At 40.0% G+C, this 144,179-nt stretch overlaps 1 protein-coding gene and 1 pseudogene across 3 annotated transcripts; one reads left to right on the top strand and one right to left on the bottom strand.

Annotated features, from left to right (window-relative positions):
* The first annotated feature begins 57,711 nt into the window (after window positions 1–57,711).
* Usp26 (ubiquitin specific peptidase 26) lies at window positions 57,712–104,854 on the top strand. 3 transcript variants are annotated; one of them, NM_001106948.1, is made up of 8 exons: window positions 57,851–58,032; window positions 58,106–58,201; window positions 59,699–59,757; window positions 60,407–60,495; window positions 61,052–61,097; window positions 63,739–63,794; window positions 87,913–87,987; window positions 98,545–101,979. In NM_001106948.1, the coding sequence occupies exon 8, from the start codon at window positions 98,624–98,626 to the stop codon at window positions 101,105–101,107; it is 2,484 nt and encodes an 827-aa protein (NP_001100418.1). In that variant the 5' UTR covers window positions 57,851–58,032; window positions 58,106–58,201; window positions 59,699–59,757; window positions 60,407–60,495; window positions 61,052–61,097; window positions 63,739–63,794; window positions 87,913–87,987; window positions 98,545–98,623; the 3' UTR covers window positions 101,108–101,979. The 3 variants fall into 3 exon arrangements, with proteins under 3 accessions (XP_038955531.1, XP_038955533.1, NP_001100418.1); XM_039099603.2 differs by having other exon boundaries at window positions 57,712–58,201; window positions 59,696–59,757; window positions 98,545–104,854; XM_039099605.2 differs by having other exon boundaries at window positions 57,733–59,757; window positions 98,545–104,854.
* Window positions 101,957–106,977, bottom strand: Chchd3-ps1 (coiled-coil-helix-coiled-coil-helix domain containing 3, pseudogene 1; annotated as a pseudogene).
* Window positions 106,978–144,179: the final 37,202 nt, after the last annotated feature.

Raw genomic sequence — 144,179 nt, 5'->3', positions numbered from 1 at the left:
AAGCCAAATTGAAGATCTTTGGATTAATTGCATTGGCAGAAGAAATCTCAAACCAGCCTAGTATGGACTCTGCTATGTGGTTATTGGTGTTCACTCTTGTGCAGATCTATAATGAAAAGGAATGAACTGAGCACAGAAAAATGTAAAAATGTACAATTTAAGGAGAAAGAGGGTACCAGGAAATGAAGTGGACTAAGTCCTATGTTCAAAGAGATGAATTGATTGAAGAATAGTTTGATATTAAATGTATAATGGGAGTGCTGTTAAATGGAATAAAGGCAGTGGTGACCTCAGAGTAAGATCCCACCCTTCTATTTCATGAAAAGGAATTAAAGAAAAATTTAGGGCTGGTTATGGTTTTACAGTGGAGGTAGAGTCGGGCAGATCTCAAAGTTCAAGGCCAGCCTGGTCTACAGAGATAATTTCAGGACAACCAAGCGTAGGCAGAGAAATAAACCATGGAAAACAGAAAGCTGGTGAATATTTAATTGAAAAGAGGGGCTATGTTCCAGTTCCAGCAAGCAGCACAACCTGGCAACTTCAGCCACATGGTTCTGGCTTTAGAGTCAAGATTAAAAGGAAGGGATTATGGACAACTAAGGAAAATGACTGCGGCCAGGCATGTGGCAAAGGTGTTCCTGCAAGAAGTCTAGAGAATCTATTGTGTGAAGCTGTGCAAATGAAGGCTGAATTGTGTTGGAGACTCAAGATTCTGGAGATGCCAGAGTCATAGGATAGCTGCTAAGTAAAGCTGCCAATAGGGAGTGAAAAGAGCCCAAAAGAAAGAAGTGTGTTGCAATCAACAATGCTGACAGGAATTGAGGATTTGAAGAGCATTTGCATATTAGACATGAAGGTACAGAGTTTGGAATTTGTCTAGCTGGGGTTTGGTCTTGCTTTGGTCCAGTATTTCCTTACTATGTTTCCTTTCCTCCCTTTTGATGTATAATGTAATGTATAATCTGTGCCATTGTGTGTTTTAGAAGTATGTGATCTGCTTTTTGATTTTGACTTTACAAGGGATTACAGTTAAGAGATTGCATGAATCTCAGATAAGACTTTGGACTTTTAAAGCAAGTCAAGACTGTTATAGACTATGGAGATTTTTGAAGCGTAAGTGATTGCATTTCTGCATTGTGTGGTGGCTACAAGCCTATGGTGGCCAGAGATTTAAATGTGGTGGTTTGAATAGGACACAGAGACTCATGTGTTTGAATGCTTGACCCAGGGAATGGCACTATTAGAAGGCATAGCCTTGTTGGAGTATGGCCTTATTGGTGGAAGTGTGTCATCACTGGGAATAGGCTTTGAGGTCTCATATGTTCAAGCTAGACCCAGTATGGCAGCATCTCTTCCTGCTACCTATTGATCCATATCTAGAACTCTCAGCTATCTTTCCATCACCATGCCTGCCTGCATACTAGCATGCTTCTTGCCATGATGATAATGGACTGAACCTCTGAAACTGTAAGCCAACCCCAATTAAATGTTTTTCTTTATAGGAGTTGGTGTGGTCATGGTGTCTCTACACAGCAATAGAAACCCTAAGACAAGTGTGTGCACATGACTGTATGTAGGTGTGCACATGTCAAGGTGCTATTGTGAGAATAGTTCATTGGTGTCCGTTCTTTCCTTCCACCATGTAGGTTCTGGAGATTGAACTGGGCTTATCTGGCCTGGCATCAAGAAACATCTTTATCTACAGTCTGACTCATCCCCACCCTCTTTTCAAATAATGTCTCACATAGCCTAAGCTTAAACTTACTACATAGTAAGGGTGACCTTGAACTTGTGATCCTCCCACCTCCATTCCCAGTGTGCTGGGATTATAGAGGAGCACTGCCATGTTCAGTGATGAAGTTATCTTTAAGGCTCCACTCAAAGGACAACTGGCTATTAATTAACTACCATGGAGAATTTGTGTGTATCTGTTTTGCATGTGTTATACACGTTCTGTATGTGTGCATGTGTATGTACTGCTGTGAATGCACAAGTGTGCATGGGTGTGTGGAGGTCAGTGCTTGATGTAGAATGTCTTGCTTATTGCTATCCAGATTTTTGAAACAGGGTGTCTCCTTACTGAACCTGAATCACACAGATTCAGCAATTCTAACTAACCAGTGAATTCCAGAGAATTTTCTGTCTGTCTCTGCTTCCCCAGGGTTCAGATAGAGTACCATATTACTATGTCTGGATTTTTGTATGTGTTTGGTATGGACTCAGATCCTAATGTTTGCACAGAAAACACTTTGCCAGCTGAGCCATTTTCCAATGCCCCTTTGGAGGATTTTTCATGATCAGTTTGTCTACATTATAAGGAATATAAAAGCAATCTGAAATACTTTAGTATCTATCACAGAGTCTATGAGGAACATAGGCCTATAGAATTGAACTCAATCTCCTTGTTGATATATTATCACTTAGGAAAAGCTGGCTATGCCTTTAACTCTGGAGCTCTGGAGACTGAGGCCAGAAGACTGCTATGAGTTCAGGCTGGCCTGTTTGAACAAAGAGGTACACAGTGGGTACCAGGAAAGCCAGGGAGGTGTAGAGAGGCTTTCCCAATGCACACACACCAAAACAAAGGGAAAAAACAAGATCAACAAAGTTAAGGGTGCATACATTCTCAGATAAGTAATAGCAAATGGAATTGATTGTCAATACATTTGAAAGAGACTACAGGTTACCAGAGACCTGGGATGGGGAAAGGCCCCAGAGTGTCTATGAGGGTGACTCTAGCTGAGACTCATAGCAGTGGGTGATCTGGATCCAGAAGTGGCCACTTCCTGTAGACAGGTAGGATTCCCACCTACAAAACCTTTGACCCAAAATGTGTTCTGCCTACGAGATGTGCAGGGACAAAGATAGAGCAAAGTCTGAAGAAATGGCCAACCAATAACTGCCCCAAATTGAGAGCCATCCCACAGGCAAGAATTAATCTCAGGCACTATTAATGATACTCTATTATGCTTGCAGAAAAGAGCCTAGCATAACTGTTCCCTGAGAGGCTCCATCCAAGAGTCAATGGAAAGAGATGCAGAGACCCACACCCAAGCATTAGGTGGAACTCGGAACGTTTTACGAAGAGTTGGAGGAAGGATTGAGGGACTGAAAGAAGACAGGGACTCCACAGAAAGATCAACAGAGTCAACTAACCAGACCTTTGGGGATTCCCAGAGACTGAATTGACAACCAAAGAGCAAGCTTTGGCTGGACATAGGCCCCTGCATATATGTAGCAGATGTGCAACTTGGTTTTCATGTGAGTCCCCAAACACCTGAAGCAGGGACAGTCCCTGATCCTGTTTCCCGCTTGCCTGTATGTGGATCCCACCCCCCAAAATGAACCAACTTGTCTGGCCTCATTGAGAGATATGGCTAGTCCTACATCAACTTGACGGGCAGGAATAGGGGTGGGGGTGTCAGTGTGTGTGTGGCACCTGGAGAGAACTTCTCCTTCTCTTTTGAAAAGGGGAAGGTAGAATGGAGGGAGAACTTACGTGAGGGTTTACTGGGAGGGGAGGAAGGGCTGATATTGGGTTATAAAGTGAGTAAATAAATGAATTTTTAAAAAGGAAAAGAAAATAAAGGACACTAGGGATTAACTCATAATCCTGTAAAGACACAGGATTTCCAATAAAGATAAATACACAGGTGTAGTGGTTAGTGTTAATTGTCAACGTAACAAAATATATAATAACCTGAAAGATAGACCTCTGGACATGCTTATGGCTGATTAACTTGGTTATATTAATTGATATGTGAAGACCTATCTCAATTGTGGGCAGGACCATTTCCTGGTCCTCAATGTATAAAAAATGAGAAAGGCACTCAGCAGAAATCTGTATTTATTTGTCCCTGACAGTGGATGTTTCATGCTCCTATCACATAGACTTTTCTATTGTGATAAAGCATGACCTCAAATTGTGAGCTAAAAGGGAGCCTTCCTTCCTTCCTTCCTTCCTTCCTTCCTTCCTTCCTTCCTTCCTTCCTTCCTTCCTTAAGTTGGTGTCAGAGTATTTGATCACTGCAACAGGAAAAGAAACTGACATAATTGGTGCTGAGAAACAGGGCCATTGGAGTGATAAAGCTGTCTATATGGTACTTAGGACTTTGGAACCAGTTTGTTCAAGGGATGTAGAACCATGTGAGGTTTTGGGCTGGATGCTGTAAGTAAAAATGTAATGCTTTGTTCTGGTGGCATTTGGGCAGAGAACAATTTGGACACTGGCCGTATGGCTTATGGGGATTCAGAGGGGAACAGGGACTCTATCTGGAACTGGGCCAGGGGCCATTTGTGTGATATTCGGGCCAGGACTGTCATTTCATTCTGCCCATGTCCTAAGAATTTGAGTGAAGCTGAACATAAAAACCAGTACGTAATAACTTTTGTTGCTAACATGCTTTCTAGGAGATTTTTTTTTCCGGAGCTGGGGACCGAACCCAGGGCCCAGGGCCTTGTGGTTGCTAGGCAAGCGCTCTACCACTGAGCTAAATCCCCAACCTCTAGGAGATTTAAGAAAGAAAATGACTATAAATCTAAGTTAGTGCTATATAATGTATAATTATAATTTGTTTCAATCACAAAACACATAGGAGGGCAGAAATATATTGAAGTAGAGTTTTGTATGCAATTTAGCTTAAGTGGGTATAGGTACAAATCAATTTTTATGTTGTTCTAATATTATATATTATTCTATAGTACTTCCCCTAATAACCACAGAGAACATGAAAAGAATATTCTCAAAATATAGGTGCATAAGAATTAGGTAAACACAAAAGAAAGTAGTGATGAGGGACATAACATTGTGTTTTTGTATTCCAAAAACTTAAAAATGTTTTTCTATCTGAAGAGAAATTAATAATATAATTCCATTTGCTATAGCTTAAAAACAAAAATATTCACTAAAAGCTGCAAAAACTAACAAAAGGCATTAAAGATGAAAATAAATAAGAAGGTAATGTGAGAAGTGATCAAGGGGGACCCCAGGGGCAACTTTGGGCCTCCATATGCACACATAGCATGCATGTGTACATGCATATGCACATACACTAGCATGCATCTAAACATACACTAACAAGCATCTACACATGAGTGCATACCATACACACACATCACATAAGGAAAAATTATAAATAAAAGTAAATAAGATAAATTGGAAGCCTGGTACAATGAATGGTACTCAGGGGACTGAGACCGGGGTATTTAAGAGCATCCTGGTTTACACAAGATCCTGTCTACACAATGTGATATATATATATATATATATATATATATATATATATATATATATATATAATTCAATTGTAAAAATAATGAAATCTTGTCATTTGTAACATAATTGTGACTGGAGTTTATTATGTTAAATGAAATTCAGAAGGACAAATAGCACAGGATCACATTTCTATATGACATCTAATAAAGTTGATGGTGTAGATGATCAGAGTAGTTAGACTGGGGATGCTGCTCTCTTGGTAACGTGCTGCCTAGAGTAAAGAGCCCAGGGGCTCTCTCCACAGCATCTCAACAACGGACAATTCTTTAATACTAGCACTCTGGAGGTGGAGGCAGGAGGATGAGAAATTGAAGGTAATCTTTGGCTCCATAGTTGGTCTGAAGCCAGCCTGGGACACATATCATTTTGTCTAGGCAAGAAAGATGTCTGGGAAAAGTGGAGAGTAGAGTGTTGTTTAGCAGAGATGAGGGGAGTCAGGAGGAGGTGGAATGGGTAAAGCTCAATTGGTGGATGCCTAATTGTAGTTAGAATGAAAGCTCTGCTGTTCTACTGCGAAGAAAAGTGACCATAGGTAATGATTATGTTCTTTATATTTCAAAAACCCAGAAAAAGGGGCCTTTTAAATGTCAACTCTCATGGCAAAAGGATAATAAATGTTTGAGGAGAAAGGTACATTTCTTTTTTATTTTTAAATTGTTTTCAGCCTTCTGAGTTAATGTCTCACTATACAGACCAAGATGGTCTTAAATTTGCACAAAACCTCCTTTCCTACTCTCCCACGTGCTAGGGATTACATTCCTTCTAATTTCAGCCATGCTCAGCAGAAAGCTATAAGTACATTGATTTCTACATCACACAATGTATCCACGTATGTTATCACCCATAGTGTTCTATTAACTTGCACTGATTTTATCGTATGTATTAGCATATGTGCTGGTTAGTTTTTGTCAACTTTTAGTCACTGGGAACTCCAGTTGAGGAAAAAGCCTCAACCAGACTGGCCTCTGGGCAAGCCTGTGGGGCATTTTCTTGATTGGTGCTTGATGCAGAAGGGTTCAGGTTACTGTGGGTGTGGTTAATCTTGGACAACTGAGCAAACCACAGGGAGCAAGCCAATAAGCAGCATTCCTTTATAACCTCTGCTTCAATACCTGCCTCCAGGTTCTTGCCCTGCTTGAGTTCCTGATCTGCTTCTCATCATGGATTATAAACCAGAAGCTGAAATAACCCCTTTTCCTCCTCAAGTTGCTTTGGCTTATAGTGTTTATCACAGCAAGAGAGAAGCAAACTGAGACAGCTAGAAATATGATTTTTAAAAAGTAAATAGAAAAATTCATCCAGCATCTATCTAATTTGGAATTTCAAGGAACTCCAAATAGTCAAAGTAACCTTGAAAAATAATGGAATTGGACGGCTCAATTAAAAAAACAACTCCTTAAGCATTTACTGAGTGTGTGCGCATGTGCAGGTGATTGTTCTCTCCTACCTTGAGGTTTGGGAGTTGAAGTTGGACTTTCAAGCTGGTTGTAAGTACCTTTACCTACCAAGCCATCTCACTGGCCCCATTTGTTTTTAACTTCAAAACTTACTACAGAACTAATGAAAGTAAAAGGCTTGTTACTGGAGTGAAAAAAAGACAGATCATTGGGGTTGGAATCAAATGCTCAGAAAGAGACCTTTATATACCTGTTAAGGTTATTTTTTGACAATGGTACTAAGAACACTTACTGAAAAAAAGATAAATGGTGCTGAGAAAGCAGAATATCCTCATGTTTAAAAAACAGAATTTGGCCATCCCTTACAGTGTGTTCTTATTTGAATTTGAAATACTGGCTTTAAAAAGAAACCACCTGTCCCTGGTTGTTGGTATTGCTTTGGTCGTCTCTGAATAGTCTAGGAGGCCAGACCTCCTCCTAGCAGGAGGGTAGCTGAGGATGGGAAGTACATTATCTCAGCTGCTGCTTGTCTCTCTTTGCCTCCTAGTCCACTACCAGGTGAACAAGATGCTGCTGGCATGATGAGTCCACTTCCACAGAGTCCCTGCTCTTTGCCTTTGCTGACACAATCAACTGTGACCCTCAGGAACGTAAGCGGAAACAAGTCTTTCCTCTTTTGCTTTTGTTTGTTTGTCAGAGTGAGGTAAAATGTAACTATTACGCACTATAAAGCACTATACACAATGATCAGTGCTTGCTGCAGTTATGATTCACCTCCTCCACAGAGCTGCTGCCCCCTTTCTCCAGAATGGCTACACAGAAGCTGCAAAATCATTTAAGTTGGCAGGCATGCAATATAGGCCAGTCGTTCCCAAATGCCCAACTCAGAAGCAAAGCTGGCTACATAAGCTTCACCAGAGGAGCTTAAAAACTGTAGAGGATCAAAACTGCATGTGATTCTCACTCAGGAGTTTAGAGTGGAACTTAGAGGTTCCTATGTGAAAGCTCCCCAGGACAGTAAGCCTGGAGGCAAAGCCAAATTGGGAAATCACTATGTTGGCCCTTGAACCTCAGAAGGTTGGAACTAGAGCCTTACAACTCCTGGTGTGGCCTGTAGACCAGCATCCTCGGCATTACCAGGAAGCTTTTCAGGGACAGAATAATGGGGGATGAGGGTGTGCTTCTTAGAAGGTGGAGGCAAATAGATCAGAAGTTCAGGGCCAATTTGGGCTAAATGAAACCCTATCTTCTAAACAAAGGAACAAACAAAGGAATATAGTCTTAGGCCTCTGCTAGACCTGCCTATAGTCTCAGCACTTGAGAACTCAATCAAGATACTCCCTTAGAATCTGAGGCCAGTCTGGATTTAGGTTTTATTATTTTATTTTATGAGTACAGGCGTTTTGTGTCTAACTCTGCAGCACATGTGTGTGCCTTGGAAGCCAGAAGATGGCACTGGGTCTCTGAGAACTTGAGTTTACTGAGAATGGAACCCAGGTCCTCTGAAAGAGAAACCAGTGCTCTTAACCCCTGACCCACCTCTCCAGCCTCCACCATCTAGACTTTTAGATTCTTCAGAAACCTTCACAAGTGTTTAGGTACAGAAGGTTTTGCAGGGAAAGGAGAATCTGCTTATTCTAAGAGCTACGCCTCCTTTGACTAGCTGGCTAAGAACTAGAATTCTGATGTGTGAACAGGGCCAACCATAGTCTTTCTCTGGCTTAAGATTCCCCTGAGACACTTAACAAAGTACAGCTTGAAGGTATTTTATATAGCTTTCTGGGTTCAACCTAATATTTACAACTCTGTGGACCCTGAATGAGGCCCCCAAGTTCACATTTCTAACTGGTTTCCAAGTTAGACTGGTATTGCTTTGTTTTGGGAGCACACTTCTAGAACCATTTGCTCAGGTTAAAAGACCTCAGTCCCCACAAGAACATGAGCAGATCAACTTCATCCAAGCTAACAATGGTCCAGAGGTAACTGAACTTGAAATCTTACGGTAGGAATAAATTAAGGTTTCCAGCGTAGTATGACTCCTAACCCCACAAAAAGCTCTGCACCATGAGTCGGTTATAGCTGCCTTCCTATGACTGTGGTTCAGGGTGCAAGAACTTGGGTGCATTGGTTTTGATTTGCTAGGTCTGTGTGAGATTTGATTGGTCTTTCTCTATGTTTGGCACTTGACCTGGCTTTCTTACATTCCTAGAACAATTACGACATGTAAGAGAACCTTACATATTCTCAGTGGACTTACTTTACGGTATATTCCCAGGTGAATGTGACATTTTATATACTCCCTTGCTAAAATTGCCACTGTCCCCATTTTTCCTTTCCATAAGGTTTCAGAGCCTTCTCTTTCTATAGCTCCCTCAGCTGTGAAGTCAGTCTTGTTTCTTGTAGGAAAGCTGCCTTTCTAGAACTTTTTTCTTTTCTTTTTTTTTCTTTTTTTTTTCCGGAGCTGGGGACCAAACCCAGGTCCTTGCACTTGCTAGGCAAGCGATCTACCACTGAGCCAAATCCCCAACCCCCTTTCTAGAACTTTTATGGCAGAGTCAAATGGGTCTGTAGGAACAGTTCTCTGCAATGTGATTTTGAGGGTTCAAAATGCCTCCTTCCCAAATGTCTAAATGCAGTGACTCGAGACTCCGAGTTCCTTCCTATCTTTCCATACTAGTTTCTTCTCAACTGTGGTTGATGCCAAGGAAAATGTTGAAAGTGGAATGGAGCCACTGAAGTGGCCAGGTTGCCTTCTAAAGACAAGGTTTATAAATGTCTGGTTGGGCTGTTACGCATAGATTTCAACATGTAGTGATTCTAAAGTTCTTTGAATTGCAGCTTATAGCACGTGCCTGTAATCAGAACACTTAGGAGGTGGAGGGAAGAAGGATCAGAAATTCAAGGTTTATCCTCTAGTAAATCATGAGTTGATATCAGATGTGGATACATGAGACCATGTCTCAAAAGAAAAGAGACACTGTAAATGGTTAGAAGTACTGCATAAAGGTAAATTATGTCGGCTACTAAACATACACAAATGATCAATATTAAATGAACAAAGCAGTTATATTTATAAATTTATATATATATATAAAATTATAGACTGAATTTGGGAAGGAATAGGGAAGGGGACATGGGAGGAGCTTGAGGAAGAAGGGGGGGAGGAAATTATGTAAGTACAGTATATATGAAAAAATTCAAAATAAATGTAAAAAGTAAACCTTAAATTTTATATATATATGTAATTTTTAAAATCTCAGAAGAATAAAAATGCATGTGTATAATATATCCAGATATGACAATATACATTTTAACATTCAAGTTTAAAATTTGTCTATAGGAAAAATTTCTATTATGTTCATGTAATTAGCTTTTTCTGTATATAAAGTAAACTATTTTATGTATAATCATATATACATATATAGTTATATATACACATACACACATATATATATAAACTAGGGTGATGATATTGATATTCATTACTGTTTTCTGATATCTAAAATGTATTTTATTATAGAAAAATCATTCCATTTATTAGATATGTAAATTCCATGTTCTTTACATTCTATATAAAAATGCTGCTCATTTATTTTAATAAACTATTTTGGGGAAATATGAAAGTATGCCAAGTTTAATTACATTACATTTTATTTAAGTTCTATACTCTGTATTTGTTGCTCTAAAGATCAAACTCAAAATAATTTAGAAAAACATAAAATAAAAACCATGTCATCTTATTATGAGCAAATTCATTACAACAAGTAGATTTCCTATACATGCAAAATTTCAGTGTAATTCTGTACAGTGAGTCAGAAAATCTGGATTTAATGCAAATAACTACAGAAGTGTGACTTGGGAAACCCATGTAATGCATATCTTTCTACACTAAGATTTGTGCACGAGTGCACACATAAGAACCTGTGAAGTTAAAATGGGAATTTAATACAGCACTGTATGTAAGAGCATATAAACAATGCCCAGAATAAACATCCCAAATGCATGCGTCTAAGGAGAGATGAGAGCTAGAGCACTTGGAAGTGGCAGGGGGGGCACACTGATCCCAAGCACCTTTCTTTTTAGTCTGATAAAACATTTCACCCAGACTTGAAGTCCTGAAGTAGGGTAAGGTAAATGAAACACTCAATCCACAAGCCCATGATTCTGACAGTTAATGTCTCCTCCTTCAGTTCTGTCCTCAGTGTCTTATCCAGCTGTGATACTATTATCTTGAAGAGTGGGTTACTCAGGCTATAAATGTCCCGTCCCTCTTTGATGGCTCATCAGCAGATCATGAATCTGCAGCCAAAGCCTCCAGAAGTCGAGTGAGTCTCATGTAGGATCCCCAGGGTAATGATGGTCTGGTTTCAGAGAGATATGTCAATAAAATGGACAACCTCAAGTGTCATTCCTGAGACACCTTCAACTTCTGTTAGAGACAGAGTCTCTCTTGGCTTAGAACTTTGCCAAGTAGGCTAGACTAACTGGCCAGGTAGCTTCCCCTGTATGTCTCTGCCTCCCAACTCACCACCACTGAAAAAATAATTTTCAGAAAGCTACAAGACAAGTCTAATATTGATGATTCACTGGGAATGAAGCTTTGGGGAGCTACAGATCCCTTATTTCCTTCTTAGTAGCTGTTAGTCTTGTCTAGTTTTCATGGCTGCCATGGACCAGACAACAGTACCATTGACACTGAGTTGGCTAAAACCCCAATAAAGATGAAGGGGTCAGTAAACCACTTCTCAATATGTACATTGAGTACATCTCTGCTTTTCACTATCACGTCTCTCTTTAATTAGCACATTGAGAAGAGCTGGCCAAGCCTAGCCGGTAGGAGCAGTAACAAAACAAATGATCATTAAATCTTCTTAAATCCCAAAGTAAGCAAGAGATGGTTCTTCTAAACTGAAAAACAAGATTCTTCTGGCTGATGTCTCTGCCAGCCCTGTATCACTCCAGCCTGCAACCTTTTGAGTTCAATAGTTCAATTCTTCTGGCCAGCTCTATGCTGGATCACTGTACACTATCGAAATTCACTGGGAAAAGTTGATATAGGAGGAGGTGTCAGCACCAGGTTCTCCCTTGCGTATAGTAGGAAAATAACCTTTGTGAGCTTTTGCTTATCTCTGTGTGTGTGTGGGGGGGGTATGTGTTTGTGTGTGGTGTGTGTGTGTGTGTGCTCCCTTACCCCTGAATCATTTATGGAAGAAAATTAAGTGGCCATCTAGTCTGAGTTGGTGTTCACACTTGGGACTAAGAGGCAAAGTCCAAACTTAAACTGGGGAAAGGAAATCAACAGAGGGCACTTGAGTTGTCTCAGTATATTCTTGAGACATAGAATTCCACTCATTGATTTGGAGCTACATGGTGTAGGGCGCCCTCCAGTGGTGAACAACGGTACTGCGCATGCGCAGGTTTTGCACCTGGTGTCAGTTGGCCAGTAATATGCTAATGAGGGGCAGTACCATGCTAGTGAGGTGATTCATTCTCCGCCAATCCCTGGAGGACAAGTAGTGGGGTGATAGTGGGATGACCCGTGCCCCACCAATCCCTGAAGGATTATTAGCATACTGTTGTGTATATAAGGCGAGCACTTTTGCTGCTCGAGGTGCCCGTATCAGCAATGAAGGTGTCCTGCAATAAAGGCTGTTGACAAGGATCCGACGGTGTTGCGTCTTCCTTGCTGGACGAGGTGGGCGCGACAACATGGGAGCCTAAAAGGAACCTCATACACACACACACACACACACACACACACACACACACACCAATAATAAAGAAAAATGGACCATAAATTTAAGAAGGAATGGGATGTGACATGGAAGGGTTTGGAGAGAGGGATAATTAATAAAATTAAATTTTAATTTAAAGTAAAATATCTTAAATTTTAAATAAAAATTAGTTCTTAGAGTAGCATTAAAGGAATAAAATATATAAGAATAAACTCAACAAATGAGCTTGAAACTTTCATACTGAAAAATTTTAAGACATCGTTGCATGAAATTAAAGAAGCCCCTAATGAAATTTAACATGGCCTATGTTCATGTATTGGAATACTTAATATTGTTATGGTAGCAATACTCAGAAAATGAGTCTACAGAATTGGTATATTGAAGGTTCATTAGCTTTATTCTTAAATTAATAAATTGATCATAACAGTCATGTGAAAATGCAAAGGACTCAAACTGACTGAAGGCGGGTAAAAAATATAAATTCATGCAGCCGCAATAGAAATCAGTTCAGATGTTTCTCAAAGATTTAGAGATATAACCACCTGTGTATTACCACTCCTGGGACTATATTTAATGTCCAAGACACAGAAATACCTTACATGTCCATCAACAGGTGGGCAGAAAAAGTAATTGTGCTATTCATAATAGTATTCAGCTATTAAAAAGAATGAAGTGATACATAGAAACATGGATAGAAATAGAAATCACCATTTAAATCAAAAGAATACAGATTTGAGGAGGATGAGAATGTTTCCTCTTACATGCAGAAAAAGTTCACATTTTACCTTTGCCACTTGATGGCCGCCTCTCTGTCTGTCTCTCACCTAGACAAGGTGGCAGGGTATCATCAGGCTCCTTGACTTGGATTTTCCTTTACTTTAGGTTCACATAGTACATTAGTTTCAAACAGTTGGCATGTGTCTATTGCACTCTAAGATATAGCAAGGAGAAAAAGAAAAAAAATATTATTTTTTCTTTAGTTTGTTTTTTTTATTGGATATATTTCTTTATTTACATTTCAAATGTTATTCCCCAGAAAAACACACATGGTATGTACTCATTGATAGGTAGATATTTTTATTTTTTGAGATGGGGTCTCATATAGTCTAGACTGGCCTCAAACTTTATATGTAACTAAGAATAACCACGTGTGGTGTTGAAATCAAGCTCTATACATGCTAGGTTAAGAACTCTGTCAACTAAGCTATATTGGACCCCAATATGGATTTCTTTGCTCCTGTAGTATGCCATGTAAGAGTCATACCATTCCTCTGGTGAGGGATATCTGGGTTCTTTCCAGCTTCTGGCTATTATAAATAAGGCTGCTATGAACATAGTGGAGTATGTGTCTTTGTTGTATGTTGGAGCATCTTTTGGGTATATGCCCAGGAGAGGTATAGCTGGCGGGGGGGGGGGGGGTCCTCAGGTAGTGCAATGTCCAATTTTCTGAAGAACCTCCAGACTGATTTCCAGAATGGTTGTACCAGTCTGCAATCCCATCACCAATGGAGGAATGTTCCTCTTTCTCCACATCCTCACCAGCATCTGTTGTTACCTGAGTTTTTTATCTTAGCCATTCTGACTGGTGTGAGGTGGAATCTCAGGGTTGTTTTGATTTGCATTTCCCTGCTACATATGTAGCAGAGGATGGCTTTTTGGACACCAATGGGAGAAGACCTTGGTCCTGCCAAAGCTGGACCCCAAGTGTAAGGAAATTTCAGGGCAGGGAGGCAGGAAAGGGTGGGTGTACGTGTGGGGGAAATGCCCTCATAGAAGAATGGGGGGAATGGGATGGGGGTTTATGGATGGGAAACCAGGAAAGGGGATAACATTTGTAAATAAAAAAAATCCAATAAAACAAGAGTCATACCATATCCTCCTACTTGATTTAAGGCCAGTGAGAACTGCATGTTAGTCCTGTAGCTTGGACTGCCAGTTGTGTGCCATCAAACCTACTTGTCTTGCCTTGTGTTTGAGATTTCTGTCTTCCACCTCCAAGTTAGGATTGAAGCTGTAGATTAGTACCTAGTTTTCTCTACGTGGCCTTTAAGAAATTTATTGTTGGTTCTTTGTGAATTTCATACCAGGCACCCAATCCCACTCCTCTTCCCCTCCTCATGTACCCACCCTCCACCCTTGCAACCTTCCACACCCCCAACAGAGAAAAAAGTCTGCAGTGTTGTGTACCAGTGTATCCCACAATATACTCTCTCTTTTTTTTTTTTTTTTGGTTCTCTTTTTCGGAGCTGGGGACCGAACCCAGGGCCTTGTGCTTCCTAGGCAAGCGCTCTACCACTGAGCTAAATCCCCAAGCCCCCACAATATACTCTTTTGTCCACATTTCTTTGCTCACAAATGTTCATTGCAGTGACCTTTTGGTGTGGTACCAGGCCTCTTGCTTCTGCTACACAATCAGTACTGAAACCTCACTGGGACTCTTCTCAGATGTCCTGTTGTTGTCCTGTATCATGGAGTTCCTGTAGTTTTGAATCTGCAGGTCCCTTCATGCACTCCAGCACTTCATGAAAGGGGTAGACTTTGGGGTGGGTCAATTCAAACCCCTGAATCTGGGTCTGTGAGGTATGTGAGCTGGTCAATACCAATTCTCCCACTCTCCTGGCCTTGGCACTGGCTCACCTACAACCAGGAGCAGGTAAGGCACAGGGCCCCACTTTCCCAAGTGTTACAGCCAATGAGGGACAGGGCCAGTTCTCCTACTACTCTCAAGACCCCATGGCCAGCTTTCCTGCCTGCCATAGATGGCAAGCCATGAGGGAGGAAAGAAGGGCATCTTTCCCTCATCAGAGCCAGCACACAGCAGACAGAGGCAGGACCAGCTCTCCTGTGCTCACCTGTAATCTCTATGTCCAGGCCCAGCCCCTTGTGCTGCCCAGGTGAGATGCAGGGCCCATTCTCCCCAGTGCTGCAGCAGGTGAGGGGCAGGCACAGTTCTCCTGATTTCATGACCCCAGGGCCAGCTCTCTGGCCTGCCATAGGAGGAAAGGAGAAAGGGTGGGGAAGGGCATTTCTCCCTTGCCCACGTCACTACATAGCAGACAAGTGGCAGAGCCAGCTCTCCCACACTCACACCTTTGGGGTTGGCTCACTCATACCCCCCCATAGGGGTCAGCTCTGCTGTGATGCCCAGGTGAGATACAGGGCCTGCTCTCCTGCTCTTATCCCTTCAGGGCCAGCTTCCCTGCCTGACACAAGTGGCTAAGGCAAAAGGGAGGAGAGGAGTTCTCTCCCTTATCTGAACTCCACACAACAGATAAGAGGCAGGGCCTGCTTTCCTACACTTATGACCTCAGAGCCACCTCACCAGCAAATCTCATAGCCAGAGCCAGGTCTGTGTTTCTGCTTTTCACTCCACCACTGGGGTGGGGGCAGGCAAAACATAGAGACACTAGACTCTATTTACTCTGCTCCACCATTGGATTCTGGGCTAGAAGGAAGCCCCAACACACCACACAGGGGTGGGAAAATACAGCCTAAAATAATGGGGTGCTGAAGCTGGGGTTCCCTGACTCCGGAGCATCTAGTTGCCGCTGAAAAGCTCACAGAAGAGTCAGGAATAGAGGGTCAGGGCTCCACAGGCCTGTGATGAGGTTGGGTGGAGGATTCTCATACTCCTATACATCCAGAGTCTGTTTGAAGTCGCAGAGGAGCTAAGAACAGAGGGGACCCATATAGGCTGAGGAAAAGCCAGGGGCTGGGGGTGGGGGATGGGGAATTCTGGCTTAACTCAGTGGAAGCGATTCCAGAAGTACTGAGGGGCCGGCCTTCTAAGGGAAGATTTATGCAGTGGAGCAGCTCTGTGGAAGGAGGCTTTCTTTATGCTCCCCACAGTGCTTCTTGATGAAAGAGAGAGTACTTGCTCTGATGACCTTGGGGCCAGCTCTCCTGACTGCTGTAAGTGGCAAGGGGGTTAGAGAGAAGGCACATCTTCCTCACCCATATCATCGCATGGTAGACAAGTGGCAGGGTCACCTTTCCCTCCCTCATACTCCTGGGGCCTGGCTGAGCCATGAGGGTCAGCTCTACTCTGCTGGCCCAGGGGATGTGCAGGGCCTACTCTCCTGAGTGCGAGAGCTGGTGATAGGCAGAGTTACCAATCCTGCTTTCATGAATGACCCCAAGGCCAGGTCTCCCACCTGCCATAGCTGGCGAAGGACAAGAGCCGATACACAGAAGACAAGTGGCAAAGCTCACCTCTCCCATGCTCATACCCTTGGGGCCAGCTCACCTGCAACTCCCACAAGGTGCAGCTGCTCTCCCACGATCTACAGCTGGCTAGGGTTAGGGTCGGCTCTCCTCCTCTCACACCCCTAGAGCCAGCTCTTCCAGGATGCCCAAGTGAGGGGTGGGTGTGAGGCAAGTAGACCTGGACCATGACACCAGACAGAAGAGCTAGTAAGATTGAACAGGCTCAAACTCTAGAGAATGGCAGGCATGGGGTCAGCTCCCTGTCAAACCTGCTCTGGAACTTGTCACTATGACACCACACTGAGAGGACCAGGACAATCAGTCACATAGCATAAAAACCTGGAATTCTCCGCGCTAATGAGGTATCTAGATAGGCCCCAAGTGTTCAGCAAATGAGCCCTTCCTGGGTATTCCTTCTCACAAAAGGTTTTAATCCCTGTTTCACCTTGAGTAAGGTGTATGAGTTCACATCTGCTGTCAAATAAAATTGTTTAGACAGACAAAGACATCTCCTTCATCAAGGATTGCCTGGGGGGTAAGGGGTAGGGGCTGCCAGGCCTTCACTGTAAAGAGCCTTTGCCTAAATCTCCTGGAGAAAGAAGGCCTCTCTCTTCCAGCCCCTTCATACTCTAGGCAGTCACTAGGAACCAAACTGGATTCCATCCCCATCCTGGGCTCAGCCTTTCCCTTCCTGCCTGGTGTTTAAATGGCCTGAGGGGAAGTGCGGACCTGTGGACCCCTGTTCTGACTGGGAACCCCTATTGTGGAAGGTGTTTTGTTTCCCCTGAGTGACTTTCTGGCCCTTGGGAACCTCGGGGGTGAGGTAGACATGCAGCCAGATAGACAGGGTCAGTTCTGCTGAGCCTTCAGATATCAACATGTCCCCGAACAGCAGCCCAGACTAGGACTTTTACCTGGCCTTTGATGATAACAGACCCCTGTTGCTGCAGGGCCATGGACCCAGGGTGGCTCCTGGTGGAAGCCTAGACCAGGGCCTCACCATGGCCTCAGATGGCATTACTGGTTACTCACATTAGCCCACTCACTACGCTCCAGTTCTGCCTCTCTTCATTGTGCACACATCCTTCTTTTTCTCTTTCTCCTCCATTTCTCCACCACTTACTTGCTCTTCTTAGTGGTGTCCTGTGTCCTGAGTATCTGGGTTTGTCTCAGGAGTGGTCTCAGGAGTGCTATCCCCAACTTATGCATTATGGGATTAGGTAAGGGTCACCGCAGGGGCATGGTCTGTGCCCCCACCCAGGCCTGTGCAGTGCTGGACTGGTAGTTATCTCAGGGCAGCTCCCTATCTGGGATCCATGGTGCCAGTCTGGTGGTCCTCTCAGGTCCACTCCTTGCTTGGGCCTGTCATAGCAACTACATGGGAGGGTCATCTGTTTTGAACTCACTCCCTCATGGGTCCCTGAGGACCCAAGGCAGGGAGATTCTTCTAGTCTCTGTCTTGCTCCCCACCCTGGAAGTCTGCCAGGGTGGTGGTCTCATCTCAGGTTTACTTTATGTTTTAGGGAATGTTGGGCTGCTAACCGTTATTCAGATGTTCACGGGCACTATGTGAAGACATATAAAACCTCTTTCATCTCTGCTGACACACATCCTCACCTGCAATGCCTCTAGGGGACGTTCTACATGGCCTTCTGACTTCTGTGTACTTTAGCAGTTCTATTGCCCCTTTATTGGTTCGCCATCCTTGCTCTCTCCTCAGAATACATTATCAGCTCTGATGGCAGATGTTTCTCATTCACAGCATTGTGTGGAAGAAACCTCTACTCTACCATTTTGTTTCTAGCCCAAGAAATTGTCTTGATGTGTGTACTCAAGTGTAGAATCTAAGTCATACTGCCAGGTGTGGTGACACATTCCTAAAATCTCAGCACTTATAAGACTGGGCAGGAGAATTGCTGTGAGTTTAAGGTCAGCATAGAACACATCAATTCTTGTAATCTCGTTTCAGAACAAACCAAAAGTGGTAACATTTCAAGATTTCTTTAAAGTGATGTAAAATTTAAGGTCTATTTGGATCTTTGACATAGCAGTGCATGGCTGCAATCCCAGCATAGTGGAGATAGGGGTTAGAGGATCAGGAGTTCAAGGACAGTCTTTCGCTATGTGAAACACAATCTAAAAAGAAAACCCCCAAAACAAACAAATAGCACAACGAAACCAAACAAACCAGGAGATGTTCAGTCAGTAAAGTGCAAGCACCTGAATTTGATCCCGCAAACCATCATAAAAATGCTGTACATGGTAGTACACATTTAAAATCCCACGGTTGAGGGGTTGGGACAACTAGATCTTAGGACTCCCTTTCCAGTCAGCCTAGCCTACCCTCAAGACCAGGGCTAATGAAAATCTCTGTCTCAAAGGAGATAGACATTTCTGAGATGACAGTAAGCTTATTCTCTGGCCTTCACATGGTCTCACACACGTACACGTACACACACATGCATAAAAACAAAGCCAAATCATAAAATTGTTATAGCATAAGAGGAATGAGTATATAAATGAAAAGGATGAATTATTCTTTAATATGGTTAACACATCCTACTTTTAAAAAGATGCCCTGAAAAGTAATTCATAACTATGTACGGAAATAATGAAAACATATTTGAAGAGGCTTCATCTATTTTTCAAATAAAAATATAAAATATATTTGGAAATAATGAAAGCATATTGGCAATTTGAAGAGGCTCCTTCTATTTTTCAATTAAAAATGGAAAATTAAATGCTTTATAGTTTATTCAATAGGTATTAAAGAGGAAAGAGAGAGACTGAAAATATTAAATAATAGATTTAAATTTCAAAATGGCTTCTTATTCCTGAGTGTGTTGTGAAAGACTGAGTGGGAGACCATTGTGTTGCTTTTATTGTCTATTCAAAGAATTGAACTGAACAAAAGCAAACATTTGAACAACTTTATCCAAGTCTGTGTGGGGCCAGAATGGAAAGCTGGGCAGAACTAGAACAATTAAAGCAAGCGACCCCGGACCCTGTCCTTAGTTATCATTTTTAGTAGGAGGAAAAGAGATTTAATGGATATACTGCAAGAGGAGCAAGCTGGACTGTAACAAGACTGCCTTGACAGAAGCTCACTATGGAATTTTGGCACTAATTTTGATTTCTTAACAACATTGTCTTCAAATGGTACTTGCCTTAGTTTCTGAGGTTTGTAGTGCCCTCACAGATTCTGTGTCCAAAATGAATTCCTCACTTGCCCCACTTTAATTTTGACCCTGTTAAGACGTTCCAAATTCAGTCCCTTCCTCCTCAATGCCATAGTAACTTTAGCTTTTAAAAAAACCTGAGTCTTACAAAACATTGGCTAACCTCAAACTCCCTGATGTAGCCAAGGATGACCTGGAACTTCTCATGCTTTCTGCCTCTGTATCCTGATGCTGTGTTTATAAGCACAAAAACACATTTGGTGTTAGAGATCAAAATTAGGGTTTCAGGAAGGCTAGGTGAATACCCTACCCCCTGAGCTCTAAATCTAAACTCATTTTATCGCAGTATATATTTTTAAATGTACAGGAAACGGGGAAAATAGCCAAGTCCTTTACATCTGTAGAACCAGCCATGGGATTAAATGACATCTGAGTATCATCTTCTGCAGGGTCATTATTTCCAGTGCTCATGGATGGGGGAGACTGCAATAAAGTGAGTGGACGTAACGCTAATATGTACACTCTATTAATGTCAGTGGTCATTGCTTTGCATTTTCAAAGGTTGTTTCTATTCTTTTGCCTTTAGGATGGTTATATGCACGGTCGTTGAGCCAGAGATCTATCCGATCTTCAGCAACTTGTCTTCTAGGCAGAAAAACTGAAGCCCTGAATGGTGGCCATTCTATTATGACCCAAAACTGGAGCAACAAGCAATGTCTCTGAACTTCCAGGTCAGCACCTATGTTGCACCCCGCCTCTGTTTTCTTGACTCTTCGTACAACTGGTTTCGATACTGTTTAGTTCAAGAAAACTTGATAAACAATCACTAAAGTTCCATTTTCATTTGCTTTCGATGTTTGGAAAGAAGGATATTGCAGGAGTCAAGTTCCTCAGCCCTCAGCATAAAACTGTCTCAGGTTGTCTTTCTGTCTCTGGCATCAATGTCTAGTACCATTGGCAAGTTTTCTTTGCCTCTGCACTTCTGGTCTTAGGTTTGTTTTTTGTTGTTGTTGTTATTGTTGTTTTTTTGGGGGGTTGTTTGTTTATTTTCTCAATACAGAACCAGCAGAACTTACCTTCTGTGGTAATAGGTTGAAGTGGGTAAATGACCTTGCAGTACTGTGAGCATCACAGCTAATAAAAGTAACTGTAATTGAGCTGAGGATATAACTCAGTTGGTAGAGTGCACGCATACAACCCTGGGTTTGATCCCCAGCATCTCATTTAAAAAAATGGATGTCATGCATACCTATAATCCTAGCCCTTAGGAGGTGGAGGTAGGAATGCCAAAAATATCAAGGTTGTCCTCACCTACACGCAGAGTCTGAAGGCTGGATTGATGTTCTCTGTGAGTTTTTAGAATTCTGGTTTTGTGGCTAATTTTTTTTTTTTTGGAGCTGGGGACCGAACCCAGGGCCTTGCGCTTCCTAGGCAAGCGCTCTACCACTGAGCTAAATCCCCAACCCCTTTGTGGCTAATTTTATACTAACTCGACACAAGCTGCAGTCATTTGGGAAGAGGGAGCCTCAATTGAGAAAATGTTTCCAGCGGATTGGCAAGCCTGTGGCACATTTTCTTGATCGATGGTTTATGTGGGAGGGCCCAGATCACTATGGGTGTGCCATCCTTGGGTTGATTGTCCCGGGTTCTAGAGGAAAGCAAGGTTGGGGAGGCCATGGCGAACAAGCCAATAAGCAGCACTCTCCCATGCCCTCTGCATCCTCTCCTGACTCCACATCCCTGCCCGGTTTAAGTTCCTGCCTGAACTTCTTTGATAATGGACTAAGTCGTGGGACTTGGTCATGGTGTTTTTATCACAGCAATAAATGCCCTAAGATACCTGCAGAGAAAATACAAAGCTGCAAGGCTGAACCCATGGCTAGAAGTATTAAGAGATCCGAAAGCAGCATCGGCAGCAGAGATGAAGTGCAAATCCTGCCTCAAATCTCTTTCCCACCAACAGGAAGGGAATACTATAAACTACATTTTAGGGGCTCTCACTGATTGTATAAATGTGTATGAAACCATGTTAATAGTTTTGGAGGCAAAGTTTGATTTGTTTTTGTTTGTTCAAACCTGCAAGTGCTATGCCAAGATATGAGAAATCCACTCTGCAGAAGACTCTTACATAATTTGTTTTCATTAAAATTTCTTGTTTTATGTAATTCTTTCAGTTCTCAGTGTTTGTACCCATGGAAATCTCATAGAACAAAATTGCTAATGGCTCACTTCTTCCTCATATTTAATATGTTCCTGATTTTGTGCCAGTAATTCTTGAAGAAAGACACACTAGCAAACTTTTCCTAAATTTCTATTTAACCTTCAATAGATTCTCTCTCTCTCTCTCTCTCTCTCTCTCTCTCTCTCTCTCTCTCTCTCTCTCTCTGTATGTGTATTCACAGTACTCAAAAGATGTCAAAGGATAACTTATGGAAATCATTCCACCTTAATATGGATCCTGAGGAGTGAATAATTCAGGCCACAAGGCTTGCATGGCAAGTGCCTTTACCCACTGAGCCATAATCTTTATAATACTTTTATAAATTCTATGAGATTTTATACAATGTATTTTGATCATATTTACCCCTGCAACTCCTCACAGATCTACCTCCTTCTCCCTACCAACCAACTTCATGTTCTCTCTTTAAAAACATTTTAAAATGTTAATTGAAATATAATTACACTATCTCCTTCCCTTTGAATCCAATTTGTGCTGCTCAACTGCTCTTTTTTTATTATTATTATTAACTTGAGTATTTCTTTTTTTTTGACTTTTTTTATTAACTTGAGTATTTCTTATATACATTTCGAGTGTTATTCCCTTTCCCGGTTTCCGGGCCAACATCCCCCTCCCCCCTCCCCTTTTTATGGGTGTTCCCCTCCTCATCCTCCCCCGGTTGTCGCCCTCCCCCCAACAATCTAGTTCACTGGGGGTTCAGTCTTAGCAGGACCCAGAGCTTCCCCTTCCACTGGTGCTCTTACTAGGATATTCATTGCTACCTATGGGGTCAGAGTCCAGGGTCAGTCCATGTATAGTCTTTATGTAGTGGCTTAGTCCCTGGAAGCTCTGGTTGCTTGGCATTGTTGTACATATGGAGTCTCGAGCCCCTTCAAGCTCTTCCAGTTCTTTCTCTGATTCCTTCAACGGGGGTCCTATTCTCAGTTCAGTGGTTTGCTGCTGGCATTCGCCTCTGTATTTGCTGTATTCTGGCTGTGTCTCTCAGGAGCGATCTACATCCGGCTCCTGTCGGTCTGCACTTCTTTGCTTCATCCATCTTGTCTAATTGGGTGGCTGTATATGTATGGGCCACATGTGGGGCAGGCTCTGAATGGGTGTTCCTTCAGTCTCTGTTTTAATCTTTGCCTCTCTCTTCCTTGCCAAGGGTATTCTTGTTCCCCTTTTAAAGAAGGAGTGAAGCATTCACATTTTGATCATCCATCTTGAGCTTCATGTGTTCTGTGCATCTAGGGTAATTCAAGCATTTGGGCTAATAGCCACTTATCAATGAGTGCATACCATGTGTGTTTTTCTGTGATTGGGTTACCTCACTCAGGATGATATTTTCCAGTTCCAACCATTTGCCTACAAATTTCATAAAGTCATTGTTTTTGATAGCTGAGTAATATTCCATTGTGTAGATGTACCACTTTTTCTGTATCCATTCCTCTGTTGAAGGGCATCTGGGTTCTTTCCAGCTTCTGTCTATTATAAATAAGGCTGGGATGAACATAGTAGAGCACGTGACTTTTTTATATGTTGTGGCATCTTTTGGGTATATGCCCAAGAGAGGTATAGCTGGATTCTCAGGCAGTTCAATGTCCAATTTTCTGAGGAACCTCCAGACTGATTTCCAGAATGGTTGTACCAGTCTGCAATCCCACGAACAATGGAGGAGTGTTCCTCTTTCTCCACATCCTCGCCAGCATCTGCTGTCACCTGAGTTTTTGATCTTAGCCATTCTCACTGGTGTGAGGTGAAATCTCAGGGTTGTTTTGATTCGATTTCCCTTATGATTAAAGATATTGAACATTTCTTTAGGTGTTTCTCAGCCATTCGGCATTCCTCAGGTGTGAATTCTTTGTTTAGCTCTGAACCCCATTTTTAATAGGGTTATTTGTCTCCCTGCGGTCTAACTTCTTGAGTTCTTTGTATATTTTGGATATAAGGCCTCTATCTGTTGTAGGATTGGTAAAGATCTTTTCCCAATCTGTTGGTTGCCGATTTATCCTAACCACAGTGTCCTTTGCCTTACAGAAGCTTTGCAGTTTTATGAGATCCCATTTGTCGATTCTTGATCTTAGAGCATAAGCCATTGGTGTTTTGTTCAGGAAATTTTTTCCAGGGCCCATGTGTTCCAGATGCTTCCCTAGTTTTTCTTCTATTAGTTTGAGTGTATCTGGTTTGATGTGGAGGTCCTTGATCCACTTGGACTTAAGCTTTGTACAGGGTGATAAGCATGGATCGATCTGCCTTCTTCTACATGTTGACCTCCGGTTGAACCAGCACCATTTGCTGAAAATGCTATCTTTTTTCCATGTGATGGTTTTGGCTCCTTTGTCAAAAATCAAGTGACCATAGGTGTGTGGGTTCATTTCTGGGTCTTCAGTTCTGTTCCATTGGCCTATCTGTCTGTCTCTGTACCAATACCATGCAGTTTTTATCACTATTGCTCTGTAATACTGCTTGAGTTCAGGGATAGTGATTCCCCCTGAAGTCCTTTTATTGTTGAGGATAATTTTAGCTATCCTGGGTTTGTTGTTATTCCAGATGAATTTGCAAATTGTTCTGTCTAACTCTTTGAAGAATTGGATTGGTATTTTGATGGGGATTGCATTGAATCTGTAGATTGCTTTTGGTAAAATGGCCATTTTTACTATATTAATCCTCCCAATCCATGAGCATGGGAGATCTTTCCATCTTCTGAGGTCTTCTTCAATTTCTTTCTTCAGTGTCTTGAAGTTCTTATTGTACATATCTTTTACTTGCTTGGTTAAAGTCACACCGAGGTACTTTATATTATTTGGGTCTATTATGAAGGGTGTCGTTTCCCTAATTTCTTTCTCGGCTTGTTTCTCTTTTGTGTAGAGGAAGGCTACTGATTTATTTGAGTTAATTTTATACCCAGCCACTTTGCTGAAGTTGTTTATCAGCTTTAGTAGTTCTCTGGTGGAACTTTTGGGATCACTTAAATATACTATCATATCATCTGCAAATAGTGATATTTTGACTTCTTCTTTTCTGATCTGTATCCCCTTGACCTCCTTTTGTTGTCTGATTGCTCTGGCTAGAACTTCAAGAACTTTATTGAATAAGTAGGGAGAGAGTGGGCAGCCTTGTCTAGTCCCTGATTTTAGTGGGATTGCTTCAAGTTTCTCTCCATTTAGTTTAATGTTAGCAACTGGTTTGCTGTATATGGCTTTTACTATGTTTAGGTATGGGCCTTGAATTCCTATTCTTTCCAGGACTTTTATCATGAAGGGGTGTTGAATTTTGTCAAATGCTTTCTCAGCATCTAATGAAATGATCATGTGGTTTTGTTCTTTCAGTTTGTTTATATAATGGATCACGTTGATGGTTTTCCGTATATTAAACCATCCCTGCATGCCTGGGATGAAGCCTACTTGATACTTGATCATGGTGGATGATTGTTTTGATATGCTCTTGGATTCGGTTTGCCAGAATTTTATTGAGTATTTTTGCGTCGATATTCATAAGGGCAATTGGTCTGAAGTTCTCTTTCTTTGTTGGGTCTTTGTGTGGTTTAGGTATAAGAGTAATTGTGGCTTCGTAGAAGGAATTCGGTAGTGCTCCATCTGTTTCAATTTTGTGGAATAGTTTGGATAATATTGGTATGAGGTCTTCTATGAAGGTTTGATAGAATTCTGCACTAAACCCGTCTGGACCTGGGCTCTTTTTGGTTGGGAGACCTTTAATGACTGCTTCTATTTCCTTAGGAGTTATGGGGTGGTTTAACTGGTTTATCTGTTCCTGATTTAACTTCGGTCCCTGGTATCTGTCTAGGAAATTGTCCATTTCCTGAAGATTTTCAAGTTTTGTTGAATATAGGTTTTTATAGTAAGATCTGATGATTTTTTGAATTTCCTCTGAATCTGTAGTTATGTCTCCCTTTTCATTTCTGATTTTGTTAATTTGGACGCACTCTCTTTGTCCTCTCGTTAGTCTGGCTAAGGGTTTATCTATCTTGTTGATTTTCTCAAAGAACCAACTTTTGGTTCTGTTGATTCTTTCTATGGTCCTTTTTGTTTCTACTTGGTTGATTTCAGCTCTGAGTTTGATTATTTCCTGCCTTCTACTCCTCCTGGGTGTATTTGCTTCTTTTTGTTCTAGAGCTTTTAGGTGTGCTGTCAAGCTGCTGACATATGCTCTCTCCTGTTTCTTTCTGCAGGCACTCAGCGCTATGAGTTTTCCTCTTAGCACAGCTTTCATTGTGTCCCATAAGTTTGGGTATGTTGTACCTTCATTTTCATTAAATTCTAAAAAGTCTTTAATTTCTTTCTTTATTTCTTCCTTGACCAGGTTATCATTGAGTAGAGCATTGTTCAATTTCCACGTATATGTGGGCATTCTTCCCTTATTGTTATTGAAGACCAGTTTTAGGCCGTAGTGGTCCGATAGCACGCATGGGATTATTTCTATCTTTCTGTACCTGTTGAGGCCCGTTTTTTGACCAATTATATGGTGAATTTTGGAGAAAGTACCATGAGGAGCTGAGAAGAAGGTATATCCTTTTGCTTTAGGGTGGAATGTTCTATAAATATCTATTAAGTCCATTGGGCTCATGACTTCTCTTAGTCTGTCTACGTCTCTGTTTAATTTCTGTTTCCATGATCTGTCCATTGATGAGAGTGGGGTGTTGAAATCTCCCACTATTATTGTGTGAGGTGCAATGTGTGTTTTGAGCTTTAGTAAGGTTTCTTTTACGTATGTAGGTGCCCTTGTATTTGGGGCATAGATATTTAGGATTGAGAGTTCATCTTGGTGGATTTTTCCTTTGATGAATATGAAGTGTCCTTCCTTATCTTTTTTGATGACTTTTAGTTGGAAATTGATTTTATTTGATATTAGAATGGCTACTCCAGCTTGCTTCATCTGACCATTTGCTTGGAAAGTTGTTTTCCAGCCTTTCACTCTGAGGTAGTGTCTGTCTTTGTCTCTGAGGTGTGTTTCCTGTAGGCAGCAGAATGCAGGGTCCTCGTTGCGTATCCAGTTTGTTAATCTATGTCTTTTTATTGGGGAGTTGAGGCCATTGATATTGAGAGATATTAAGGAATAGTGATTATTGCTTCCCGTTATATTCATATTTGGATGTGAGGTTATGTTTGTGTGCTTTCATTCTCTTTGTTATGTTGCCAAGACGATTAGTTTCTTGTTTCTTCTAGGGTATAGCTTGCCTCCTTATGTTGGGCTTTACCATTTATTATCCTTTGTAGTGCTGGATTTGTAGAAAGATATTGTGTAAATTTGGTTTTGTCATGGAATATCTTGTTTTCTCCATCTATGTTGATTGAGAGTTTTGCAGGATACAGTAACCTGGGCTGGCATTTGTGTTCTCTTAGGGTCTGTATGACATCAGTCCAGGATCTTCTGGCCTTCATAGTTTCTGGCGAGAAGTCTGGTGTGATTCTGATAGGTCTCCCTTTATATGTTACTTGACCTTTTTCCCTTACTGCTTTTAATATTCTTTCTTTATTTTTTGCGTTTGGTGTTTTGACTATTATGTGACGGGAGGTGTTTCTTTTCTGGTCCAATCTATTTGGAGTTCTGTAGGCTTCTTGTATGCCTATGGGCATCTCTTTTTTTAGGTTAGGGAAGTTTTTCTTCTATGATTTTGTTGAAGATATTTACTGGTCCTTTGAGCTGGGAGTCTTCACTCTCTTCTATACCTATTATCCTTAGGTTTGATCTTCTCATTGAGTCCTGGATTTCCTGTATGTTTTGGACCAGTAGCTTTTTCCGCTTTACATTATCTTTGACAGTTGAGTCAATGATTTCTATGGAATCTTCTGCTCCTGAGATTCTCTCTTCCATCTCTTGTATTCTGTTGGTGAAGCTTGTATCTACAGCTCCTTGTCTCTTCTTTTGGTTTTCTATATCCAGGGTTGTTTCCATGTGTTGTTTCTTGATTGCTTCTATTTCCATTTTTAATTGCTTCAACTGTTTGATTGTGTTTTCCTGGAATTCTTTCAGGGATTTTTGTGACTCCTCTCTATGGGCTTCTACTTGTTTATTTATGATTTCCTGGAATTCTTTCAGGGAATTTTGCGATTCCTCTCTGTAGGCTTCTACTTGTTCTCTAAGGGAGTTCTTCACGTCTTTCTTGAAGTCCTCCAGCATCATGATCAAATATGATTTTGAAACTAGATCTTGCTTTTCTGGTGTGTTTGGATAGTCCGTGTTTGCTTTGGTGGGAGATTTGGGCTCTGATGATGCCATGTAGTCTTGGTTTCTGTTGCTTGGGTTCCTGGGCTTGCCTCTCGCCATCAGATTATCTCTAGTGTTACTTTGTTCTGCTATTTCTGACAGTGGCTAGACTGTCCTATATGCCTGTGTGTCAGGAGTGCTGTAGACCTGTTTTCCTGTTTTCTTTCAGCCAGTTATGGGGACAGAGTGTTCTGCTTTCGGGTGTGTACTTTTTCCTATCTACAGGCCTTCAGCTGTTCTTGTGGGCCTGTGTCTGGTGTTCACCAGGCAGGTCACTTGCAGCAGAAAAGTTGGTCTTACCTGTGGTCCCGAGGCTCAAGTTTGCTCGTGGGTGCTGCCTATGAACTCTCCGAGGCGGCAGCAACCAGGAAGATATGGGCTGCCGTTTCCCGGAGCCTCCATGCACCAGGGTTCCAGATGGCGTTTGGTGTTTTCCTCTGGCGTCAGAGATGTGTGCAGAGTGCAGTCTCTTCTGGTTTCCCAGGCGTGTCTTCCTTTCTGAAGGTTTAGCTCTCCCTCCCACGGGATTTGGGTGCAGAGAACTGTTTATCAGGTCTGTCTGTTCAGGTTCTGGCGGTGTCTCAGATGCAGGGGACCTGCTGCTCCTGGGCCCTCCCCCACGGGAACCCAGAGGCTGTATACAGTTTCCTCTTGGGCCAGGGATGTGGGCAGGGGTGGGCAGTGTAGGTGGTCTCTTCTGCTCTGCAGCCTCAGGAGTGCCCACCTGACCAGGCGGTGAGGTCTCTCTCCCACGGGGTCTGGGAGCAGAGAGCTGCTGCGGGCCGGGATCCGCGGGTGTGGGACTCCCGGTAAACACTGGAAGTGCCCGGTCCTAGAGGAATTTTGCTCTGTGTGTCCTGAGTTCACCAGGCAGGTCTCTTGCAGCAGAAAAGTTGGTCTTACCTGTGGTCCCGAGGCTCAAGTTTGCTCGTGGGGTGCTGCCTATGAGCTCTCCGAGGCGGCAGCAACCAGGAAGTTATGCGCTGCCGTTTCCGGGAGCCTCCGTGCACCAGGGTTCCAGGTGGCGTTTGGTGTTTTCCTCTGGCGTCAGAGATGTGTGCAGAGTGCAGTCTCTTCTGGTTTCCCAGGCGTGTCTGCCTCTCTGTAGGTTTAGCTCTCCCTCCCACGGGATTTGGGTGCAGAGAACTGTTTATCAGGTCTGTCCGTTCAGGTTCCGGCGGTGTCTCCTCAACTGCTCTTAGGTGTGAGCATGCTCTTGAGCATAGTTGCCCTACCAGTGGTCACGTGTTAGGTAAAGCTAACTCTCCCACTCCAGCAGCTATTACTTGCCAATAGTTCTTCCACTATTCGTGTGAGTCCTTGCCCCATCGTGGTAGGATTTTTTCTGGCCTGAGCTGTTGTTATTGTGCATGCTATCCTAATAGCTGTCCATTCATTTGCAGTGTTATGTCTAGAAAGGCACTGCTTCCTATTCACCCACTTCTATTTTTATTTTTTTATTCATCATTTTATTCATTTACATTTCAAATGATATCCCTCTTCCTCCTCACTCTCCACAACTTCCATCCCATCTCTGCCTTCCCTCCTCCCCTTTGTCTCTATGAGGGTGCTCCTCCACCCATTCACCTACTCCCACTTCACCTCTCTACCATCCCCCTAGGCTGGGGCATCAAACATTTACAGGACCAAGGGCCTCCGCTCCTGTTGATGTCTGCTACATATGTATCTGGAGCCTTGGATTCCTCCTTGTATACTCTTCGGTTGGTGGTTTAGTCTCTGGGAGCTCTGAGAGGTCCAGTTAGTTGATATTGTTGTTCTTCCTATGGGATCAAAACCTTTCAGCTCCTTCAGTCCTTCCCTATCTCTTCCACTGGGGTCCCTGTGCTCAGTCCAATTGTTGGCTTTGACTATCTGCATCTGTATTAGTCCCGACACTATTGCTGATGCCAAGAGGTCCTTGCTGACAAGAGCCTGGTATGGCTGTCTTCTGAGAGGCTTGGCCAGCACCTGACTAATACCTATGCAGACATCCACCACTTCTTACTCTGAGAATCTTTACACTCCCTCAGCTGGAATGATCTCTGCACCTTAAGGAGAAAAAGTATGATATAGATGTTTCATTTAAAGCTGAACCCCACCCCCCCATCACCCCACTCTCTTGTTCTTTGGACAATGACCAGTTGTAACTTTCTGAGTTAGTTCCCATTCCCTGAAAATAGAAGTTTTCTAATGAAGATTGAAAAATGTACTAATCAGGGGTTGGGGATTTAGCTTGGTGGTAGAACGCTTGCCTAGTAAGCTCAAGGCCCTGGGTTCGGTCCTCAGTTATGATGGGAAAAAAGGCAAAATAAAAATGTACTAATCTGTGGCAAGAATGGTAATCATTTGGGTATGTGCATAACAGAAAGTATGTATTGGGAACACACAGGTGAAGCATATGGAGGCCAGAGGACTGCTTGCAGGAATCAGTTATTTACTTCCACCACGTAGCCATCAATTATCCTCTTCTGTCATGTGTGTTCTGGGGATCAAACTCATATCATTAGGCTTTAACAGTGAGTGTGTTTACCTGCTGAGCCATCCTGCAGGCTTCCTGGCTGTTTCTGTAGATGGAGCTTATAGTTGTTTTGATCTCCTATGGTGATGCAATAACTGTTGGTGGAAATGTAAGATGACATAGCAACTAGGAAAAATGCTAATGAGATTCCTTAAGACATTGAAAAAGGTTCATGAATGAGATAGGCTGGAAACATTGACCGGCACATTTGTGCTTGTAAAACATTACAATTTAATGAATAACAATGAACTCACAGACTATAAAAATGTCTTTGGCTTTAATTTACCAAATAATACTAATTTAGCTTGGTAATCATGACCCTTGACAATCATAAGTTCTTTTATTCCTATTTTACTTAATGTTTTTCATTTTTATATTTGCTTGCCTTTAATTAGCATACAAAGTAATGGATTTCATAATGCCAGTTTTATACATAGTTTCTTCCCTGCCCTCCATGTTTTCAACTAGTGATCTACTCTCCTTTTCAATTTTAACTAGTCTCCCTTTTATGTCACATGTATCTTAATTCCTATAAAATTTCTATGCTATTTGGATTCTTTTTGAAGGGGGCAATTTCATACATCAATATTATATTGACATCATTTCGACCTTGCCCTTTCCCTCTTCAATAACCCTCACTGTGTTCTCCCTACTTCCTCTCAAATCATGACATCTTCTTCTTTATTATCTTTACACACACACACACACACACACACACACACACACACACACACACACACAATGAGAGAGAGAGAGAGAGAGAGAGAGAGAGAGAGAGAGAGAGAGAGAGAGAGAGAGAGAGTCAATTTAAAATACACATGTGTTTACTCTTGGCTCATACATTTCATTTTAGACAATGATATACAGTTTAGCCAGGCTAAGAAAAGGTCAAAATGCTTCTGGGCTTCAAAGGGTTCTTACTTCTTACTGAATACAGGAGATAGAGAGCTGAGACAGATGCAGGTGGCCACAAAAAAAAAAATGTGAACCTAAAGAATCCACTGGCAGAGTTAATTCAAAGTATAAAACTGGTTTCAGATTTACTGGGTCTAGACCAAAGGCCACAGCAAAAAGAAATGTATGGAGCTGAAGCCCCAGGGACAAAGTTGGCACATACACCGGATTGGCTGATGACAGACATGTCAGTTAACACTAATCAATTCCTGTGTTAGGTGCCCCTCGCTTTATAGGCCAGTGTGAAGAGGTTGTATCATTAATTGGTCTAGCATGTCTGATAAATTTAATCTGATGGACTGATAAGTGGTACTACTTCATTTGTGTATACAAATACGTTCTTTGTCAGTTTGAGCCTCATGGTTTGTGCTGGACAGATGGTGGTCATTTATTTGCACAAGCAATATTCTGCTTCAGCATTTGTTCTCAAAATGGCACAAACTGATGTTTTATAAGATGGAGACATAAGGAAAGGCACAGCATGAAAACGACTGTGTTTGTGGCTTTCCTGGTCTGCATAGTGGGCTTTAGGCTGGTGAGGGAGGCAGGCCCAGTGAAACCCCATACAAAACCAAACCAAAATAAAACACCCCCAACAACAAAATGTGTGTGTGTATGTGTGTAAGTCACTGTGAACACCCATGTGCAGATACAGAGTTGAATATTTAAGCTGTACTTTATTTAAAGAACCAGCAATCTGTGAAAACAGAAAACTAGTATAAAATTTGCCTTTTCTGTGCTATTTCCAGTTACTGCACTTCATAAAGAATATGGACAAAAGCAGTCAATCTTTTTAGATATTACTCTTGTCCCTCTTGTCATGTGGTCAGCCTTATCTCTGAGATTTATAGATAATTAGCAAATTTATTATTATTATTATCATTATTATCACTATTATTATTTATGTAAATTTGTCCCTACCTGTTTCTCATGTTTTTGGGCCCAGTGAAGTCAGGCCTAGTCCTGATCTCTTGCTCTATAAAGTCAGATAAATGACTCAGCAGATTAAGGATGGTGACCTGAGTTTGATTCCTGGCATGTCTGTTATTGGAGGAGAGAACCATCTGTCAAAAGTTGTCCTTTAATCTTCATACTTCCACAAGAGTAAAGGGACACTGATCATTTTCTTCTCTTCCTGGAAAGTGCATTTGGAGATGCCCAGACAGCAAAAATCATAATGCGATGTTCTACCTTCCCTGATTTGACATTACACAGGCAATCAAAATCTTGGCAAGCTGTTTTGCCCACCCTTGGAGATAATGCTCTTTGCTCCAGAAAAATATATCCTTGCCCTAGTCTTCTGACAAGGAATAAGATATGTGGATTGAAGATGCATTTATGCATCCTTTGGGGTGAGGCTAGGGGACATGACCCTCTTTTAGTTAGCCATGGAAACTAGTAAAGTTAACCCTGGAGGTAAGATACCATGTTTTGTCTTTTTGGAATATTGCTTGATTAATCATATCGTATTTTCACATGAAAATACCACACAGATACTATTTTTTATTTTTTCACAATTTTCTTCTGAGGCAAGGTTCTCACATATCCTGGGCTGGCCTTGAACTCTCTATGTAGCTAAGAATGACTGAATTCCTGTTCTTCCTGCCTCCATCTCCTCCATGTTCTGTTTATGGGGTCCTAAGAACTTCTTGTGTACTAGAGAAGTAATCTACTAACTGATCTGCACCCCTACCCCCTGACATATACATTTAGTGATGGGGAAGTCTGGAGGAAAATCCTCATGCTCAGATGAAGCAGACGTTTTAAGTGATAAAAGAACTTAGAAATTCTAGCCTAGTGTGAGGGTTAAATAACATTGTAGCTGCAAGGGAACACTTTTAGGCTAGACTGCCTAGATTCAAGTTTTGTTTTGATTTTTACTTTTAATGCAGACAAGTCAATTAGCAACCTGATAGAAAAAATGAAATCAAAATGAAAATAAAAAACAAACATTTTCAAGACCATAGGTCAAGATGTCAAGAATCATACCAAATAAGTCAACAAAATTGTAAAAGAAAAATCAAAAGTCAACTGTCAGTGGGATTTTAAAACTAAATCAGTCCAAATAGGGCATCTGAATATTGACAGAGAGTCCTAAGCTAATTCCCGGGATGGATAGAATTTGCACATGATGGGGCTAAAACAACTGGAGTTCTAAAAAAGGAAATAAAAAAGCTTCTACACATGTCCCATGAAAGAAATCATTGAGTAAATGATAGTTAAGTGTAAAATAAATATTCATAGACCTTCTAGAAGAAAATACAGTACATCATTTTGACTTCTGGCCAAGAGAAGTTTGCCTATAGACTAAGAAGAGCAAATCATTTGTAAAGTGTATTTAATAAGAGTGCATTATATTAAGGTTGTGTATCCCAAAGACAATAAAGAGCTTAGTATGTGACTCAATGGTAGAACACATACTTAGCATACCTGAATTACATCTTTAATGTCATAGCACCACCACCACCACCACCACCACCACCACCACCACCATCACTCTCTCTCTTACACACAGAGAAGAAACTAAAATTAATAAAGGGAGGCTAGAGAGATGGTTCATTAAGAAAATTTACTGGTCTTTAACAGGGTCAGTGTTTAATTCTCAGCATCCACATCAGGTGGCTCCCTACTGCCTGTAAACTTGAGATGCATGGAATCTGACAGCTTCTTCTGGATTCTGAAGTTACCTGCACACACATGATACATGACACAACATAAATAAATGAGTGAATGAATAACTAATTTAAAATCAATATTTAAAAATTATTTATTTTATATGTATAGGGTTTTTTCCTACATGTTTATCTTTGTACCATGTGAATGCCACTATAAGCAGAGGCCAAAAGAGGGTACAGGTTCCCTGGGACTGAAGTTATAGGTTATAAGCCACTACATGTGTTCTGGGAATCCAAATCAGGTCCTCTGCAAGAGCAGCAAGTGCTCTTAACCACTAAGCCATTTCTCCAGCAAAATATAAAATGAATCTAAAAAGGAAATCCAAAAACACACACAGAATAAGACAAAATATCAAGGAAGCATATTCTGGCAGATCCAATTATATAGAAAATATAAATAAACAACAAAAATGTTCAACAGGTATGAATAGTTTCTTCAGAACAAAGATATCGCATGCAATAAATGAATAAAAGCAAAATACATTTTCCTTTTCTTACCTTGTCAAGCATGATATAACACAAAATTGTAAAACAATCAAATATATAAAGATTTTAGCATTTTTACATTTGTGTGTGTGTGTGTGTGTGTGTGTGTGTGTGTGTGTGTGCATATCATGACATGCATGTGGGAGTCAGAGGACAACCTGTGGGAGTCAATACTCTACTCTTACTAGGTGTGTCTTGGGGATAAAACTTAGGTCATCAGTTTGGCAGAAAGAGTCTACTCAATGAGCTAAATTGCCAGCTCTAGGTTACCATGTTGCTGCTCCTGTTGCTATGCAACTGTGACTAAGAGGCCCAATGAATGTCATGGGCCTCAGATTTTACATTTGTGCAATCAAAATAATAATAAGAATGTTCCTCATACCCATAGAATTATTATGACAATTAAGTAAGTTAAAATTTGTAAAATGCTTAGAATAGGGGCTGGAGAGATGATTTTGTGAGGATTGTTCACAACTATATATAATTCAAGTTGCAGGGAATCCAGTTTCCCCTTTTGACTTCTGTGGGCACCATGCATATCCATGGCATACATACATACATCAGGAAAAGCCACTTATACACATAAAATAAAACTAAGTCTATAAAAATTCTTACAATAATACTGAATACCTTATAAACATATGTAAATATGAAATAAACATCTGCTCGCTACCTGTTATGTCTTAAATTTTTGAGACGGGTTCTTGTGTATCACAGACTGGCCTTGAACCCACTATTACCTAAGGATGACCCTGATCTTCTGATCTGGTTAGGTTTAGGGCTAGGGTTTGGGACTTAGCTACATCTCCAGCCCTACCTGCTGTCTTCAAATACAGATGTCCTGGAAAGTAAATACTATTATTTCTCTCTTGTAAATATAGTGATATTTTATTAATTGTTTGAGACTTTTAGACATGAATAGAATCTATATAATCACATTCATCACCTTTCCCCTAAATTCTCCCAGATCCACCTCATTTTCCATCTCCACCTTTACTTTGATTTTAAAATAGTATCTTTATACCAGTGGAAGGGGAAGCCCTGGGTCCTGCTAAAACTGAACCCCCAGTGAACTAGATTGTTGGGGGGAGGGCGGCAATGGGGGGAGGGTGGGGAGCACCCATAAAGAAGGGGAGGGGGAGGGGGATGTTTGCCCGGAAACCGGGAAAGGGAATAACACTCGAAATGTATACAAGAAATACTCAAGTTAATAAAAAAAATAATAATAATCAAGGGGCTGGAGAGGTGGCTCAGCGGTTAAGAGCACCCAACTGCTCTTCCAGAGGTCCTGAGTTCAATTCCCAGCAACCACATGGTGGTTCACAACCATCTGTAAAGAGATCCAATGCCCTCTTCTGGTGTTATCTGAAGACAGCTACAGTGTACTTATATATAATAAATGAATAAATAAAATCTTTAAAAAAATAAAAAAATAGTATCTTTATCTCTATCCATATCCATCTCATTCATATATATATATATATATATATACATATATATATATGAGATTTATTAGAAAAAGTTACAAGCTGTGGTCCAGCTAGCCCAACAATTGGTATTTACTAACAGAAGATCCAAGAATCCAGTAGTTGTTCAATCTACAAGGCTGGATGTCTCAGCTGGTCTTTAGGATATGCCAAAATAATGAAGATATAGGCTGTAATGCCAGTGATGGAATGGACTTGAGAGGGACAGCAAGCAGTCAAGTAGAGCAAGCTTTCTTCTTCTGTGTCCATTCTTTTTTTTTTTTTTTTTTTGGTTCTTTTTTTCGGAGCTGGGGACCGAACCCAGGGCCTTGCGCTTCCTAGGCAAGCGCTCTGCCACTGAGCCAAATCTCCAACCCCTTCTGTGTCCATTCTTAAAGCTAACAGCAGAAGGTATGGCCCAGATTAAAGGTGGATCATCCCAGTTCAAAGGATCTGGATTAAAAGCAGGTCTTTCTACTACAAATGATTTAAGAAAAAATCCAACACTGGTGTACCCTGACACTTTGGTTTTACTTAATTTAGCTAATTACTTGAGTTGATAACCAAGAATAGACAGTGTGTGCGTGCGTGCGTGCGTGTGTGCATGTACACACACGCACACATGCACACATTCACACATACCATGTCTAATTCAAAAGTAAGGCCCCATGCTATCGAAACCAACTGGCTTTCTGTTTGTAATTACATGGGACTTTACTCCTTGCCTTGTAGAAGAAAATGGATTTTTAATAAAATTCTGAAACAGTTGTCCCATGAGCAGTGTCTTCAGGAATCTGCCTCTGCCATATGCCTCAGTACAGGCAATCTTTGTTTTTTTTTTATTTTTCATTTTTATAATATGCTTCTGGAAAGTTCCAAGTCCCCATAATAGACAAATGTCATCAGTGAATTGAATACATATCCTAGCTTGAATCTTTGTGTATTTATTTGTGTGTTTTGGAGTGGTGAGCGCCTATCACAAAATGTGTGTGAAGGTTTCAGGATAACTTATGGGAGTTGGGTCTCTCCTTCTAACACATAAGCTCTGGGGTGAATCTCACATCAGAGCTGGTAGCAAGTGCCTTTACTCCCTGAGCCATGTTACTGACTTACATCACCTATATTGTCCCATATAACCAGTTGGGTCTTTGAGTTTAGTCTGATTTCTTTTTAGATAATCCATACCATTTTCTATAGTTAATGTTGGATCATAGACCCATCAAAGCTCTTTTAAATGTTTTCTGATAAAACTGGTATTTGGTCTCCTGTAGAATCCCTGCTGGTATTCCTTACTCTAGGTTTCACTTTAGAAATCAAATTTTGACTGCACATCGACATTAGCAAGCACTATCTGTGCCCTGGAGGCTCCTGGCAGGCCTGGTTCTAGGGCGATACCCTCTAAAGTAACAAGGGCACAGTAGCTATAGCAAAGGTTTCAGAATTGGATATACCTGAATTGAAGACCAAGTCTGTCTGTTTAATAGCTGTCATTGAACAAATTAACCTTTCTGGACCCCTGTTTCCTTACTATAAAATGAAGACAATAAAATAGATCTCTGTCCATTGTGATAATTAAGTGAAGTAATGAATGTAAAATATTCAGAATGGTACCTGGCCTACAGACACTATGAGATTTGGGCTCTGGTTTATGAAATAATCTGAAACTGTAGGCTATTTTAATAAATGGCATCCCAATTTCTCCTTGAATTTCCTAAAATCCTCAGGTGGATATTGTCTGCTCCTTTTCCCCATGAATGATTTCACTGGCACAGTTTCTGAATTAGCATCCGAACATGTTATGCATTTAAAACACTGCCATCCATTCTGTCTATGTGATGTGACTGTAAATACTTAGTTAAGCATGCTGGCTCACTCTTATAATCTCAGCTCTAGGGAAGCTGAGGCCTGAGGGCCACCCATACAATTCAAGGCCAGCCTGGGCTACATAGAAAGTTCCAGATGAGCAGTACTGTATAGTGACATCCTGTCCTAACTCTAACCATAATAACAACAGCAAAACACCTCCACTATATGAAGTTGAAAAATCTGAAAGAGAAAAAGTGCAGCAAAGAAAAACTGGGAAAGACAGTTTAGTGTCTTTTCCATACATAAATATCTAAGCATACATATTTGAGACAGGATGCCATGTAGTCCATGCTGGCCTTTCACTCAGTATATAGCTAAGGATGACCTTGAACCTAAATGCTGGGTTACTGGTGTGCAACACTACCATAGGTTCTATGAGGTACAGGGAGTCAAACCCAGGACGTTTGTATGCTCTGCAAGGACTCTACCAACTCAGTTGCGTTGTCTGATATAAGAAACATTTGAAAAGTTGGCTGAAACAGTATTTTCCAGTTTACCTACTCTTTTACAATATGGGATTACTCTCTTCTACTAAGAACTAAATTTGTATGGCTTTGTTCTATTTTGACTAGTAGAATATGCCAGGAATGAAAACATCTCTTCTGAAGTTGAACTTGAGGGATCTATAATTTGTCTTAGTTGTTTTTCTATTGCTTGGAAGAATGACACCATGACTGAGGCAACTTATAAATGGAAGCATCTAATTGGGGGCTTGCTTATAGTTTTAGGGGGTGAGTCCATGACCATCATGGTGGAAAATAGGCAGCATCATCCTGGAGCAATAACTGAGAGCTCACTCACATCTGATCCACGAGCAAGAGGTTTTGGTGGTGGCTAGCATGAACTTGTGAAACCTCTGAGCCTAGCTTCTAGTGACATACCTTCTCCAACAAGGACATGCCTTCTAACCCTTCTCAATGCAATTCCAACTAAGGACAAAGCATTCAAATGTAGGAGCCTATGCTGCATTCTCTCTCAGTCCATTACATAATCACATTATGGGAAAGCTAGAAAAGATCCTTGCAGAAGACCACATGCAGGAAATCTGAGGCCCTTAAACCACAAGCTTTGCCTGAGCTTTCTGACAGGAACAAGAACATCACTACTTCTGTGAATGAGGCTATCTCATTGACCCAACTAACATAAGATGAAGTTTGAAAATCTGAAAGTAACCCTCACAATAAGTTATTATAAAGTTGATATATTAAGGTGTAGATTTTAGTGTTGTTTTTTACACAGCAAAATGCAATTGGCACAGAAACATTTAATAACTATTTTAAGATAACTTAATGCATATTATTTTATTTTTGATGATATATATCAACAATTCATATTAACAGAGGACAGTGTGATCTTGAAAGCCATGGGCACAGTATACACTGATTGAATGCGGCTCTAATGTATCCGTCTTATCCCCATTCTCAGTTTGTAGTGAACACTATTGTACCTTCAGGTCACTGTGTTCCTTTCTCTAATTTCCACACTTAACAGCGAATCCAAATACTTTGTCTATTCATGCCTGTCTTATTTTACTTAACATAATGTCCTCCAGTCCCATCCATTTTCCATCAGAGTATTACATGAAGAAGATATAAACAAGTACGAAAACACAACATCAAGAAATAATAATCCAATGAAACTAAACAAATCATCCAAATAGACACTTCTCAAAGAAATACGAATGGCAAACTGGTAATTGAATGGTGCTCAATATCAGCTAGAATGACTATTAAAAACAAACTGAAACAAAATAAAAACAAGAAGATGGAGAATATCATGTTATTTTCCTGTAGATTTGAAAGGAGATGGTCTTCAGGATGGATGCTATTTAGGTGGGGGTAGCATATAGATTCATTCATGTTTGTAGAACTGACCTTTGTGCTATTTTGTTTCAATAATGGCTCATGTGAATTGCTAAGCACTAAAAACAAACAAGCCAAAATCTTACTGCTTGTAGAAGTAGGAGGGGTGAGTTTTCTCTTTGCCTTTCAGAGACACTGTGAAGTGTTGAAAGAATGTATGCTTTTGGTTTTGTGTCATGACTACCTTGTGTCATTGATTTTCCTTACCTTTGCTGCAAAATACTATTGCCTATTCTGTTTCAGGTATTAGTAAGATTATGAGATCTACTGAAGAAGCATACATATAAGAACCCTAATATGAGTGTTCTACATAATGTAAGCTCTGCACTCATCCACTAAAATATCATGGCTTGTAACTGGTGCCAGGCATTATCTTCTAGCACCAAAGATCTTCTCCATGATAGATCAAGGGCCTATTTGGTTTGAAGACTCAAAAATAAACTATAGTAACACTGAGTGTTTCTTTTTTGACTATTATGAGGGAGGACGTTTCAGGTAGTAGTAGCACTGTAGCATCTGTGACTTCAGCAACTAACCACAGGACAAAAGCATCTTTAAAAAAAAAACGTTATTATCTACAGGCTAGAGAGATGGCTCAGCAGTTAAGAGCACATACTGCTCTTTCAGAGGTCCTGAGTTCCATTTCTAGCACTCATGTCAGTAAGCTCACAAATACACATAACTCTAGCCCCCAGGGGTACGGTCTGACAACCTCTTCCAACTTTCATGGGAACTTTCACTCATGTGCACATTCCCATACACAGTCTCATGCACAGATGAATACATGAAATATTGTATCTGTACTTCACATGTAAAGACATTTATTTTTTCCTGTTCCAGGAAGTCTATTTGCAGTTATATTGATTTTCATTCATCTAAGCAAACAATGCCAGACAAACAAACACCAACAAAAACCTTACAGTCTTTTCTAGTTGAGAGCTCCTTCCTTTCCTTGGTAACACACTAATATAATTATTTCATGGAATAATAGCATTCCACACAGCTAACTGGGCAATAACTACATATTTAATATTTTTAAACTCACATGGTGCATTAATGAATCAGAATTATATATATATATATATATATATATATATATATATATATTAGGGTAACTAAGTACAAGGTTTAGTGAAGGACATATGTTGCTGGGAATATGATTTTTTATTTCTGATTAGCACAGGAAAATGTGGGAATTTGGGGGTGTCAGCACTGCTGCTTGTGACCATTTGTTGGAATATTTCTGAAGACTCTTGACAAATTTCGAAATTTAAAATTATTTTTAAGGACCTCCAAAATGACTCCAAGTTTCATGAGGATAGGGCCCCATTTTCCCATCAACTGTCAACTATCATAACTCTGGAGCTTACTAGGGCATGTGGCGCAAAACAATCATGTGTAGCACACATGCATAGCTAGTGTGGCACTAGTATAGATACAATGGGAGAGTGACAAGATGAGAGTCTTTTAGATGACAAGGAGAGTTCATTATATACTCGTTATACTATGCTAAGGAATATTGACTTTATATTAGTGGATCAATCTCCTGCATAGTTTTCATATAACCTGATAAAATTGCCATTTTAGAAAGAGTCTTTCAAAAGCTGGTGCTAGCAGAATAGAAATACGGCATACAATGCGAGGAAGATAAAGAGGGGATGGATGTAAGACTCATCCTTGGATGGTAGAGTGACCAATTTGCATGTAAGAGATGTTTTATTTTTCATTAATTTATTTATTCATTTTATATCCTGATCACAGCCACCCTCCACATCTACTCCCAGTCCCACCCTTACAAATGCATCCCCCCATTATTGCACTACCTCCGCTTCTCCTCAGAAAAGGGGAAGACCCTCTTGGGTACCACCCCATCCTCCCTGGACATCCAGTCCCAGCAAGATTAGTACAACCTCTCTCACTGAGGTCCAACCGGGCAGTCCAGTTAAGGGAAAGGGATCCAATTACAGGCACCTGAGTCAGAGACAGCCCCCACTGAAAGGGGACCCACATGAAGGTCAAGCTGCACATTTGTTCCAAACATGTAGGGTGTCTAGGGCATGCAAGAGATCTTTGCAGGGAGAAGTGGTTTAATGGTGACTCACCATCATTGAGGAGGGGCTAGCAGGCTAACTCTCATCTTTTTAGAATAGATTAAAAACTCATGAATGAATGAATGAATGAATGACCGAACAAATTGACAAATAAAAGCAGTAAGTCAATGGACTGCTGATGTGGCTCAATGTCTAAAGGTGCTTGCTGCCAAGTCTGACAACCTGAGTTTAATCCCTGGGACACACAATGTGGAAGGAAAGAATCAATTTCCTTAAGCTGTCTTCTCACTTCCGCACATGTGCTGTGGGATATGTGTGTGGGTCCCACAAACCTACACTAACTAGATAGACAGACAGACGGACGGACAAACAGACAGACAGACAGACAGAGAAGAGCAGTAAGGTAAATGTGTGCACATGCAATGTGCTAGCCCATCCCAGACTCCATCCATCATCTGCAGAGTTCATCACTTTACTCCATCTAGCTTACCTTCTTTATTTTTTACGTAAAATAAGCATCATGGGGCCATTTTCCCAGTAATCTGGAGGATGTGCTGGCTTATATGCAAATGTTAAACCATTTTATATGAGAGACTTTAACTTTTGCATATTTAGTTGCCCAAGCTGAGTACTAGAATTACACTCTCACAGAGATGGTGGGGTGACTGTATACAATTGTGAGAATGTAATCTAGCATTTTGTTCCATTAAGGCCAGACCTTTAGGGCTGGAAATGTAGCTTAGTTAATAGAGTGTTTGTCTAATGTGCATTTGGCCATGGATTCCAGCCCCAGTAATGTCTAGGTCTAGTGTGGTAGCACATGCCTATAACCCAGTACTCTGTAGGGTAAGGCAGGAGGACCAGAAGTTCAAGGCCATGTTTTCGTGCAGAGTCACTTTGAGGCCATCCTAACTAATGAGCTACATGAAAGTGTAGTGTTCTTTTCTATATTCAGCAACTTGAGCTTCATAAAATGCAATGAAAACCATGATGTTGTTGACCTGTCCTAGATGAAACCCTTCCCTTGGAAAGCACAGTCCTGACCATTAATTATGTTTCAGATCATTGTGTTTGGGTGCAGAAGCGATTTGATCAGAGGTAGCCAGGATTTTCAATTACTCTCAGCTGAATTCTGAGTAAGAACAATTTTGCCTTCAAGGTAAAAGTGGAAACGTTCACATGATTCATTTTCACAAATAAATAGTTAGCTGTCTCTGGAAAGTAAGAGACCCACAGTCAAAGGAAGTCAACTTCTCCGCAGAAACTCCAGCTTCCCTATGCCTTCCCTTGACCTACCTTACTATTTTTTGCTCTAAAGGGTATTTCGTACGTGATCGTGTTCCAGGAAGAGATGAAGTAAACCTGTGATGCAGGCCATTGCATTCTGAATTCATTTAAACTGCACTTCACTATATTCTTCCTGCATTTAGTTAAGACCCCATTGTTCATTACTCTCATCCCTCTGTGATTAGATCAATTTGTCTGTGTCCCTTCTATATTGGCCAGATAATGAAACCATAATCTAAGCATCAACGTGGTGTTTTACTTTTGGTGTTCACAGGCTAACTCATCTTATAACGTCACTTGATCATTTTATAACATGACAGGCAAATCTCTGAGACACCTGGTCAAGGCAGACAAATATTTACTGAGCAACCACAACATGACAGGCACTCTCTTACATCCTGGACAAACAGACAACAGTCCCTATCATTGGGACACCTATACATTGGACAAAGAAGGCAGCAATAGATATGTGAAACAATCTGTATGTGGATAACAGGTGCTGTGTAACAATTCGATAAGAGAAGAAAAGTCTTGTTTAGCTGAAGGTATATGTTCTTTCAAATATGATTGTTAAAATTTCTATCCAGTAGATGAGGACAGAGTGGAAACCCTGGTTGGGATGTAATATACAAAAGGATAAAACAAAAAATAAAGACTAATGCAGTAGATGGGGTGGTTACTAACTTTCACTGAAATCTGTACCCTCATATCTGTGAATGACACCAGTGGCAGAACTTATGGCCTTCCCAATTAAATTCCTTAAGGAAATGCCTTAAGGAATTAATGACCCTTAACCAATGATACAGCAAATGAAGAATACCAACCAGCATGGGCACAAGATTCAGTCCACCATACAACCCCACTGCTGGACCCTACATCAGACCGGAGCACATTCCATCAGGGAAAGCTTGGCTTTCCAGAGCTAGTGCTAGAGGGACAATGTAGATGCACATCTCATCATTCGGTGTGCGTGCTGGACTCTACCCCGTTACTCTGTCTGGTGCTCCAGCTGCCCAGTGAGCAGTCTTGCTAATATGCAAGCTTTATAGAACTCAAAAGTGTACTAGATGCCTATATCTTTAAATGATGTCTTGTTTTGTTTGAGTTTGTAATAATTACTGAGTTTGGGCTTTCTATCCAAATCATCAGAGGTGGGATCATTATACAATATAGAAAAAAATATCATTTCCAATTTTAGTTTCTTATAGTTTTTAGTTAATGATAATAAATATCTCATCAAGGTGGGGTTTCTCCTCAGCAATGGATTATCTACTGGATAAATATAATTATTCAAGAAGGCCTCAGGGAGGCCTCAAGCAGGTGATAAATTCCACTTACTTATAGATATCTAAAGAAAAATGCAGTTTTTGCAGGGAGAATAAGCTATATAACAGTACCGAGACAGTATACATGTAGCTGTGTTTAAGAATCAGCAAAGAGGCCCCATGTCTTAAATGGAGTTACTTAATAGAACAGACTTTCAATGCATAGACAGGGGGTGGTACTATTCTTTAGGTTCTCAGTGGCCAGTCTCAGAACTTTGATTTTTAGCAAAGTATCTACAGGATTAATTTCTATTAATGGATCAGTCTGTTTGCTACCTGTGGGGCTCAGGTAAAATGGAAGTAGCGAATGACCATTGCAGTATTCTATGTGAGAGATGCTGGTAGATCTCTTTAGTTACAGTAGTTAACTATAAGCAGTAAAGGCATTCTGAATATTATTTTTTAGGCTGAAATTGCAATATTTGCCTAAGACACAAAAATAAGCATGAGAAATTGAAAAGCCAAGGATGAAACCAGGATTTTGGTCTTCTCTAGGACTTGCTTCCCCTAAGTGCTATCTGTGCACCCATATCACCCCCACCCCCACACACATACACACACAGCATCCCATGGCCTAAAGCAGCAGGAGACCTGGCTTGCTAGAAGCTAAAGGATGTTAATGGAAGAGACTCAGCAGCTGGCTTCAAGTGGCTGCAGCCAGTTTTACCTCACTAAAAGGTCCAGCAGAGAAAGGAGACTAGGGAGAGGAGGGGATAGCAGCATCAAGGGAAGCTACAGAAAAGACTACTACATGTCCTCTTTGTCCTCAACCATACAGATCACAAATTGGCCTGGGAAGTAGGGCCTCTTGTGATACAAGCTTTTCAGAAAGTGGAAGGAGCTAGGTGAAAACATATTTCTGAACAAGCTAATTTCATAATATTAAATATTTCATAATTTATATAGAGAATATGGGGGTAAAGAGGGCATGAAAGTTAAAGAGATCCAGGATGTGAAAGGGGAGAATGAAATTGGGGTATCAAATAGCAGTAGATAAAATGAGTATGATCTGATTGCTTTATATGCATTTATAGAAGTGCCAATACCACACTGTCTTGATTGCTAGAATTTGGCAATGTAGTTTGAAATTATACATATCTAAAACTTGCAGAGTGGGATTTTTCCTGTGGCTATTTGGGGGCTTTTATGGTTTCATATAAGCATGAGAATGATCTCTATTTCTGTGCTAAGTGCCATTAAAATTGTGCTAGAGATTGTGTTGTATTCATATATTGCTTTGGGTAGGTTGGAGGTTTTAACAATATTAATTTTGCCAATAGCAAAGGATAGATTTCTGTTTTGTCTCTACTTTCTTACACCATGCTCTATAGTTTCCAGTGTACAGATATTTCAGTATTTTGATTCCTGGGTGCTTTATTTATTTTTAATAAGTATGATTGTTTCCTTGATTTCTTTTTCAGACAGACAGGTATTTCTGTAAAACATACAACTAACTTTTATATGTTGGCTTTATATCATTTTCTTTTGGTGACTTTATTTAATAGGTCTAACATGATTTTCAGTGTGAAGAGTCTAGGTTTTTTTCTAGCTTCTCCAATTTCTGGATATACAATTGTTTATAGATGTCCCTTATAGTCTATTTTAATGTCTTCTTTTGTTTCTGTTTTATTATAATTCTCTCTTTTTCTCTGTCATTAATCTAAGTTTGTTCATTTATTTTTTGCTTTGATTCTTATTATTTCTTCTAATTCTGTGTTTACTTTGCTCCTTTGTACCCTAGTTCTGTGAGGTACAAAGTTTTGTCTTTGTGATTTTTTTCTTTTCTTTTTTTTATAGTGGATCATTAGTTTATTAAAATCTTACAACTTTATTTCTATTTAATATTGCAAATTATCCTCAGTCAAAATACCAGTAATCTTAGAAAACAGGATAATGTTTTAGACTATTCTGATTTTATTTTCCCAAGTTTAATTCATAATATAGAATTAGCCATTTTCATGTAAATTTACTTATTTTTTATTTGGGGAACTAAAGAAATGACTTAGCAGTTAAGAGCATTTGTTGTTCTTCTAAAGAACCTAGGTTTAGTTATCTGTTCCTATTTTTTCAAAAATTTTTATTGGATATTTTTTATTTACATTTCAAATGTTATTCCCTTTCCTGGTTTCCCATCCATAAGCCCCCTATCCCATCTGCCTCCCCTTCTTCTATAAAGGTGTCCTCCTCCCCAACCATCAACCCCTTCCCACCTCCCTGCCCTGACATTCCCCTACACTGGGGGGGTCCAGCCTTGGCAGGACCAAGGGCTTCTCCTCCCATTGGTGCTCAACAAGGCCATCCTCTGCTACACATGCAGCTGGAGCCACGGGTCTGTCCATGTGTAGTTTTTGGGTAGTGGCTTAGTCTCTGGGAGCTCCGTTTGGTTGGCATTGTTGTTACAAAACGCTTCAGTTCTTTCAATCCTTTTTCTAACTCCTCCAATGGGAATCCTATTCTCAGTTCAATGGTTTAGTGCTAGCATTTGCCTCTGTATTTCTCATGCTCTGGCTATTCCTCTCATAGACAGCTATATCAGGCTCCTATCAGCTCAGCATGTACTACTTGACTTCATCAATATTGTCTAGGTTTGGTGGCTATATATATATATATATATATATATATATATATATATATATATATATATATATATACATGGGCTGGACCCCCAGGTGGGGCAGGCTCTGAATGGCCATTCCTTCCATCTCTGCTCCAAATTGTGTCTCCATATCCCCTCCTATGAATATTCCCCCCCTTTTAAGAAGGACTGAAGCATCTACACTTTGGTCATCCTTCTTGAGCTCCATGTGACCTGTGGAGGGATGGCTCAGTGGTTAAGAGCACTGACTGCTCTTCCAGAGGTTCAGAGTTCAATTTCCAGCAACCACATGGTGCTGTAATGGGATCCAATGCCCTCTTCTGGTGTGTCTGAAGACAGTTACAGTATGAAGATATTTTTTTTTTTAATTATTTCTTTTAGTTTTGAAATTATAATTATAATTTAAGCACTGTATTTTATTTTATTTTTCTTTTTTTTTCTTTTCCTTTTTTTTCGGATCTGGGGACAGAACCCAGGGCTATTTTTCTTTTTATATTTTGAGACAAGGCATTCAGGAACCCAGGGTGGCTTTGGAGTTGAGAATGACCTTGAACTCCTGACCCTCCTGCTTCCCCTTCCTGTTGCTAGATTTACAAGCATGCATGGCCATGTCTAGCTCAGTCGTTATAACTTTCCTTGTTTTAAAGATTTATTTTGTTATTAATTATGTATATGTATGAATCTGGATATAGCTATGTACACATGAGTGTAGGTCCCTACGGAACAGAAGCATCAAATCTCCTGAAGCTGGAGTTAAAAGTTCTAGGAATTGAACTTTCATCTTCTACAAGAGTAATATGCACTCAAAGTATTACTTTTGTTATTTCCTACAACTTTAGCAAGAGTTCATGTTTTTTTTCATTTAGATTTAATCTTAATCCAGTTTTAATTACTGCTTGTTGAATCACATACTATTTAGTTTAGTATTTGTACCTTTTTTGTTCATATCTTTCTGTGGATTCATTTTTCGTTTCATCCTCTCTTTATCTTCAAGCCTGGAAACCTTCCTTCTGTCTTTACATCCTGTAGTATACACAAGGGACCACTATAATTTTTAGATTTATGTTACTACATTTATTCTCTTTTAAATGATATTTTCCCTGAAAAAATTTACGTTTCCTTACATGGAGATATATTTTCTTTAAAACTTAAAAAGTTAAATCCATTACCAGGCTTAGTTGGTCATACTAACAGAAGCATGAAAGACAGTGGGGCTGAGAGTAATGAAAATTATGACAGCCTGGCTCAAGAAGTTTCATAAAGGAAGAATATTTGTATATTTTGGCAAAGAATGCAGCTGGTTTTTTACCATGGTACTTAGAATCTGCCTGAGGCTAAATTAAAGCATTCTGGATTAACGGTGTTGGTAGAGGAGATTTCACGACAGCCTAGGATTAGATATGTCTCATGGTTGCTAATGATTACTCTTATGCAGATCTGTAATGAAAAGAGGCAAGTTGAATTAGGAAAAATACAAAATGTACAATTTGCAGACAAAGGGAGCACCAGGAAGTTTAATGGAGATCAGTGCTCAAGTAGATAACAATTTTAAAGAAAAGTCTGAAGCTAAATGGAATAAAGGGAGTGATGACCTTAGAGGACAAGATCTCACTCAATTAACCTTCCAACTGGTGTAAAGGAATTAAGAAAAAAACTGGAACAATGAAGGAAACCATCAAAAATAAAAGCTGATACAAATGTAATTGAACAAGGGGGCCATGTTCTAGAAGAACGTGGCAGTTTCAGTCACATGATTCTGACTTTAGAGTCCCTCAAGGGCTAAGGAAACACTAACACATGTGTCAGGAGTCTTCCTAAATGGAGGTCAGAGAGGCCATTGCATGAAGCTGTGAAGATGAAGCCTGAATTGCTTGGAGATACCCCAAGATATTGGAGGTGCCAGGCTGTGGAATATCTGTCAAGAACTGCAGACCAGGGGTAAAGCCAGCCCAAGAGAAAAAAAGTGGGGTGCAGTCCACAAAATTGAAAGGAGGTGGAGATCTTGTTATGCAGTTTGAATCCAAATGGAAAGACCAAAACCTGATTTAAATTATAATTAGCCAAATTTTTATTTAAGTTTATTTATTTAAGTTACAGTCTCCCCGGTATGATTTTGGACCATGGCCAAGCTTATAGTATACATGTGTAGGGGACTTTTACAGGCATGTTACAATACTTCATTCCTTTGGAATTTACAGCTGTGTAAGGAACCATGAGGAATGACAAGGAGCCACCTCACTTTTGGCTACATGAGCAACTGCCTCACTCACCCTGGACACAGCAAATAGTGGGATTCACAGAGATCAGATCAAGTGGTTAATCATCTCAGAACAGTTTTACAATTCTGGGGATAGGGGGCAAGTAGTGAGAATTGATAGCAGCTTGTTTTTTATGAATTTAGAATGGGTGCCTAGCACAAAATGGAGTTTTTTTTAGCCATCACAATCTGAAGAGTGCTTTGACATCAGACACGAAGATAAAGAATTTGGAGGTTTCCCTGCTAGTTTTTGAACTTGCTTTGGTCCAGTATTTCTTCACTTTTGCAAAAAAAATGTATGTCTTGTACCATTGAATGTTGGAAGTATGTGATATGAAATTTTTATTTTGATTTTACAGAGGGTTACAGTTAAGAGATTGTATGAGTCTCAGAAGAGACTTTGAATTTTGAAGTTTTAAACAGTGCTGAGACTATGATAGACTATAGGGACTTCTGAAGTTAAAATAAATGTATTTTGTGTTATGACATAGCTACAAGCATATGAGGGGGCACAGAGGGGAATATATGGTAGTTTGAATAATAATGACCACCATAGTGTCATATATATTAGAATGCTTAGTAACCAGGAGTAGCACTATTTGGAAGGATTAAGTATAGACTTGTTGGAGGAAGGGGTATCACTAGGCATGGGGTTTTGAGATCTCTAAAGCCCATATCTAGCCCAGTTCTCCCCCTCTGTTTATGGATCAAGATGTAGCTCTCAGCTACTACTCTAGTTCCTATCTGCATAGTACCATGCTCTTGGCCATGATGATAATGTACTAAATCTCTGAAAATATAAGCAAGCCCCCAATTAAATGTTGTCTTTCATTAGAGTTGCATTGGCCATGGTATCTTTTCACAGCAATAGAACCAGTAACTAAGACAAATACTATTAAAAATTAAATTACATTTATTTATTTTGGATATGCACATGTGCCACAGAATAGGTATGGTGACCAGAAGGCAGCTTGTAAGAGTTGATTCTCATCTTCCATTGTGTTGGTCCTGGCAATCTAGATCAGTTTGTCAGTCTGGTGGCAAGCACTTTACCTGCTGAGCCATCTCACTGGCCACTATAATAGCTTTTTAAAAGTGTTTTTCTACTATTTCAGTTTCTGGATCATCTCAAGGTCATCACCCCCTCCAAATAATGGTTTACATTTTCTTGATTCTTCAAGATAGTAATTTTGGATTGTATTGTGCCTTTTGTCCAGCAATACTTGGGATCAAATGTAGGTCTTTCACATACTTGTCAGTGTGCTCTAACGCTGAGTACAATGCCAAGCCCTGGATTGTATCCTGAATGGATGGCATATTATGAGAATCTTCATTTTAATAATTCTTGAAGAATGTTAGGCATTTGGTAATAGTAGGTTCAGACCAAAATTCTGCCCTACCTTATACTACATGCAGTTCAAATCTCATTTCAATTACTTAAAACAATCACAAAATTTAGATTTATCTTTCCCACGAGTCCCTGATAGGTGAGTCTAAGATGTCATAGTTCACATTCCAAATTGAAGAATGCATCCCTTTTCTGATGTTCATGTGGCTTCAACAACTGCCTATTTGCAATGGCTTTTTTTGTTTGTTTGTTTTTCCCTTTCAGGACAGTGGTGAATTGTTTATATCCTCCAACATATCACTCTACAATTGTGGTCCAGTATTAAAAAAAATCAATGTGAGGTAAAAGTAGAAAAGCATATGCCTGTGAACGTTGCTCTTCGACATTATGACCCCTGCTATAATCTACTTATTTTTATTTTTGAATAGTTATCAAGTGATTGAAGTCTACATCTTTACAATGATATCATCTATTTATGATACAATTCATAGTTTTAAATTGGACAGTTCATTGAACATTAAGTGAGCTTTCTGATGATCCTCAGATATTTACAACAAAAAGCACAATTAAATTTAAGACATTTTGGTCACCTTAAAAGGAAAACTTTTATACATACATATATACTATATATACATATACATACATTTATAATACATACATATTTGTTCCATCCAGACCACAGTTTCCCTTCTCTCCTCTTCTCTTCTTAGTTCCTCCTCTGTCTCCCCCTATCCATTTCTTCATGTCCCTCTATCCATTCCTCCTCTTTTTCTCTTCCTGAAACGGTTAGGCCTTCCAGTGATATCAATCAACCATGCATATCAAGCTGCTTCTATTAAGGCTGGACAAGGCAGCCCAATAGGAAGAAAGGGGTCCCAAAAGCAGGCAACAGAGTCAGAGACAGCTCAAGCTCCCCCTGTTAGGACTCCCACAAGATAAAGCTATACAACCATAGCGTATATGCAAAAGGCATAGGTCAGGCCATGCAAGTTCCCCGTTGTCAGATCAGTCTCTGAACCTTTATATGCCCAGATTAGTGGTTTCTGTGGGTTTTTTTTATAGTGCCACCACTCCTGGCTTTTAAATTCTTTTTTGTAAGATTTATTTATTTATTTATTTATTTATTTATTTATTTATTTATTTATTTAATGTACACTGTTGCTGTCTTCAGACACACCAGAAGAGGACATCAGATCTCATTACAGATGATTGTGAGCCACCATGTGGTTGCTGGGAATTGAACTCATAACCTCACATGCATGTCATGGTACACACCCTGTATATCCTTTAATATAGTAAAAAAAACTGTAAAAGAAGTCTCATAATCTTACTTATTACCAAGCTGTCCCCTACTACTATGACCCAGATTTAACTAAGTAAATACTTCTCTCCTTACTGTGTTTAGACTTTCCTGTTCTGGGCTTTAATATGAGTGAAATTGTATTTTTTGAGGCTTTGGGACTGACTTCCATCCATATTGCAGTGCCTTGCTCCTTTTATGTCTTGAATGGCAATCTATTATAGTGCTGTAGTGCATTATTTTAGAAGGATAAAGGTATCACTATTTAGCCCTAGCTGGCCTTGGACTTGCTATGTAGACCATGCTGGACTCATATCCAGCTCTGTCTACCTCACAAGTACTGGGATTAAAGTTTTACACCACACAAGGCTGCTATAGTATATTCCTTTTTGTTTATTCTTTAATGGGATAGATACAGACATCTGCAATTGTTTGCCCCTTTTGAAGTGATGAAACATGTTGCTATGCACAGTCATGTGAAACTTTCTGGGAACATATGTTTTTTTTTCATTCGGGACTTAGCAATGTAGTGGGCCAAAAATCAACCCTCTGTTAAATTATTTGACGATGTTCAGGATGGTTTTCCAAACTTGAGAGCAAACTTTGGATTTCTAATTGCTTAAGAATTTAGACTTTTTGCATCCTCAACAACACATTACTACCTGACGATTTTGTTTAGCCATCCTAGAATATGTTTAGTGGCACTTCACTGTGGTTTTGTTTTCTATTCGTTCTACTAATAACTATTGATTTTGAATATCTTTTTATGGCTTATCAGTCATTTGTATATCTTCATATTAATTGTTTAAATAAGCTGCTTGCAAACATGGTACTTTTCACATTTTTGGAATGTTGTCTCCCTTTTAAGACTACTTAAAATTCTTCTTTCTGTTTATTAAAAATAAGTTTTTCCTTGTATAATATATATCCTCTCTTTATTCTCCCAGTTCTTCCCTATCTCCTCTCCTATAGAAAACAAACAGGCCCCTAGGGAATAAAAGCAAAATATAATATAACAAGACAAAACAAAAACAAACATATTAACAGAACAAAACAAACAAGCTGAAGAAGAGCACAGAAAAAGTGCAGACATCTGTCTCATTTGCACACTCAAGAATCCCCACACTCAAGAATCCCACCCATAAATACACTGAACTGGAAGCTATGATAAATGCACAAAAGACCTACAGGGTGAAAAAAGAGAGGAAAAGATATAAACAAATAAAATTGAAAAGATAATATATTTTAAAAAGAAAGAGAGGACTTGACATAATGAAACATGGCACCTGCAAAGATGCCATTGAATTCGTTTTCTGTTGGCCACTACTGCTAGGGATGCAGCCCAGTTTTAAGAGTATTTTCTTTCCCCTGTGAGACTCCCTTGGAGAAAACTAAGTTTTCTTCTACAAGTGGTTATCCATTGGAGATAGCTTCTGTGTTAGGGCTGGGGTATGTGTCTATATCTTCTTTTGGCTATAGGACCCCTTCTGGTGCAGATCCATGATGGCCCTATGCATACTGTCCCAGTCTCTGTGAGTTCCTATGTGCATTGGTCCTGATGACTTAGAGGACCCTGTTCTTTTTGTGCTCTCCATTCCGTCTGTTTCTTACATGTACACCTCTTCTTCCATGGGATTCTATCACATTTACATATATTTGAGTTTCATATTTTTTGGACATTATCAGAGTATAAACTTTGAATTTTATTTTTCTCCTAAGAATCTTGTTCTTTTATTCTTTTAGATTTATTGTGTGAGTATAATTGCTTTCTAAATTTTACTTTTTCGGTGTATGAGTATGTTGTGGATACACGTGTGTGTGTGTGTGTGTGTGTGTGTGTGTGTGTGTGTGTGTGTGTGTGTAGGGTGGCCAGAAGTCAACTTTGGTGTCATTTCCCTAAAGCTATCTATCCACTTTTTCCTTCACATAATTTCTCATTAGCCTGGAGATCTCTAGGTCAGGCTAGCTAACCAGACAATCTCAACAGATCCACCAGTCTCTGCCTCCCTAATGCTGAGATTTTACATGTACTCCACCATGAATTTCTTTATGTTAGTACTGGGGAATCAACCCCTTATGTTGAGTTTTTAAATTTAAATTATTTTATCTTACGTGTATGTGCTTTATCTTGATGTATACCTACCTGCCTCTGGTACCTGCAGAGGCCAAAAGAGAGCATTGGACCACCTGAAACTAGATTTACAGATGGTTGGTTCTGGAAATTGAATAGCTGTCCTCTGGAAAACAGCTGGTGCTTTTACCTGGTGAACCATTTCCCCAGCCTCAGGTCCCTTTGTTTTGTATGACTGAGAATCTCAAAAGACATGTTTTTTATTTTTTGGTGACTATTATTTTCATTGATATATGTATGTATCTGCCTGCACATATGTACATGCATGCAAACACATACACATGAAAGAAAATAAGTGGAAACACACCTTAGCTTGGAGTCCTTCCTATGCCTACCTCTTGCCATCCTGTGTTTAATCCTTAAGCTTATCTTTTCCTCTCTCCAATGCATCTTGTCTTCCTTCATTTCATTAATCATTGTCTCTTTAATCTAATGGAATGTGTCCCTGAGCCAGTACTGTTACAAGGGCTATAGCCAGGCATTTTGCATCAACACATGCAAATCTAGTTATATCATTTAGGAGGCTTTTTCAAAATATGGATTTCTGGTATTAGCCACAGTGTTGTCCATAGTGAAGGCTCAGACACTTGCATAATTAAGTATCACTTTAAGTTCATATTCATGAATATCCATAGCAGTACTGTTCAAAATAACAAAACCTCTGTAATTCTTTATGTTGTCTCATGTTAAAGGCATCTAATGGGTTAAGCAAAAAGAAGTGAAGTAGCTGGGAGGTGGTGGTGCGCACCTTCAATCCCAGCACTCGGGAGGCAGAGGCAGACAGCCTGGTCCACTGAGCAAGTTCTAGAACTGCCAGGGATATTATATAGAGAAACTCTGTCTTGAAAAAACAAACAAAGCAAACCAAAATAACAGCAACAACAACAACAACAACAAAGTACCCAAAATTAGTGAGCGCACCATGCCCTCAAACATGTATGGTCTACATATGCAATCCTCTGGTTCTCAAATTCATCTCCCACTCTCCAGGCCTTGTGGTAGTTTCTTCCAGTCCCCTTTGAACCATTATTTTATAGGTTAAATGTCTGGTTCTGGCAAGCTTTTTTGAATGATTTTCCAAGCTTGTTTTCAAAAGCTTGCCATTTCCTTTTAAGCCCCTAGGGACTGGTCATATGGTAGATGGACTTCACTGCTTTTTTTTTTTTTTTTTTTTTTTTTTTTACCTTGGGCTTTACAGAATTTTATCGATATCCACACAAGTGGAAACCTCCATATGTGTGTAGTTTGATGGTACCGCATTCGCTCAGGGATTGACCTGGCTACCAGCCCCTTCCCAGATTCCCTTGAATCTGCCCATAAAACCCGCACACAAGCACGCGCGCGCGCGCGCGCGCGCGCGCGCACACACACACACACACACACACACACACACACACACAGTTTACTTTACAACTTGCCTTCTTGGCACAATTGCTAAGCATTACTGTCTCCTGCTTGGAAAAGTGTGCCCTTGTCAACATTTTTATCTCTGTCTCTCCACCTGCTCTAAACTTTAGTGGATAGTCCACCTAGGCCCTGTCAAACATCCCTGACCACCCATCTCTCCACCTCCCCTAAACTTCAGAGGAGAGTACACCTAGCACCTGTCAAAAAGATCGCTGACACCCTTCTCTCCACCTGCCCTAAACTTCACTGAATACTCCAACAAGCCCCTGTCAAACATCCCTGCCAACACTTCTCTCCACCTGACCTAAACTTCAGTGGCTAGTCCACCTAGGCCCTGTCAAACATCCCTGGCACCCTCCTGTAACAGTGGCCACAGACCCCAGCTTTCCCCGAGACTTCACATGGTTGCTGTGTTCTTCTCTGTACAAAACATGGCAGAAAAACCCTCTCTCCTTCCTTGCATCTTCCTTCTTCTCTTGGGAGTCCCACCTGTATCTACTGCCCAGCAATTGGTCCCTGCCTTTCTTTATTGATAAATCAAGAACCAATTGTGGAACAGGATCTTAGCATCAGCACTGCCCCCCTTCATCTCCATGCAAAGCTTGCAGCTTCCCATCTCAAGTTGCTGGCTGCTCATTGTTGTGATGGTCGAGAAAACTCCAACTTCTGACCTTAATTCCTGCAAACTCTGACCTGACCCAGTCCTCACAAGTGTGTAACTATGGTTTTGGTTTTGATTGTTTTTTGTTTGTTTGTTTGTTTTTGTTTTTGTCGTTGAGACAGGGCATAGCCCTGGCTGTGCTGGAACTCTCTCTGTACACAAATGCTGGCCTCAGATTCAGACATCTACCTGCCTCTGCCTCCCCAGTTCTGAGATTAAAGGCAAGTACCACCATGACGGTCTAATTCAGACACAGAAGGATGAGGCAGTTTCTCACATAGCTGTGCATTCCACCACGCTAGAATAATTGTGGTTTTCATGTTTAAAAACATGTATTCTACCCACATTGGTAAGGCATGTCTCTAATTTGGCTTAGAGACTGACTCTTCTAGCAGTCTTAACAAACTTGGCTAATTATAATCTGTATTGAGTCTGGGAACTTGAATTTTATTTCACTGTCCCTCAATGTCCTTCGGTACTCTGGCCCCCATCCCACACTAAACCAGCTAGTATTCAGGCACCTGGCAAGTTTCTAGCAGTTAAGGCATAAATGACAGGAAAGATTTCTCTATAAAAGGGAATAACCATTTCTGAAGGCTAAGGCAGACGTAGCTAGGGAAAACACTCTTTATATAAGTGAAAAACCGTTTCTAACCACTAAGGCAGACATGGCGGGAAAGAACGCTCAAAAACGGGAAGAACTATTTCTTCCCTGCTAACGTAGAAATAGCTGGGGAAAACTCTTGATGAAACGGAATAACAATTTCTTAACTGTGAAGGTAGAAATGGCTAGGGAAAAAAAAACTCTCGATAAATGTGAAAAAACGTTTCTAAGGGCTAAGGCAGAAATGGTGCAAAAGAAGAACCGTTTCTAACAAATAAGGTAGAAATGGCTTGAGAAAAACTCTCCACAAGAGTGAAAACCTGTTTCTAAGTGCTAAGGCAGAAATCGCTATGTAAAACAAACAAACAAAAAAACCCGATAAAAATGAGAAACCGTTTATAATTGCTGAGGTTGAAATTGTGGAAAAGGTCTAAATGGCAAAGAAAAACTCTCAATAAATGTGAATAATTTCTAAATGTCTGAGGTAGAAACGGCAGGGGGGAAAACTAAATAAAAGTAGAAAGCCGTTTCTAACGGCTAAATGAGAAATGGCGCGAAAGAAAAAAATTTTTGATTCAAAAGTGCATCTTGAGCGCGGGCATTTACTTTTTGAATTTGGTACTGAACCAATCAGAGTGTGGATTCTGAGTTACATCACAGCAGGTTTGATTTTGTACTTCCCACAATTCTTAGAGCCCCCAACGGTCGGAAGGACTTAAATGCAAATACTTTTCACCAATGAGGAGTAAGTATGTAGGATAGGGAGGTTCTCTAGTTAAAGAGAAGATGAGAGTAAACATTATCCATGTCAATCATCTTAGCCACAACCAATCTAGGTCCGTGGAGGTGGTACCATAAACTGCCTATAAAAGGAGGCTCACAGGGTGCTCGGCCTCCATTTTGTCTCAGCTTTCGGGGTGTGCTGTGGTAGATTCTCTGTGCTCCAGAAAGCTAAGGGGCTGGTTAGTTCTCGAAACAAACAGGACAGCACGGTGACAAAAAGGTGAAGACCAGTTGTGAGTAGTGAAGGGGAGCTTCCACTGGGAGCGTCTACATTTTCTGGCAGCCTTGACCAGGAGTGTGGGCTCGACCAGTGCAGACCGGACCAGACCGGACCAGACCGGACCAGACCAGACCAGACCGGATCGCAGCTTAGACTGGGTGCACTAGCGGTAAGCATGTATGGGAAGTGTGGATTCATGAGGAGCTTTGACTGGGAGAGACAGGAGTGTCAGCCTTAAGAAGCTGTCTTTGGGGTTGGGAATTTGGCTCAGTGGTAGAGCACTTGCCTAAGTGGTTCGGTCCCCAGCTCCGAAAAAAAAAGTAAAAAAAAAAAAAAAAAAAGCTGTCTTTAAGATTTATTTTAGTTCTTATATTTCATACAAAAATTATATACATTCAGTTCTTAGTTATATGTAGTATGCTCTTTATACATATTTACAGACTAATATATTTCCGTAATGGTATAAATTTATGTAAGGAAATAGTATTGTGTATATGCTTTTATTTCCTAAGTCTCTATGTGAGAAAATATACTGAAGCCCACTTTACTCATTAGAATTTTTTTTTTTTTGAAAAACAAAAAGTTAGGTTGAGGTCTCAATGGGTAAAGCCGGAATGTGTGAAATTCCAGCACTCCAGAGGTGAGCACAAGTGTACAGTGATGTATCCAGTTCAGAGCACTGAGTGCTCTTCATAGAACCTAGGTTCAATTCCCAGCACCAAAAAAGGCGGCTAAGGGGCTGTAACATCAGTCCCAAGGGATCTGTTGCCCTCTTCTGGCCTCTTTGGGTACTGAATGTGTAGCATATACAGGCATACATGTGGGTAAAACACCCATACAAGTAAAATATTTTTAAAGGGTAAGGTCGGTAAGCCTTATAAGGTTATCCTATGCTTTGAGGTTCAGCTAAATTGCGCTCTCACCTTAAAACCTGATTTTCTTTGTTTTATTTGGTTAATTACTGCGTTTGGACCCTCTTGTGTATGGTTTTATACTTTGGTGGTGTTTTCAATTTAAAAGTATGACAGAGCATCTATGGAAATCAGGATAACTTGCAGGGTTCACCTAACATCCCCTGACCATGGGAAATGGAAATGGAACTAAAGCTGGTAAGTTTGCAGGGTATCTCACGTCTCAGAAAGCAAATGTGTGAATATTCAAAAGTTTGGGTCAGTAGAATACACTTGGAAGTCATGTGGTTGTAATGGGTCTTTTTGCTTGGTTAGCTTTTAGTTTTCAGTTTGAGGACAGGGTTTCATGAAGGCTAAACTGGCCTCAACCTCACTATGTAGCTGTGGCTGGCCTTGAATTCCTGATTCTCCTGCACTGGAATTTTAGGTATGTATTACCTCTCCCAGCCTTTTCTGTGTAGTAGTAAAGTTAGATATTTTATGGTAAAGTTGTATATCAATTTACAAATTCTGCTGGAATGCCCAAAAAGGTCTTGATGAAATAGACTTGACCTGCTAGAAAAACACTGGGCATTCATTGCTCACTATATAGTATTTAATAATTTCTTTTTGGTGAATTCAATATGAAGTATGGTTTATTTTGAAGGGAGTGTTCGTGATTTTGATTATGTAGTCAGAATTAAAATGTGCTGCTTACCTTATGTTATCTTTTTCTCTGCATATCTGCTTCCCGCCTCCCAATCTGTTTTCAGAAGTTCTTCTGAGAAAGAGCACCAGTGTCCAAGCCAGGTAGTGCTTGACTACCTACTCACAGGTAAATGCTCTCACAGGTTTCTGTAGAATGTCCTTTAGAGAATAACGGAAAACTACTTTTGTGGCCTGCTTATAGTTGTGTAAAATGAAGAAGATAGAATGGGTACCCATTTTTAGAAATGAGAAATTCAGAGCATATGTATGCTGTGAGAAGTTCAAGATATTTTACAGAGGATCAGCCATTCCTTCCCCTGTGCTATCACTAAATCGATGTTAAAACTCTTTCCCTGAATGTGCAAAATACCAACAGTGATGGAGTCACTTCTGGAGTGTTGCTGTCCCATTCTGGGTTAGAGACATTGACTCTACAACTCGCACCCCCCCCAACTTATGTTTTTGTTTATGTGCATGTGCACATGTATGGAGGTCAGAAGAGTAGTTGGATGCCTTGGAACTGGAGTTACAGGTGGCTATGAGCCACCTGATTGTGGGTGCTGGAAACTGAATTCTGATCCTCTGTAAGAACACTATTTACTGTAAACTGCACGCCACTCTCTAGTTCCACAATTTACTCCCCGGAGGCATCCTTTCCCAGTTACTACTTATTGACTTGTGTGCTGTGCCTGCCACTGAGAAACATTAACATCCTTCTGCTGTTCTCACGTCACAAGAATGAATTCTGAACAATAAGCCACTTTTTTTAATTTTAGAAAATCTCATCGACAGTGGAAGAATTGCCTGAAGTGGATTGTAAAAACAGAACTGCAAGAGTCAAGAGAGTGTTGGAGGGAGTGTTCAGGTACCTTTTTTGGGTATAACAATGTGATTTTGAAGAGGAAGTGAGATGGGAGGGGGTAGGGATGTAAGGCCTATATAACAAATGGGTGATAGCACACATGGCAGCTTATTGGTTTATCCCACTCATAGCATGGATTTGGTAAAGAGGTCCAGAAGTCATACATAAGCAATATAAATAGTAAATAGGCCAGTTCTGCAAACCTTCACCCTTCCATTTCTTTTGAAAATGTTGCTGAGACGCTAAGGCATTCTGGGAGTGTAAATGTCACTTAGCTTATTTTCACAGTAGCTTTTTGAATAATCTGTCTACTAAGCTGGTTTCTAACATTTCTATATTTTAAACTGTTGTTTAAATTGTCAGTGAATTCCACCATTGGAACCCAGGAAGGATTTCTGCTCTATTTGCTAAGGCACCTTGACACCCGTGTCTCCCATTTTGTGTAAAAGAAACAGGGATGAATGGATTTCAGTTGGGTGTGACACAAAGCATCAATTTTAAGTGAACGTCACTGAATGTTGGCTCGATATAATAAGTGTTCTTTCTTGTCACTGTTTAGGCCAGAGTCTCTGTTCCATACAGCAGCAAATCCTAAGGCTTGAGTGGTAAGCACATTGTATTTGTTATGTTTTAACTTAAATTATTGTTTGAGGTTTATTCCCCAGGTGTGTAGAGGTCCTGAACCTGAACTTGATTTTATCTTTACTGTTAGTTTTCAGCAAGATTCCTTTTTAATTTGATGTTTATGCATGTTCTGCCTATATGTATATATGTGTTCCATATATATATATATATGTGTGTGTGTGTGTGTTCCATATATGTGTGTGTTCCATATATATACATATATGTATATGTGTGTGTGTGTGTGTGTGTGTGTGTGTGTGTGTGTGTGTGTGTGTGTATATATGCCTATTGCCTACAGAGAACTGAAGACATCTTCTGATCCCCTGGATACGAAGATAGAAAAATGGTTGTAAACTGCCATGTGGGTGCTAAGAACTGAATCTGGGTCCTTGGAAGAACAGCAAGCTCTTAACTGCTGAGGGATCTCCCCAAGACCCAGGATTTCTTTCTAATATGTTACAGAATTACCTTTCAATTTAAGATTGAAGCATTCAGTATATTGGAATACAAAATTTCAGACTAGAGACACTTCTAAAGAAAGATTATGTTTTAACAGGGTGAAAAACAAGACAAACCAACCCTCAAATATTTAAAATAGAAACTAAAACTTCTTTTATACAGCACACTGACATTTCAAAGCTGATTTATCCTGAACTTAGTTACTTTAAAGCTCTAGAAAGTAGAGGTCATTGTTGCTTCTCTTCAAGCAGTAGGCTGAGGCCAGAAGTATTTAGAGAAAGCTTTATCTAGAATAGCCTAGGGGAGCTTGCCTGCCTTGGTCCTTCATGAAGTGGTATGATGTAGATGCTAAATTCTTCACTAAGCCATAACTAATAAGTGGTATTTTCCTATTGAATGAACTTTGTGTATCTACTGCACAGTAATATTCAATCTCTTCATTGGGAGCTGTTGGAGGAAAGCTTGAGAGTAGCTTAGTGGGTTATTTTGTTACTAAGTGGTAAGTGTTAGGATAACATTCAAAAGTAGTCATGAGGTTGAAGAATATGAAATGGAAAATCTCTACTTGGGTGGATAGCATTAAAATTTGGACAACATAGGAATAGTGAAAGTAACCTTATTCAGAACTCAGGGTAGAGTACCAAAGCAGTTCAGATGTTTCCCTTGCACCTTAACCATGATCTACTTTGTAAGTGATTCACAGGTACTTGGAGTTTTAATGTGTTAATCCATGGTGTGGTTTTATCTCTGAAACTTTTACTTAGATTAAATGTGTCTTCATGATGCTTATTTTATATGAGTACCAGAGAGAGTTTAGATTGCAAGGGTAATTTTAGGTCAAGCCTATGGATAATGGCTCTTTTGTGGAGGAAAGGGGCATTTTTTTCATAGTACTTCATGAAAAGGCACTATTTACACAGGAGTTAATAGGCTCAAATTTTAATTTAAAAATAACTTCCAAATTATAATTGCAGTATGTGCTTACAAGGAAAGTCTAGAGACTACAAAAAGTAGTGTTTAAAAACAATTGGCTTTTGATAGGAAAAGAAAAATCGGATATGTGGGATTTTTCCAGTTTCTCAGATATAAATGCTCCCATACTGAGTAGTTTTAAACAATTATGATGACATAGGGGAATACAAATTTAGGAAAAGATACACAATTGGTTCACCTGGGTCAGCTCTAAACAGCATTGAGTACATCTAAACTTACCTATGGTCTAAGTATCTAGTCATGACCACTCTGAATATTTTTATTATATTCCAATGTTTTTATGAAAATATCCATATTAGTTCAGAGAAGATACCTTTAAATTTATACACTCTCATTCAAGTGTCTTCATTTCTTATTTCTAAACTTTAACTTCTATAGTATTTAGGCAAAGATGTAGTAACTAATGGAACTTAAGGATTCCATTTTGTTAAACCAAATAATCTAGACAGCTTGGTATTGTGGGCAATTTTAAAAGCTGCGTAGTTCATGATGCTGAGATAACAGCAGGCGTAGAAGCAGTAAAAGACAATGGTCTTCACAGTACCTTTGGCAATTTGAAGCTTGATCCCGTCACTGAAGGTCCTATGAGAGTGTGAACAAGTGAAAAGGAGGTTTTTGGGTTTTTTGTTTGTTTGTTTGGTTGGTTGGTTGGTTTTTTTTTTTTTTGCCTAGTTCATATTATCGTTTAATGTGTGAATGGGACTATGGGAACTTACTGCCTCTCATGGTAGGAACAGGTAGGTCTACTTGAGGATCCAAAAGGAACTATGGAACATATAATTTAAAAAATTGTGCGTGCCTAAGGCCTAGAAGGAGCTGATGAGGTCTCATCAAGGCTAAGTGTCAGATTCTTGAGGTTGCCCAAGTGAAATAGAAAAATCTAGATAGCCACAAGTGCCCCTAGAAAGCCTCATGCTGCTTAATTCCTAAGCACTTGAGACGTGAATGTTCCCTTTTGGGTTTTCTCTCACGGTTAGCATGGAGGCTTTGCTCCCCTTACTCAGGTCCTGATAACTGGGGAAGCACCTCACTAGATGATGAAGGGCAAGAAATAACTCCTGAGAGCATCAAGGGGAAAAGTGGGAAGGAGGTATGATTGATGCACAAGGGGCATATGTAGCCTGCTACCCAGTGATTTTTTTCTTCCCCAAATTTGGTCTCTTTCAACAGATCTCCATTCACTGTTTCCAGCTGTGCTGAGTGCCTGTCTTAAGATTCTGATAAAGGTGAGACTGAGAGCTACAGAAGTGAAGCTTTGTAAAGCACACATTTTTTTTATTCATAAAAACAAAATAGTTGGGGCTGGGGATTTAGCTCAGTGGTAGAGCGCTTACCTAGGAAGCGCAAGACCCTGGGTTCGGTCCCCAGCTCCGAAAAAAAGAACCAAAAAAAAAAAATAGTTATGGGTGAAGATTTGAAAGCTTATGTGAATATTTATTAAAACAATCTAAAAGTCTAGATGGTAATAGGTACTTGTATAATATAAATGTGTGTATACACACACACACACATACACACACACACACACACACATATATATATATATATATATATATATATATATATATATATATATATATATATTACATTTTTTTACTTAAAACCATACATGCCATCGAGATAGCTCATGGAAATCCCATCTCAGTGAGGTCAGGTTCTTTCAGGGTTCTGACCAAAGCATCTCTGAATATCCCTGGATAATATTAATGCAGATCATTTGAATTAATCTAATTTCTCCAAATGTTTATCTTAGAGTTTTGGCTTACCCTGTTTATTCTGTCTGGAGTTTTAATCATCTCTAATATGCAGATTGAAGGGATTGGTGGTATCATTAGCTCAAGACCCCCAAGACTAAGTTCTCAGCACAAATGGAGTTTATTTGCCCCAGAGGGACAAAGAGCAGGGAATAAGAGACAAAGACAGGAGATAGAGAGGGAGAAGAGGAAGGGAACAAGGGAGAGAGGAAAGGAGTATTTGTCCTGGAAGGGGTGGGGGCAATGACAATGAGCTGCTTTTAGATAGAGAGGAGACAGATGTGGCATAGTAAAATCGCAGTTTAAAAAGGTAAAAGAAAATCTATGTTAGAATGAGGTGTTTAAGTTTTTGCAGTTAATTAGGTGAGCCAAAGCACTAGTTTGATTGTTGGACTTAATTACTGGTAACTGAATCTTGGAAGTCAGCCTCAGGAAGAGGAAGTGGCCAAATAAGGGAATAGAGTTTGGGGACAGCCTTAGGAATGTAAATTGTTAGCAAAGGTGAGGTTATAAGGGAGAATGGAAAGAATAAACAGCTCTCTCCCCTTCCCTCTCCCTCCCCCCCTCGCTCTCTCGTTCTCTCGCTCTCTCTGATTGTCTATTTCTAGTTCACTGACTGAGTTGCAGATGAGTATTTACTGTTTAATACACGAATTTCTTGAACCAAAAAGGATGCTTATCTCAAATACCCAATAATCCAACATAAAAATCCAATAACTGGATTTATGTCTCTTCACGTTTATCTAACTACATATAAATAACCTTGGTTTTTCAGGCTCCAAAGAAAGAGCTCATCATAATTAACAAAGATATATGAATTTGTGTTTACCTTGACATTCTTAAAATATTTATTTACTATATATAAGTACACTATAGCTGATTTCAGACACACCAGAAGAGAGCATCAGATCTCATTACAGATGGTTTCGAGCTGCCATGTGGTTGCTGGGACATTTTAATTAGACATTTTAAATTATTTTATCTACATTCCGGACATTGTCTCCCCTTCCCATCCACCACCCACAGTTTTTTTCTTCCCATTCCTGCTCCCCTTTGCCTCTAAGAGAGTGCCCTCCCTCCACCACAGCCCACCCCTGGGCATCCTCCTTCCCTGGGGCCTCAAGTCTCTACAGGATTAGGTGTGTCCTCTCCAACTGAGGTCAGACCCGGCAGTCCTCTGCTACATTGGTGCTGGGAGCCTAGGGCCAGGCCATGTATGATCTTTGGTAGTTGCTTAGTACCTGGAAGCTCTCAAGTCTGGGTTAGTTGACATTGTTGTCCTTCCTATGGTGTTGCCATCCCCTTCAGTTCCTTCAGTCCTTCCCTTAATTCTTCCATTGGTGTCCAGTTCTTGAATGTAAGTATCTACATCTGTCTCAGTTAGCTGCTTGTGGGGCTTTTTTGGGACAACCTTGATAGTAATAGTGTCAGAGATTTGTCTCCCCCCACCCCCCGCCCAGTCCCCAACATGGGATGGATCCCAAGTTGGGCCATTCATTGGATGGACTTTCCTTAGTTTCTTCTCCATTTTTGTCCCTTCAGTCTTTTTTTTTTTTTTTTTTTTTTGGACAGGAACAATTCTGGGTCAGAAATTTTGACTCTGTTGGTAACCCTAACCCTCCTCTTGGGCCCTGTCTATCTACTGGAGGTGGACTCTTCAGGTTTACTCTCACCACTGCTGGACATTTCAGCTAAGGTCATCCCCACTGAGTTCTGGGAGTCTGTCATATCCCAAATCTCTAGGACTTCTTAGAGGGTTTCCCCATTCTCCACCCCCAGAAGTACATATTTTCATTCATTTCCCTGGCCCTCTGGGTTTCTCTCCTATTTCTCCACCACCTACTCCCCGCCATAGCCGATCCTGCCTCCCTTTTCCCCTCCCCTCTCCCACCCTGATCCACCTTTTCCTCTGCCTCCAGTGATTATTTTGTTCCCCCTTCTAAGTGGGATTGAAGCATCCTCACTTGGTGCCTTCTTGTTAAATGCCTTAAGGTCTGTGGGTTGTATCCCGTGTATTCTGTACTTTTTGTCTAATAGGCTTCTGCAAGACCCAAATAACTAGCTTCCTGGAACACTGAGCCTAGTTTAGGTCCTTGGCTTTTAGGTGAAGAATTCTTTATAAAGTTTAAGGTCTGCACAGATCTTTTTAAAGTATATTGCACCTTTATATATTTACGTTTAAACCCTTCGCAGTTTTTAACATTTTTTGGGTACTTGAAAAATAAAGAAAAGCAGCCTACTTTTTTTTTTACATGTTTTTATTGGATACTTTTTACTTACATTTCAAATGTTATTCCCTTTCCAGGTTTCTAGTCCATAAGCCTCCTATCCCATCCCCCTCCCCCTTCTATGAGAGTGCTCTCCCACTCATCTACCCATCCCTTCCTGCCTCCCTGTGGTGACATTCCCCTACACTGGAGGGTCCAGCCTTGGCAGGACCAAGGTCTTCTCCTCCCATTAGTGCCCAACAAGGCCATCCTCTGCTACATATGCAGCTGGAGCCATGAATCAGTCCATGTAGTCTTTCGGTAGTGTGTTTATTCCGTGAAAGCTCTGGTTGGTTGGTACTGTTGTCCTTATGGGGTTGTAAGCCCCTTCAGCTTTTTCAATGCTTCCTCTAATTCTCCCAAAGGGGGTTCTGTTCTCAGTTCAGTAGTTTGCTGCTAGCATTTGCCTCTGTATTTGTCATGCTCTGGCAGAGCCTCTCAGGAGACAGCTCTATCAGGCTCCTGTCAGCATACACTTCTTGGCTTCAGTAATATTGTCTGGGTTTGGGGGCTGTATGTGGGATGGATGCCCAGGTTGGGCAGTCTCTGAATGGCCATTCCTTCAGTCTCTGCTCCAAACTGTGTCTCCATATCCCCTCCTATGAATATTTTTGTTCCCCCTTTTAAGAAGTACTGAAATATTTCCACTTTGGTCGTCCTTCTTGAGCTTCATGTGGTCTGTAGATTGTATCTTGGGTAATTCGAGCTTTGGGGCTGATACCCACTTATCAGTGAGTGCATACCATGTGTGTTTTTCTGTGACTGGGTTACCTCACTCAGGATGAATTTTCTAGTTCCATCTATTTGCCTAAGAATTTCATGAAGTTATTGTTTCTGATAGCTGAGTAGTACCCCATTGTGTAGATGTACCACATTTTCTGTATCCTTTCCTCTGTTGAAAGACATCTGGGTTCTTTCCAGCTTCTGGCTATTATAAATAAGGCTGCGATGAACATAGTGGAGCATTTGTCCTTGTTATATGCTGGAGCATCTTTTGGGTATATGCCCAGGTATAGCTGGGTCCTCAGGTAGTTCAATGTCTAATTTGAAAAGACGCCTACTTAAAGCATAAGTATGTATTCCTGTAAGGATGCTGTTGCAGTAAAAAATAAAAATGGTTTGGCGGCTACCGTTACTGCTTGTTCCCACTCTTATGTGGATCCATGGGAACTGTGCACTCCAGCTGTCTCTCTGCCAGCTGCTTTCTCACACTGTCCCTTTGGCAGGTTGTTACCAGTCTGACAATATAGGCCATTTTAGCGTGGCACCATGGCTTGCTAGCCCAGGGCTTTCTATAGCTACCCACTCAAGGCTATCTATGCCTACTGGGAACTTTGCTCACATCCCCTTTAGCCTGGTAAAATCAAAGTTCTAAAAACTTGTAGTTTAACAGTCAGATTTACATGTTAACTTCTCAATCCACAATACATCCACACAATAAGTTCACTGCCAATTAATAAAGATATAAACTGAAAATGACCTAGTCCACCTGGATCTGGATCATCCTGCTCCATTGTCTCCATCTTGATTCTCCCGCTTCTCCTCTTCCTCTCCTTCTTAGACTTTATCCCCGCCTACCGGTCCTTCCCATCCAATGATAGGCTTCACCTTATCCTGGACCTGCCTTGCTGCATAATGACATCATCTTACAAGTTTCACTCTCTAATGTTTAAAATGAACATGTTTTGTTTGATATGAAGTGCCTAACATGACCAGTTAAGGGCACATTTAGAGGTTTCCCAGTACTCCCATCTAATCCCTATTAGGCCATTTTCTTACTCCCTTAAGACTGAGAAGGCCCTGCAGATCAGTTCCCGCACTGTGAACAGAGAAATGGAAATTTTGTGAAGACAGGTGACAGATTGTGATTGAACTGGCAGTTGTCTTATCTCTTGCTATTTATCATGATTTCCATTCTACCATATGTGTTTTTCTCTCCAGAGAATGAAACACAAGAATAGTCTTACAAAGGCAGGAAAGGAAAAGTTGAGTATCAGATGCCAGCATGGAAAAATCATAGTGACTTTAGATTATTATTTAATAGTCAAAAGACAAGGTCAAGAATCTGTCTACACCTTATATCAGAACTAGGACAATGTTTAGGAAAATGTCATGGATTAGGTGCCTAATTTCTTAGGCTAGTTGTTATGTGCTATGTTGGCTATTTCTGTTTAAAACTTGTGTATCTGTCTAGAATTTAAAGTTTTGTAGCATTCTAAGTGGCTGTTTTCAGAGATGGATTAGGGTTAGGCTTGAGGCATAAGAGGTAAGTGGAGTCATATGAGTATACATAGTTTAATCCAGTTTGGGTTTAACCATCTAGAACTTTCTGGGTGCATTTATTAATCACACTTTATATTGTAATTAGAAGGTATAGAATAGTAATCACTACTCTTGGGCTAGGTCTGGACCTACAGTTTTTATATCAACACTCTGCATTGTTAATATTAGGCATGATGCAAAGCAAGGCTCTCAAACATATTTTCTGTAAAGTTCAGGGACTCAGTGCCAGAGTCAGGAAAGAAAGTGAACCATTAGATAGATGTCCTTGAAGGAAAGTACATTTTTTTAAGGGTCCCATGAAGAAGGTATGGATTAACATCATTACCTTATTCACAAATAAGCACTTGTTCTATTTATAGAATAGCTTGGTCTTTTAGTAGCTCATTATTTAGTCTAGGTATTATAAGGAGAGTGAATTGTAAAGTCAGTGTTAACTTCGTGAATTGACTATCAGATTTTGAATTAAAAAAAAGCATATCCCATATCGGATTTTTGACTAAAAGCTGTAATTAGTTTAAATATTATTATACACTGATTGCTATACTGCTTACAATAAAATAATCACCCTTGCTAATTACAACTTCTTTGGCAATCTTTCCATTTGAATTTTTTTAATTCTAGTTTTGAAAGTATTCTGTGAAATCAACAATATAAATGTTTAAAGTTCTCTTTCCAAGTATGTGTTCAAAATCAGTTTGTAAAGCAGTATGTGAATAGTTGTAAACCAAGTAGGCTATTTGTTCTAATTGTCCAATTCAGGCCAGTCTGTGTTTATGGACTAATCAAAAATGCTGTGAGAGGGTATCTTTTCAAGAGTGTAGGAGGTTAGCCAGATGTGCCTGGAAGGTTCCTTCAATTTTTGCACATATAATTTGGTGAAAATTGTTGCTTAGAAGAGAAACTTTCTAGAAATGATACTTAAAGGCTCCCCTCTCACACTTAGATCTGATAAAATTGAGTTAATGGTTTCTTTTCTAAAAATATTTTCTAAATGAAGAGAAAGAGGAAGGATGGTTTCACAGGTAAGAACACATACTAATCTTGCATAGGACCCAAATATTCCCAGCACCCATGTTAAGATGCTCATAATCATCTGTAACTCCAGTTCCAGAAATATCTGATATCTGTGTCCTCTGCAGGCACATAAATTCATATGTCGATGAATTTGTGTGTGTGTGTGTGTACATGAGAACACACAATTAGAAATAATAAACATTTTTCCTTTAAGTTAATTATTTTTATTTCTGAGATTATATTTTAATCACATTTCTCCCTTTCCTTCTCCACTCCCAAACTTCCCATATATGCTGTTCTTCAAATTCATGGTGTCTTTAAATTTAATAGAATTTTTTCATTTCTTTTTTTTTAATTATCTTTCATCTTTTTTTACAGTCTAGTCTTTATCTTACTCCTGGTTTGCCCTCTGACAGTTCCTCATCTCATTACTCCCCATGCCCCCTATCTCCAAGAGGGTGTCCCCATCCCTAGGCCTCCCTACTCCCTGGATCCTCAAGTCTCTCCAGGGTTAGGTGGTTCTCTCACTGAAGCCAGACCAGGCAGTCCTCTGCTGTATATGTGTTGGGGGTCCGGGAGCTCATATCAGCTGGTGTATGCTGCCTGGTTGGTGGCTCAGTGTCTGAGAGATCGCAGGGGTCTGGGTTAGGTGAGACTTCTAATCTTTTTTTTTTTCTTTTTTTTTTCTCGGAGCTGGGGACTGAACCCAGGGCCTTGAGCTTGCTAGGCAAGTGCTCTACCACTGAGCTAAATCCCCAACCCCGACTTCTAATCTTCTTATGGGGTCGCTCTCTTCCTCAGATTCTTCCACCCTTTCCCTAATTCATCTACAGGGGTACCAGACTTCAGTCTATTTGTTGGGTGTAAGTATCTGCTTCTGTCTCAGTCAGCTGCTTGTTGAGCCTCTCAGAAGACAGCCATTCTAGTCTCTTGTCTATAGGCACACCATAGCATCAGTAATAGTGTCAGGCCTTAGGACATCCTCCTGAGCTGGATCCCAATTTGGGCCTGTCACAGGACCGCCTTTTCTTCAGACTTTTCTCTATTTTTGTCCCTGCAGTTCTTTTAGACAGGAACAATTCTGGCACAGAGTTTTTGAGGGTGGGATGGCAACCCCATCATCCCTTCCTCCACTTAATGTCCTGTCTTTCTACTGGAGGTGAAATCTACAAGCTCACTCTCTCCAGTGTTGGAAAAATTTAATACAACTTTTAAGGTCTTTTAAGATCCAAAGTTCCAAAGGACGAACTTGACACTTCATATTGATCATAGCCATTATGCATTTGCTACCCAATATGAAACAATTGTGCTGGTCTCAACTTCAGTGTTTTTACTTTCCTCCCCTCTTTGTCTTCCTTTTCTTTCTTCTCCATCTTTCTTTTTTTCCTCTAGTATCACAAACTGACCTCAAACTTGATATATATTTGTAGCCAAGGAAGACCTTGAACTTCTGATTCTGCCTCTACTTTATGAGTACCAGAATCATAGGTGTGTGTCATAATTCCAAGTTTATGCCGTGCTGGAGTTGGAATAAAGGACCTCAGGCATGCTAAATAGGTACTCTTGTCAACTGAGATAAATTCCCAGCCCTTTGCTCACTTTAAAGTATTTTTTTCACATTCCACATGTAGGCTATTTTCTTACACCCAGCCCAACCATTGTGTTAGTAGTGAAAGCTATTTCCCTAACAGGTCAGTCATATCCTCTTTCCTCTCCTTTTACTTCCTTCTGTCTTACTTCCCTCCCTATCCCTAAGGAAACCCCATTCTCCCAATTCTCCAAATCAGTTTACTTTAACATTTGTATTTGCTTTTCTATTGCCCCCTAAACACCATACCCTGAAAATGGCCACATTTTACTTTCCTGATTTCTATATTTACTACAAACTATACTTTTGTCTGAGGATTTGGGGCTGAGAGCCTTTAATGAGAACATGCAACATTTTTTTTTGGTTCTGGGATACTTCATTAAATATGATCTTTTTTAGTTTCATATGTTTATCTGTAAATTTAATGATTTCATTTTTATTTACAGTAGAGTATTCCATAGTGTATTTGTGCTACATCTTCATTACCCACTTGGTGGTTGAGGGCATTTGTGTTGTTTCCATTTGCTGTCTGTTGTGACTAGAGCTGTGAAGAACATGGCTGAGGGAGTACTCGTGGAGGAGGATGTCACGTTCCTTTGGGAACATGCCAGGGAATATCTGGGTCACATGGGAGATTTTCAGCTTTTTAAGGATTTCCCTGATGGCTTTTAAAGTATCTGGATTAATCTGTGATCCTACCAACAGTAAATGAGGGTTTTCCTTGTCCCAACATCCTCACCAGTCTTTATTGTTGACTGTTTTATTGATCTTTGCCATTCTGATTGGGGTGAGATAAAATCTCAAAAGTTGTCTTGATTTACATTTCCAAAATTGTGAGGGACAATGAATGTTTTTGATGTATGTATTGACCATTTTTAATTCTTTTGAGAACTATTAGGGTTTCAGACCATTCATTTCATTTTATTATTTCTTTTTGTTTTTAAGTTCTTTAGTTTGGATATTAATCCTATGTTGATTGTATACCAGTAGTATTGTTTTGTTTGCTTTTTGTTTTGCTTTACTAAGCAGACAGGTAACTTTGTGGCCATTAATACTGACTTAGTACTAGCTATAACATAAGAGTGTTCATGCTTTTGGTTTTTTTCTAAGATGGAGTTCCACTGTATTACCTAGCCTGATCCCAAGCCTGGGCCCAAGTAATCCACCCATGACCTTCCATTATGTACGACAATTTCACATACTACCAGCTTACCCAGTTTCAATTTGAGCATTCTAGGAGTACAATCCCCAAAGATCCCTGTGTTCCTCAAGTCATATTCTAAGCAATGAAGATGCTGCACAGGTCAGAGGGATAGCAGTCGGTGATCCGAAATAGGAGAAAGTAACATCACACAGGGAACAAATGCTTCTAGCAAGCATATAAAGTCAGGGAGACAATCAGTTCATTGCAATGAGGACACTGCCATAGCAAATTTATTGTATTTGGTACTGGGAAAACTCAGTAGCCTTTGGGATTACTGCATACTATTTTAAATTATTGTTAGGCTACATTTAAATTAAAAAACGCAAATCATTTAAATCAAGTATTTAGTGGGTTAAACTTACTATTGCTGGGCTACAGGATCTGGTAAAGATGGTGCTACATTAATTAGGGAAGCTCTGAGAAAAGAATCACATAAAAATCCTTCCAAATCAATCATATTTACAGTATTTGTTATACGTCTCCATGGAAAACATTTTAGAAGCTCTTAGAACAGTATTCCTTAGGCTACCATGTCTATTTATTCAGTATATAGATATCCTTTTCTCATGCTGAGGTGTATGGTTTAGTTTTATCCACAGTGATTTAATTTTATAGTGAAAATTAGTATAACTAAGGCCTCAAGCTTATACCAGACTATCCAAATGAATATATTAATTCTTCAAGCTTTTCTTCTAACAAGGAGAATTTTATCAGCGTGGAATAGAGACATTTTAAAAATTATTAGACTGAAAATAGCTTTATAGTCACCCTGGAGCTTAAATATTGTCAGTTGATAATAATTAAATAACACCCAAATACAATTTTCAGTAAAGAAAACTGGAGCTGCTTTTAGAAAGTCTGAAAGATAAATCAGATCATCAACATTCTAACATTCACATGAGAAATTTATTTAATTCACAATGAGCATGTCAGATCAACTGGAAAATTAGAGTAATTAAATGTTCCAAGGGAAGGAATTTTATTATACAAGCTATAAAACCTTGACATGGCAAGAGTACTTTAAGACCACATTCTGAAGGCACCCAGGAAAATACAGCAACAGTAGGCTGCAGTAAGTGGGAAATAATAGGTTTCCTGGAGACCTTAAGACTAAAGTAATGGAATCCTAGGTAGACATTATTAATGGGTTTAGGTGGACCTAGAATGTCTTAACATAGTAGAGGAAAGACAAATTCCATAATTCTATAGTAAAAATGCTTTGATGTATACAGTGGATTAGCAGTGAAGATCAATAACCACTTCTCTCCTGAATCACTATCTCCCCTACCTTCCTCTGACCCTTTTTAAGTTCTTGTTACTTCCCTGGATGTTTATGTAGCCTTAACAGTTATTATCTAGCTTTTATTTAGGTTATCTACTATTTTCTATGATAATAATGCATCAATAAGATTTCTTCTGCCAAAATTTGTTACTTATTCTGCTACTTGCCTTAACAACTTGAGCCACTATGTTCCAATCTATATCTGGTTTTAAGTCAAGACTTCATATGTGCAAAGGGCATTAATTCTTATTAATTTTTTCTAGTTACGACCATAGAATATATTTTTGATTTTTCATTTTTGAGGGTTATTCACTACAGTTTTAATTCTTAGGTAATTTTCTTATTTGTAGTAAATTGTTAAGTACATGTGTAAGAGCAGGTTTCTGAATTGTTGAGAAATTATTCTATTGGGCCTCATATTTAGTTGATACTCGACAGAACACTATATTTAAAACGGTATACCTCTTTTTATTTTCTTCTTCCATTTAGGGTCTTTTTGTAGTCATATGCTGGACCCCTTAGACCTAAAATATTTAATACCTAAGTTTCTTTCTACGTGTCTCTGAGGTTACTGCCTAACATTCAGGGAATATTTTTTTTAAGATTGCGAGACTCATTTTATTGAATGCCCTACCTGTACTAGGTTTCATCCTCCTTAGGTTCCATTCTTGCTGATACCTACTAGGTTCCTTACATCTAATTATGTCACCAGCTATGGTAGGCATACAAAGAAACCATTGATTCTAGTCTTCAGAGTTTTTCTCTAATAAAAAATAGTCTTCATTTCTTCTTCCATTTTCTCATAATATGCCATTTCTCTCCCTTAAAACATTCCTATGTAGAATAAGACACCAGGCCTAGATTTCTTTGTCAAAACATCCCGAAGATTGCCTTTGATAATGCCAGAACATGGATTTTAATATAGTTTATTTTTGTGAAGTTTTATGTCACATAAACCACTTAACATGTAAAATAACAAGTAGAGGAAGGTAAGTTCCCTATAGAAGTTTTCCTGTGAAGAATTTAAAATCTCATTGTCATTCTGTTTACATAGTTTCTACTTATCATATAGTTGATTAATAAAAAGCCTCAAAATATTGCCTTGATAATCCAGATGCACTGTGTTTTAACATATATTAAGTCAGTGAAGTTCTGCAGTTTACTCCTCTAAATGTAAAACATTGCTTTGCTCATGCCAGTTCTAGAGAACTTTGCTTCAGTGATGCTGTTTTATGCTGAATTAAATCTTTCTAGATTCAGAGCTCAACTAGTCTCCCACTTACTGTAGGGTTCCTTTTACTGTGCTCTCCACCTGCTTCTCTTGCCTAGTAATGGACCAAACCCTTCTACCTGAACAGGGAGTTCAAATTGTTAGTTGGTACATGCAGTTAGATAAATGACAAGAGTGTGTGTGCACATGTGCGCACTTGCGCATGTGGGTGCTTACACAGTGGAGTTAGTGGGGTATTTCCTAACTGTTTGAGACATCTCAAAAATGATTACAAGGTAAAGGTGAGTTTTCTGATTTTAAGCTCTGTCTTTGAATTTGAGGCTAGCAACCACTGCTGCTTTGAATCTGTGTTTTTCCCCCTTACTCACTGCTCACTACAGTGACGCTTGAGAGAGAGTTTTCCGTGCAACTCCTAACTTTACAACCTGTGAAAGCCTGCACACATTGTAACATCAGTAGTGACAGAAAATGGCTTGTCTTTCACGCTTAGAATGGCCTGAAAGACGTACCTTACAAAAGACACAAATGGGACTGAAAGAAGGAAGACCGCACACTTCTCTCCATAACTTTTAATGTTTTTTCTATACTGTTGGCATGCTGACAGACACATACTCTTTGTATAAATATATATATATATATATATGTATGTATAAACAGTGTATATACATGCACATACAAACACATTACAGAAAGGTTCTTTTCTAGTCATGACTGTTACTAAATTGGAATGTTTGATATTCCCATAGATCTGAGAATTTTTCTTTTATAATTTTATTCCATAGGGATTTCTATGACTTTGTATCTCAGCTTTTTTTTCTACCCATTGAATTTTAGGTTTGGTGGCTTGATCATGCTCTAGAGTTCTTGAAATTTGTGGCCCTGATTGCCTTTTATCTATTGGCTTCTAGGTATAACAGTTCCTTAACCTTGTCGTCAATTCTTCATATTCTGCTTGATGTAGTCTATGGTGACTTTTTCAGATATTTAAATTTTTGATTTATTGACTTTTCTTTGTTTCTACACCTCATATTAACCAAAAGGCTGAGAATCCCTCTTCATTTCTAAAACTTTCTATTTTTTTTTTAGAATTTTAATCTCTTGGTAAATAACTTGCTTACATATACCTACTTACTTACTGGAAATGTTGGTCAGTCTTTAAATTCGAGTTTAAATTTTTCATCTTGTATTTCAACCTTTACATTAACTTCAATTATGATAATGAAGATTTGGAGAAATTCTAGAGGAGTCATTACTGTGTTTTATTTTAATTCTCACTTGTGTGCCTGTTGTCAAACGTCTCTTCCAGTTTAATACTGGATTTTTGTCTGAGCAGTATTCTCTTGAGGTCTCTACCCCGACTACCATTCAGAAGACAAAGCAAATTGCAGTAACAGCTTTAAAGCAAATAGATATAAGAGAAAACATTTTAAAATTATAACTGCAATAAGGTTAAAGTTAGAAAGGATAGGTGGTAAGATGCCAACTAGGAATTTACAATTGACGAGAGTTAAAAATTCTAAGTAATGGAGCTGGGCTATAATTTAGTTGGTAAAGTGCTTACCTGGCATGCATAAAACCCTGGGTTTGATCTTCAGGGGTTTCTAGCACTGCATAAAACTAGTCATAGTGATGTAACCTCATCACATGGCTAGTGAGCGAATGATCTGAACTTCAAGACTGTCCTTGGCTGTGGCTTAGTAAGTTCAAGGCCAGGGTGGGAAACATGAGACTCTGTCTCAAAAAAAAGTACAAACTAAATTATCGACAGATAAAAACATTAGTAAGCTTAAAATAAAAAGATGAGTCAGGTAAGGGGGAAAAGGTAAGATAAAAAAGAGTAAAAAGTATAGAGTGCAGTTATCAGAAATAATCACACACACACACACACACACACACACACACACACACCCCTAAAAGGTAAAAACAAAAGCTGCTCTGTATTTCCTGAGGAAGTAGATGTGGAGACCCTTCAGATTGAGTTTTGCATTGTATGTAGAGGGCATAGTGAGTTATTTTCTGTAGTAGATAAGGTTAGGCCAGCACTGGATATTTGCAAGTGGGAGCCTTTCCCTGCTTTTCCTATAATATTGTGCTAGCATCTATGGCTGCTGCTAGCTGTGTTCCTGCTGATGTTCCCAGTGCAAGCTCACCAATGTGAGTGAATAGAATCCCTCTGTTTCCAAATGCAAAGCCTGAGAGCTCTCCTCTTGGTTGAGTACCATTTTGTAGTGCCCAAGTGTTATGATCTGTTTTTTTTTTCTCAGTCCTTGCAACTATATACCTCATTTTTTTGTTTCAGATTTTATGAAGTGTAGGAAAGTGCTGGGTGTTTCACAGCTATCTTCCTACCTTCTTAAAGGAATGTCTTCTGAGATACGGTCTCCTGTATCCCAGCCTGGTCTCAGACTAACCATGTGGCAAAAGATAACTCTGAATTTCTGATACTTCTGCTTCTACCTACCAAGTCTTGGGATTAAAGATCTGTATCACCATGCCCCACCAGATCTTACTTAAAAATTATGTATTTGTGGGGGGAGGACCATGGATAGCCAAAAGGTAGCATACAGACAGCTAGCTATAAGACCTGAGTTACCACTTTTTGATAATTATATCCTGGGGATTATTTTCTTGAAGAGAACCAAGGTTTTCTGCAATGAAAGAATGTTGATACAGCCCGAAAGCACATCACTTTTATATGGACTAAACTGTCACCTCAGATATTTATGTATTAAAACTCTAACCTTCCAATGTGAGCATCAAGGGGTGATTTTTAAATTAATTAAGGTTAAATGAAGTCATGATGCTGGGTTTATAATTCTGTAAGATTGATGGCCTTATAAAAGAGAAAGAGCCCACTCTTTTCTCCACCCTATCCATCTTGCTTTTTTCCTTTCTCCTCCCCCCCCCCTTCTTTCTACTACCACATACATACACACAAGGCTATGTGAGGACAAAGGGACAATGTGACCATGGCTGTAAGGAAGAAAGGCATCACAAGAAGCAAAGTCGTATAGCATCTTGATCTTTAGTCCCCAGCATGAGAACTGTGTGAAAATGCATTCATTGTTGCCTCAGGCACCCATTCAGTCCTCAGGATTTTGGTACCCCAGCACATTCTCCAGCCTCTCTCACAGTGAGAGCGGGAAGAGCTCCAGAGGACGGCCCACATGTTCAATCACAGATAAGGACATTCCCCATGTGGAAGCTTCATGTTTACAATTGTTTAAAGGGCAATTGGCTTGTCTCTCCGGGTTTTAATAGGATGGCATTTTACATAATAACTCAATTTTGAGGCTGAGTCTAATCTTTATGTGTAGGGGAAGGTTGCATTCTTTGCTTGTGATTTACGTCACCTGACACCTACTGTAATGACTTCCACTGCAAGGGCCATTGCTATGGCTTTGCAGCTTCCATTCATCACTGGCAACCTTCTGAGAGCTGGGTATCCCATTCAATCAGGAACCTAGTGCTGTGCATAATTAATTACATCCGTTTCCCCAATCCCACCAACTGCTACACATCAATTCTCTGAAAACTAAGTGAAAGCAGTATTTTTTTCTCATGCCTTCCTCCTCAGTAAGTGGAGATTTAGCTGCATGTACAATCAATCACTGGAACTTTGAGCTTTTTCTTCTTTTTTTTTCTTTTAATTTCAAGTATTCATGACCATGTCTGTGTTGAAAATTGCAAATGGATTCATTTGAGGATGTCATTAGTACCTGAGCTCCCTAAGTAGCTGCTGGACTCCAGGTCAGTCTTTGAAGCTGCATGGAGTTCAGCCATCTGCATGTGAGCAGACGCAATCTCCGTGATTGTCTTTTAGGACTATAACAGATGTTGTAGCTGATAAATAACACCTATAATTTAGTGTCAACACTGTTGTTCAATGATGGTATCTAAAAGCCAGGAATTCTGTCGGCTAGGCTGAATTGATAAGCATAAAGGGTAATAGAATGTAGGACTGTGATATCAAGGGCAAGGTTTGCTATGATTATGTAGGCTGTATCATTAGACATTATTACACCAAATAATTTATTCAAGTGGATGGTCTTCAATTTTCAAGTCACTCAGATTCTGTGTGACTGATAAGAACCTTTGTTCATTATGTGCAGAGAAGAAGAAAGGTACATGGAAAGCTTGGAAAAGGACAGAATCTTAAAACCAACCGAGCCCCTAATGGATTCCACATAATGTTAAGACACTATTATGTTAAGAAGCTCTCTGCTTTCCTTATAAAGGTCTCTGAGCATATGTTCCGTTAGCCATTAAGGCAGAGCAAGGCAAGACGGCAATTTTGACTTGAATTCTCAGTGCTGTAAAACTATTGTGTGAATCTATTTCAGTTTGGGGTATGGAGGATGATGGTGTCTCAATGCTGTTTGTATCATTAAAAGTTGGGAGGGAAGATGTAAAGGGAATGGGAAAGAAGAAGGTGAAAAAAGTTAATTGGAGCTGTGAGACCACAGACACTCCCACCCAGTCAGCCATATCTGTACTTGAAAAATTAAAGGCTGTCCAGAGGATACAGTATGAGTCACTTCTTGAATCTCTAGAAGGCTGTTAACCTTTTGCCCACTTGTAGGAAGCATAGTCCCTGGAATTTAGTTTAATTCTCTATTGGAAAGTAGAGAGCAGGGTCAGGCAGGCATTCTTGGATTTTATCCAGGAGAATTTAGTTACTAAAATGACAGAGCCCCATTGCCCAAGCTCTTCCCCAGGCTAACACAGTTTCTTGCACTTGCTGCCTTTTGTGCTGCTTCCTGTTTCTTGATGCCTACCTTCTATCCTTTCACTAAAACACAATAAAAAAAAAAACTCCAAAGGTAGATTGGGAATAAAAGAAAGTCTGTACTTAAATAGGAGACTTGAGTTCCAGTCTAGGGAACTGGGGGACTGTGGAAGATTTGTAGTCTTGACTCAAATACTGATGTCCTTTCTGATCTCAATGTCCTTATTGGGCAAACTTAGCAGTGAGGCTAATGATCTTTCATTGTCTATCAACACCTAGCATTTCTAAGTCCTTTTATGTTGACTATCCTCAGAGTTCCCTGCTTTGGGGCCCAATTGTGGAAGGAGGTGGATTCACTTACATCTCTGGAAAAGCACTAAGTATACTCCTGAATTTTCACATGAAAAATTAATCTTCATTTTAAATTTGCCTCAGGTATGAAGCTGTCTCATATCGGCCATAGGAAAATTAGCCCTCTACTTGCTCTAAGAATGTTTTCAGAAAATAGGCTCATAGTATTATTCATGGTTAATATCTTCCTCTTAATCCTATATCATTGGCTGCTTTAAGTATATTTTACATTAATTTACTTGTGTATGCCTGTGTAGACACGCATGCATAGACATATGCACATCCATGGGCACACATGCTACCATAAACATGTAGAGATCAGAGAACCATCTAGGAGGGTAGTTTCTCTCCTCCTGCAATGTGGGTTCCAAGGTATCAAATCATAGACTGTCAGGCTTGGCAGCAGGCACTTTTCTGCTGTGCTCAGCTATCTTGCTAGCCCATCATAGCAGTTTGTGTTTGCTCTTTCTCTTTCTCCCGCTCTAGCTCTCTTTCCCCTCTAAATTCTTATTGCTCCTCTTAATATCTTTTATTTGGTGTGTGTTTTCCTAGAGCTTGAGCCTAGGGCTTTGCAGATGCTGACTACCCTACTGCTGGGCTACACCCTGCGCTTTTATCTTTTGTCTCTGACAGGATCTCATGAAGTTGCTTGAGCAGTCTTGTATTCACTCTACCCAATGTGGGCATCGAACTTGCATTTCCCTTGTCTCAGGCTCCCAATTAGGTAGCATTATAGGACAGGACTGAGACATCAAGATTGTCAGTATGGGTCACTCTCAACAGAAGGTGTCACAAAGAAAAACAATTCAAATTAGGTATAAGGAAGTAAGGGAATTTGTGTCATATAACTAAGAAGCTCTCAGATGGCACTTAGTATTATTTGGACTATTTTCTTTGTGTCACAGCTGTACTTTTTCTTTTTCTGAGTCATGGCTCTCTATGACAGAGAGTTCCCATATGAGCAATTAAAGAAAGCTCTTTGTTCCTCTCCTATTGAAGACACTCATAGATTCAGAAGTTCTGGTTCTTCTAGCATGGCTACAGCACCTATTTTTCCACTGATTTTGGTAGATTGGCCCTACCACAATGATAATGCTGAGCTCTGCCTACAGATAAACAAAAAAAAGTCAGCTTAGACCTCTGATATTACTAAATGTACATGCAGTTCTTATTTTTCTGGGACTCTTTGTTCAAACCACTTTAGACCTCAGCCTGAAATCACAAACATACTCATTCTCTTTCCTACTTAAAATAAGCAAAGCGTCCAGTCAGGTTGAAGTTTCTAGTAATATCTGTAGTGGCATTTCTTGTGTAAATTGTAAAATGTAAGTATCCTTTAAGAGGAATAAAGGTCATTTTTACCCCAAATTACTTTTTTGGTAGACACAAATGTATTTACTCCTTTTTCTGAGATTTCATGTGGTTCTGAAGCTCTCTAAAGATGGAGACCCACTATGTTCAGTGGATCACACATATGACAACTGATTGTGATCTGAGTGATAAATTTCCTTTCCCAGTCAGGCATGCTGACTGAATGCCACCTTTTGGGTAACTGACTGTATAACTGTCCTCCAACCTTTATTGAATTCAAACACCATTGCCATGGAATAGTTTTTTTTCCCATATCTTGAACCCACTAAATTCCACAGTGTAGAGAGACATGTTTCAGCGAATTCTTTCTATACTGAAAGGGGTGTTACCTGATCTTGCAAGGTGTTTCATGATTTCCTACTGTCTTATTCCTGATGATGCATATCACTTTTCTTTTACTTCATTTGTATCCTTTTGTCACCCCCATCCCTTACGTACTAAAGCAATCAACAGTGTGAAAAGGAGAATTAAATAGAGGAATGGTAAGGAGATCAAATTATTGCAAAGAACTCCAGAAGCTTAAGCAAGTGGGATCTTATTCTATCTTGGGCTGTCAAACTTTCTGTTTAAGGCTTCTTCCCAACATGCGTGTGGGACTAGTGGTTTGCAATACCACTTACACATGTTAGACTTCATATGAGTAAAAAACATTTATTTCATAGTTTTCCAACTGCAGGCGTGCGTGCGTGTGTGTGTGTGTGTGTGTGTGTGCGCGCGCGCGCGCGTGTGTGTGTGTGTGTGTGTGTGTGTGTGTGTGTGTTGCTACTTGTCACAGTACAAAAACCATGGTATTAGTAAATTTGTTCCTTATGTAGTAGCTCAAGATTATTGCAAACGACTGATGCCCTTGTGACCATTCAGTTTACTCCTCCATTCTAAGGTTGTTAGCATTCCAGTTCAGTTAATGTAAAATGACTTTGACACTCATCACTGGGGCTCAAATGTCACTGTCCTGCATATTTCATGCTCAACTTAACGTAACAAATGCTATGCCCATAGTTATAGTTGACCCAGTGACATCTTCAGAGAACCATATATGTAAGTAGTCTTTTAATGATTTCATTTCATCTTTGTTCAAGTCTCATGAGCCGTGAGTAGTCCTTATTTTGGTATATACTATATGTTTAACTGTCTTCTCTATCACTTGTCTATTCCAGTTTCATGACTATATTTAGCTGGTTAAAATGGAAAACAGAAATGGTAAATAGCAAAATGGCTCCTTCTAGTCATGTCTCTCTCTCTCTCTCTCTTTTTTTTTTGGATTAAACTCAGTAGACAAGTGTCTGTTGACTGCTGTGTTACAAGCCCTCCTTGTCACGGAAGAGGCGTTGGAGATGTGGTAGATAAGAGTTGGGTCACCTACTCTTCAGTATCTGTCACTTGGAAGTAGATACATTTTCTAAACCTGAGAGTGTGTTAAACTATGCCTACTATAGTCTTTTATAGATCATATATTATCCAGTATAGTAACTATTTACAGTTATTTTCAGTTATTTAGGCTATTTCACAAATAAATAAGACATGATGCACCAATTGTTTTATTATTTGCATGCATGTATACAAGTAGCTCCTATCTTACTTTCTAGGTTAGGTCGGTGCTTCCTCATATGTTATCAATCACCTTGTGGCTGTAGCTAGAGGTGAAAATAATCGCCAGAGAGTAAATACCACTTTTTCTCCCCTAGATTACATGCTAACTACTTTCATATAATGAAATCACCTTACTACTGAAAACTACATGCTTGACAGCAATCTACCACCTCAGCACATTAATTCGAACATGTAAAAAATCCTGAGTATTTGTGTCACCACACTAAAAAAATTATCCTTACCAGTAAATCATTCCCCTAAGGTCCATGTAGCCTCTCTGTATGGTTTTATCCCCATAAAATCTCACAGAGAAGGCAGTAGCCAAGCAGCATAAGCAACTAAACATTGAAAATATCGGGCTGGAGAGATGGCTTAGTGGTTAAGAGTACTGACTGCTCTTCTAGAGGTCCTGAGTTCAATTCCCAGCAACCACATGGTGGCTCACAACCATCTGTAATGGGATCCGATACCCTCTTCTGGTGTGTGTGAAGACAGCTATAGTGTACGTATATGTGATAAATAAATAAATCTTTTAAAAAAAAAAGAAAATATCTTGGACCCTTTCAGAGATCCACTTTCTTTGTTTACACATATCTATCCATAAGACAGAAGTAGACAAGGGACTAGTGAATTCTGAGGATAGATATGTTGACTGTGTATACTGATAGCAAAAGACTACAGGGGAATGTGATCAAATCAGTCATTTATTAATGGCCTATTTTCATCTTTTGGGAATGAAGTACTTGAACAGATTTTTATAGTACAAATTTTGTGCTTCCATAAGGGGCATAGCCTGTTTCAGTGTTTGAAAATTACAAAATCAACAGTCCTAAATGAAAAAGGACATTAGAAATTTCTGAAGACAACTACAGTAGAAATTGTCTAGCACAACTCACTGTCACTTCCAATGAGAAAATTGCAAGTTCTCAAAGAAGTTTTCATTAATTCCGACCCTCGTGAAGAGTCACTGAGAAAATTGATATATTATTGATTAACCTATTCTTATGAGTGCGTTTTTCTTCCTTTTCCTCTTGTATATTTATATGATAAGTGACATATCCAATACAAGCCTATGTAATTACTGAGAAACTTCTCAGGGGTAAGCATATGTGGGTCACATTTCAACTGTTCTGTAGAGACAAATAGACTGTAAAGGAAAGAATCTGTGTTTCTTGATAATGTTGGCTTTAAATTGGCACCAGCTATATGTCAATATTCAGTGTTATTTGTGATATTTGCATAGTCACAGTCATGAAAAACAAAAGCCATGAGGCATGTAATACAGAAAAGCTCCAAGCCAAATTTTTTGGAATGGATCCACATCAAACCCTGAAGAACTTGGGCTGGAGAGATGGCTCAGAGGTTAAGAGCACTGACTGCTCTTCCAGAGGTCCTGAGTTCAAATCCCAGCAACCACATGGTGGCTCACAACCATCTGTAATGAGACCCGATGCCCCTTTCTGGTGTGTCTGAAGACAGCTACAGTGTGCTAAATAAATAAATAAATAAATAAATAAATAAATAAATAAATAAATAAATAAATAAATAAATCTTTAAAAAAAAAAACCCTGAAGAACTTGATAGGAAACCTAAATGCAAGCCAATCCCATCATTGTGCCCTATACATAAATTTTCTTTTTTAATTATTGCTCTTTTCTCATATATTACATCCTGAACACAGTTTCCTCTCCTTCCTTCTCCTCCCTGAAGACTTTCAGCCTCCTCCCTCTTCCCCTTAGAAAAGAGCAGACCTCCCAGGGACCCGAACCAAGCACAGCATAACAAGCTACAATAGAGCTAGGCATATCCCACCATATCAAGGCTGGACAAGGCAACCCAGTAACAGGAAAACTGTCTGACAAGCACACTAAAGAGTCAGGGACACATCCTATTCCCACTTTGAGGATTGCCAAAAGACCACCAAGCCGCTTAGCCATGCTTATATATAGAAGACCTAGGTCAGACCCCTACAGGCTCCCTGATCTCTCAAGTTTCCATGAGTCTCCGTCAGTTGATTCTCCAGGCTATGTTCTTGTGGAATGTCACTGACCCTTTTGGTTCCTCCATTTCTTTCCCCTCCCTTGTATTCTTGGTATTTAATTAAAGATATTAAATATTAAGGATATTTCAAGATACATGAAAATGCAATGATCAAAGTCAACTTTAGATTTTTTTTTCCAGTTCAAAATGCAAGGGCATTTGGAAGGCATTCTGATACATTTTTGTTTGAGTCCTGGTGGCACTTACTACATTTCCAGGTTCATTTTGCAAACAGTGGTTATATAAAACTCTTCTCACAAAGTTTTAAACCTGGAATGTGTTTATTCTCAAGTCACATGAAGATGTAGACTTGCCTGCCCTCTTTGCCTTGGCAAGGAAATGCTGCAGCGCCCCCTTGTGTCATGTGGAGTCTAAAACACCCCTGATTAAACCCCACTCATCTCCTAAAAGTATCTTCTTGCAGCTTTGGGGGTAGAGGTAGACATGACTATAAAGTCACGTATGAAGGACTCCTTGTAAGATGTTGTGTTCTGCTAGATAAAACCTGGTACTTGCTCACAGCTCAATTGGAATAAGCCTTTACTTTTTATTGGATTTATTTATTTACATTTCAAATGTTACCCCTTTTCTTGGTTTTCCTTTTGCAAACCCTGTATCCCCTCTCTCTGCTTCTATGAGAGCTCCTCCAACCCCCACCTACCTGCCTGCTCCTACCTCACAGCCCTAGCATTACATACTACATTGGCGAATTAAGCCTTCACAAGACCAAGAGCTTCTTCTCCCATTGATGCCAGACAAGTAGCATCCTCTGCTACTCTTTTCAAAATTGTCCTAGTGGTCATAGATGTTCCACGGATGCCATTGACCCAAGGGAGATTATTAGAATAATGGATGGACTTAATTCTTATTATCACAGGCTGTCTTTGTCTGTTTCTCATGTTTTTCCGTACTCAGACTTTTCAACATCCTACTTTGAACAAAGCATATGGTATGAAAAAAAATCTCATAATTTTTCTTAGAATTCCCCTCAAGATGGGATGCTCAAGTTTGGGGCATAAATCCAAAGTCAGTATCTGTACATATGTCACCATCTCCTTCTTGCCTCTTTTAGAAGAATTGTGCTTTATGGAACAGGAACCTAGAGTTATATGGGCTTTGAAGTTGTTGCCATGGGATAGAGCCTAAACCTTTTTATGTTGGTTAGTAGCTCTATTTAGTCAGATGTCAAGGGTATATATTAGCAAATGTAGCAAAGAACAGTAAGGACAAGAGAACACGTGGACTGTTGGACCACAACTGATAGTTCTGCTGAGCAAAGACCATTAGCATGAGACATCATATAAAACTGTGGTTAAAGGTCAATCTGGGAAAAATTGTAGTTAGATGAGTTTGCATACAAAGTTTAAAATAGGAAACTGTGTATATAGGAGTTTTGGGGAACCCAAGGAATCTTCTTGAAGTGGCAGTTAAGGTTGGTTTACCTTGAACTGGCTACGGTCCCACCTTTTGGTTCACCTATTGAATGTTAGAACCAGTGAATCCCCATACAAGATGGTTCTAAAGCTTTTTTCAATTCAGTATTAATTTGAACTCCTGGTCTTATTTTAGATGCCTCTGAAACCTGATTACCTTCATTATTGCCTAGATCACATGCTTACTAGTAAGGTTTTTTTAACACCAAACTAACTGCCCACAAGACTTGGATTCCTGTCTATACTCTGTATCTCTGAAAGAAGTAAAACAGGCCATGTTTTATTCCCTCCATCTTTAGTCTGGACTATGATATTTTTAAGTTTCATGTTGCCTTGTTGTTAAACTTTGTCCTAGGCCTGCCTTCTAGTTTTGTTTGTTTGTTTGTTTGTTTGTTTTAGCCTTTGGTAATTAGAGAATGTGGATTCCCAGTAGTGACAGGCACATAAAAACTATGTGTTTGAGATTGTTAATACCACGTCTTAACTAGGGTTCAACATATTTGCTAGGGAAGTAGCAAGTTATTTTCTGGACATACTTTTGCTCATGTTATTTGATGATTACTGGTCCATTGTGATTCTCCTCCACTTTGGGACAGAACATGTTCCCTTGTTGCTGTGGTTTCTCTGTGTTTTCTACTGTCTATGTTCATCTAATAATTGGGTGTTTGTCTAAAATGTCCATGGGATTAGAATATCATGTGGCTAAGACAAGGGAGAGAGAAGAAAGGAGATTTGAAAAGCCCATAAAAACAAGTTAATTTCTGATGCTAGGCTAGGTGGCTAATACAGAAAAAAAAAAACAACAAAGATTGGCTGTTAGCTGATAAGAAAAATGAACAAGATCCTTTTTCCATTTAGCCTTGTGTATATCTGACCTTTTGTTTTGCAGCTGTCAGAGTGGCCTAATGACCAACATGTTGTGTTTAAGAAACAATTGTCAACAGTCTGCATAATCAAATGTGTATAATACCACATTAGTAGTATGTGTTTAGTAAAATGATTGGAAGAGAGGATTAGATGTAAATGGGGAATAAGTTTCAGATAATTATTTAGATATAAAGACTGCAAACATACCATGTAAAATCACCAATTTTCTTATTTATTGTGAAGAACAAGTAAATTTCTGCCTTTTGTAATACTTAAAATCCTGTAGGTATGCATGTTTCCAAGACGTTTTAAACTCACAGTATGTCTTCTGTCCTAATAGGTTGTTCTCCCTTGGCATACATTGCTGAGTTGGAAAACTGCTTCACTTGCATTTAGCGTTCAGCGTCATTTTCTGGTAAGTTGAGTTTTCTTGCAATCTCCTGTACCCTTAGAATGGGCCCAAAAGGAATCTCTCTTGGATAGTCACCTTTTACTGAAACTTCCTTTGGCATGATTTCTTCATGGGTATGTGTTCTGGTTTTCTTCCACTTAGGACATAGGATATTATTTCTGAGACTTTGTCTATATAACCCAGACTGGTTATGAATGTCCTGTTTATCTGAAGGTGACCTTGGTATTTTTTTATTCTCCTGCCTCTGCTTCCCAAAAGTTTGGATTACAGGCATGAACTCATACACTTTGGAAACCAATGTGGTATTCTTGATTCCCTATATATTCTGTGCATTGGGTATGGAGGTACAAAGGTGCTGCTAGAGTATCAGGGAAGTGAGGGTCTTCCCACGCGGTGATGTTCTGTGAATTTAAGGCAGGGAAAACCACACGTGGAAATGATTTAAATGAAGTGAGACTTGAATAGTTTTTTTAAAGAAGTAAAATTAAGACAATCAGGAGAACGTTTTAGGAATTCCAGGCAGAAAGGAAATAATATAAGAGGCTGGGTCTCAGCGTCATCACCATGACCCAGGTAAAAGAAAGCCAGGAAGGATAGTGCCTATTTACAACCCTACAACTAGAAAGGCGGAGACAGAAAGATCCCTGGGTCAGCCAGCCTAGTGTAGTGTGTCACCTATACCAGTGAAAGACTCTGTCTTAAATACAAGGAGTGGTTACACAGCCTTAAATCCCAGCACTTTAGAGTCAAAGGTCAAGGGATTGCTTGGTGTAAGTTTGAGGCCAGCCTGGTCTACATAGTGAGTTCTAGGTCAGCATGAGATTCATAGTAGAACCAAGTCTCAAAAATAAAAACAGGTTGGGAGAGATGGCTCAGCACCTAAGAGAACTGACTCTTCTTTTAAATGACTTAGGTTTGATTCAATACACTATACGCTACCTCAAAACTCTGCACAACTTCAGTTATAAGGGATTCCAACATCTTTTTCTGGCTTCTGGATACCAGGCATACATGGTGAATAAATATGTGTGCAGGCAAAACACAAAATAGTAAAAATGTTAGAATATAGTGGAGGGTAGGTGGCTCCTGAGAAACAACACTCAAGGTTGACCTTTGACCTCCACACCCACTCATACACAAACAGCACCAATCTCTTCACACAATACAAAAAGAGAGAAAATACTATGAGACAATGAGATGGCAGACAGCACACAGACTGTGGGAACACAGAGATTGGCTTTTATTTAATTAATACATTTTCCCTTGGACTGCTGTTCTTTGTGTTACATGCTCAATAACATGTCTGAGAGAGAGCAGGAGCTTTTAACTGACTTTTGTTTGTTTGTTTGTTTGTTTGTTTGGCCCATAGTCGACTAAATATGAAAAGGTATTCTGGTTAATAAGTGAATAAACAAATACAATAGTTAGAAATAAGGCCTACAAAATACTAGGATGATAGGTTACAGTAGGGAAAGCAAATGTCAAGAATTTTTCTTGTGCTGTATAATAAATACATGCTTTTTCGGGAGAGAACATTCTTTAATGAAATAATCATTTTATTGTTTGAAAATTACCTATGCATTGTTTTCAGCTATGTCTTATTAGGAGCACTAACAAAATCATTTTCAAACAATGAAAAAAAAAAACGTGTTCTGCCAAATCTCTCTCAGACAGTACAAAGCTTAAGTAGTTCACAGAAACAATTTGCTAGTCTAGAGAATTCTTCTATTTTGGTCAGGGCCTCCGATGGAGTGATTTATGTGCAGCGTGTGTCAAGAGGCAAAGTAATGGCATTTCTCTGCTGTACAATGACTTGGATGTGTGCTGAGTGTGGAAATGGACCTTTAAACCAGACAGGCAAGAAGGAAATCTGTCTTGATCCAGTCATTTTGAAGAGCCATGCACACTGAGGCTGAGAACAAACATAATGACTAGATTTAATTGCTAATTCTCTAGAGGCAGTGTACCTCTTGATGTGTTGACCTTTAACCCAAACTTGAAGGGTAGCAAAAAGGAGAGGGTGGTTTCTTCTCTCGTTTCATCAGCTCTCACTTGTCTGCCCCTTATACCTGATCCTGTCTGCTTTCAACCCAATCCACATACACCTAACATTCAGCTTTGTCCTCTGTTCTCGTTGCTTTCTTCCAGCTTGGGGGACAGGTTGAGAATGAATAGAAAAACACAAAGGAAAAGGAAAAGACAATAGGAGAAGGAACTATTTTAAGCTGTTGATGAGTGCTAGAAGTACAAGACAGAATTACAGCTAACGAAATAAGAGAGGTTCTCCATCAACTAATATTATTATAGCTCTGGTAATTTATGGAGCATGTCCCTATATATATTTTAATATTTTACTATGTTTCATGTATTTTGTGTATGTGTGATTATGTGAGCACATGGATGTATGTAAAGTGTGGCAGCAAGTCCTCTTAGCAACTGAGCCATGCCCCAGGCCCACATTTTCCTTTATTTAAATTTCCTGTCCTTGTGTTACTTTTATTTTTGTGTAGGTGTGTGTACATTTTTTTTCTTTTTTCTTTTTCTTTTTTTCGGAGCTGGGAACCAAACCCAGGGCCTTGCGCTTGTTAGGCAAGCACTCTACCACTGAGCTAAATCCCCAACCCCAGGTGTGTGTACATTAAGTGCAGGTATCCACATTGGCCAGGATATAATATCATATCCAAGCAGGTGGAGTTAACATCAGTTGTGGGCTACCTGATATGAGGTCTGAGAACTGAACTGGGTCCTCTTTCCAAAAGAAGTAAACATTCTGAACTACTGAGACGTCTCTATTATTTCATCATTTTAAAAGTCCATGTTTATGAGCATACACTTCTTTATTCATACAACTCTGCTCTGTGTGTGGAGGGGTGTGTGTGTATATTTACTTTGGAATGAGTGGAAACAACAAGTTTTTAAAATATTTTTCTTAGTTTTACATGTTGCACCAGGACAACTAAGTGTCTAAATGTCACCGGAGAAAACCAAACTGATGATTGGCCCATGATACATTCATGCCTATCATACATTCATGCCTATGAGTCTGAGGCAGCCCTGTGGCTGGGAACTGCTTAAGGTTACCAGACCATTTGCTTTCCTGCTCTTCTACAATGCCTCCAGCACTGTCTTTCACTACAGATGTCTTTATAATTCTCCCTGAAAAGGAATTTTGTTTATTCTTTTCTCCCATCTAGCACACAGACTCTGTCCTTATCATTACCAGGCTTCACAAGTCTGAAGAAAGCCTACCTCATTACCACTGGTATAGTTAATCTGTTTCCTTTTCTGTTCTTTGAGGAGGCTGCTCTCTATATTCTCCCATCTACCCCCAACCCCCCTCCTGTCTGTGTGTGTGTGTGTGTGTGTGTGTGTGTGTGTCTGTCTGTCTGTCTGTCTGTATCAGTCTGTGTGTCTGTGTGTGTTTACATGGGCACTTGTTTATGTATGTATGCCTGTTGTGTATTTACAAATGTGGGTTAGCCTCAGGTATTGCTCTTCAAATGCCTCTCTTCTATTTTCAACCGCATCTCAGGAGCATAGACTAGTCTGCCTGGCCCCAGGGATTCTTCCTTTCTCTTTCACTGCTGAAACTACAAGTAGGCCCCATCATGCTTAGTTTGGTATATGGGTTCTGGAGATTAAACCAGGTCCTTGTGTATGCGTAGCATACAATTAACAAGCATGTCCACCCCTCCAAAAACACCTTTTCTTTAATAATTACCATCATATGTCCTATATGTTTTATGTATATATATTTTTGTTGGATTTTTTTAGATGCTGGGTACTGAACACTCGGCCTCACATACTCAACAAGCAATCTACTATTGAGCTAGATCCCTAACACTGTATGTAAATTTTCAGCTCTGCTACAATGAGTTTAGTAAAAGCCTGGTTTTTCTATTTCTTTATAATATTGTTTACCCACAATTATGCAGTGCTTTTCACCATTCTATATCTATTTTTTAATGAATTAATGGATGGATTAATGCAGAGTCACTTTTAAAACTGCTCATGGGTTTTTCAGAGTGCACCTTCTCATTTACCAAACCCAGCATATTCATGGACATTTCCTGCTCAGATTTAAGGCACACTAAGAAATTGTTAGCGGAAGTCTTTTATTTAGATTGTCTTGGGAGACCCAGTGTTCTCTATTAATTATGTATGCTCATTAATTATATTGTATCTAGAATCAAAGTCCCATAGAACGGAATCCTCAAAGACAGCTTTGATGATTTTTTTCAGTACAATTAACGGAATCTGATAATGCCACTAGCGTTTCCTAAACTCACTTAGATACTCGTCATTTAAAATAAATGCAAATTGAACTTGTTTTCATTTTCATGTTTTGCTTGGTCTCATTCGAAAAGATAGCCAGAAGTCTACATATATAGACTAGGTCACTACCTTTTAGAACCTTTATCATTTCTATCCAGTGAGGAAACTAAGCTGGGCTATACTAGCATATACTAGTTATATCTTTTCCCTATGTTTTCTGAATGTTCTGTAGTTGAGCATTTGCTTGGCAGGTGTGTGAGGACTTAAGTTCAATTCCCAGAATACTTAAAACATGGGTGAAATATCATAATTAAAACTTACCATCTCTGCCACAGCACCTTCCACATGTTAACCTACTCACTGAGATAAACAAGTACTTGATTTTATTTCAGATAATCACAGTTTACTCATGTCAGTGAAGGAGAATAGACAAATAATACTTTCTCATAGTCATCGCTTAGAAACAACCTTCTAGAGTTTATCTACCTTCCAACTGACTCTCGTCTCTGAATTTTGGATTTTTTGAGACAGAATCAGAGTATGTTATATCTCAGACAATCCTGAAACTATATAGCAAAGGATGGCCTTGAACAGGAAGCAATACTCCTGCCTCAGTCTCCAAAATGCTATGGTTTTTGGCATAAGCCACCACACCTAGCTTGTAGACTGCTTCTTGTAAAAGATTAAACCATTTACCTTTTTTTTTTGTTTTATTCTTTAGTCTTTTATTACAGTCTAGTTAACATTTTCCCAGTCTGTTCTCTGACTGTTCTTCATCCCATGCTTTCTCCCACCCCAACCCCATCTCCAAGAGGATGTCTACATCCCCCTAGCCCCGCCACACCAGACCTCCCCACTCTCTCAGGCCTCAAGTCTCTGAAGGGTTAGGTATGTCTTCTCCCACTGAGTCCAGACCTGGCAGTCCTCTGCTGTATATGTGTTGGGGGCCTCATATCAGCTGGTGTATGCTGCCTGGTTGGTGGCTCAGTGTCTGAGAAATCTTGGGGGTCCAGGTTAATTGAGACTGCTGGGTTGCCCTCCTCAGCTTCTTCCAGCTTTTCCCTAATTTAACCACAGGGGTCCCCAGCTTTTGTCCATTGGTTGGTTATAAATATCTGCATCTGACTCTTTCCACTGCTTGTTGGGTCTTTCAGAGGGCAGTCATGGTAACTCCCTTTTTGTGAGTGCTCAAGAGCTTCAGTAATGGTGTCAGGTCTTGGGGTCTCTTCTTGAGCTGGATCCCAAGTTGGGCCCATCACTGGACCTCAGACTTTATCCATTTGTCCCTGCCATTCTTTCAGACAGGGATAATTCTGGGTCAGAGTTTTTGACTGTAGAATGGCAACTCCATTCCTCCACTGTATGTCCTGTCTTCCTACTCAATGTGGACTCTCCCCACTGTAGGCCCTTTCATCTAATGTCCTTCCCTTTGAGTCCTGAAAGTCCCTCACCTCCCAGGTCTCTGGTACATTCTTGAGGTTGCTCCCCCATCTCCTACCTCCTGATTCCATTCTTTCTGCTGCCTCTCAGGGCTTCAGTCCTAGCCCCTCCCCAATATCTGTCACGTTTCACTCTTCCCCTTCCTGTCACCTTTCCCAACCAGGTTCCTCCCTTCCACTCTCCTCATATCAGCTGGTATAGGCTGTCTGGTTGATGGCTCAGTGTCTGAGAGATCTTGGGGGTCCAGTTTAATAGAGACTACTGATCCTCCTACAGGGTTGCCCTCCTCCTCAGCTTCTTCCAGCTTTTCCCTAATTTAACCACAGGGGTCCCCAGCTTCTGTCCATTGGTTGTCCTGTGATTGCTTTCTTCCTTCCAAGTGGGATTGAGGTATCCTCACTTAGACCCTTCAGCTTGTTGACCTTTTTGAGTTCTATGGATTGTATCCTGGGTATTTTGTATTTTTTGGCTAATATTCACTTATGAGTGAGTACGTACCACGCATGTCCTTTTGGGTCTGAGTTAAATCACTCGGGATGATATTTTCTAGCTCCATCCATTTGCCTGCAAAACTCAGGATGTCTTCATTCTTAATAGCTGGATAGTATTCCATTGTGTAAATGAACCACATTTTCTGTATTCATTCTTCCATTGGGTGACATCTGGGTTGTTTCCAGCTTCTGGCTATCACAAATAAGGCCACTATGAACATAGTGGAACATGTGGCATGATATGGGGCATCTTTTGAGTATATGCCCAAGAGTGGTATAGCTAGATCTATTTCCAATTTTCTGAGGAACCTCCAGATTGATTTCCAGAGAGGTTTTACCAGTTTCCAATCCCACCAGCAATGGGGGAATTTTGCTCTTTCTCCACATCCTTGCCCACATGTGCTGTCACTTGAGTTTTTGATCTTAGGCGTTCTGATTGATGTAAGGTGGCATCTCCGTTGTTTTGATTTGCATTTCTCTGATAAATAAGGACTTTGAATATCTCTTTAAGTGCTTCTCAGCCATTGGCGATTCCTCTATTGTGAATTCTCAGTTCAGTTCTATACCCCACTTCTTTTATTGGGTTGTTTGGTTTTTTGGTGGTTAGTTTCTTGAGTTCTTTATATATTTTAATTATTAGCCCCCTATTGGATATGTGTTTAATAAAGTTTGTCTTCAATCTGTAGATTGCTGATTTGTCCTATTCACCATATTAAACAAAAGCTTTCCAGTTTCATGAGGTCACATTTATCCTTGATGTTAGAGCCTGAGCCATTGGAAGTCTGTTTAGGAAATTTCCCCCTGTGCCAATGAGTTGGAAGTTCTTTCCCACTTTCTCATCTATTAGATTCAGCGTATTTGGTTTTGTGTTGAGGTCCTTGATTCACTTTTACTTGAGCTTTGTACAAGATAACAAATATGTATCTATTTTCATTTTTCTACACACAGATTGCCAGGTAGACTGGCACCAATTATTGAAGATGCTTTCTTTTTCCCACTGTAAACTATTTGTTTCTCTTTTATAATGAACTCCGTGAGAATGACGATGGTTTAAATGATGAAGTCATTTATTTTCAAGTGTTTCTTCCTTTTGAAATCATGAAAGCATGAACAACAGAAGACGGAAATGCAGCATAGAGTGTGTGAATGTTTACAACATAGTGTAAATCCTGAATGCAGAATTATGAACCCAGGCATTTGGAGGTTTCTTGGGCTTTATAGATATTGAGGGCAAATCTCTTCCTCAAGTTTTCCATAAATATGAGGCTAAGCCAGTACATTGTGGACTTGAAGTAGAATGTCAAGTACCTTAACACAGGAAGATATTCTGTGTCTGTCTTCTGATTTTCTCTGTCTCTAAAATACACACACATACGCATGCGTGTGCACTTTGTATTGTAGGTATGTATTGTGTCAAGTCCTAGAAATGGTACCAAAAAGGTATTTTTGTGGCTCCTTCGTTCTTATTGGACAGAAACTTTTCTTTCGTTGTGACTTGTGAACACTGGTGGTTTAATTTAAATCATTAAATATATTGATTCTTTCTATCCTTTGTGTTTATAGAGAAATGTTTTCACTGTTCAGCATTGAAAATATGTTCAGAATATCATAATGTGAAGCATAGCTCAATAAACACCTGAAGAAAGAACAATATGTGAAAACTAGTAAATTAGCAATGAAGCAACAGTTCTACTGGATGTTTTATTTTATTTAAAAAAAAAAACAACCAGTGGCCAACTTCCAACTTCTGCCTATCTCATGTCATTCCTTCAGCCTTGACAGAGGTCATAAAATTTTGTAAGTTTCTGGCTATGCTTTGAGAACATCAGCTAGCCTAATATATTGTGTTTGCATTCAAGCAATCAAACCTGAGATACTTGAGTTTATACAAAATTCAATAAAAGCTCCTGGGTTTTCATAACTTTGACATGTAGTTATCATTGTAGGCTTTTATTCAGTTTGAAGCTAGCTGGGAAGAGAAATGTCACTATTCTGAGGCTTTCCTTCAGCTGCTTAGAGTGTGCACATAGTGGCTCGTGGAGAACCAGCACTCTAGTTTAAAATCCGTTAAACAAGTCCAAGGCAATCCTTAACAGCTTTGAGACTTGAGATGGAACACAGAGCTTTTATGTTTAGCATATGCTGGAGAAGTGGCAGTGCTTATTAGACAGCTCACCTATTGGGCAGTAAAGATGAGCATTGGTCTTTTTCAAACTCAGTGAGGTTAAGGAAATGTCCTTTATTCAAGAATGAAGTGTATGTCAAACTTTAAGGAAATATTAAAAATACAGGTAGTTTCATAAGTACATCCCCTGTCTTTTGTTTTGTTTTCTATGAGATATGGTCTCTATACAGCCCTGGCTATCCTATAACTCATTACATAGACTGGGCCAGTGTCAAAACCACCTGCTTCTGCTTTCAAAGTGCTATGATTAAAGACTTGTGGTGTTATGTATAACTTTTAATTGTTTTTTGAAGACAGAGAGTAGAAATACTAAAAGAATTTAGATTATTGTATCATTAGAAAGACAGAACACCATATTTTGGGAGGACAGTGTTTCCCTTATAGTTCATGCTGGCTGGAATTGTATTCTATTGTACTCTTCTATGCCTGGTTAATCTGTGTGTGTGTGTGTATGTATGTGTGTGTCTGTGTTTGTGTGTGTGTATATATGTGCGTGTATGTGCATGCATGCACACAAACTGATCTGGGGTTGTAGAAACTATGAAAGTACATCTGAACGTTAAGTTGTAGGTTTTGTTGAATGTTTAAACAAACTAAAGAACAATTAAAACTGTTGTAGAGAGAAAATTGTTTAAAGCCTTACGTAGCATCCACAGAACAACAGTGAACTGTACATAATCTAGAGATTTGAAATCAGATGTGGTGCATACCTTTAATCCCTGCACTCAGGAAACAAAAGCAGGTGGAACTGTGGGTTCAAGGCCAGCCTAGTCTACAGAGTAATTTCTAAGACAGCCAGGGCTATACAGAAAAACCTGTCTTGAACCTCCCCATCCCCAAATGTAGAAAACTTAAATTTGCTGCTATGCTTAAATGTTATATCGAAAGTTTTTGCTGTGATAAATATAATCATTATTTGACTTGGGGCCATGTGTACTTATTTATTTCTTTAATGTATATGAGAACCCTGTAGCTATCTTCAGACACACTAAAAGAGGGCAGTGGATCCCATTACAGATGGTTGTGAGCCACCATGTGTTTGCTGAGAATTGAACTCGGGACCCCTGTAAGATCAACCCTCATCTCTCCAGCCCCTATGTGTACTTATATATATGTGTGGCCACAACTACTTCACTGAGCAAAACAGAAGTTTTCCTTGATTCTGACAGTTTGCTGAGTTAGCTAACAACATAGGGAAGACTAAGGGAGAATATTAACTATTTAGGAGAAAACACAACTTATAATGAATCACTGAACTTGTTTACTGGTGTAAACATTTGTACTGATGTCTAATATAATTAATTCAAAATTTCTTCCAGATTACTCTGGAATTTTTAAATTTCAGTAATTGAATATATCTGATCCTTCACTGGTTTTGTAAAAGTAGTTTTAGATTCTGAGGATTGACAATGTATTTTTTTTTTTTGCATTTGAAGCATGTGCTATAACATACAGGTAAACTTAACGTTCCCCACTGGCTTTGAATAGAGAGAACCCACTTGGTAAATGTGCAGAGCTGGCTACCAAAATCATTTTAGTTAGAAAGCTATTATTTTTTAACTTTTGCAATGAAGGGTAAAATGTGTGGAATTTCCTCAGTGCCAAGTAAAAGAAGATGATGTAACTGGCACTGGAAGGAGGTAAGATAGATTTACTCAGTATCCCATATATGAATCCTTTATTCATCACGAGGTAGCCATCTGCAGTCGGGCTATTAATGCTTCTATTTGCTTAATGATTTGGTTTCCATGTGAGTTCCTTCTGTGATGGAAGATTAGCAAGCACGTTATCTGTATATACACAAGATACTGTGCAGCTATGTCTTAAAAGTCATCTAAGGGTTTAGGATTTCCACTGGAAAGGTGAATTTAATTAGAATGGAATGCAATATTGCAGAGGAAAGGAGATTCAGTGTATAGGAATAGAGTTTGGGTTTTATATAAGCATTTCTCTCAGAACTAAAAGAGCTTTTCTTGGAATTTTTAAAAATCATGTTTTGGGGTTATAATCAAGATTTTTGTCTTCTTACCATGGCTTTTTCTCCAATGGTGTTGATTAGTCACTAAAAGGTTAGAACCCAGAACATGAGTGATTTTTGTATAAAGTCAACATTAAAAAATAGTCATGGTATATAAAAAGTTACATACTATTTCTTTGTTCTCTCCTTAGGTGAACTTAGGAAACAAACTAAACCGTCAAGATTGCTAGTAACCAAGAAACGTGTGTTTATTTGCCAAGAAAAAAAAGTATGGATCCTGTATTGATACATGCTCAAGTCCAGCTGTGGAGTGCAAAGGCAGGAATGTCCAAGTCAAGAAATGCATTCATTGAGACATTTATAGGCAAAAGGGAAGTTAAACTTATTCTCTATTTCAGCACTGGAAAGATCAAGGCTTTGCAACTATACAATAATATTAAAAGTGTGGTCCTTCGAACCTATGGCGAAGACCAGAATTACCTACATCTGACTTTTAAAAATAATGATTTCTTGTTTGTCGAGAAACTCACCACCATGGATGCCAGACGACTGAAAAGATTTTTGGACAAAATCTATCAAAGTAATCTTCGGGCAGCCAGGAGAAGTGGTGAGAGACCTGGTGATCCTAGCACGAGTGCACAGGAGTTGAGCTCTTCCCCACCGGAAGGTCATCTGAAAGCAAGTAGTGCGTGCTTTGAATCAGCCAAAGAAAGCGAAATGTGCTTGTTTCGTCAGTTGCCTTTACTTCCGCCCTCATCAGCCTCACTTAATGCAGTAGGATTATTAGAATCACAGTTCATGAAGAGGAAAAGATTTTTTCTTGGTGCAGAAAAGGAAAAACAGAACCTGAAGGGCAGTACCAGAGAATTTGAGACAAATTTAGTAGTGTCCATATCTAATGAAAAGGGGAAAGAAAGGGGTGTGAGAGCGGTAGAAATCAGTAAGGCAGGGTTTGGATTTCCATTTGAGACCAACTATCCCGAGGAGGGTAGTGTGAATGTTCGTGATCTTAATGATCTCATTACAAAATTATTTTCACCATTACTGTTTGAAACGCACTATATTGAGAATGGGCTAGATTGGCATGAGTATATGGAGACATTTTTACTTGACCCAGAAAAGTCATGGCAAGGCCTACCTAATGTTGGAAATACCTGTTACATAAATGTTGTATTACAGTCTCTATGCTCAATTCCGCTGTTTGTTAATGACTTATTCAATCAGGGCTTCCCATGGATTAAACCTCCCAAAGATGACTTTAACATGCGCTTGATGCAACTGCTGGTTTTGAAAGATATTTACAATGCAAGAACCAGACAAAAGTTACTTATAGGTATTACAAAAGCCCTCCCAATATTTGGCGAGGTCTTTGCAGCTGACAGGCAGAATGATGCTCATGAATTTTTGAGTCTCTGTTTAGTTCAGTTGAAGGAGACTGTCCAGAGAGTAAACATGATGTGGCAATCTGAGAATGAATCAGGAGATTATTATTTACTTAGAGAGATTTTTGCTAATTATACTAGCATCAACAGAACACCTGTTTGTCCTGTTACCAACAATTTTGAATTTGAGTTGCTGAGTTCCATCTTTTGTAAAGCCTGTGGCCTGACTGTTTTTAAGAGAGAACCAAGTAGATATCTCTCTATCAACATTCCTCAAGGAATGAAAGACCAAAACATGTCTATCCAGTCCAGTTTAGATCTTTTCTTTAGGGCAGAGGAGCTTGAGCATAGGTGTGAAAGGTGTTTGTACAATAAATCTGTTGCATTGCACAAGTTTGGCCGGCTACCCAGGGTTATTATTGTTCACCTGAAACGCTACAGCTTTAGTGAGTCCCGGATAATGAACAAAGATGAGCAGCACATTGTTATTTCCAAGTACTTACGGCTGTCTTGTCACTGCAACAAGAACACAAAACCTCCCCAGCCCCTTCTCCCAAATGAGCATGTTAAGAATCTTGACTTACTAAGACCCCTTGAAGAGTTGGGTTCAGAAATACTCAAATTATCAAGTAATTCAGGGAGGACCTCAAGATCCAAGGTTTTCCCGACTGTAAACATCAGATCAGACAAGGAGTTAGAAGTACAAAATGGAAAGAGAGTCTCTGAAGTGTCGAGTGGGTCAGCGCAGCAGGAAGATCCAGGGAAAGGTGCAAATGTGGTCAGGTCAGAACTTACAAATGAGACTGAGACAATCAAACACGAGAAAGAGTATGTACTTAGTGATTTAGATTCTGGTAGCATCAGTGAGGAGCGATCACAAAAGTGCCAAGAGGCTGAGAAATGCAATAAAGAGGCACTTCCTCAAAGCTGTCCAAAACCCAGCTCCCAGGAACAGACAGAAAACCTTGGGAAACCTGCAGTGTCACATACCCAGAATGGTAGTCTAAGTTCACAGGGCTCATCAGATTCCAGTAAGAGCCCTGGATGCAATGATGTTTTCGATAAGGCAAAGCCTACAAGCAAGGTGGAGCCACAGAAGTTAAATCAAAAAGAAGATAACATTTACAGGCTTGTTAGTATTATCAACCATATTGGGAACAGTCCCAATGGAGGCCACTATATCAATGATGCCTTTGACTTCAGGAAGCAGAGTTGGTTCACTTATAGTGATCTACAGGTGACAGGTATACAAGAGGACCTTGTATATAAGGCTAGGCTTTCTACTGGATATGTCTTCTTTTACATGCATAATGATATCTTTGAAGAGCTCTTGGCAAAGGAAGCTTGGTCTACTAGCACGTCCAAGGGTTAGTAAGAACAGCATATGCCTCACAGAACATGTCTACCCAAATGCCTCACTTAACCTAAAAATAATTAGCCCAGGACCAACACCTTAATAAACATTTAGAGAGAAAGTTCCTTTTCGACTGTGACCACATCAGTCTTATCACTACAGCTCATGCTAATGAGTGTTCTTCTCTCATACAAATTTGGAACTGTACCTTTTGTATAACTTTGTCAGAAAATTTATTACTGACAGTGAGATTTTCAATATTTGCTCTGGAAGTTATATAACCCAAAATTGCCATTCTATTGATTAAAATGGCTTATTTGCACTCAAAAACATTCCAGTAAAAGGTACATTTTCTCTCTGCCTTTCTTGGAGGGTCAGCTTAAGAAGTTATAATGAAAAAGCTTTTACATAACAGAACCAAAAAAGCACATGCCCAGACACACCACAGTTCAGATGAGTCTACCCAGCACTGTTACCCTAGCCTGCTGCTCTCTTGTTATCTCTCCATTAGAAATGGTTTAGTGTCCTAATTCTCTCCTGGCTTTCTCACAGTGGATATCATTTAATGGTGGAGCTGAAGTGAGGAGAGAGGAGAACATTTTTTGGCTTCACATATTGGGAAAATATTCAAAAAGGTGGGGAGGGACACATTTCCCTTTTTTCATTTTTGAGGGTTTTCGTTATCACTGAACAGTGTTCTTACTGAACCCAGGCTTCAGTTATGATACTGTTGAGTCCACTTTCTAGTGTCTGTCTTTAGTTGTCTTTAATTGGGTTATTTTCTTAATAGAAAAAATTCTACCTCTGGAATTAATGTTGAAGGAGCTTTGCGTGTTCTCAGGGGTGACGATATCCTCTTGGAATGCTCTATTTGGGATGGTTGACACAGTCCATGTATTAGCTGTCCAGAGTAGATCAGTTGAGAGCCTGCTGATAACACTGGAGCATCTTGGTCTGCAGATGTAACTCATCTGGATGATATTGATACTGCTTGAACTTTGATTCCACCTCTTCAGCAGCATTCTGATACTTCTAGGTGATGACTTTGTAGAACTCTGAGCTTCTCTCCAATCTGACCTGCTGCTCTTTGATAGAGCATCCTGCTTCCTTATCACCTAACCTTTTCTTCCAGCAGCCAAGCTGGATGCTTTGCCTTTGAGTGTTCCTCCTCACTGGATATCCTCACAAATAATAGCTCTGGTAACTGCTCATTGACTGCAGCCCTCTCATTCAAGGTTCCTGGCTTGCGTAAGGAATCTATGGTTTTTTTGGTTACTCATAGGCTCCAATGACAGTTGCTCAAAAATGGAAGCACTATAATAAATGCTGTAATACCACTGAGATCTTGAGAGAAAGTGAGAAGATTTTTTGTTCTGGTCAAATATATTTTCTGGAAATCAGATTCCTTTCACCACAGATTCTCTTTCTCATCCATCTTTTTTTTTTTTTTTTTTTTCGGAGCTGGGGACCGAACCCAGGGCCTTGCGCTTCCTAGGTAAGCGCTCTACCACTGAGCTAAATCCCCAGCCCTTTCTCATCCATCTTGAAGGCGCTTCTCCTTTGTTCCCACAGAGTCTGAGCATGGACTCACAAGCACATCAGGGCCGAAGTAGAAGCCTGGACTCTACTCTTTGCCAAATAAGAGTAAGGCCACCCCATTGTTTATATTCTAATGTGGCTTTGAGTGACCTGATCAGTGCAGGAAAATGGAAACTCATGGGATATGTGGACTCTGCTGCTGATTTACTAATCCCCAAATTCAAGACAGATTACAGTAATCCAACGGACATTCTAATGCTCTATTAATTTTAGGAGTTTCTGCTTTTGTATGTGCAGTACCTTTTACTGTTTAATTGCTCATTTCATAGAAAGTTTTTCTAGCCTTTTTATTTCTTCTATGACATTTCCTATGAAAACACAAATATTCTTTTGTTAGTCAGAATTTGGTTTTATAAAAATTATTGGGATCCTATCAACTGAATTCAACAAAATCCTGGCAATATACCTTAAGTGAAGCTGATAATCATTGGGATCTACTTGGACATGAATAGATGACACTGGACACTAAACAAGTCCTCATTTTCCTCAGAGGCAAAGGTGTGCTGGGTATCCTCAGACCTTGACCATAAGAATGGAAAGGCTGATTTATGCTCAAGGAATTGGCATGTTTTTCTGTTTGTCAGCCAGCAAGTATCCTATTGGTCCTTGGTGATCTGAGCCCACTTTACCATTTCGATCTTCTCAAAGAGGCACTTGGGTAACATCAAAGGACTTTTATATACCAGGACTTGATCTACAACACTGAACAGTTTTGTGCATTCAACATAAGAAGAGGAGTTAAGAGATTTTTTTGTACATCTTTGCAGCATGGTATTCTGTTCCTTTAACGAGTACACAATACCTGCTTTGACATGGATTAGTAGTAAGACCTAAAAAAATCTAACTTGACTAAGAAGCTTTGCTATAACATGAAACAATGTCTAAGGTATGATCTGGCATGTGGGGAGGGCCATGTACATCCTAGGCGTGATTATCTGTAAACACTCAGTAATCAGACTTAGCACTTCTAATGCTAAGCCTGAGCTTTCTGGAATGTCTTTTCTTGCCTTTGAAGCAATATGTCTATAATACTGTATATCTGTATTGATGTAGATGACTTGATTGTACTAATATGTTATCTTACATGTGTACAGGAATGGGTTTTCTATCCTACCTTGGCCATCTAATGTACCTCCTAGTGTATGGGGCAGTTTCAGTATAGTGGCAATACATCATAGGTGGGTTTTTTTTTTTTTTTTGAGATGTGGTTTTACTTGCCACTGTAGGCCAGGACTGGCCTTGAACTTACAGGGATCTACTTTCTTAAGCTTCCCAAGTGCTACTGTTAAAGGTAGAGGCCACCAGGTCTGACTTTGATAGCATTATTTCTAGAGGCCTTTTAAGGAGTGAATTAGAATTTAGGCCTTTTAGGGAAGTTAGATAATGCCCTGTTGTTTTTTAGTTTTGTGTATATGAGTGTTCTACATGTGCCCAAATATCAGAAGAGGGCCTTGGGCTCGTTAAAGATACTTGTAAGCCATCTATCCAGCCCTAGATAATGCTTGAGATTCTCTTCCTTAGGGTAGAGTGTAGAACCTACTAGAAAGTCTTTAAGTGATAACTGAGAGTAGAGTCTTTTAGATTGAATTACTCTCACAGATAAAACTATTGTAGACACAATGAGGTATTGTTTGATTTCTCTTAATACCGAGACAGTTGAGGATAATATTGAGAGTTTTAGGTAGAGAGGGAAACTCTCAACACTTGGGCTTCTGATCCAGTCTTTTGGTATCTTTAATTCTGAGCCCATGTACATACATAAACTTTAGAACAGGAGAGTATAAGAGAAACAGTAGGATATTGGGGGGGGGAGAGAAACAGTAGGATATTGGGGGGGTGATATGGGTGTGTGTGTTTTTTGGGGAGTATTTTAGTTTGTTTTTGAGGCATCCTTAGGTGGCCTTGAATTCATAGAGACCCATCTCTGCCTCTGTCTCCCACATGCTGGGATTAAAGGCATGCATTGTAACAGCTGGCCAAAAATTGTAATATACAAAAGATGAACATCTTTTGAGATTGCAAGATCATTTTGATGGGGAGTTTTTATACTGAAAATGTTCTTTAGCATATAGCACTTCTAAATATAGGGCAGCTAAAGGAGGATGTTTGGGTTGTATACTGCCTTTGTGTTATTTCAAATAAAATATTAAAAATTACACCATTCAATCAATAGTTTTATTTATTATAAATGTAAACAGTTCCTCCAGTTTATTGATCATATTTCTAGGTAATCCCAGAAGCAAAACACCTGTTGCTTAAATTTTTCTTTTTAAAAAAATTATAGCAGGTTAACACAAGAGCCTAAAATAAAAGAAATTTTATTACATTTTTATTTTAGAAGTCAGGAGTCCAGATTTGGTGTCAGCAGGCTGAAACCAAGTTGCCAACAAAGCTACCATCATTGGTATTCTGAAGACGATTTGTTTTTCTAAACACCCACAGACCTTGGCACTTATCCTCATTTCTAAATCTTCAAAGTCAGCAATGCTGGACTGAGTTCTTAACAATGAAATGGCCCTTTTGTGTTTTTTTCTCATTTAACAACCATTTTGATTAGACTGGGCCCATGTAGATGGATTATGATAGCATTGTTTTCTGCTCAGAAACCTAAAATTTTACTACCTGTAACACTTGTTACCAGTGACTCAGATAGGTACTTTTCTTTGTGATATGCTATCATACATGGCCAATAGAAGTGAAGGAAATCACCACAAAGGCACACTGGCTTAGTATGAGGAAGTGCGGTTTGGGCCATCAGACCTCGTGAAGCTACTGAGAGTCCCCTCCCCCCAGCAGAAAAAGAAAAGGCAACTAAAGGTAACATCTATTAGAAAAATAAGGATTATAGTTAATTTGCATATTCCTATTCTATGCAGCATTTGTATATTTTTTACCATTCTGGTTCCGATTTCTGAGTTTTTGCACAAGTTTATCGTAGGCTAACTTATATGCTATTTAGGTAACACTACATACAATGGGAGCCTTACTGAATTTTACTGACTACAGTGGGCATGAGAATCTTGTAAAAGTGAGAACCTTAATAACAGGTAAGATTGGTGTATTCAGTTAGTTAGAAACAGAGAGTTTTGGTGCAAAGGCATTTGGATATATGTGCCAAGTAAGCCAATCAGCTAGGGTATGGGAACTGCTAGGTAGCGTGTATTCTTCCGCACCTTCAAGTATACCCAATTCAGCACATTCTCACAAACACAGGACAGAATGCTTTTGATCATTAGCTCTTGATAGAAATTATTTCATCTATACTGCAAGAGGAACTTCTTTTGCTTGTCCCAGTTGGTGATGGGCTGGGTATGCAGGTGTGAGAATACCTGATTATAGTATACTATCCCCAGACACAAACCCAGAATATGTGGTCCCTGGTGACCTACAAAACCTCAGGCAAACCTTGGAATAACTTTCCTCCTACATTCTTGAGGGCCCTGGCTTACAGCAGTGGACTGACTCCTTGCTCCAGAGCCTTTCTCATTTGCAGCTGCCTCATGCCCAGCCCTCCACATGGCAGCATGGAAAAATTTGTCCTTCCTGCTATACTAGCATTCCACGTCACTGGCCATGACGGTGCGTTGCCATTGGTTTTAACCTTGCTTGTGCCTTTTAGGATTACTGCTGGAAGCCCCTTTTGCATGCCAATAAATCCATACACTGGTCAAGGTTTTCCTGAATTCTGAATATATTCCTGTCCTACAGAGAGTGGATTCATGTTTGCTAGTTCAAGTAAAGTAACCTCTGTCATCAGTAGGCTGCCATTAAAGTTTCAGCACAGTTGAAAACTTGACCCTCAGGATAGGGACCCTTTCTAGATTTGGCCTATGAATGAGCTCCTCATACATACAATGTACAGGTTTTGTAAAAACAGTAAGGGTTTTCTTAATGTTGAACCCTGGTTTTAACTTCCTATCAGCTGGCAGATCCAGGCAGATCGGAATCCATGAGACATTCTACTTGTAATATTCAAAATTAAATCCAAAGACTTTAATGTGATATGATTTTTTGGGTTTTATTTGGTGTAGTATACTTAGGTAAAATGTTGCAGAGGTTGTTGGGTATAGAATCAAAGTACCCCAGTTGATATTTAATCTCTCTAAAAGGAGGTTGAGAGATAAGCAGTCACCTCATTTTCATGCTTCAATTTGCTCTGTTGATAACAGGAGAGGCTTCTGGCAGATGGTTTTATTAGGTGATTACAGTTCAGCCAAGATATGCATCGGTAACAGATACAGTGTACATCACTCTGGCACCTCCATTTATGACCTACCATCCTGGTTCATGGCTCTATTTTGACCCACCCACTAAAATATTTCAAAGGTGAAACCACAGAAATGTTTGTTTCTGTAACTTAAAAGTGTTTATGGCCTGGAGAGATGCATAAAGCACTTACCATACAAGCATAAGGTCTGGAGTTCGGATACCTGGCACCCACATGAAAGGCTGATCTGCAGAGCAGGAGACTGGGTGGTTACCTATGGGAACAGGACAGGGGTGGGACATGAGGCAGTGGAGTCAATGTGACTAATCCAGGAAGTCCAACTACAGACACCAGCACCTGGCTGTAGATCTGACGGTACTGCCTAGTCCAGAGTTTATGTTTGAGTCAATCCCAAGCCACTAAATCAATGACCAATTGTATCTCGCCACACCTTCACTGTGCTCCAATGAAAGCCCAGCTCATTGGGCTCAGGCGTGCTGGGAGTATCATTGTGAGGGCTTCCAAGAAAAAGCTACCACCTTGGCCTCAGTTTCTTTTTGCTGTTTCACTGGTGTGCCCGTAGCCATATTAGTTCTAATGTAGCAGATGAGGACTCTTTCAGAAGTTCTAGGAGCCTGTTGACTATCTGCATCCCACTTTTTCCTCCACAAGATTAATTTAAACATCCCCCACAGATATCCCTGGGGCAAGTTGACTGGCTAGAATATCGAAATAAGGCAAGTTCTGGCTTCAGCAACAGAACCTGTCTAAATATATAAGGTGCAGAGCAATTTAGGCACCAAACATCAAACTGCTGGCTTCCATATCCATATCCATGTATACTCACAAGAGCATGAACAAATATGCACACCACACATAGTTGCAACCAAAAAGGAGAAAGTGGTTGATTTCTCCTAACAGAAATTTAAAAGTTCAGTGCTTGAGATTACTAATATAGGAGGCAAAACTTGCTAATAAATGGCCTAGAATAATTTAGCCAATATATAGGCATATAGGTATGCTTTCTAATTTTTCTCTTTGGAAAAGTAATATAGCTAGGCTTCTAATTCAGCCATAATGTGTTCTTTTTGTTAAGGTTCACCAGACTAACAGGTAACAGGATCAACAAAATTTGAGTATTTGTTAATGTAGCACACACACACACACACGCACACACGCACACACGCATGCACACGCACACACTCACATGCATCCCTACATAAGTATAATTGAAATGATATTAATGAAATGACTTATTTTATGTGTTAGATTGACAAGGAAAATGAGTGCCTAAACAGCTGGTAAATGTTTACTGATACATCCTGCAGGGTTTTCTGGGAAATACCAGTATTCATCTTGATAGAAGAGAGGAGATTGTGCTAACAAATAGAGCTGGCCATTATAATTTATTTATTGAAGACCTGATTCAGATTTAAAAGATACAGGGCAGGCACATTTGCTCTCTGCTTCAGATGGTATATCCATCTGCTTTCAGGCAAGCATTCTTGGTCAGTGGGCCTTTAAATGTAAACATTAACACTTCCCTGGTTCTCAGACCTTTGAATTTGTGCTGAAACTGCACCCATTTGTTTCCCTGGGCTTCTAGCTATCAGGATGCAGCTGATGAATCTTTTCCATCTTTCTAATCCCATAAGGCAACCCTCACAGTTAGTCTATCTACCCATCTCTAATGCCTACCTACCCATCCTATTGGTTATGTATATCTTAACAACGCTGACTAATACAGATAGCGAGTCTAAAGTATGAGAGGTAGCACAGCAGGCTAGAACCAAATGTAGTAGTCAAGTATTCTAGTCTTGAGTCTAAAATCCACAAGACTAACTGCCATGCTAGAGCTACTGCAGACTTGAGGCAGAATTTCTTAAAGAAAAAATAAATCAAGTTTTGCTCTTTAGGGAGATTTAGACAGGTCCACTCACATTATCTTTACTTGGTCAACTAGATTGTAGATAATAACCACTTTTACAAGATACCTGCATGACAACTCCTAGGTTACTATTTGGATAAAAGCATGTTCCCTAGCCATACTGGCTGATAGCTGGCCATCATATATGCTAAATCCAGAAAAAAAGCCTGAGTAAAACAATCCATTTTTAAAAGAAAACTATATTATAATGCTAGATTTTTACAGCATAGGAAAGTATTTTTAGAAACAAAATTTCTCATAGACAGTAATAAGGATAAAACAAAAACCTCGTTCATAGGAAAGCTTCTTCAGGGTAGTAAATAAAATTCAACCAACTATTCACTTTTACAGTTGCAAGAACAATTACTGTTTTATACCAATTTGGTGTTAAAAGTTGAGTGCGTAACTCTTGAAATCAGGTTATGTCCTACTATTTTTTTTAAAAAAAAGTTTTATTTACTTTTTATGCATGTGTAAGTACATTTCATACATCCCTGATGTACCCAGAGACTGGCAGATGGCATTAAGTCCTTGAACTGCAGCTACAGATGGTTGTAAACTGCTATGGGTCTCGGAACCAAACCTGGGTCCTCTGAAAGAGCAGCAAGTGCTCTTAGCCATTGAGCCATTGCTTAGGACTCTATGTCGTACTCTTAAATTACTCCGTATTGTATAAAACTGGTTGTTCAAGCAGCACATTACTCTAGCAGACTCACGAGGATGACTATAGCCCCTAGGGGGACCTAGAAACTGCATTATCTGTCAGCCCCCCTCCATCTAATACAGATTGATACATGACATATTCCTAGGAATTGGAAGAGGGACATTCTGTAAGTTTATTGGGGTGAAATGAAACTAGGGGTGCATGGGCATAATGAAGTCAAACCAGGGAAAACAGGCTCAAGAACTTACTGAAAACACCAGACCAAAAAAGGACCCCATAAAGTGATGGACACCTTACATTGATGGCATGGCCCAATGTTAAACTATCATCTGGTACCTGGTATGTATGTCAACGACCAATGACCCTGACTTGGCTGGGCCTCCTGATGCTGACAGCCTACTCAACTGCCTGCCTCACCACATGTTTTCCAATATTTTGTTATTTTCTATTTTACAATCCAGTGGTTACCCTCTTTCTGGTCCACCCTCCCACATTTCCTCCTTCTCTTATGTCCAAATGTTCCCCTCCCCATGCCAGGCCTCCCCACTCCCTGGGGTCTCAAATCTCTCAAGGGTTAGGTGCATCTTCTCTCATGGAGTCCAGACCAGACAGTCCTCTGCTGTGTGTGTGTGTGTGTGTGTGTGTGTGTGTGTGTGTGTGTGTGTCTATCAGGGGTCTCAAATCAGCTGGTGTATGCTGCCTGGTTGGTGGCTCAGTGTCTGAGAGATCTCAGTGGTCTGTGTTAGTTGAGACTGCTGGTCTTCGTACAGGGTCTCACTCCTCAGCTTCTTCCAGCTTTTCCCTAATTAAACCACAGAGGTCACCAACTTTTGTCCATTGGTTGGGTGTAAGCATGTGCATCTGACTCAACTGCTTGTTGGGCATCTCAGGGGGTAGCCATGCTAGACTCCTGTCTGTAAGGACACCATAGCATCAGTAATAGTGTCAGGCCTTGGAACCTCCCCTTGAGATGGATCCCAATATGGGCTGTCACTGGCTCTCCTTTCCCTCAGTTTCTCCTCCATTTTTTGTCCATGCCGTTCTTTTAGACAGAAACAGTTCTGAGTCAGAGTTTTTGACTGGGATGGCAACCGCATCCCGACTGTATCAGCACCACCCTTTGTAAAAACTACCTCAGCTTTGCTCTCAAACCCAACTTCAGCAACTCTATCCTGTCACTGGCCTAATTTATTATTTTGTCAATACAGTCTCTTTCTCGGCCTTCTTCTGAAGCCTCTTGAATTCTGCTGCAGCGTCCTTAATTTGCATTCATTCTGTAATCCAAATACATGCACATAAACGTATAGATATAGTATCTATACATGTATACTGTGTGCAACTTAATATTAGCAATGAAAGAACCTGCATTTGCCTCAGCTAGGCTATGAAGGTAGGTGGATTATATGACAAATTGCTGTCATTGAAACTGCGAAACCTTATGAATGTATTGTTCTTCAATAAATTCTGACATCCTGGAAAGACAAAATCATGTTCCTTTCGGTTTCTGGTGTAGCAGTCACAACAGTGAAATTACTAGTTTTCCAAGAATGGAGTATTTTCATTTACCAGTCGCATCATCCGAGTTCCCTCTTAATTCTATTTGTAGACATCTCAAGCCCCGGCTAACATTGTTAAGGTGTGTCTGTGTTTCTGCCTGACCGTGGTATTTTCTGTAACTTTGCACACCAAGGTTCACACTGGGAATACTTATTCCCTGGCCTTGTCTTCACATCACAAAGTTTTCTGCCACTAAAATACAAAATAGGTAGGGGGAGTTGGGGGAGGTAACAATTGAAGCAGAATGACAATTGCCTTTGCATTGTTATGTTAGGGACACTGGGATGTCAAAACTGAAGGGTAGAATCAATAAACCATGCACTGTGGTTAGTCTGACACTGTTATGAATAAGTTTATTGGACATCATCATATCAATTTTTTTAACCTATGCCCTAACTGCAACAACCAAGTTGATACATTTTTAAAATTAGATTTAATTGTCTTATTTTCTGTGTGTGGCTGGCTGTTTTGCCTACGTGAAGCTGCGAGCTAGGAATGGCTTTGAGCTGCCATGTGAGTGCTGGGAACCCAGATAATCTGTAAGAGGAGCAGGCGCACCTGACCACTAAGCCATCTCGCCAGCCCAAGAAGCTACATTTTCAAAAATCCAGTTTTATTTTGTGTACGAGTATTTTGTGGGCATATATGGATGGGCATCACATGAATGCCTAGTGCCCATGAAAGCCAGGAGTAGGTGCCATGGCTCCAAGAACCGGAGTGACAGGTGGAGACGAGCAGCGTTGTTGAGAGCTAGGAATAAAACCCAGGTTCTCTGCAAGGGCAGCCAGTGTTCTGCTGCTGGGCCTTTTGTCCCTTTTCAAAAAGAAGTGATTTATGTTTAAATAACGTATATCGTGTGGGTAAGAACAAGTGAGGGCAGATGCTTGAGGAGGCTAGAGACATGGAATGCTCCTGGAGCTGGGGCTACAGGGGTGATTGTGAGTCTCACAACATGAATGCTGGAAACTAAACTTGGGTCCTCTGCAAGAACAGCCAAGTCTAGATTTCAGAGGTTGTAAGGAAATATAGGACTCACAAAGTCTGAAGCCTGAAATACTAAATTTATATACATATATTATATACATTATGTGTATATACATTATATGTGCACATACAATAATTATGTGTGTATATACACATTATATAACATGTAACACACATATGGAAAGTTTGTTAACTACTTAACATAACCTATCATGGCTAGTATTTGAAATTTAATTGGGAATAATTATACTTGTATGAGGAATAGCTATAAATACAGATAAAGTATTTCAGGGTGCATGAGGCTGGATACTTTTCTCCTTTAAATTAAGCATAGGGTAAGTGTGAGGAAGAAAAAAAGAGAGTGGGACATTTAGGGGAGCTCCAGAATAGAATGCATGAGTAAGGGAAAATGAATGAGTGGTGCTACATACAATCTACCCATAGACACTATGTGAAGAGAACAGGGAACATGGGGCAATAGGCTTTTATTGGTACTATTCCCCACAACGTTTACCAAAGACAGTTCCTATCAAGGGATAAGGGCATATAGAACAGTGTACAAAGACTTCCAACAAATACCCCAAAGAGAAAACATTTCAATTAAAGTGCATTTGGATAATCTCAACAAGGATTAATTGAGCACTTCATCTCTACTACAAGAGAAAAGTGGATAGCATAGTTGTGGATAGAAAAATATGTGGGCCTATCAAAACCTCAGAATAAAAGCATCAGTTTTCAACTCCATTGTCTGTCTCAACCACCATATAGCCCATCAGTCATCTATTTGTTTCCTTTCATTCCCATTACTACCAGCCAGGCTAAAAACAGTGAACTCAAGTAAAAACCCTCTGAGTCTAAGGTAGGTGTGTGTGTGTGTGTGTGTGTGTGTGTGTGTGTGTGTGTGGACACACACACACACACACACACATATATATATATATGGATATATACATACATACACACACACACACACACACACACACACACATATATATATATATATATATATATATATATATATATATATATATATATCCATATCCTGTACAGGACCAGAGAAACAGGACTGAAGAGCAAATAAAGAAGATGCAGACTTTTGTTGCCTGCTTTGATTCATAGAGGAGCCAGCAATATGGTTTTGTGCTTAAGGGCACATACTGCTCTTACATAGGACCAACACCTATGTGGTGGCTCACAACCTTCTGTGACTCCAGCTCCAGAGGACCTGGTGTCCTTTCCTGGCCTTTGAAGGCAGCCACTTGCAAGCATGTGCATATGCACACAATTTTTAGAAAATCAATCTATTAAAAGCTGCATAGATATATTCAAATGGGGTCAATTGCAAATGAAATGAGCCTCACATTGACTTGTCAGGGGCTGGAGAGGTGGCTGAGCATTCAGAACCCTGAATACTCTTCTGGAGGACCTGCGTTCAATTCCCAGCACCCACATGGCAGCTCACAACTGTCTGTAACTCCAATATCTGACACCCTCACACAGACATACGTACAGGCAAAGCAACAATGCACGTAAAAACAAATTATTAAAAAGAAAAGCAGAAAACAAAAAATTACGAAGTGTCTCATTCTTATGTTATTATGTAAGTAACCACTAAAGTAGAAGCTCTATATCTGCCTTCAAAATATGAGGCGTTCTACACAGGAAAATCATTTATATCCTTTGGATGAGTCTCTTACTGGGCTGGCATTTACTGTACTGGGTGGATTTGTGTGTCAACACAAGCTGGAGTTATCACAGAGAAAGGAGCCTCCCTTAAGGAAATGCCTCCATGAGATCCAGCTATAAGGCATCTTCTCAATTAGTGATCAAGGGTGGGAGGGCCATTGTGGGTGGTGCCACCCCTGGGCTGGTGGTCCTGGGTTCTATAAGAAAGCAAGCTGAGCAAGCCAGGGGAAGCAAGCCAGTAAGCAGCACCCCTCCATGGCCTCTGCATCAGCTCCTGCCTCCAGGTTTCTGCCCCGTGTGAATTCCTGTCCTGCCTTCCTTTGGTGATGAACAGCAATGTTAAAAGCGTACCTTTCTTCTACAACTTGCTTCTGGGTCATGATGTTTGTGCTGGAATAGAAACCCTGGCTAAGACACTTAAGACACTTCTTGTCTCCGGTTCTCCAGCACTGGGACCACTGGCTTTTCACTTGGATCCTTGAATTTCAATTATCATGCTTGCAAAGCAAGCACTTTACCAACTGAGCTATCTCCCCAGCTTTTGCGGAGTTTTGCCCTAAAACTTCCATGATTCTAACTTGTAGCATCAACCTGATCTGTCTTTGGTGATTAGACCAGTCACTCCAATTAGCTTAGCCTAGTTTGGGAGCTGGAGACTTGGCTGAGCATCTCCCAGAGGACTGGAGTACCTTTCCCAGTGGCGACTTTGGCTGTTAAAAACTGCCTGTATCTCCAGTTCCAGGGGATCTGAGGCCCTCTTCTGCCCTATATGGGTACCCGCACACATATGGCATAAACACATAAATGCATATAAATAAAAATGGTAGACACCTTTTAAAGACAATAAAAAATAAATGTGTGACTTCTGTGCACATGTTTTTAGTGTGGGTACATGCATGTGGAGGTCAGAGGACACCTTATGTGTCAGTTCTTGCCTTCTACCTTGTTTGAGAAAAGGTCTCTTATTTTCTACTGTGTATCCTGGGCTAGCTAGCCCACCAGCTTCTGGGGATTCTCTCTCTTGTCTTAGCTTCCAATCTTCACACAGAAGTACTTGGATTACAGTTACATATTGTTATGTGTGGCTTTACATAGGTTCTGGAAATATGAAATGGTTGGGTAGCAATTGCTTAACTTCCTGAGCTGTATCTCTTGGTCCAGATTAGCCCCTTTTAATGCCAGTTTGCTCGATGGCACAAGGGAACAAAAATGGGTAGTTGAAACCCTCTCCCTCTAGTGGAGTGGAACCCCTGTTGTGATCTCTCGTATGAAAGCAGTCTCACCTTGTGAACTAGTCTGAAAAATAGCTGAAGAGTGAAAATCAAAATCTCAGAAAGTAGAGCTGTCCACATATGAATTTTTAATCCATAGCTAAGAATGAGGAAGAGGGCATCATACTATGGTTTCCGTGCAAATAGGATCTTATGAGATTTAAATAGGATCCAGGTAAGGCATAGGCACGCAACTCAGTTTTCCATAAGCTAGTTCCCAGCTATTTCTGGGCAACCGATTATTCCATGAGGCTACTTATGGGCAGGAGTACAAGGCCGCCGCCGCTGCACTGCCCTCGCTGATGCATTGGCTGATGGGATACAAGGCTGGTTGGGATGTCACAGTGTTAAATTCGCCATTCGGTGAGTCTAATGATGACGAGGCTAGACGAATCTTTACTAGGGAGGATATAAATTTATTATATGCACAAATTTATCCAAGTAAAAGAGGATACGTGTTTCACCTCCTTTTTCTCTAAAGACAGGTAGCCTACTGGTCCTCCTGAGGATAGGTAGTTATCCAGGTCTTCATGCACATCTTCATCGTCAGGAGGTTAGACCCTCAGTAGTAGAAAATTTTAGATTCCTAAGAAGAAATGTGTGTTGTTTGCCTATGCAAACCCTCCATCCCCGTTTTTGTGGCCACTTTATTAGTTTATCCAGCAAGCACTCAGGTGGCTGGAAAAAGAATCTGACTGACATTTGCTGGATATATCATATTGCTTTCTTGATATCCTCATGGTGTGTGTTCATTCTGAGTCATCTATCTATATATATCTTCCCAAAACATTCTCATTTCAACACTGTTGACCCACTCCACAATAAAATTGACAGAAACTAAAGCAGCTTTCTCCACAGTGTCCCTCAAGTGCCCTCTACTGGCCAGAGTCAACATTGCACATAGAAATATGTATGCGAACTTTGCCTGTTATTCACAGACCATGTACAGATGGATGAATTTAGAGGTAACAGACTACATATATTGTTAACTGGCACAGTCACCTCAGTATCATCAGGACTTTGCCCTGTTATTTGCTGTTGTAAATGCCTGAGCCTCAGTTTTCTGACTCTTGGGAAATGGTTTAAAAAAGCACATTCTCCAATCCTAGGTCTATCTGTAATGTGAAAAACTTAATATCAGGTATGTTGTAAATAACATAATCCCTGAATATTTAAAGGTGATTAGGTCCCGTTATACTATTGCCTAACACTCTTGATCCTTCCTTTTTCTTTCCCAGAGAATATTTCACTTAAAAATTTCAAAATAATCTGTGCATACATATGAAAACATTAGGAGAGCTTATCTACCAACCAAAGAGCATACGTGGGCTGGTTCGTGGCCCCAGGCACCTATATAGTAGAGGACTGCCTTGTCTGTTGTCTGTGGGAGAGGATGCCGTAATCCTATAGAAACTTGATACCCCAGGGAAGGGGGGTGCTGGTAGGGTGAGGTGGGGTGGTTAGGTGGATAGGGAGCACCCTCTCTGAAGCAAAGGGGAGTGGGGAGTGGGTAAAGAACTGGAGGAGGGGGAACAAGGAAGGAGGACAACATTTGGAATGAAAATAAATAAAATAATTTAAAAAGAACAAAAAGGAGAGCTTATTAGGAAAGTCAAGGCTTTCAAGCTCTATTGAGCTATCTAGGGCTTTTACACTAACACACTCCCTAGCGCACTTGTTGATGTAGAAAAGGTTCACTGATTTGCATTACAAAAGAGTAGCTCTTGGTCCTGCATGTACTACAGACTGCCTGAGAGAACAGTTACAGTTTTATTTTTAAGGGTCTTATATAACCATGGGTGTTGTTGAACTACTGATCTTCCTGCCTCTGTCTCCCAAGTGCTGGGATTTTAGGGGTACATGATCATGCTCAGCTTCTCATGTAACAATTATTGTTCTATACCTGTGATTATTTCCCATGCCTACTGCTACTGGGCTCTGTGATTTATGGGGACAAGTATCTTATGTGATAGCTTAGGGCCTGGACATGTCCAATCTTCTGACACTGCAACATGACACCATTATCTGCAAAATTTGTGCTCAAGAGCCACACAATAAAGGTACCCTCCCGAGCCCAACTCCTTCTTTAGAAGGCAATTTCTTGTGAATGGCTTGCGTGGCCAGTTGCCTCCAGGGTGTTTTACCACCAGTTGCTTCTCAGGCAGTCAGTCTGCTTTTGATGAGCTGCCTTGTAGGAACCTGTATACTTTTCCTTCATCTGGAATTTAGTGAGCTGGCCTTTCAAGGGGTAGAGGGAGCCTTCTGTGTTGTTTTTCTGGCACATAGTTTCTGACTCTCCTCCATAAAAAATGCCATCCTGACACTGGGGAGATAGGCAGTCAGTAAGTTTCTTGCCAGTAATCATGAGGACCCAAGTTTCAATGGCAAAACCCAGGAATAAAAAACAACAACAACAACAACAACAACAACAACAAAAAAACAGGCTTGGTGATAAAAACTCATAATCTTAGTAGCCCTAGGAAGACAGAAAAAGCCTTTCTTGTTTACTCAGTGAGCTCCAGGTCCCATTGAGAGAAACTGTCATAGCGTTGAGGAGTAATGACATCTGAGGCTGACCTCTGGTTCACATGCACATGGGCACACATACACGAATGTACACACACACGGAAATCCCATTGTTCTTCAGCTCCTCTATGCAGTATTAGACCTGGTTCATTTTGTCATGTGTCGCTTTCACTTTCAGATCCTTCTTTGCATCTCTCATAGCTCACTTTGACATCTACCCCTTCAGCCTCCAAAGTCTCTCTATTTATTAGAACCCTCTATTTCGTAAAACCTTCTCTAGTTTGCCTTTTCCCAATGGATCACAATTTAAAATTGCCTTGCATACACCTTCACTTCTCTTTTGTTATGTAGAGCTCCCTTACAGCATTTCTCTGAAGGCTGGTCCTCCACAAATGTGGGATGATAGCAATTATGCATTCAAGGTGAGTCCTTACTTAGTAAAGTTTTAGTCCCCTGTTTCTAGTGCCCTGTGGTAGAGACAAAGATCCAGTTATAAAATTACTCTGCAGTCTGGGAGGAATAAGACATATTTCATTTAATCCTGTGGGCTTGGGGGTTCACTCTAATGTATGGTTTGCAGTTGGGCTCATATTAATAATTCTTAAGGATAAGTTGAAGTTCTGTAAGAAGCAGGAGATGAAAAGTTTGCAAAGCAAAGACTATTCTTTAGCAATGACTATGAACATTATTGAAAATGATTGTCTTCTCTATAGGATTTTATGTTTCCTCTTTTAGAAGCTTCTAATTTTCTTCTTGCCCTTTTCATTTTCCAGGCAATTATCTGTAAGTGCAACTCAAGTGTCAGGGATCTCAGTTGTTTCTCCGAAAATTGAAAACTCCAGAGTCTAAGGAATAGATGTAAAAATTAATAGTGCTTTTCACATACTGCCTCTGAGGGCTTGTTGTGATTTCCATAAAAAGGGGGAATAAGCTGCTGTGTTTGTTTTTTACTATAAACCAACATATTAGCCATTCTTTCAAGTCAGGACACAACAGGAGAAGCCTCCCTTGTACCAAATGGGTTAAGCTGCTTTGAGAAGAGCGTCACGGGTTTCTTCTCCATTTTGAGAAATATATTCTGCAGTTGTCTTAAGTTGAATGCTTATTTAATTTTGGAACCTTGGTTTTCTTGGCTGCGAAACATTTTTTTTTTTGAAAATCCTGTTTCATCATTATTGGATAAATGTGTCAAGTAAGTGAGCTAACCTGTGCAAAAATGCAAGGCATCATCTTACATTTTAAACATGGGTTAAATAAGGAGCACCTTACGTTATGATTATAGATCAGGGGGCCAAATTTGAGTTAAGGTAAAATTATCAAAGCACACAGAACACTTCCTTTCCCAAGTTGTCACTACCTCAGAATTCTAATGTGCCTGATCCCAGAGGAAAACTAGGCTTACTACACTGCCCTTGGTTGCTTTCCAGAACTTGAAGGTAAGGACCTATTGCCTCCAACATCACACAGCCTGGACACAGAACTTGTAAGAATCTAATAGGATTAGGCCTGGAATCTTCATCCCTGAGACCTGGATCTCATAGTATCAAAGACAACAGAGAAAAACAATCAGTGGCCCTATCTACCTACCAAAGCACAGCATTGATGGTCTGGTAAGACAGCCCTAATGGTGTAATAGTGTCAGCTATATTTTGAGGCTAACCAACAGCTGGTTTTAAAGCTCAATCAATGGGAAGGAATTCATAATGAGCACCATAAACTTAGCCAAGTACCCATGGAGGGAGAGGTCACAGACCCTAGAGGAGAACCTGCTGCTGCCATTTTTCCAATTAATGTATTTTAGCTGAATTTTTAATATTTATTCTCAGACCCACACCTAAGTGTAACCATAGCCATACTGACTCAGAGTGAACATGCACTAAGGAAGCTAGTAAATACGAACAAAAACCCATCCTTTTGTCTTTCAAAAAGCTAGTTGTGAAGATTTTAGTCGCACACACCACACATACACACACACACACACACAACTACCACCACCACCACCACCACCACCACCCCTTTTAGGCTCCTGTCTGCTTAGATAGGTGTATAAAAGCAGAAGTATATTTGGCTTCTCCCAACTGAATACCCAAGTGAATGATAGCATAAGTCAGCTTTCTCACAGCAGGTCCTATTGAGAGTCATCCTGTTTGCACTGCCGTGGCACAGTTGAGCCATGAGAAATCATGCTTTTGCAGTCATCGAGTTCTGCCTCAGCATATTATCCTGGTGCTTCTTCATTGTTCATTGTTGTCCCCAGACAACACATTTTGCACATGGCTAGCAATAGCTGTCAGATGTTCTGGTAAATATGCATTTAGCTTTTCAAATGCTCCAGTTGAGAAAAATCAAAGGGAAAAGGAAGAGATTAGATTTTGGAGGAGGCATCAACCTCACATCTATTTATGACTATTTGAGCCTTAATATTAGCAAGATTCTGAATTGGTAAACAGAATGGATTACGGTGTACACTGTGCGGATACTAGCCATTATTCTCCCACTGTGTGGTGTCAGCTGCATGTGATAATTTTATTGTATTTAGTTCCTTTTCCCGTTGCTGTAATAAGAACTCTGACAAACCAACTTAATGGAGGAAGGATTTAGTATGGCACTCAGTCCCATTGCATAGTCCATTGTGGTAGGCAAATCAAGGAAGCAGGAGCTTGAAGCAGCTTGTCAGGTCACACTGAGTCAGGAAACAGAGGGATAAATGTATGTGAGTTTTTCACCTCCCTTAGTCGGTAGTTCTCACCTCAGTGCAATCAAGATAACCTGGAACAGGCATGGCCGGAGTCCCATCTCCTGGGTGATTCTAGTTAACAAACCCCACTAGCTATCATTCATATTAATGATTAGAGATTTGAGTCTTTGGGGAGTTCATTATAAGGCTACTGGAGTTGCTTGTGCACTTATACCGGGGTGCGCTTATAATCATTTAGGAGATAACATAGTCCGAGCTCTCTTCTCATGAATGGCATATCTTCAATTACTAGTATCTACAGGCCTGGCCAGAAATGATGGCAAGGCTGGTGACAAAAATGTTCCCAGGTCCTGTGATCCTTTTTTCTTCTACTTCGAGTCCATCTTTCAGAAGACAGGGCAGAGTATTGGTTTGTCTTCCTGCTCTCCAGAGACAAGTGAGTGTAATAAGTCACTCGATGTTACTCATGATGACCCGATTCCAGTATTGAGCTCCAAGGCAGTTTGTAGTTTATAAACTCCTCATGGAAATGTTCAAACATGTGAAGGTGCAAAGCAATTCAATTAAACTTCAGGTTTCCAACATTTATTACAATTACCAACCACTGACCAACGGAGTTTTGTTTCCACATCCTCTCCTTTCTTGCCACCATTATCCTGAAGCCATCTCTAGAGAACTCAGCATTTTAATTGAACATAAGTGACTATGTAAGAGGCGCTTTCATTTTAAAAGAAGGCAGAACCCTTGGCAACAACGTCCACTTAATGTGCAACTTACAGTGAGTAGCCCTTTGGGGCAGGGATGCTTCCCAGTGTTGTGGGAGTGAGGTAGATGGAGGTGCAGAGAAAAGAATGGCGACACTTTGTACATATAATACTTTATAGGATGCTTCCCATTCCTTCATATCATACGTATTTGTCAGCTCATTTGAATTTAAATTCATAAAAGGCAACAGAGAACTTGGGTTATTCCCGCTATATCTTCAGCATAGGACACGGAATATTCACGCTGCCTCTTCAGCCTTACAAGAAGGGTTGTTTGTCAGAAGCTTCAGGCTTGTACCACTTTTTGTCTACTCATTGTTCCCCTCCCTCCTTTCCCTCTTCCCTCCCTTTTTTCTCCTTCCCTCCCACCTTTCCATCCTTACTCGCTTTGACAAGATTTGCTAATGTAGCCTAGGCTGACCTCAAACTCATCACATAGTAAAGAATGACCTTAAACTTCTGGCGCTCCCGCCTCCCCTCGCTGAGTTCTAAATCACAGATGTACACTACCACATCCTGGTTATGCAACACAGTGTGAGGAATGAAAACCATGAGAATTTCAGATACTCTAGGCAAACACTCTACCAACTAGCTTACCCCCCAGGCCACTTTTACTCAGTTTTCCTATGGTGCCAGCCTTGTCTGTATAATTACATTTCAGTTATCAGTTACAGGCCAGTTTGAAAGGAGGCTAATTTCTGAGGTTCGGAACAAGAAAATGAATTGCTGGTTTGGAGCCTTTATTTAGAATTCTAACTGTATGTTCTGTCTGTTTATTAGACTGTCCCAGGCCTGAATATCTGGTAATAAGCAGCCTTTTTATGAAGGCAAAAATCAATATATTGTTAGTGCTATTTTTGCAGATGAAATGAATAGATTAAATCAGCCTTTATCTTATTAAAAAAGTTTAGTTCTGAACAGTTAATGGAGGTCATGAGACCCCCCAAGAATGAGGTGCCTTCTTGAAAAATTTAATGACCAGGTTTCATTTCAGATGAAACAGTTACAGCCAGAGTTACCCTGCTCTCTTTGACCTAATCCATAACTGGAGGCTGGGCTGATGATGTCGAGCATTTGCTTCCCTTCAAGGCAGCCTGTGATAAAGTAGGCTAATGGTAAAGTAAAGTATCTCGTGCTAGTGAGCATTAGGATCATACTTCATATTTTGCAAAGTGCTTTTTCATTATTTATTACTCACAACCTACCTATGAGATCCCCTGGCTGTCTTATCTCCCATATTGTGGCTGAAATATGACTAACCTATGTTCATAAATGCTTCAGGAAGCTGAAATGAATATAGGTACTTGCTGACATACAAACACCCAGCATTCGAAATGGTCAGCCTACACCACCCTTGAGAGTGGAGGATGCAGCTCCCCCAGAGGGTAGTTCACTCTGTGTGCAGGGGTACTTGAAACTGTAGGGGTGAGTCAGGACTGAGGGGGAAGAGGCATGGGAGTAGACTCCTGTGTTTAATAGAAGATTCATGGTCCCATGAGCACACTGTTGTTTGGAGGGCTTCTTTGCTCAGGGGAGTTCACAAATGGTCAAATAACTCAGTTTCGTTTGGACTCAATCGTGGACAGGCAAGGGTGTTATGATTTGGGGGAAGAGTAGACTACTGTATTTATAAAATTCGAACTATGCGTTCTTATTCCTATAATGACTACTACCCTGGAGGAAGGCTGCTTGATAATTTTGAAGATGCATGCATACAGGGAAAAGACTGATCTGTTTCTTCTCTGCAGCTATCTAATTTTATCCCTTGATCAAATTCTTCTTCAAGGGAATTTCTAGACTAGAACAGTCTTCAAGCGCAGCCTGACTGGATGGCACAGTCAGAGTCAGGTGAACTCTGACTAGCTTGTGTATAGAAGAAAGATCATAAATGGGAAACAGAATTGTATTTAGTGCCTCACTGACCTTGCCACTGAGTGTGGTGCCATCTCAACAGATCTAAGTTGCCATGGCTTCAACCTGCTTATGGTGCAGGATGTTTTCCTTTCAATGGTCCAACACTTCCTGCTAGTTGGTACTTACACATGAAGACAACCAAACTGAACCACCAAGAAGGAACAGGAAGATTAAAATCTATTGATATTACATATCCAAACTGTGGTTGTAAATATCAATTCTCTGATGATTTGGTCAAGAGAGAATGTATATTAGTGCTTCACCACTTGAAAAGGTACAAGGCTTGATGCTTGAGAACCACAGCTCTAAGGAAACAGTGATTTAATGTTTTTATCTGATGGCACGAGAAACTATAAGTGTCATGTGAGTTTTTGAAAAGCAGACATTAAAAAAACAGATATTAGATTAGATGTCAGGTGACTTGAATGTTACTCAGATCTTGTTCAAATATTGATGTGGGTCTTTTGTCACCCATCAAAAATGTTTCTCTGCTTCTTCATGTGGTAATTAACACTATTGAATTAAAGTGACTCATGTGTTTGTGGCATTAGGACTTTCTTTTTGGTCAAAAAGGAAGTGAATATTAACAAGTATCCCAGTGATTGATACAGCTTATTGGTTTTCCTTTGCCAGAGTCTGGAATGAGGTATGAATTTCATGGATCTGGACAGGAGAATTTAAAATAAAATGTGCTCAAAGGATGTTATTTTGGTAACTCTCCCACAAGGGAATCCTTTTGACGTTTTCTTTTGGCACAAAAGCCCCTGCTGGTTGCTCCTGGGGAGCATGGAGAGGCATGCCTACCGAATGCAGAAGGATGCACAGTCGTCTTTGGGATTTTCTGTCATGTGTCCTGGTGGTCCACCATTAAATCCAGAACCTAAGTTCACTCCAGTAACTCTCAGATAGAGGTAGGCATTACTTTTCATGTGAAGATATTAGACTACCTACTATCTTTGCTTTCCTTCTAATTGTTTTTTGTCAATTAAGAATATATTTTAAAAGAATATAAAGTGGCCCTTGGGACAATGGTACCAATCCTTCAAGAAGTCCCCTTATTTTCTTTTCTTAGGAAAAATAAAAGCTACATGAGGTTAGAAAGGTGCCTTAGCAGTATCAAACACTTGCTGCTTTTCAGGGGACCCAGGTTCTATTCCCAGCACTCACATGGCAGCTCAACTGTCTAACTCCAGTTACAGGGGATCCAATTCCCTCTTGTGACCTCAGTAGGCCCTGCATGCATGTGAAACATGCTATGTGAAACAGAGATACATGCAGACAAAATATCCATATGCATATAATAAAAAATAAAATGAATTTATTTTTAAAGCTATGAGAGCTGTTCTTTGGATGTTTGGGAAGATGTAGACAATGGGCAAGATACAATGTATAAATGGTTCTAATTGTGATGATAGTACAGCAGACATTCTTGGGAAATGTTTGTTCAGTGATCCTATCTATTGGTGGCAATTTCTTCCTAAGTGCTCTTTTACCAGGCAGATAGATAGCTTCCCTAGCTTACTTACTGGTTTCCATCTGGACTCCCTTGTGTTTCTTCCCTACTTCCTAAAATCCTGTCTCACCAATGAGAGTTCCTCTTATACTACTTTTTCTTACTTTAAAAAGGGAGAGAGTCTCCATTCTAGCCTGACCCTAAATCCTGCTACCAATTCTTTGACCTAGAATACTGGAAATGTTGTACTTGGCAGGATCGCTGAGTTCTTCGATTATCCTCATTTCATTTTGGATTATAGCATAATGTGTAAGTGGAAACTTTATGGCAATGAACACATCACTAGGAAAGTTAATTAGGTATTTTATTATCGAATAAAATTTAAAACAAAAACCAAATATTATTTAAAAGGATAAAACAAGAGCAGCTCAGGAGAACCCAATAGTAGGTCTTCTAGATAATGTTCTCTGTAATAGATATTAAGGCAACTTAGTAGACTGTTATTAAGTCTAGTGATTGAATTCTAAACCTTAAAATTAGTAGACTAATATTAAATTTGCTTCAACTAGGGTGAGGTGATGAATATCAAAGTATTTTTTTTCCTTTTTAACCAGGGGACATAGTAATACAGCATACAAAATAAAATGAGAAAACAGAAAAAAAACTAACAGTAAATATTTGTTGGGGTTGGGGATTTAGCTCAGTGGTAGAGTGCTTGCCTAGCAAGCGCAAGGCCCTGGGTTCAGTCCCCAGCTCCGAAAAAAAGGAAAAAAAATTTGTTAACTTCCTTTAACAAACTTCATTGCAGATTTCATTTCTAATGCCCAAATCCATTGTGTAATTGGCCAGGGGCCTCAATGTTACAGTAAATCCTTACCACAGAGAAAATTAAAACTTCTTAGTTGCTAACAAAAAGATTAAAGTTCTCAACTTAAAGCAAAATGGCCAATATGAATTTCTTCACATACAAAGCTGAGATGGTTAAAGACACATCCGGGGAGGTAAAGAATATGCCTTATTTAAGCCCAGGAGTGTAGTCAGTTGGCAGAGTGCTTCCTAGTATGCATGAAGCCTTGGCTTTGATCCCTGGCACCACCATGAGCCAGGTGTGGTAGAGTACATTTCAAATCTCAGCACTTGTCAGGTGGAAGCAGTAGGATCAGAAGTTCAGGGTCGACCTAAGGAAACAGTTCAGCCTTGGAGCCCCAGAATCTATACATAAAAGAAACAAACAAAACAAAACAGAAAAAAAAATCTTCTAAGCTGCTAGCACATGCCTGTAATCCCAGAATGGGGAAGATGGAGACAGGGGGAACTTTGGGGCTCACTGTTTACTGGCACTAGATTATGTGGCAAATTTCTGATCTGTAAAAGATTTTACCTTAAAACAAGAAAGGAAGAACGAAAAGAAAATGAAGGAAAGGAAAAAAGGAAAGGAAAGGAAGGTAGCGGGTACCTTAGGAAGAACAACATTTTAAAGTATCCTTTGAGCTCCACACTCAAGACACAAAAATGCACATGCACACACACACACATATGTACATCTTCATATAGATGTATGCACATGTGTGCACATATGTACAAACACACACTCAGAAGAAAAAGAAGTTGAACTTTAGTCATCTGTGGCTACATAGCAAAGTCTAGGACAGTCGGGGCTATCTGAGACCCTGTTTCTCAAAGAAAGAGAAAGGGACACTGTTATTTTAATTATTGTACTTTAAATTTTATATCCAGTTCCCACAGAAGAGTTTTGCTTATACTAGATCCCAACCCTTCCATTGATGAATACAAAACCAATGCATAAAAAATAAAACCCGATATGATTTCCCTTTAAAACCTTCTCATTTATTTAAAAATTTTAGTACTTTTTCATTAATTAAAGTTTTCATACCTTGAAATATTTCAGATTTTGAATATTACCATATTGACATTCCAATGGTACAATACGATTTCACAAGTTATATAAAGTTCTATTGATATGACATAAACATGTAGAAGGGAATAGTTTTCTAGAGATGACTCCTCTTAAGATACCATATTTTTTTTCATCTTTATTAACTTGGGTATTTCTTATTTACATTTCGATTGTTATTCCCTTTCCCGGTTTCCAAGCCAACATCCCCCTAACCCCTCCCCCTCCTCTCCTATATGGTGTTCCCCTCCCCATCCTCCCCCCATTACCGCCCTCCCCCAACAATCATGTTCACTGGGGGTTCAGTCTTGGCAGGACCAAGGGCTTCCCCTTCCACTGGTGCTCTTACTAGGCTATTCATTGCTACCTATGAGGTCAGAGTCCAGGGTCAGTCCATGTATAGTCTTTAGGTAGTGGCTTAGTCCCTGGAAGCTCTGGTTGCTTGGCATTGTTGTACATATGGGGTCTCGAGCCCCTTCAAGCTCTTCCAGTCCTTTCTCTGATTCCTTCTTAGTTCAGTGGTTTGCTGCTGGCATTCGCCTATGTATTTGCTATATTCTGGCTGTGTCTCTCAGGAGAGATCTACATCCAGTTCCTGTCAGCCTGTACTTCTTTGCTTCATCCATCGTATTTTTAAGAGAAAAATTTTAACTCCTAACTAATGTGGGATCTGGGCTATGAGTGTGGCTGAATATCAAACTCTAAGTTGGCATATATGAGGCCTTGGATGGGATCCCAAGTGCTACAAAAATGGAGTCCATATTAGCTTTTCTAATGCTTGTGTTTTCGTTTAATAGTTGTTTCAATATTTTTCAATAACTTGAGATATAGACTTGACTAAATCGTAAGTGTTCTATTTTCATGCCATTCTGTAATTTATTTACCTTTACCCATGAAAGGATGGCTGCAAGAAGCTAGATTTCAAGAAAGTGCCAGTCTCTCTTCTTCATAACCCGACAAGTTAGCGATTTCACAGTCTCTGCTCTTCATAACCCAACAAGTCAGTGATTTCCAAAGCTAAGTCATCAATAATGTTGAAAGCAATCAAAGCACTCTACACTCTACCAACCTGAAAACATCCTCAGCCCCTCTAGACTGAACACTGGCTGTCACCTTCTCTTTCTTTTTCACCCTTCAGACATTTTTGAAACCTAAATGGTCCTGTCATCTTCTTCTCTGCTCACCTTTCCCCATTAATCTCAATTATCCTCTTACTCTGAAGTGCTTGACTATATACATTGAACATCTTGAATGGGAAAAGACATAGCCAATTTATTTTAAAGAGAAGGATTTTTCTTTGCCTTTCTTTGTAATTTCTACAGACTTAGTAGATAGGATTTTTTCTAAGCCAAGGGCCTCTAAGTATAGTCCCTTGGCCACTCGATCTTTCCATAAAGAAGTGGGCGGTAAGCATTCAATAAATGAACTGATTGCAGGAATGCCTCCAACCACATCACTTTAATACAGCTTTAAGCTACTCCATTCCCCTTACTTACTCAACGCATTTTGAGGAATAATTTATAACAGATGCTTGAACGTGCAGTAAGGTATCAGTAAGAGATGCTCCTACTCTCAGGTCAGAATGATTTGTTACTTTTACTTGGATATTAATCCTAGATTTTAAGGATCCGAATTGTACCACAGACAGATACATTCATAGTTTTAGTATGCAGGCACCATCTATCTGCCTAACTTTCAATTTGGGTTTCAACAGTAGACTTTATCAAGAACTTTGTCTCATTTGGACACATACCACACATAGACCCCATCACCTCACCCATGTGCCAAATCTGACATGTGGCAGCATGTACCTGGACGGCATGCTTTTCTTCAAGGATAGATTTGGTACCATTTACTGTGTACAAAGTGCTGTTTTAATACACTATCACAATCCATCCAGTCTGTGCTCTGAATTTTCACAGTTGAGTAGACTCGAACTATAAAACTATAAAGTAGATACATTTTTCTTTATTCATCCAGCTTTGTACATAATCATCCCCCACCATCATTAACAAGGGTGAGAAGATAGATCCTATTAACCCCTCCCCTGATTGTGCTTTTTTGGCTGCTTTACTTATCTTGGAGAAAGGTAGTTCGTATATACTTTAAGACTCTGTGTTTTTGTGTGTATGTGTGTGTGTCTTCATGCACACTCTCATGGGTGCCACTGCACACATGTGGAGGTCAGAGGGGATCTCCAGGAAGTCAGTTCATTCCTTACACATTTTCTTGCATTCCAGGGATGGAACTCAGGTCGCCAGGCCTGCATAGCAGACGTCTTTACGCTATATGTCGTTTATCTCGAAAGCCCTGTTTCTAGATAAGAAGCACAGCAGGTGTTCTTCAAAGGAAATGCCTGCATTTACACTAAACATACTCCCTCCCCCTTTCCTTGCTTGCCTTAATAAAGCAGCGCTGGCAATGAAATCATTCTGTTTGTGAACTGGTTGCCAAACCACACAAAGAGCCTGCTTCTGATAACCCAGACAGCCAACTAGTTAGCCTTCAAATGGAAAGTTTGAGTAAGATTTTTGACAAATGTCTGGGCAAGAGTTATCAGCGGGGTTATCAGAACAGAAATAAGGAAGAGCTGCAAACAAGATAAAGCCTTAAGTGCAGCGGTTGTTACTGCAGTGCTTTGCAACTGGTATGTGCAGGCCTAGAGAAGAAAAAAGCAGCCCTAAAAGGAATGAGTTGCTAGGAGAGAAGAAAAAAGAAAAGGAGGGGAGCAGGCTCTGGCGCTGTCCTCAAGATTTTCTGCCTGCTATTTGGCAATAAGCCACCAATATCTCTAGGTTGCCTGTTAATAATCTACTCAACAGGGGCTATGCTCTCAAGGGAAACTGGCTGTCTCTCTCCCAGTAGCTAACAATTGACAATAAATAACTTCATGGTTATGAGTGGGACTATATGCTCAACTCCCATCCCCTTGTTGTGATTTGATTTGGGTTGTTACAGGTCTTGTGTATGCTGTCACAATTGTTGTGAGTCATTGTGCAGCTACACTGTTGTGGTCATCCACTAACTTTGGTTCTTCCTATCTTTCTGCCTCCTTTTCCACCATGAGTCCTGAGCCTCAGGAGGAAGGGATATGAAATAGATGTCCCAGTTCGGACTGGCCATCCCACAGTCTCCTATTCTCTGCACATTGACCAGTTGTGACTCTCCGTGTTAATCCCAATTTCTGTCAAGAGCTGTTCTAATGAGGGTTGCAAGTTGCATAATTGTATGGCTATAATAGCGTTTGGATTTTGAGACAAGAGCTTATGTAGTCCAGGCTGGCTTCAAACTGGCTATGTAGCTAAGGATAACCTTGAACTCCTGTTTCTCTGACCTCAACCCTACCTATGTTGAGATTACAGAAGTGCATCATCATGCCCAGTGACATATTTCTTTTTATCTTATCTTTACACATGGTCACATTTTTCTTTGAGCAAAATTGGGATCACAGTGTGCATGCATATTTTGATTAAACTTTTGCACTGAAAAAATGCTACATCCCTTTTATCCTTAAAATGATTTATTTTGTTTAAGGAACTATATTGTTAAGTTTCATGGGTGCAACTCTGTTTTCACATATAGAAGACACCATTTTAATGACTGTATATGGAGTCAAATTTAAACAATAACCTACCAATAATTTCTGATATAGTGGTGCATACCTTTAATATTAGCTCTCAGTTGGCAGGTTCAGGCAGATCTCTTGAAGTCTGAGGACAGCCTGATCTACATAGAGAATCCTAGGACAGCCAGGACTATAGAGTGAGACCCTGTCTCTAAAAACAAAACAAAGAAGAAAAGAACTACCATTTGCTTGACTCTTTAGTTTTAAACCTTTAGGGTTTTTGCAGTTTTAGAAAACAATGGGGTGGGGGTGGGGACATCCTCTTGGAGATGGGGAGGAGGAATGGGATGAGGAACTGTGGGAGGGCAGACTGGGAGGGGGATAACGACTGGACTGTAACAAAAGTAATTAATAATAATAATAATAATAATAATAATAATAATAATAACAAATACCAAGTTGTTGTATCTACATCACTGAGGCTGGCCTCAGATTCATGACTTCCTTCAGTCTGCACTTGACTCTGCAGTGGCTGTCTTTCCTCAGCCTGGTGAGTAATTGGGGTCAAAGATGTGGATCACCCAGTCGGGCTCACCTTTTCATTCTTTTAAGATTCATTTTTATTATTTGTGTATGTATGGTTTACCTGTATGAAAGTATGTATGGCACCTGTGTGCAATGCTAGTGGAGACCAGGAAAGGGTGCAGGATACCCTGAAACATGAATTACTGGTGGCTGTGGTTGTGAGCCATTCATGTAGGTGCTGGCAGCCAATCCTGGATCCTTTGCACGAACAGCAAATGCTTTTAACGACTGAGCCATCTCTCCAGCCCTGTTTTGTTTGTTTGTTTGTTTGCTTTATTTTGTTGAGACAAGTTCTGGAACTCACTTCATAGACCGGACTTGTGTGAACTCAGAGATCCACCTGCCTCTGCCTCCTGAGTGCTGGGATTAAACAATTAAAGGCGTGCACCGTTACACCTGGCTCCATCTTCTTTTAATGTACAATTTCAATAAGCATATTTGCAAATGAGTTTTTCCCCACTTCTGACTACCACCTTAAGATAAGTTGCTAGAATTACTGGGTTGAATTGTATACACTGAAAGGGCACTTTATAAATATTGCTAAATTGTTTTCAGGAACGATTGTACTGGTGCAGTCTCCCTTTTGCAGAATGTGAGGGTGCCTGTCCTTTCTAATGACTGTGTATTTTGAGTAAATCATAGATTATTTAAACATTCCGGTCCTATTATTTTCAGTCTGTGTTTGCAAGCTCTCTGGAGCACAGCTTTGACACTGAATCCCCGATTTTCCTGTTAGTCTCAGCCTCAGTGTCTTCACCTGTGTCCTATGGAAATAATGGGTACCTCGCTCAGTTATGATGCTGTGTGACTTAAATTCAGCGGAAAGATAATGGCACTTCTACTTTTATTTGGAGTTTTCAGTTTCCTCATTGAATGGACATATTTGATCTATAATCCCTTTTGATTACATGATCACCGTACTTCTTTTTGGCTTCTCGGTTTTGTGTGTGAGAATGTAAAGCCACAGAATCCCAGACAAAATCAATGTGCTAATATTGCTTTGTTATGTTCTGGTTCCTGGAATATGATTGAGAAGGTTTCTAAAAACTCAGAGTGTGGGTGAAGGAGCAAGATGGACTAAGCATATCATGTGAAATCATCGCATTCTCATTTTTCTGCACTTCCAGGTAGAGAATGAAAAGTAACCAGAGCAGAAACTTCCAACACAACAAAGATAAGGTGTCATTTACTCAGGTGCCAACGTCTTTGTAAAACTGCATTTCTCTCCGGTGTCCTCTTCAGCTACTTTCCATAAAACCAATTAAATAGAATGCAGTTTCCCACTACGTAGGCTAAATATGCAGTGCACAGTATTCATGCTGCAAAAGCCGGAGAAGTGGGAATCATTTCTCACCTCTGACAGTCTTGGGGGTTTCACACAGCACCAGGCCTGCTACCACAAGAATTCCTCATTCTCTTCTGGTACAAGGCGGGTCTCAAGGCCCCCTTTGCCTTCAAAGAGCATTCAGAGTGTTTAATTCAATGCGTTTTATACCCGGTTGTGTATTCTGATTGTGCATGTGTGTGTGTGTGTGTGTGTGTGTGTGTGTGTGTGTGTGTGTGTGTGTGAATATGCAGATCCTCAGGCCCAACTTTTCCAGACAGGCATATGAAGAATAGGACCTGTAAGTTAGCATCTTTATTGAGGCAGGCAGGAATTGGAATGCTCTGGTTTTAATTTCACAATGAATGTGTGGCTCCCAGATTACCAGTAAACGCACAACCAGATATGTTAACTTTCCATGAAAAACAAAACTAGAGAAGGTTTTATGATGCTGGTGGGGAGACAGAGACAGAAGTCTTAGCATTTCTCTTTGACAAAAACTGAAAAGTATTTTTTCCCCCCGATGTTGCTCATTTGGATAATAGACCTAAATTCCATTTTGCCTGGGTTTTCTCACCTTCCAGTTTGATGAAAACATTTGGCAGGAATTCTTTGGCATTATCCACTATTAGTGTGATTTTATTCAAACAGCATGATAAATGTGCAATGTGCTCTCCTGAATTGAATTCTGGAATCCAAAAATTAGGTTTAAAAAAACCAAACTAGTTAAATGCGAGTAAAGCCTATAGTTGAATTAATAATAATAATCTGCCGGTGTTAATTTCTTGGCTTTAACAAGTGTATAAAGCATGGTGTTAACATTTAGGGGGCGTGGAGGACGGACACGTAGAAAGATGCAGTGTCTCTAAGTACAAAATTACTCCAAAGTAAAAAAGTTTGTTTTAAAAGCTAATCTTAAGTTAGAACAAACTATGCACTCGGTGAAGCAAAGGCAGGTTGCTAATCAAAGCATGATTGACTCTCACACTGGGGGAAAATCCTTTAGGGAGATAATTGCTTGATTTATGTGGAAAAGTTACTTAGGAGAAAACGCCTGTTATGTCCCAGAAGATGAGTTGGCTGAGTTGGGGAGGGCTGTTTTAATTTCAGGAGAATCAAGTGATGATTTTCTTCTTTGATAGCATGTTCTGTTTATGCAATTTTCATTGAGGTAATTGTTTTAAATGGGAAACATGGATCCCAACGGATTACTTAATGGAGTAATCAGCAAAGTCTAGAATCTCCTCATAATGGGTTTGTATATAGCAGGCAAAAGTGGATAAACAGCTCAATCTGAAATATGATTATGTTATGTATATGAAAATATGTTTTATAAAAGTACTATGTCATAAACCAGGTGTGTTAATGTTGTAGACCCAGGTAGTTGGGGGCTAAGGCAGGAAGATTGTGTGAATGTAGGCGTTTCAGGACAGCTGTGGTGAATCGGCCACAGGAAAAACATTTCAAAAAGCAAGGGGAAGCATGATGTGAACATTCTTAAACATGCCCGCATGCCCATGGCAAAAGGCCGAGAAGGGATTTATTTGAGAAGTAGCTAGAGTCAGGAGAGGTCAATATGGAATTGTGTATGTGGAGAAATTTCGAAGCAGCTATCACCTCCTTCTGAGATGTCAAATTGGGTAGGGAACTGATAGTGGTTGGTGGCCTTGGATAAGAGATGCACGTCTACCTTATCAAGAAGCAGGGCTGTAGGATAGGGACTACAACTCTAGACTTACAGGGGGATTAGAATCTAAGGAGAGTTGAAGAAAGGAAGGGGTGTGTTTCCCTTCTGCTTGAATAGGGAGATATAAGGACTGAAACATTTGTAAGTTGAAAAGTTCTGAGAGTTGGAAGTGATGGAGGAAGGTAGAGATGCGACAGGGGACCAAGTAGGGTCATGGATGCAGCAACATCCAGAGTGAAGGTCTGGGATCTGGAGAGGATGCAACATGCAGAGAAAAAGACAAAGATCGTTGTGGTAGCATTGGGAATGTTTGTGGAAGTGTATCCAATGAACCACTTCTCAGAATTTTCTTCTCCTCTATGCTATGCTCTCCCTTCTGCCTCACTGTTTCTGCATGAGACCCTTGGGTTCAGAATCTTCAACAAGGAGATTACCTATCTGAGAACTTTTGCTGGATTGGTATAAGCACAAAGAAATATATATGGCCACTTAGCTTCCATTTGGTCTGCACATCAGGTCAGCAGCTACAGCTGTACTAGGGACCCTCTACTCTCAGCGTTTTAGCAACACCACAGAATTGCATTGTCACACTTATCACTGGACGTGTTCTCTAGCATCACAATCAGCAGTGTCCATGCACACATACGTCAGCATCTAAGAGTAATCAGCTTTAATGACGTTCACTTTAGTTTCTTTTGTAAATCACCTACTTTGATGAGATAATGGAGAACTATCTAATTTCGACTAAGATAAAGGGAGAGTGAATGCACGTGTGCTTAAATGCATTCTTGTTGTTTTCTCATGTTCATTATTTAGAGGAATAGAATATATCCTAACTTCTCTTTTGGAAGTAAATGAGGCCAAAGTACAGTAGATGTATAATTTCTAGAGCTTCAGTTGAAGTGTCTATAAGCAAATAAAAACACAGCTCACCCTTAGTGAAACTCGATTGACTAGAAATCAGTGCCTACAAATGACATGCGCAACATGTTTTCAACAAATTAAGGAGGGAGCTGAACCCTCCTTTCTCTTTACAGAATCAGAATCAAACTGAGCTGGTTGTGTTAGGTGCAGAAAATAGTTCTTTCGTCATCAAACTCACATGTATTGAATTCCTACTGTGTGCCAGATAATGGTTGGAGGATAAAACCCTCTATGCTCTTCTAGAAAATACTTATTTTTTTATTTTAATTATGCATTGTGTTATGTTTACTTGAGTGCTAGTGTCCAAAGAGGCCAGAGGTTTAAGAACTCCTGGCACTAGAATTACAAGTGTTTGTGAGCCATCTGATGTGGGGTATGGGAACCGAACTCCGGTCCTTTGGAAAAGCAGTAGGCACTCTTAACCACTGATCCGTCTCTCCAGCTGCACTCCCTGTTCTTAAGCAGAAAAGCATAAAGTCACAGAGGAAGCAGATATGTATATGACTCACCCATTAGACTATTTTAAGTAGAGAATAAAAGCAATTTCAATATCAAATGGGAGAATTCAGGAGGAAGTATTTATGAGGAGAGAGCGGGGGAGGGGAAGGGAGGGAGTAGGAGAGGGAGAGGGAGAGGGAAGTGGTGGGTTGGAAAGAAGGTTTTTATGAAGTATGAGATGATTCAGGTTTCAGCTGAGTTTTTGTAGCAATTGTAATATCCAGGAGAGAAGAGAAAGACAGCCATCTTACAACACTTTATTTCCAGATTCTTCGCTTCACTTTGCTGAGACTTAAACCAAACCTAAGTGAGTATGGCATAGATTGGTTTTCTGGTTCCTGGCTCCCTCTGTGGCTGCTTTGGTCACAATAGTCAATGCCACATGAACTTGTCTCACGATTCTTAGAAGAAGACCTTTTGTCTCAGTATACTTAGGAGACAATCTTACGTGATTTACTTACTTTGCATGTACCATTCTAAGTACCTGCACATTCAACTCCTTGTCTTCTCCCTGACTTGGTGGCGCTGGTGGTTTTAACAACAACCTTGTGAGACTCTTCAGCTGCTCTGTGTTTTAGTTGATGGAGATGCAGGTTGGAGGTGAGCTGTACTATCTCCTCTCCATCTTCTGGCTGAACTGATTTTGAAATAGGATCCAGCTGCCCAGGTCATTTTGGAGGAGGGATGGCTCCAAATTAAATGCTCATTTCCATCAAGAAAAGGTCTGAGCACCTTGGTTTAGACTTTTCAAAAACCAACTGGACCAAAGGAGACTTTGGCACAGTAGCATCTTCATCTGCTTTCATTATAATTTTATGGTAATGTTATCACAGATCAAAGCCTTACATTCTGTTTCTCTTTATCAAAATTGCTTTCAGATAATTAACAGACTATGTGTACCTTGTTGCCCAAAATTAAAAAAAAAAAAAACAGAAAGTAAAAGCTGATCCTTTTTAGTTCAATGTTATCTGCTAAGCCTTTCCTGAATGAGCACAAACCTTTGGACTAAGGGCTATTGTCCTGGCTGAGTCTGCTGCAATTCCCATTATGCTCACCTTGGGGCTTGCTGTAGCAGAACTACAGAAAACTAAGTTAATTATTATGGGCTGATATGATGTGTAGAGCAGAAGAAAGCTTAAATGAAGCCCTTTGAAGGGCCATTATTCCCCATTTTAATAGTTTGTACTGCTGTTAAGAATTAATGCATGATACTTGCCACAATTGGGTGAATTACCTAAATGCTAATATCAACATCACATATAATTTAGAAGAGATATGGAGGAGCGTTTTTCTGTTTTTTAAATGTCAAAACCATTTCTCATCCATGAGGTAATCATTTTTTTCAATTTTCTTTTCACAAATAGAGTACCTTGTCAGTGCTAGTGAAGGAATAATTGATTTCACAGCCACAAAACCGTGGGAAGCCAAAGAACCTTCATTATAAGAGAGGATGTGAAAATATGAATGAGACACTGCTTCCCCAAGAACCACAAGATCAATTGACAAGCACAGCAGACAGTGCCAAATGCTGCATCTACAACAGAACCATAGCTGAGGATGAGTGCCAGGGGGCAAAGCAGTGTGTCCTATGTGACCAGCAAGGGCTCAAATGGGCTGCTTAGTAAAAACAAAAACAAAAACAAAAAAACAAAAACAAAAAAAAAACCACAATGCTTTCATTTAAATGTCAAAGAAAATTACACACAGAAAAAAAATCAGAGAGTAGCAGGCATGATTCAAAGAGACTCTCTTCACTAACTTAACACTCTGTTTCCCAAATGTCTCAGTATTTGAGGTTCTGATGAACTTTACTTGTCCCAGGAAAGCATGACACGCCACACTTGGGGAAAAGGACCGTAAAGAGGCTTCCAAGTAATTACTACTTCCCAAATAATATGTGGGTGTGCAGGGCCATAACCGTGTGAGATGGTAGCATTCTAACAATGTTTATTTTGTGCATTAGTTGTGTGTGTGCGCATGTGTACTCTTAGGGCACATGTGTGGAGGTCAGAGAAAAACTGTGTGTAATCTGTTTTCCCTTTCCACATTTATGTAGGTTCTAGGGATGGAACTCCACTCACTGGTTCATTGTCTAGTCACTTGGTCAGCCAGCACCTTTACGCCATCTTGCCAGCTCCCAACGGTCTGTTTTTGAAAGTCTGCCAACACCTAGAACTCTGTAGAAAGTTTTGGAATGAAGTACAGTTCTTGTGGCAAAAAATTAAAATATATATCATACTCTTTCCCTGCAGAACCAGCAAACTTCTTGTCCTTTGTATTATATGGATATCTCCACCCCTTCTGGCCTACTAACTAAAGAGTATTGGCAAAATGCTTAACTGTTTTTGTTTCTTTTCATTGGTTTTATTAGATTTGTTTCATTTTGTATGTGAGTGCCTACATCTTTATATGAGCATCATGTACATGCCGGGTGCCTGCAGAGACCAGAAGATGGTGTAGGGCCCCATGGAAGTGAAATTATAAAGGATTATGAGCTGCCGTGTGAGTTCTGGGTGTCAAACTCAGGTCCTTTTCAAGAGCAGCAAGTGCTCCTTACTCGGAGCCATCTCTCTAGTCCCACCTGACCGTGTTTAGCTGCAATTCTTGGACCCTCTATGAAGGCCCAGGATCTTCTTGCTGCTTGGAAGATCCCTACTGTTTCCTCTCTTGATTCACTTTAGAAGTGTTAGGTTAGACTCGGCATAATTCCTGCTCACATCTAGATAAACTATTGCATCATGGGAAGAAACTATACTTATATAACCCAGAAGATTACCTACTTCCCCCCAAAACAAAAACAAACCAAAAACTAACTCCAAAAGTAGGTCATTTGTGTGTGTGGTATAGCTGTGTGTACATGTAGGTGCATACACATGCTTCTCATGCCATGACATGCATGTTGAGGTCAGAAGATAAACCCTAGTAGTTGGTTCTCTCCTTTCACCATATGGGTTTTAAGTCTTGGTTGGACTGAGCCATCTCACACATTCGGAAACCTTTTCTTTTGTCCACACTTTAAAAACAATCATTTTCCTAGTCTGTGCCCTAGCTAGATCTTCTGTAAAGTACTTGACAGAATAGAGCTTTCTTTCCCCCCAAATTTTCAGGGACTATTAGGTTAATAATCTATTAATATGCATCTTGTGAACAACTAATTCTCTGGCAAGTGCGATTGAAAAACTTAATTTGCTTATCCCCTCTTGGAAGAGACATAATAGCAGTCAACAATGATGCTAAGAACCCTTGTAATAGCATGAACTCACAGCAGCTGCATTTACTGGCACTGGGCCTGCACCAGACTGGCCCTGTCAACAGTCAGTCATGGATGAGAGACACACATGGGACCTGTGATGGCTAGTTTTAACTGTTAACTTGACACAGTGGAGACTTACCTGCAAAGAGTCTTGTTGAAGGATCCTGTAGAAGAGGGTGGCCCCTCTGCAGGGAATTGTCTTGACTGTCTTAAGTGTGGAAGATACACGCATTGTGGATGGCATCATTCCCTGCTTTTCAAACAGTTTAAGTATAGGAAGGTGGCTGAGCACAAGCAGGCATGCATAATTCATTTCTTTCTGCTCTCGACTATGAATTTGACGAACCGCTTCAAGTTCTGTTGCTTTGACTTCCCTGCAGTAATCTGGGATTGTGAGCTAAAAGAAACCTTTCTCCCCTAAATTGCTTTTTGTCAGGATATTTTATCACAGCCACAGAAATAAAGCTAAAGGAAGGTTCCGCCCTTAGTGCTGAACTATTGGCTACTGACAGAATCTGGGAGAGGAGACAGTGCGGTCCTCAATTGTGTGCGAACAAGACTCCAATGAATAGTTCAAACCCCATGGTGACACAGACAGCCTCAGTTAAACTCAGTGAGTCACAAAACAAAAAGGCATGAACGTGAGCGGAAACACTTGTGAGGAAGGAGGACTGACAGGGCTGGAGGGAGAAGACAAGATGGGGAGGGGTAATCAGAATGCATTATATACATATGAGAGTTTAGCAAAGAATGCATTTCATTTAAAAGGGAACTACAATTACATTCACCCATTTCTTTTTATTTAACTCAGTTTATTTTATATGTATTGGTCCATGAATCATCTCTTTTCATTTACTAGCTGACAATATATGATGAAACTCCCATTCTCTGGCATTCAGCTGCAGATTAAGGGGAATTTACCAGAGGACATGTGAGCATTTTTGACGTCATTTGGAAATTCTATGGGGGTTAGAGCTTTCTTGCAGATCTGTGAGTCATCTGTGCAAAAAATAATAACTTCATCTCTCTATAACTGATCCCCACCTGCGTGTGAGTCCCCAGGTCCTCTGAAGGAGGGAATTACTTACATGTTGACTCTTTGAAATGACTCAGTCTTTTTCTGGTTTAAAACTTAATCTCTGTTGGATAATTAGTTCCTCACTTGGTTCAGCATTTCCACCTAGTCTCCGCAGTAATTCAATCACAGCTGCTCTTAACTCAAGACTTTCCTATTCTGCCTCTGTTTTCTACTCCCTTGATCCCCTTCCTGCCCTCTTACTTTCTACTTCAAACACCCCCCACTTCCTGTTTTTACTCTCCTTTGTCTACCTTTTGAGGGCTATGCACTTTTGCAGGAAGCAATCCCTTATACAGAAAATGCTTTGCCACACTGCATACACAGAGCACCTATGTCACTGTGAGACTATAAGATGAAATAATATGAAGATCTTTTTTCTTTGTTGGAAAAGATATCCTAGAGCTAAAATCTATGAGAGGGTGACAGGACACTCTATTCCAGGTAAATGAGAAGGAGGGGATAATTGTGTAGCTCAGTGGTTCAAGGAATGCTTACCTAGCATATGCAAAGTCCTAGGGTTAAGTGGAAGGAAGGAAGAAGGAAGGAAGGAAGGAAGGAAGGAAGGAAGGAAGGAGGGAGGAAGGAAGGAAGGAAGGAAGGAAGGAAGGAAGGAGACAGGATTTTTGAGAAGGGATCTCGCTATGTTGCATTTGGTGAGTGTTATGACGCCCACCCAGACTAGCCTTGAACTTGTCAGGATCCTCCTACCTCTAACTCTGGGATTAAAGACTTGCACTACCATATCTAGCTAGAAAGAGAAATCATTTTACAAATTTCATTTAATATACAAAGTAGAGCAAAGTGAAACATGCTGACAATTTCATGGCTCTCAGCCATAATGGCGTGCCACCACAGGGAAGGTGAGAACATCTTTATAAAATTATTTTTTATTCTATCGTAGGATGCTTTGGAACAATTTATTTATAAAGCCAATGAAAGGCCCTGTATATCTAAGATGACAGTAGGCTGAACAATAGGGAAGATACTTGAGTTTTGCGTGCAAAGACAAATTAAACTAACCTGTCAGAATCTATTATTTATGTGCTGTAGCGTCTGGCTTCATTACTCTGTAAAATGCCTCCCATTTACTTCTATATCTTTTGTTGTTCTGTAGAGTTAATCAAAAAAAAGGAACAAACATGTTGTGCCTTTCAAAATTATTGAAAGGAATAGATATTTTTTCTAAGCAAACTGCTACAACAGGTGTATGTTTTATTGCTGCCTGCCTGTATAGTCCATTAAGAGATCCAAATCCATGTCCTCTACTGGGGCAGTAGCTGCTAACTGATAATGACAGGAGAGTGTAAAAAGTGGCTTCCCATCACACCCACATAGCACTGGGGCTCTCTCTTTATTCTTTCTAAAACACTCTCCTTCTTTTAATAGATGCCTGTTGTCAACTAAAACCAGAGAGATCATAATAGACGAAGGAAGAAAACCTATATTTAAGGGCTGCAAAGCTGGCTCAGGGGTTAAGAGCACTTGCAAAAAAAATCTAAGTTTGGTCCCCAGCCTCAAACTACATGAATTTTGAAGCAGAAATGTTTACTGCACGTAAAAGTATATGCAGTCATTTAGAAGCCATATAATTAAATGTGAAGAAAAAGCCCCACCTACCCTAGGATGTGTTTCATTGGCTTAATGGGTAAGTTACTTCACCATTTGTCAGAAGTAAACACTTCAAACTGACATTCTGAGTACTATTCGTACCTAGAAAAAAAGGGTTTGTTTTGAGTTTTATTATTAGACGTTTTATGTATTTACATTTCAAATGTTATCGACTTTCCCAGTTTCCCCTCCGAAACCCCCTATCCCATCCTCCCTACCCCCTCCCACCCGCCCCCTCCCACCTACCCCTTGGCATTTCCCTACATTGGAGAGTTGAGCCTTCACAGGACCAAGGGCTTCTCCTCCTATTGATGCAAGAAAATGCCATCCCCTGCTACATATGTAGCTGGAGCCATGGGTCCCTCCGTGTGTACTCTTTGGTTGGTGGTTTAGTCCCTGGGAGCTCTGGGGTGCCTGGTTGGTTGATATTGTTGTTCTTCCCATGGGGTTGCAAACCCCTTCAGCTTCTTCATTCCTTTCTCTCACTCCTCCATTGGGGTCTGATGGTTAACTGCAAGCATTTTCATCTGTATCAGTAGGGCTCTGGCAGAGCCTCTCAGGAGACACCCACATCTGGCTCTTGTCAGCAAGCACTTCTTGGCATCAGCAATAGTGTCTGGGTTTGGTGTCTGTATATGGGCTGAATCCCCAGTGGGTTAGTCTCTGGATGGCCTTTCCTTCAGCCTCTGCTCCACTCTTTTTCCCTGTATTTCCTCCCGTGAGTATTTTGTTCCCCCTTCTAAGAAGGAATGAAGCTTCCATATTTTGGTCTTCCTCTTCTTGAGCTTCATATGGTCTGTGAATTGTATCTTAGAAAAATGTTTAAATGTTGTTCTGAGTGTCTTGAAGCTTGAAGGCCTGCTGGTCACTACAAAAATGTTAACTACTCAGACTTCAGGCCTGGGCTATTGTGGGAATCTATCTGTGGTGATTTGCATGAGAATAGCCTACATAGCCTCATCATATTTGAATGCTTGGTCTCCAGTTGGTGGAAACGTTTGAGAAGAATTAGGAGGCATAGAGGAGGTGTGTTACTGGATGTGAGCATTGAGGTTTAAAAGGCCATGCCCTTTAGTCTCTCTCTCTCTCTCTCTCTCTCTCTCTCTCTCTCTCTCTCTCTCTCTCTCTCTCTTCTCCCCCTCCCTCCCTCCCTCCCTCCCTCCCTCCCCGTGCCTCCAACTTCTAGATCAGGATGTAAGCCTTTAGCTACTGCTCCAGCACCATGCCTGCTTGCCTGCCTGTTGTCATGCTCTACACTGTGATGATCATGGACTCTCACCCGCTGAGACCCGACAAACATTTTTCTTTTATAGGTTGCCTCAGTCATGGTGTCTTATCACAGGAATAGAAATGTAACAAGACATTGTCCTACAGTACGGTTTGTGGTAGAGCTGAGTTTTGGATTCCTTTCTACTACTTACTAGCTCTGTGAACCTGGGCAAGTAATTTTGCCTCAGTTTGGTAACATTTATAACACCAGTTTGGTAGAGTCTATGTGTTGTTATGAGAAGGCATTTAGATAGCAAAGCAATGCATGTTCATTCAAGAATATTTCCATGTACTATTTGTATCAGTAAAGAGTAGCAGTGGTTGGGGATTTAGCTCAGTGGTAGAGCGCTTGCCTAGGAAGCGCAAGGCCCCGGGTTCGGTCCCCAGCTCCGGAAAAAAAAAAAAAAGAACCAAAAAAAAAAAAAAAGAGTAGCAGTAAATCCCCCCTCCTCCCAATATGAATACATAGTTGCTTGATAAGTGCTGAATTTAAGGGTACTTTGGGATTGAGTAAGGTAAACTTGAGCTCTCTGAAGACAGATCTAGTCATCCTTCCTCTGTGAGAAGGGAGCCCCAGGTTCTTTTCTCTAAGAACAAATAGCCTTTTTCTGTCCCCAAAACCTTCATCAATTTTGGACCTGGAGCTTGCGTATGGGCTGAGGTGGTAACTGAAAACTCTTTGTGTTTTACTGTGAAATGTATTGTCTTTATTCCCTTTACTCCAAAGAAGAATTTAATCTCATCAAACCCTTAAAATTCAATACCTTTGGAATCCTCAAAAGATTGTGAAGAATGACTTTAGTTGCATGAAAAATGTTTTGCTGTTTTCCATACAGCCTCCTTTTGAGATACAGGTCCCTCTGTTTGTTCCTGCTACTGCCCCATCCTATGGGGACTTAACCTGTTCCTTCTATGTACTTAGGCATTTTAAGCCTGGTCCTATCTCCAGCCAGTCTTTTCAGAAATCTCTTCTAAAACTGCTTCCTCCTCCCATCCCCCAGACAAATTGTTTTCTGCTTTCCTCACTTCTTCAAATGGACAAAAATCCATAGGAAATTCATCCATGTGGGGACTACTCAAGCAGTTTCCACTAGGGAAATAGTTGGCCATATCTGTAGTTCAAGAGGCATCAATTGTTGTCACACACTGCTATGAGCTTGGGTTGACATATCTTCATTGCAAGGATTAAAAAACAATCTTTAAAATGGAAGGAATTCTTCCATTGTTGGATGACTGAGATAGTATTCTCAGAACAATTCATTTAGGGGCTGGGTGTGTAGCTTAATGGTACAGCATGTGATAACAATGTACAAGGAACTGGGCTTGATCCCAGCACAAAACAAACAAAACACATTTTAACTGGGAAAGTGAAAAGGTAAGACCTGAGCCTGTAGATTTAAGCCCTTAGGGAAGGAAGTTCCCAGGGTTGGAGATGGGAAAGGGGAAGGGGCTGAAGAGTGGAGTGTGTCAAGGAGGATCAACTGCTGACTTTTCTCCTTTGTACGGTGTCCATCTGGCCCCAAGTTGTTGATTTGTGAGCATGAATGCTTCCTGCTTTGTCCTGTTACTTTATCCCTGGCAATGAAGGGCAGAGGGAAGAACAAGGGACAGCTGTTTAGCATCCCGCTCTAGCTGCTTTGCTGAGAACAGAGTGGAAAGAGGAATGCATTCATGTTTATTGAGCACCTGCTATCTGCCAGTTACCAGGAATGTCCGCATCACATCAGTATTAGTCTATAGGCTGTGTGTGTGTGTGTGTGTGTGTGTGTAATAACCCACTGGACAGAGTCAGCCAGCTGGGAAATAAGTAAAAATGCCAAAAGCCACACAGCAAGCTCGCTTAGCCATCTTGTGCTCATCATTATTCTCTGCTTTTTAACAGATGTGGAAAGCTGAGAATTAGGCTGAAAGGCTCTCCCAAGATCCCACAGCTAGTTTATGGTAGAGCTGGATGACTGTGGCTTCTCTTCTATTCCTGAGAAATCATGCAGCCTACTTGTACCACGATGGCAGGCAAACCTGCGGAAAGGGACATGTCTGATTTCACTTGGGCATTTCTGTTAGTGGGTATCAGGTGTTAAACTGCAGGTACGAATATTTCCAGAGGAACCCAATTAGAAAGAGAAACACAATG

The sequence above is a fragment of the Rattus norvegicus genome, chromosome X (assembly GCF_036323735.1).
Source record: "Rattus norvegicus strain BN/NHsdMcwi chromosome X, GRCr8, whole genome shotgun sequence".
Classification (NCBI taxonomy): domain Eukaryota; kingdom Metazoa; phylum Chordata; class Mammalia; order Rodentia; family Muridae; genus Rattus; species Rattus norvegicus.
The sequence above is the reverse complement of the archived record's forward strand: the minus strand, read 5'-3'. Positions and strand labels throughout refer to the sequence as shown.

Coding starts and splice junctions, on each gene's coding strand:
- Usp26 (XM_039099603.2), top strand. CDS start 98,624: ATGGATCCTGTATTGATACATGCTCAAGTCCAGCTGTGGAGTGCAAAG.